Source organism: Engystomops pustulosus, chromosome 8 (genome assembly GCF_040894005.1).
Source record: "Engystomops pustulosus chromosome 8, aEngPut4.maternal, whole genome shotgun sequence".
In the NCBI taxonomy this organism is placed as follows: Eukaryota; Metazoa; Chordata; class Amphibia; order Anura; family Leptodactylidae; genus Engystomops; species Engystomops pustulosus.
In genome coordinates, this window is record NC_092418.1 from 5,966,889 (window position 1) to 6,070,845 (window position 103,957).

A 103,957-nucleotide genomic window follows, 5' to 3' on the forward strand; every position below is an offset into this window, starting at 1 on the left:
TCCCTGCACAGCGCATTATACACGGACAATGCACTTACATGCACCAGGAAGAAGAAGGTGAACTCCGGGGACCTGAGCGGGGAAGCGACACATGCAGGATATCGGGGGCACGATCTTAGTGACTCCCCACACAGCACATTATACACGGACAATGCACTTACATGCACCAGGAAGAAGAAGGTGAACTCCAGGGACCTGAGCGGGGAAGCGACACATGCAGGATATCGGGTGCACGATCTTAGTGACTCCCCACACAGCACATTATACACGGACAATGCACTTACATGCACCAGGAAGAAGAAGGTGAACTCCGGGGACCTGAGCGGGGAAGCGACACATGCAGGATATCGGGCGCAGGATCTTAGTGACTCCCCGCACATTGCATTATACACGGACAATGCACTTACATGCACCAGGAAGAAGGAGGTGAACTCCAGGGACCTGAGCGGGGAAGCAACACATGCAGGATATCAGGCGCAGGATCTTAGTGACTCCCCGCACAGCGCATTATACACGGACAATGCACTTACATGCACCAGGAAGAAGAAGGTGAACTCCAGGGACCTGAGCGGGGAAGCAACACATGCAGGATATCGGGCGCAGGATCTTAGTGACTCCCCGCACAGCGCATTATACACGGACAATGCACTTACATGCACCAGGAAGAAGAAGGTGAACTCCGGGGACCTGAGCGGGGAAGTGACACATGCAGGATATCGGGGCACGATCTTAGTGACTCCCAGCACAGCGCATTATACACGGACAATGCACTTACATGCACCAGGAAGAAGAAGGTGAACTCCGGGGACCTGAGCGGGGAAGCGACACATGCAGGATATCGGGTGCAGGATCTTAGTGACTCCCCGCACAGCACATTATACACGGACAATGCACTTACATGCACCAGGAAGAAGAAGGTGAACTCCGGGGAACTGAGCGGGGAAGCGACACATGCAGTATATCGGGCGCAGGATCTTAGTGACTCCCCGCACAGCGCATTATACACGGACAATGCACTTTCTGTGACCTCCAGCGTCCGGGTTAGTAAATGAGTCCAATGTGTCGCGAGAAAACAATCTCAAAATCTCCCAGATATGTAAAAGCTTCCGAAATTATAACATTATAACTGGGCAGATCCTAGAAATCCAGCCTGGTCAATAAGCTGAACGCAAGGGGTTAATGAGCCAAAAAAAAACAACTTTTTTGATCTTTCCAATTTGCTGCAATGAAACAAAGAATGAAACATTTAAAGGGCTTGGAAAATTCTCCGTAGCCCCTGTATTTATAGTGCAATATCAGTCATATACAGGGCGGTATTATTATATATATACAGTATGATGCAGTATTATTTATGTGTATAGACCATAGTGGCTGGAGGTAAGATTCTTCAAGAACAATATATCATCTCCGCATCTACAGTGAAACTTCTTAGAAGAATATTCCTTTCACAAAAAGTGCGGTCAGATTTCTACAAAGTTGAGGTTTGTACTTTTGTCAGTACTTTTGGGTTGTCTTCCTTGTATGACACCATCTCCATCTTCTCCATCACTTACTACACAATGTCCAGTATCCTGAGGAGCAGCAGATGTGTGACCATCATGTGAGGCCTCTGCCCGGCCTGGCTGGAGGCATCATAGAGGTATTTGGCTGAGGACGTCCTCTGTGCCACCGCTGTTGGCTTCTTGGTGCTGAACGTCTCCACATTGATGGTCGTCACATTCAATCTTTTACCAGAAGTCGCATCAAGATCCGTGATTTCCCTTATCCAGGAGGAAAAGCTGGAGACTTTGGTGTAGACTCCTGGTTCTCCTGGCCGGGCACAACCATCTCCCCAGCTTACTACTCCAACAAGGAACCAGGAAGAACCAAGCTGACACGCCAAGGGACCCCCCGAATCCCCCTGAAAGACATAACATGTGCAGCTTGATACCACATTGTACATGTATACAGATGTTGCAACCTGAGCGTCATCTTCTACAGCCGGTATATACTGGGGACGCCATGTGCTCACCTGGCAGCCATCTTTCTGGCCCTCCCTGTAGCCGGCACAGATCATGTCATCTTGGACAATGGCAGTGGCATTAGTGATGTTGTAGACGGCTTTGAACATAGCGTCACAGGCAGATGCGTTGATGAGAGGAAGTTCTACCTCCTGCAGGACGTATGGGAACGCCAATGGGACTGTGGAGAAAACATTCATGACCACCTGGTCTTCAGAAAGGCCACTGGTTTCTACATTGTGGAGTCTGTAAGGTGACACTGACTTCTATTACTAGACCAACACATTGGGGCACATTTACTAAGGGTCCGAACACCACAATTTCACGACTTTTTACCATTTTGCCCTGAATTGCCCTGGGTTTTTGGTGCACGCGATCGGATTGTGGCACATCGGCGCCGGCTTGCATGCTTGCAGTCGGACAACCCGACTGATTCGGACAAACCGCAGAATTTAAAAACGAAATTATGTTGCAAGATCAGCGCTTACATGCATCGGGAAATAGAAGGTGACCTCCGGCGGACTTGAGCGGGGGAAGCAACACATGCACGAAATTAGACGCAAGATCTTAGTTAATCGCGGCAGCTCTGAATCCTCGTCAGACAATGTACCTCGGGGATCGCGACAGGACCGGGTAAGTAAATGTGCCCCATTGTTACCAAATATCTCCACCTGGTCACCCGGCTGGTCAGATAACTCACCACCTTCTGCTGTGTCCCCCCATCCGGTCACCCAGCACATCATTCCATCTGGGAACGTCTGTTCGGGGGAGGGCAGGCAGATGGGCTGGATGTTGTAATTATAGGTCACAGGACTGGCTAGTTCCAGTAAGGCCAGGTCTCCGCTGGTCCCGTCTCCTCTGTACATTGGGTGCACCCTGATGGTTTTCACTGGTATAATAAGCTTTGTGGTGCTCTCCCCTATGAGACTCACCATGCCCAATATCACGTAGAACTCTCCATCTCTGGGGATCACATTGAGAATCCAAAATTATTACACAGTATATCACCAACATATTCCAGCATGTAGTACAAGAGACAAGGATAACAAACAATGGGGATAACTTCCACAACCCACAAGATATAAGGATCCAGAGCACCAAGGTCAGGTAAGAGGTGGTAGAAAGGGCCTCAAGGGTAATGTCATGTGACTAGGTTACTCTTCTGAGGTCAGTGAGGACAGGGGTACAAGGAGGGTCTACTTACGTCATTCTCTGGTGTCTCCGCTGGATTGTAGAGTGTCTATGGTCATCACTGTCCCTACCACGTTTCCTTACCATCTCCCTCCGGGCTTGTGCACTGTCTGAGCTGCAAAGACAAAATGATGTTTGGTTGGAGGTTGTAGGGTCAGGATGAACAGCAGTTAATGGACCAGGAACAATGATAAGGACAATCACCTCATACAGTGCGCGGCAGTGACCACCCAGCTTCTGGAGATCAGGGACCCTCCACACAGATAGACATTATCAGAATACTGAATGCTGATCTGCCAGGGCCACTTCCCCAAAACAGCGTTCTTCCCCCCCACAATACGCTGGGAGAAGGTCGGATGTCCACATGCTGAGAACAGAGAAGATACATGTTACGAGCCTCCTCTAAGGTCACACGAATTCTAACCAGGATCCCCATATCAGTATGGTGACACAGGGTGGGACTGGCCCGTTAGATTCTCAAAGAGTCCAAGGGGTTGTGTGAGGCAGTTAGGTTACTCATGTGATGGCCAATACTTGGAGGAAGCCAGAAGAAGTTAGAGGTTTGCCCGAGATTCAGTAAGAGACAGATAATTATATTTTATCCTTCTCCATCAGAGGGTTACGGAAAGTTAATGGAAAGGACCAATCTCTTCTATACAACCATCTCAAGGCATCCCCACCAAGGTGGTACGGAAATACCGATAGCGGAAATGGTGGGGGCTTGGAAGGAACAAGTGATAAAACCTACATGTATTCCTGAACTCTCCAGGGGTCAATTCCAGGGCTTCCTGATGACACTAAACTGACTCCTCACAGACCTAACAATGAACGTGTGGACCTTCCACCTCTCAACGTTATGTGTCCCTCCTTCAGTAAGACTTCAGCTCTGTGATCTTCCCTCCTTTCCCCTTTTAGACAGTTCCATAAGGGTTGAGCGAGTCTCAGATAGATAGATAATAGAAAATAGATGGAGATAGATGATAGATATTGTAGATACCTGCAGATGTTCTCTTCACAAATCCTACATTAAAAGAGAAATATCACGTTAGATCTTTTATACATCGTGGGAACAGGTGCTACGACGCCATGAACCACCTCAATGGGATCTCTTCCTAGATGTTTGCCCACCCTCATGTTGGCTTTTATTGTGATGTCATGAAGCTTTCTTCTCCACACTAGACACTGTAGCTCTGCTTTCCCAGATTGGCCGCCATGTAGAAGCCCAAACTCCCGAGGTCAAACATGAAAAGATGATTCCAGGACTGAAGATTATAAACTACAAGAAACTAAAGGCCAGAAAAAGGAAGGGAAACTGGAAACGTCCACACATAGACTAAGGGGAGAAGCCTCAATGTAGGTTATTGTGGAGGAGTCTCGACATGAAAGATAGAAGCCTCAATATAGTGAAGAGAAGCCTCAACATGGAAGGGAGTAGCCTCAACATGGAAGGGAGTAGCCTCAACATGGAAGGGAGTAGCCTCAACATGGAAGGGAGTAGCCTCAACATGGAGGGCAGTAGCCTCGGCCTGGAGGGCAGTAGCCTCGGCCTGGAGGGCAGTAGCCTCAACATGGAAGGCAGTAGCCTCGGCCTGGAGGGCAGTAGCCTCGGCCTGGAGGGAAGTAGCCTCGGCCTGCAGGGCAGTAGCCTCGGCCTGGAGGGCAGTAGCCTCAACATGGAGGGCAGTAGCCCCGTCCTGGAGAGCAGTAGCCTCAACATGGAGGGGAGTAGCCTCAGCCTGGAGGGGACTAGCCTCAACATGGAGGGGTTGTGCTTCAAGTGGTTAAGGCCCAGTGGAAGGGAAGAGTTATAGGTCTGTTTTGGAGTTCCCTCTTCAGCATATTCCCTCATGACCCTCTGATTCAAGGGTCAAGGATTGGTTTGATGTCGTGAGACTTATCTGGTAAATCCCTGAAGACAACTTTATATTTTAGGTCTTTGTTTCTTCTACGATGGTGGTGGTTTACCCATCGTAGGTCCCATTGGTTTGTGTGCTTTATTTAGAATCTATTCTTAGACTTCATAGAATGGATGTGGGAGCTCGGACATCTGCCCTATTCTCCAGACTTGTCACACATGACGGCTTCTTACTGAGGAGACTGGTAACCAGAGACTGTGGCTTTATAGATAGTGAGGAGAACGTTCTGCCTCGGAGAATCAGCCCCAGTCTCTGTATTGTCACCTGTGAATAGAAGCTTCTATAGATCCTGACCACAAATAGCCACAAATCAGAGGAAGAGTAAACATAAACCTCCAATACCAAGAAAATGTTTACGGAGAACATCATCTACAGAACCTGCATCTAGGGCTTCTGACAGTGTGATTATAGTGGGTAGTAGTAGCCAGCGGAGGACAGGTGAGAGAGGAGATGGGGGACAGGGGAGGACAGGTGAGAGAGGAGATGGGGGACAGGGGAGGGCAGGTGAGAGAGGAGATGGGGGACAGGGGAGGGCAGGTGAGAGAGGAGATGGGGGACAGGGGAGGAGAGGTGAGAGAGGAGATGGGGGACAGGGGAGGGCAGGTGAGAGAGGAGATGGGGGACAGGGGAGGGCAGGTGAGAGAGGAGATGGGGGACAGGGGAGGGCAGGTGAGAGAGGAGATGGGGGACAGGGGAGGGCAGGTGAGAGAGGAGATGGGGGACAGGGGAGGGCAGGTGAGAGAGGAGATGGGGGACAGGGGAGGGCAGGTGAGAGAGGAGATGGAGGACAGGTGAGAGAGGAGATGGGGGACAGGGGAGGGCAGGTGAGAGAGGAGATGGGGGACAGGGGAGGGCAGGTGAGAGAGGAGATGGGGGACAGGGGAGGGCAGGTGAGAGAGGAGATGGGGGACAGGGGAGGGCAGGTGAGAGAGGAGATGGGGGACAGGGGAGGGCAGGTGAGAGAGGAGATGGTGACAGGGGAGGGCAGGTGAGAGAGGAGATGGGGACAGGGGAGGACAGGGGAGAGAGGAGAAGGGGGACAGGGGAGGGCAGGTGAGAGGAGAAGGGGGACAGGGGAGGACAGGGGAGAGAGGAGATGGGGGGCAGGTGAGAGAGGAGAAGGGGACAGCGGAGGGCAGGTGAGAGAGGAGAAGGGGGACAGGGGAGGGCAGGTGAGAGAGGAGAAGGGGGACAGGGGAGGGCAGGTGAGAGAGGAGATGGGGGACAGGGGAGGACAGGTGAGAGAGGAGATGGGGGACAGGGGAGGACAGGTGAGAGAGGAGATGGGGGACAGGGGAGGACAGGTGAGAGAGGAGATGGGGGACAGGGGAGGACAGGTGAGAGAGGAGATGGGGGACAGTGGAGGACAGGGGAGAGAGGAGATGGGGGACAGGGGAGGGCAGGTGAGAGAGGAGATGGAGGACAGGGGAGAGAGGAGATGGGGGACAGGGGAGGGCAGGTGAGAGAGGAGAAGGGGGACAGGAAAGGGCAGGTGAGAGAGGAGATGGGGACAGGGGAGGGCAGGTGAGAGGAGAAGGGGGACAGGGGAGGGCAGGGGAGAGAGGAGATGGGGGACAGGTGAGAGAGGAGAAGGGGGACAGGGGAGGGCAGGTGAGAGGAGAAGGGGGACAGGGGAGGACAGGGGAGAGAGGAGATGGGGGGCAGGTGAGAGAGGAGAAGGGGACAGCGGAGGGCAGGTGAGAGAGGAGAAGGGGGACAGGGGAGGGCAGGTGAGAGAGGAGATGGGGGACAGGGGAGGACAGGTGAGAGAGGAGATGGGGGACAGGGGAGGGCAGGTGAGAGAGGAGATGGGGGACAGGGGAGGGCAGGTGAGAGAGGAGATGGGGGACAGGGGAGGGCAGGTGAGAGAGGAGATGGGGGACAGGGGAGGGCAAGTGAGAGAGGAGATGGGGGACAGGGGAGGACAGGTGAGAGAGGAGATGGGGGACAGGGGAGGACAGGGGAGAGAGGAGATGGAGGACAGGGGAGGGCAGGTGAGAGAGGAGAAGGGGGACAGGGGAGGGCAGGTGAGAGAGGAGATGGGGGACAGGGGAAGACAGGTGAGAGAGGAGATGGGGGACAGGGGAGGACAGGTGAGAGAGGAGATGGGGGACAGGGGAGGGCAGGTGAGAGAGGAGATGGGGGACAGGGGAGGGCAGGTGAGAGAGGAGATGGGGGACAGGGGAGGGCAGGTGAGAGAGGAGATGGGGGACAGGGGAGGGCAGGTGAGAGAGGAGATGGGGGACAGGGGAGAACAGGTGAGAGAGGAGATGGGGGACAGGGGAGGACAGGGGAGAGAGGAGATGGAGGACAGGGGAGGGCAGGTGAGAGAGGAGAAGGGGGACAGGGGAGGGCAGGTGAGAGAGGAGATGGGGGACAGAGGAAGACAGGTGAGAGAGGAGATGGGGGACAGGGGAGTACAGGTGAGAGAGGAGATGGGGGACAGAGGAGGGCAGGTGAGAGAGGAGAAGGGGACAGGGGAGGGCAGGTGAGAGAGGAGAAGGGGGACAGGGGAGGAAAGAGGAGAGAGGAGATGGAGGACAGGGAAGAGAGGAGATGGGGGACAGGGGAGGACAGGTGAGAGAGGAGAAGGGAACAGGGGAGGGCAGGTGAGAGAGGAGAAGGGGGACAGGGGAGGGCAGGTGATAGAGGAGAAGGGGGACAGGGGAGGGCAGGTGAGAGAGTAGAAGGGGGACAGGGGAGGGCAGGTGAGAGAGGAGAAGGGGGACAGGGGAGGGCAGGTGAGAGAGGAGAAGGGGGACAGGGGAGGGCAGGTGAGAGAGGAGAAGGGGGACAGGGGAGGGCAGGTGAGAGAGGAGAAGGGGGACAGGGGAGGGCAGGTGAGAGAGGAGAAGGGGGACAGGGGAGGGCAGGTGAGAGAGGAGATGGGGACTGGGGAGGACAGGTGAGAGAGTATATGGGAAACAGGGGAGGGCAGGTGAGAGAGCAAATGGGGGACAGGGGAGAGAGGAGATGGGGGACAGGGGAGGACAGGTGAGAGAGGAGATGTGGGACAGGGGAGGGCAGGTGAGAGAGGAGATGGGGGACAGGGGAGGACAGGTGAGAGAGGAGATGGGAGACAGGGGAGGACAGGTGAGAGAGGAGATGGGGGACAGGGGAGGACAGGTGAGAGAGGAGATGGGGGACAGGGGAGGACAGGTGAGAGAGGAGATGGGGGACAGGGGATTACAGGTGAGAGAGGAGATGGGGGACGGGTGAGAGAGGGGATGGGGGACAGGGGAGGACAGGTGAGAGAGGAGATGGGGACAGGGGAGGACAGGGGAGAGAGGAGATGGGGGACAGGGGAGGGCAGGTGAGAGAGGAGAAGGGGGACAGGGGAGGGCAGGTGAGAGAGGGGATGGGGGACAGGGGAGGGCAGGTGAGAGAGGGGATGGGGGACAGGGGAGGACAGGTAAGAGAGGAGATGGGGGACAGGGGAGGGCAGGTGAGAGAGGGGATGGGGGACAGGGGAGGACAGGTGAGAGAGGAGATGGGGGACAGGGGAGGGCAGGTGAGAGAGGGGATGGGGGACAGGGGAGGACAGGTGAGAGAGGAGATGGGGGACAGGGGAGGGCAGGTGAGAGAGGGGATGGGGGACAGGGGAGGACAGGTGAGAGAGGAGATGGGGGACAGGGGAGGGCAGTTGAGAGAGGAGATGGGGACAGGGGAGGACAGGGGAGAGAGGAGATGGGGGACAGGTGAGAGAGGACAGGGGAGAAAGGAAAAGGGGGCCAGGGGAGGACAGGTGAGAGAGGAGATGGGGGACAGGGGAGGGCAGGTGAGAGAGGAGATGGGGACAGGGGAGGGCAGGTGAGGGCAGGTGAGAGAGGAGATGGGGACAAGGGAGGACAGGTGAGAGAGGAGATGGGGGACAGGGGAGGACAGGTGAGAGAGGAGATGGAGGACAGGGGAGAGAGGAGAGAGGAGATGGGGGACAGGGGAGGGCAGGTGAAAGAGGAGAAGGGGGACAGGGGAGGACAGGTGAGAGAGGAGAAGGGGGACAGGGGAGGGCAGGTGAGAGAGGAGATGGGGGACAGGGGAGGACAGGTGAGAGAGGAGATGGGGGACAGGGGAGGACAGGTGAGAGAGGAGAAGGGGGACAGGGGAGGGCAGGTGAGAGAGGAGATGGGGGACAGGGGAGGGCAGGTGAGAGAGGAGATGGGGGACAGGGGAGGACAGGTGAGAGAGGAGATGGGGGACAGGGGAGGACAGGTGAGAGAGGAGAAGGGGGACAGGGGAGGGCAGGTGAGAGAGGATATGGGGGACAGGGGAGGACAGGTGAGAGAGGAGATGGGGGACAGGGGAGGAGAGGTGAGAGAGGAGATGGGGGACAGGGGAGGACAGGTGAGAGAGGAGATGGGGGACAGGGGAGGACAGGTGAGAGAGGAGATGGGGGACAGGGGAGGACAGGTGAGAGAGGAGATGGGGGACAGGGGAGGACAGGTGAGAGAGGAGATGGAGGACAGGTGAGAGAGGAGATGGGGGACAGGGGAGGGCAGGTGAGAGAGGAGATGGGGGACAGGGGAGGACAGGTGAGAGAGGAGATGGGGGACACGGGAGGACAGGTGAGAGAGGAGAAGGGGGACAGGGGAGGGCAGGTGAGAGAGGAGATGGGGGACAGGGGAGGACAGGTGAGAGAGGAGATGGGGGACAGGGGAGGAGAGGTGAGAGAGGAGATGGGGGACAGGGGAGGACAGGTGAGAGAGGAGATGGGGGACAGGGGAGGACAGGTGAGAGGAGAAGGGGGACAGGGGAGGGCAGGTGAGAGAGGAGATGGGGGACAGGGGAGGACAGGTGAGAGAGGAGATGGGGGACAGGGGAGGAGAGGTGAGAGAGGAGATGGGGGACAGGGGAGGACAGGTGAGAGAGGAGATGGGGGACAGGGGAGGACAGGTGAGAGAGGAGATGGGGGACAGGGGAGGACAGGTGAGAGAGGAGATGGAGGACAGGGGAGAGAGGCGATGGGGGACAGGGGAGGACATCAAGAGGGAAAGTGGTCAAGAAATGAGTTGGGTGACGGCATAATAAAGTCATACAGTAAAAGAGGGTACAGGAGGAATGACCTGGAAAGTGCATCGTTCTCTGGTCTGGAGAAGTGAGAAAATAATAAGTCTCCATAAGACAAAGCAGTGGGGGAGGCAGAGTCATCGGGCTGGATCCTTGTTTCAGTGATGACCAGCAGATCATGTACAGATTCTAGTTTAAAGCACAAGGAGTGAGCACATTAAAAAGTGTTGTAGGTGGAGGAGAAGGAGAAGAGCGGATATACTGAATCTTGATTGGGTTAGCAGGACTTCTGTGTGAAGTGTTAAAATGAGCATTAGGTGGGCTGGGGTTAGGAGAGATGTCCCCTGCAGCAGGAGGAGAAGGAAGAGATGGTAGGAGACGGTAGGAGGGTTACACAATCTCAGCAAATAGAGAGAAAACAGGAAAAATCTAGACAAACAAAATTGTTAGTTTTTCTCTTCCATCTGAGATGTCTACCTCTGTCCTCTGTCCTGGGGATAACGTAAAAACTTGAGATAACCTCAGACATGCAAATGTTTTAGCAATGCTGCAGTTACATTCCCCAAGATTCACAAGGTCATAAGTCACCTGCAGCCCGTCCGACCCAAATAAAACCCAATCAGATCTTCTCACCTCTGAGCAGGACAGAAGTCATCAAGTACAACTGTAACATCCGAGGCTTCATAGTGTCCGAAATACCAACAAACAGGTAAGAAGCGTCTCCCCCCGGACCCCTGAGCACAGAAGAACAGACACAAGTATCAGAGTATCTAAACATCATAGTGTCCTGCATTTCCAGAAGATGTGGAGATACAGGATCTAGAGGAGATACATCTGTAAGTAGCCTGATGTTGTGGTCCTTGTGATCCCTAGAGGATGACTATGCCGGTAGATACTTTGAGACCTCATCAATGTCTGTAGGATGGAGTCTCCTTACCTGTGTCCTCCTGCTGGGATGAGATGTTGCAGGGTTGTCCTGGTGCAGACACGGAGTGATTCCTATAGAGGTGCAGTCCCGTAGTGTGAGCGGTGGTGTCCTCCATCCCCTAATCTCTGCCCTCTCACCTGCTTGTGTCGCTGTTATGCTAATAGAGGGTTGTGTTACCTGCACAGGACACCCCCACAGCCCCCGCACCGATGTGCTGGGGTAGAGGAAGCAATGTCTTGTGTATGTCTCACCCTCCTTCACCATCGGCTGAACCTCAGCTCTGCGGATTTTAGGCACCGAGATGTTTGGATCAGCCATAACAATGTGCATGGAGATAGACAGGATCTTCACCTATAGACATCACATACAGTGTGTGACAAAGAAGCTGATGTCTTATGGGGGTCCCCAGACCCCAAACAGCGGATCCAGAGACTCTCCTGACATTGCATGTAATAACCTATACAGCATGTGTGGGGTCATTGGGTCCGGAGACTTCTGCTGGATACAGGGGTACAGGGGGCACAGGGGTAAGGTATGGGCATATGGTACAGTAATGTATTCCAGGATTGTATTATTAGGGGCGTGTCCTCTCACTATACAGAGCACAGCAGTGTGAGGACACCCCCACCCTCCAGCACAATATGTCACAGTCCTGCTGCTACTAACACAGTATACAGAGGTCTGATTACACATCTCTCCAAGTAAAACACATAATACTGAATGCAAGGAGCACAGAGCACAGCAGTGTGAGGACACCCCCCACCCTCCAGCACAATATGTCACAGTCCTGCTGCTACTAACACAATATACAGAGGTCTGATTACACATCTCTCCAAATAGAACATATAACACTGACTGCAAGGAGCACAGAGCACAGCAGTGTGAGGACACACCCCCAGTGCACTTGGGGAAGCTGCTAATCCTGGAGTATAAATCCATATACAGCATCACAGTCCTGCTGCTACAAACAACCTACACTGTAAGATCTGATTACACATCTCTCCAAATAGAACATATAACACTGACTGCAAGGAGCACAGAGCACAGCAGTGTGAGGACACACCCCCAGTGCACTTGGGGAAGCTGCTAATCCTGGAGTATAAATCCATATACAGCATCACAGTCCTGCTGCTACAAACAACCTACACTGTAAGATCTGATTACACATCTCTCCGGAGAAAATAGCAAAATCCTGTACTGTACATTGTCCTGTGCAAACACCCTGCTCCATATGATGTACAGAAACATCTCAAATAAAATTAATTTAATGAATTAACCCCTTCCCCGGAGCTGCCGCACACGGGGCGATGCCTCCCACAAATCGCATTGTGTGTATTAAACAATGTCTTCTGTACCAATTCCTTGTGATGTTTAGAGCTCTGCTTGCTGTCATTCATTATTTACGGATAAAAGTCAACCCATGGTCATGTGATGTCACAGAAATCAGCCGAGCGGTATATCAGAATAACAGCAAGCAGAGATGTAGTCAGACAGTAACAGCAAGCAGAGATCTAGAAATCAACAACAGACGCAGAAATAATATGAAAAACTTTTTGTGTTGTCATTAAGCATTTCTTTCCATGACTTCCTCGTAATGTTGTACCCCACTCCGACTACAGCACAGGGATGTGGGGGCGACACATGGGGAGGGGACGCAGGCCGGCGCATACACAGTATACAGGACACTCCACAGGAAGACGCAATACAGCTCCAGGGGGCTCTGCCAGACCCCAGAAGTGTCAACTGCATGCAGGGGCTCTGCCAGACCCCAGAAGTGCTACCTGCATGCAGGGGCTCTGCCAGACCCCAGAAGTGCTACCTGCATGCAGGGGCTCTGCCAGACCCCAGAAGTGCTACCTGCGTGCAGGGGCTCTGCCAGACTCCAGAAGTGCTACCTGCGTGCAGGGGCTCTGCCAGACTCCAGAAGTGCTACCTGCATGCGGGGGCTCCGTCAGACCCCAGAAGTGCTACCTGCATGCAGGGGCTCTGCCAGACCCCAGAAGTGTCAACTGCATGCAGGGGCTCTGGTAGACCCCAGAAGTGTACCCTGCATGCAGGGGCTCTGCTAGACCCCAGAAGTGTACCCTGCATGCGGGGGCTCTGCCAGACCCCAGAAGTGCTACCTGCATGCGGGGGCTCTGCCAGACCCCAGAAGTGCTACCTGCATGCGGGGGCTCTGCCAGACCCCAGAAGTGCTACCTGCATGAAGGGGCTCTGCCAGACCCCAGAAGTGCTACCTGCATGCAGGGGCTCTGCCAGACCCCAGAAGTGCTACCTGCATGCGGGGGCTCTGCCAGACCCCAGAAGTGCTACCTGCATGCGGGGGCTCTGCCAGACCCCAGAAGTGCTACCTGCATGCGGGGGCTCTGCCAGACCCCAGAAGTGCTACCTGCATGCGGGGGCTCTGCCAGACCCCAGAAGTGCTACCTGCATGCGGGGGCTCTGCCAGACCCCAGAAGTGCTACCTGCATGCGGGGGCTCTGCCAGACCCCAGAAGTGCTACCTGCATGCGGGGGCTCTGCCAGACCCCAGAAGTGCTACCTGCATGCGGGGGCTCTGCCAGACCCCAGAAGTGCTACCTGCATGCGGGGGCTCTGCCAGACCCCAGAAGTGCTACCTGCATGCGGGGGCTCTGCCAGACCCCAGAAGTGCTACCTGCATGCGGGGGCTCTGCCAGACCCCAGAAGTGCTACCTGCATGCGGGGGCTCTGCCAGACCCCAGAAGTGCTACCTGCATGCGGGGGCTCTGCCAGACCCCAGAAGTGCTACCTGCATGCGGGGGCTCTGCCAGACCCCAGAAGTGCTACCTGCATGCGGGGGCTCTGCCAGACCCCAGAAGTGCTACCTGCATGCGGGGGCTCTGCCAGACCCCAGAAGTGCTACCTGCATGCGGGGGCTCTGCCAGACCCCAGAAGTGCTACCTGCATGCGGGGGCTCTGCCAGACCCCAGAAGTGCTACCTGCATGCGGGGGCTCTGCCAGACCCCAGAAGTGCTACCTGCATGCGGGGGCTCTGCCAGACCCCAGAAGTGCTACCTGCATGCGGGGGCTCTGCCAGACCCCAGAAGTGCTACCTGCATGCGGGGGCTCTGCCAGACCCCAGAAGTGTACCCTGCATGCAGGGGCTCTGCCAGACCCCAGAAGTGCTACCTGCATGCAGGGGCTCTGCCAGACCCCAGAAGTGTCAACTGCATGCAGGGGCTCTGCCGGACCCCAGAAGTGTACCCTGCATGCAGGGGCTCTGCCGGACCCCAGAAGTGCTACCTGCATGCGGGGGCTCTGCCAGACCCCAGAAGTGTACCCTGCATGCGGGGGCTCTGCCGGACCCCAGAAGTGCTACCTGCATGCGGGGGCTCTGCCAGACCCCAGAAGTGCTACCTGCATGCGGGGCTCTGCCAGACCCCAGAAGTGCTACCTGCATGCGGGGGCTCTGCCAGACCCCAGAAGTGCTACCTGCATGCAGGGGCTCTGCCAGACCCCAGAAGTGCTACCTGCATGCAGGGGCTCTGCCAGACCCCAGAAGTGCTACCTGCATGCGGGGGCTCTGCCAGACCCCAGAAGTGCTACCTGCATGCAGGGGCTCTGGTAGACCCTAGTTAATTCTTTGCTCATTAATGTGCCCTCTGCCCCCCAGTAATTTGTACTCTAAGTATTGGGCCGCCGGTGATGAGTCTTCGGCCCCTGGATTTGTGGATCTTCGGCCTCTTCCTTTGAGATTGTCTCCAGTTCCATCAGGTTGGATGGTGAACGTTGGTGGAGACATTTTCCAGTGTCTCGACAGATGCTCCATTGGGTTTAGGTCTGGGCTCTGGCTGGTCCGGTCAGGAACGGTCGCAGAGATGTTCTGAAGCTTCTGTAACACCCCTGCCAATGCAGTGCAAACATCCCCCTCCCCTCCCCCTGCAACATTCCCCACCGGGGCCTAGCCTTTTTCCGTGGCTTGGGGATAGCTGGAGTCCTAGAGCCTAGAGCTCGTCTGTGGTCACGGTGCTGGGTACCAGGGAACAGAGGTCCCGTCAACAGCCCGGCAGGTCAAAGTGCAAGAAATTGGAGGGCTGGAGATGGCTGGTTGGATATGGTTCCACAGGAGGTGCCCACAGCCCGGTAGAGGTATCTTCAGGCTGGAGAGGATTGGTGGCTGCTTCAGCAGCAGCAGGATGATGCAGACTCCTTAAGGTGGATGTCGGCTTGGGCTCCAGGTCAGGTGTCAGGACATCGTGCCACAGACACTTGTGCTTCCATGTAGCTCTAGCTAGAAGTCTTCTCCTTTCTCCTTGTAGGGAGGTCACACAATTACGGCTTCCTTCCCAGGCAGACACTTATCAGCTGCATTAGCCTTTCCAGACACCGGAGGTTCCCCTGAATTGATCCGGTTCAGAGAAAATCCTATTGCATGGAGAGAAGATGTTGATTTTGCAACACTAGGTTTAGGGTTACACATCCAACTGTAGGATTCTGCATCATCCTGCTGCTGTAGCATTGAACGTCTTACAAACTCTGCTTCCAAGTCATCCCTGTGTAAGGCTGTTACCACCAACGGTGCCCTATTCACCACCACCAGGGATCCCTACACTTACACTGGGGTTGCCCCAGGAATAAACATCCGATACTTTCAACTTCTCCCCATCTTAGGAACCTTGAGTGTTGCAGAAATTGTTTTGTAACGTCTCTGAGCTCCTTGGGCAGTTCCTTAGACCTCATAATTCTCATGTGCTGTGACCTGCACGGTAAGCTGTGAGGTCTTATATAGACAGGTGTGGCCTTTCCTAATCAAGTCTAATCAGTTTAATTACACACATATGTACTCCGATGGAGTAGAACCATCTCAACAAGGATCAGGAGGAAAAGGACAGGAAGTGAGTAACATATGAGAGTCACAGCAAAGGGGCCAAATACTTATCACCATGTGATAGTTCAGTTTTTCTTGTTTAATAAATAAGCAAAAATATTTACATTTCTGTTTTTTTCAGCAAGATGGAGGCAGAGAGCACAAATACCTGAGGGGGGGGGGGGGGGGGCGGCAGAGTGCACATTACTGGAGGGGGGAGGGTGTAGAGCCGACATGACTGGTGGGGTGGGGGTGGGAGGGTGTAGAGCCGACATGACTGGGGGGAAGGGTGTAGAGTTTTTGGATCTTACCAATTAGTTAAAAACAGTACCCATTGTGTGTTACCAAAAATAATGGACCAAAGTAGGAAAGTAACGTCTCAGAGCAGGGTCAGGCGTCTGCAGAAGAGCTGTATACATAAACCACACAACATAACACCAAATACTACAGAGGTAGAAGTGATGAGATCAATCCAAACAATTGGGGAAATTATATAAAGAGAAGAAAAGAGGACGCACCATAGAGGCCTCCAGGTTTCAAGGTTTCAACATTTGTAGCCAAAGCATTAAAGGGGTTTTCTGACAACCCCTTTAAGGCCTCTCACTCGTAACTTATGACCGCAACAAATGCCCATTTATTATAGCACATTAGAAATGACACAGTAGGTTCCCTTTATGACAGTAGATCCAGTACATGCTGAAGGAGAAGCGCGGTGGGAATGGTACATGAAGTCCTGAGATGAGTTATGGTGGAGGGGTCTTCACTTCCCTGCTGGTTCTCTTATCACGGTTTTCACATTGATCGTCCTCATGTAAACATCGCAGCGTCTGCTGCCACCAGTGTCCATGTATCCGACATACCAGTAGATACGCGTGTAGCACCTTCCCTAGGTGATAAGTAGCGCTACGATAGACAAGCCTATCATCACGTAGGGGAAGCTCACGGCTCTGCTGGTGGCTCCGCGGGAGAGGTAGGCCAGTCTATTGACCGCACCGGTGAACGTGACATTCAGAATATTCTCTTCCGAGTCTTGAGCGTTTGCCCTAATCCAGTCTGTGTAGGAAATGACTTGTGTGTAGATTCCTGGACGGTTCACTTTGCCACATCCATCGCCCCAACTCACCAAACCAGCCACGAACCATTGTCCTTTCTCAGAGCACACCAAGGGGCCGCCGGAGTCACCCTGGGGAGGGAATCACAAGACCACCACATTATAACATGAACACTAATATTTATTCCGTCAATGTCGCCTTATGAAAGATCAGAACTGAAGTCCAAGACCCCCAGGGTGTGACTGGGTCCACCTCTTTAGTCTGTGCCTTGTAGCCTCAACATTGCTACTTTGTCTTTCAAATAACAGTGCCTTGACCCAACACAATCCCCTCGGAAGGGTCCACCTTATTTTGATGTGGACTGTAAATATGGGACTGCTCTCGGCCATGACCCTCTAAAGAGCCAGACCTTTAACCACCATGTATGGCGAGTGGTGTCATTACACGTACCTGACAAGAGTCCGTCCCTCCTGCCTTATAGCCGGCGCATATCATGTCCCTCAGGATAATCGCAGTGGTGTTAACGATGTCAGACTGGAGGTGATAAAGTCCATCGCAGGTCTCACGACTGATCAGCGGGACCTGTGCTTCCTGCAGAGTCTGGGGGCTTGTAAGACTCACTGAAAGAGAAGAATTTTTACAAAGTTTCATACCATCATCATCGGAGAACCTCCTCTGATACTGTAGGACCCTGGTACATAACGAGATGATCAGAAGGTACAATGACCCATCAGGAGAGTCATTAGTGTTAAGGTGATGGTTAGACTTAGCTTGGTGATGGTTCTCTCAAAGACAAGATGGCGACATGCACCTACTACTGGTAGAGGCTGAAGCTCGTGTCCCGAGATCTCTGTGGCACTACTTTATTAGATGGACATACCTGATGTCTCTGACGTCATTCATTGTACATAGTTTTGGGCGACCTTAGAAGGCACAATAACAGGACAATAGACTGGGGTGGGAGGACTCTCATTCAGAATTACATGTATGGGATTCTAGGATCTAAGCATCTCCAGCGAGTCCAGCGGCTGGTGGAGAGGTTGACCTTGATAGTGGACAACCACCTGTGATGCACTGATACCTACCACCATACTTAGTGTTTCCCCATCCAGTGACCCAGCACATGAGGCCCATGGGGAAGACCACGTTGGCTGTAGGGAGGCAGACGGGCAGGATGTAAGGAGTGAAGGTGACATTATCAGCCAGCTCGATGAGACTGATGTCACCCACCGATCCTATAGCCGTGTAGCTCGGATTCTTGATGATCTGCTTCACAGTGACAGAGATTTCTTGAGAATTTGGCACCGAGATTTTATAGCAACCAAGATGGACGGTGAGTGTGGAGGTCGTCACTTCCCTACAACAGGACAGAGAACAGAAACATCAGAAGAACAGCGTAGACTTAAAGGGATCGTGTGGTAGGTGGATCTATAGGATGTGAGGATAACCCTTTTAAGGGCCAATCCTCATGTCCCGCACTTATTTGATACATATTCTGATAATAAAAGTAAATTTTTCTAAAGCAGCTACTGGGGTGTGGAGTAGCCGGAGCAGAGGCTACAGGGAGGGGCTACTCCACGCCCCAGTAGCCTCTTTGTTCCTCCTACCCGAAATATTCGGCACGAAGCGTGCCCTCGTAGCTGCATGCCCTCGTCTAACATACCTGCACAGCTCCAGCTTCGGAGCAGTGACCACACAGAGGGGGCCTGGTGTTCTGCGCATGCGCAAACAGCAGGTTTGTCAGACGAGGGCGTTCAGCTCCTTTTAGCTGCGCCCCGAAGATTTTGGGTAGGAGGAACAGAGGCTACTGGGGCGTAGAGTAGCCGCACCGTGTAGCCTCAACTCCGGCTACTCCACGCCCCAGTAGCTGCTTTAGAAAATGTACATGTTCTGATAATAAAAGTTATCAAAAAAGTGCTTAAAAGGGCTATCCTCACGTCCTATAGATCCACCTACCACCCAATCTACCGTCCTACAGATCCACCTACCACACGATCTACCGTCCTACAGATCCACCTACCACCCAATCTACCGTCCTACAGATCCACCTACCACACGATCTAGCTTTATAGGTAGATTCTTGGCAGTGGGTTCCCTTTAACCACCAGAGCCCCGTAGCAAATCAGCGATAGTGGAAGTGGAGGCATTATGGAACCAGGAATCACAGAAGAGTCTCTTACCATGTTATACAATGAGCCGCAGACACCACCCACTTGGCACTTATTAGGGATCCTCCACAGAAGTGACGGCCATTTATCCGTAAGCTCGCTTGCCATGGCCACTGACCGGCCTGCGCATTCTCCCCTCCCATTATACGGCTAGATAGCTGAGGTTTTCCACATTCTACAAAATAATTAAAAAATCCCTTAAAGGAATAGATCTGACTACCGAGGAGCCAAACTCCAAAAGGTCAGTTCCAAGTGAGAGGAACTAGAACCTCAGCATTGTGGCACATATCCGGGGGTCATTCCTCCAAAATGCGAAAGATTTAACAGGACCCTGAACCCTGGGGTCGGTGATGCACAATGACACGAGTCTGTTCCCTACATTTCACATCCGATTCATTGGAATGATGTTAAAGGGATTGGCCACTCCTGTCCATAAATTGAGGTTTGTGCATCTTTACCACCTTGTGCATAATCCCCCGAAATGTTCATCAAGTGATCATCCAGCCCTGCTACTTACTCTTACCTACATGATTGTTTCTTCAAATCTCTGAATAGGAGGACCTGCAGCAGCAGACCCATCCTCCTCCCCTCTCCAGGTCTTCACAGTAGGGATGGACTGTGAGAAGAGACACCGCGGGAGACGCAGTAAGGATGACCTGGAGCAGAGACCGAGACGGCAGCTGTGTGTACAGAGGGCGGAAGGGAAAAACAGGGAAAGGCTGCAGCTTTCGAAGGAGGCAAAGACACGGCCACCCGCATGCGCAGAGACACGGCCACCCGCATGCGCAGAGACACGGCCACCCGCATGCGCAGAGACACGGCCACCCGCATGCGCAGAGACGCGGCTTCATTGGTTCTGGAAGGAACCAATGAAATTAATAAAAAGGGAATGGACCTCTCCAATTTTAATAACCAGACGCAGCAGTTCCCAGGTTGGGAAAGTCCATGTTTTTTGCTCTCTCAGGCTAAGGCTCATTCACACAAGCATATGGGGGGCGTATATATGGGTTTAAATTTGCGGCCGTATATGCATCCCCCATAGGCGTCTATGGCGTCCGGGCTCGGTGAAGTAAGTACAATAAGTGCTCTCCGTTTTGAGCTACAGCCTGCTCTATCTATGGAGAGGGGAGGGGCGAGCCGCAATCACACCCCCCACCCTCCAGCGCCCTATGTGTAGCCGGGGGGGGGGGGAGGGAGCACACCTGTTCAAGTGAATGCAGCCTTAAGGTGTTAAAATACAGTAAGTCCTCCAGCTGCCGCCCCAGAAGTCACCCATTACAGATGGTACAGTGCTAGATCGTATTCTGCTCTTCCCGATACTCCTCGTGGATGGTGGGTGCCAGGGAATAAACCATTTGACACAATTATCTCCGACCTTAATACTGGAACTGAGAGATGAAGAAGTAGTAAAAAGTTTAAAAGAAAATGAAAATGTAAAAACGCGTGAACGTTAGACGCCATTTTTTTTATATATGCTGTAATACACTCAATACACCACAACCCTTAGTGACCGATGCAAGGATCCCCTTAATTCTCTGTAGGTCCAAACAGTTGTGGATCCCTAGAAATATGATATTGTGAAGAATACGACCTGCACAAAGAAGAAAGCGAGGAAGGGAAAACAGAAGTTACTCACCGGTAATGATGTTTCCTCGAACCACGACGGCACCAACCAGAGAGAGGGATCCACCCCCGGGGACAGGAAACCTGAGCATAAAAACACGCCCCTCCTATCCTACCTCAGTGGGTTACAGAGACTTGGAAGAACCTTATTATTAGTATATCAGAAAAAACATTTTCCATGTAACCATAATTTTGACAAAATTATTTTATTACCTTTTTTATTTATTTTTAAAAATTTATTTAAATATCAATATTAATATTTATTTATTTTTTGACACCCCTGAAATACCACCAATAAAAAGGTAGGAAAAAATCACCAGGGTGGGAATATACCAGGTGCCGTCGTGGTACGAGGAAACATCATTACCGGTGAGTAACTTCTGTTTTCCCCAGCACCACGACGGCACCAACCAGAGAGATTTTCAGAGAGAAATATTTAGGGAGGGAAAAATCATAAGAAACACGCCCCCAGAGGAGAGCGCTTTTCTCTCCAAAGAGTTCAAGAGTACCCACCACATTTAACCGATAGTGTTTTAAGAAAGTGTGGGGGAGTAAACCCGCATGCTCCCTGACAATCCATCTCAATTATGCCCAAGATGTGGCTAGTGCTCGGGTAGAAAAGGCACGGATAGTTTCTGGGGCAGATTCTTCATTTACTTCCTAGGTCAGATTCTATTTTTTATAAAGGTCTAGACCACCAAGTAAAAAGATTATTTTCTTTTGCACCATATACATGATCTTAAGATATATTATAACCGATCAAAAGTGAAACTGTCTTTTTAACCTAATCATCCATGGATTAGATGTCAACTATACTAACCAGAAAGCATAAGGTTTTTCCCCCCAGAGAAAACCTGATACTAGAAATTAAAATGTTCCAAAATAACTTGAGATTCACATATGACGGACAACGGATTGATCTTCCATTTATTTTAGGTGTTCCTAAGGAACACGTTAAAGAGCAACTTTGTTTTCATTGTATGATCCTCTGACAACTTACACCCTGTTTCACTATTGTTATATTTTTCAGTAGTTTGGGACTTACTGCTTTTGACTGACTCCAGATTCTCTGAAAAACTGTACTTTTTTTTTTTTTTTTTTTGACAGTATATATAATAATTTATTAGAACCTCTTTTGGAATCCTGACAGCACGTTGCTTAGATTCCAAAGGTCTGACCACTAGACTCTCTTAGTGAGGATTACAGCCTCTACCCTTCATGCAGAACACAAGTTGTAGTGATCTCAAATAAACTAAGACCGGGTAAGGCTGGTATAAAGGCCATCGTTAGAACTAGGAGGGACATGGGTGGCCTGCCGACTCAGATTAACTGGTTTATCCATTTTAAAACTTCCTATAAGAAGGTACAGCTTTGCCCCTAATGGCAGATAGCTTTCTCTATATACAAATGCAGCATAGAGGAATGACTGGATATGAATGGAAATATCAGGGTCCTCTCCCCTATTTTAGTATTATGTGAGGTATATGATAGGTGGATGACTCCCTGACGTCATAGGGACTTGTGCACCTGTACACATTGTATCATAGAATGTGGAGGGACATGGGTAAATAATGGGGTTATTACACATGAATATATTTGATACCCAGATGGATGTTGGTCACTACAAGCTATTAATGGCTAATTTGAAGTGTAATATGGTTGTAGAATGTACCTTATATGATCACATGATTTAACGATGTCCATATACAGGTAGTCCCTAGGTCACGAACAAGACAGGCCCCCAGGTTCGCTCCCAGGCAGAACCCGCATGGAAATCGGAACTATACGTTCCACAACCGCAGTCCCAGATCAAAAAAAAAAAAAATCTCTCTTTTTTTTTTTTTTTTAAACTGCAATATATTATTTAAATCTGCAGGATCTGAAAAGAGACACTGAATATGAGGGCGCTACACCAAAGACCATCACCATTATTATTCTGACTTGCTCTACCTTTGTGACCTTGAAGAGAGGCAGACTGTCGGGCTTATACAAATAAGCAGACCACCATCAGGGAATCATATCCCATTGGGAATCTCTAAGTCTGGGTACACATTGTTATTTGGAGTTCGCTGTACCCGCAAAGCACACAACGCCAGGAGCATATCTTATCAGTAAGGATTTTGCCCTTATTCACCACATCTTGCTCCCTTATAGAGAAATTGCTTGGAGCAAAGATTCTGATACCATTCACCCTAACTTGCTTACCTTTGGAACAGCTGCTCTCAGCAAAGACTCTGGCATCATTCACATTAACTTACTTACCTGTGAAACTATTGTTTCTATCAAGGTCTTTGACATAATCCCCATTATCTTGTGTATTTTGGGTACTTGTGGAACCACTGCTCACAGCCTGGATCATTCACATTACTTTGTGCACCTGTGGAAACTATTCACAGCAAGGATTATGTAATCATTCATATTACCTTGGGTATTTTTGGAACCACCGGTCTCAGCAAGGAGTATAGCATCATTCCAATTACTCTGTGCCTGTGGGACTATTCACAGCGACTATTATTGTGTATTTGTGGAACCACCGCTCACAACAAGGAGTATAGCATCATTCACATTACTCTGTGTCTATGGAACTATTCACAGCAACTATTATTGTGTATTTGTGGAACCACCGCTCACAGCAAGGAGTATAGCATCATTCACATTACTCTGTGTCTATGGAACTATTCACAGCAACTATTATTGTGTATTTGTGGAACCACCGCTCACAGCAAGGAGTATAGCATCATTCACATTACTCTGTGTCTATGGAACTATTCACAGCAACTATTATTGTGTATTTGTGGAACCACCGCTCACAGCAAGGAGTATAGCATCATTCACATTACTCTGTCTATGGAACTATTCACAGTAACTATTATTGTGTATTTGTGGAACCACCGCTCACAGCAAGGAGTATAGCATCATTCACATTACTCTGTGTCTATGGAACTATTCACAGCAACTATTATTGTGTATTTGTGGAACCACCGGTCTCAGCAAGGAGTATAGCATCATTCACATTACTCTGACTATGGAACTATTCACAGCAACTATTATTGTGTATTTGTGGAACCACCGCTCACAGCAAGGAGTATAGCATCATTCACATTACTCTGACTATGGAACTATTCACAGCAACTATTATTGTGTATTTGTGGAACCACCGCTCACAGCAAGGAGTATAGCATCATTCACATTACTCTGTGTCTATGGAACTATTCACAGTAACTATTATTGTGTATTTGTGGAACGACCGCTCACAGCAAGGAGTATAGCATCATTCACATTACTCTGTCTATGGAACTATTCACAGTAACTATTATTGTGTATTTGTGGAACCACCGCTCACAGCAAGGAGTATAGCATCATTCACATTACTCTGTGTCTATGGAACTATTCACAGTAACTATTATTGTGTATTTGTGGAACCACCGGTCTCAGCAAGGAGTATAGCATCATTCACATTACTCTGACTATGGAACTATTCACAGCAACTATTATTGTGTATTTGTGGAACCACCGCTCACAGCAAGGAGTATAGCATCATTCACATTACTCTGACTATGGAACTATTCACAGCAACTATTATTGTGTATTTGTGGAACCACCGCTCACAGCAAGGAGTATAGCATCATTCACATTACTCTGACTATGGAACTATTCACAGCAACTATTATTGTGTATTTGTGGAACCACCGCTCACAGCAAGGAGTATAGCATCATTCACATTACTCTGTGTCTATGGAACTATTCACAGTAACTATTATTGTGTATTTGTGGAACGACCGCTCACAGCAAGGAGTATAGCATCATTCACATTACTCTGTCTATGGAACTATTCACAGTAACTATTATTGTGTATTTGTGGAACCACCGCTCACAGCAAGGAGTATAGCATCATTCACATTACTCTGTGTCTATGGAACTATTCACAGTAACTATTATTGTGTATTTGTGGAACCACCGCTCACAGCAAGGAGTATAGCATCATTCACATTACTCTGTGTCTATGGAACTATTCACAGTAACTATTATTGTGTATTTGTGGAACGACCGCTCACAGCAAGGAGTATAGCATCATTCACATTACTCTGTGTCTATGGAACTATTCACAGTAACTATTATTGTGTATTTGTGGAACCACCGCTCACAGCAAGGAGTATAGCATCATTCACATTACTCTGTCTATGGAACTATTCACAGTAACTATTATTGTGTATTTGTGGAACCACCGCTCACAGCAAGGAGTATAGCATCATTCACATTACTCTGTGTCTATGGAACTATTCACAGCAACTATTATTGTGTATTTGTGGAACCACCGCTCACAGCAAGGAGTATAGCATCATTCACATTACTCTGTCTATGGAACTATTCACAGTAACTATTATTGTGTATTTGTGGAACCACCGCTCACAGCAAGGAGTATAGCATCATTCACATTACTCTGTGTCTATGGAACTATTCACAGTAACTATTATTGTGTATTTGTGGAACCACCGCTCACAGCAAGGAGTATAGCATCATTCACATTACTCTGTGTCTATGGAACTATTCACAGTAACTATTATTGTGTATTTGTGGAACCACCGCTCACAGCAAGGAGTATAGCATCATTCACATTACTCTGTCTATGGAACTATTCACAGCAACTATTATTGTGTATTTGTGGAACCACCGCTCACAGCAAGGAGTATAGCATCATTCACATTACTCTGTCTATGGAACTATTCACAGTAACTATTATTGTGTATTTGTGGAACCACCGCTCACAGCAAGGAGTATAGCATCATTCACATTACTCTGTGTCTATGGAACTATTCACAGTAACTATTATTGTGTATTTGTGGAACCACCGCTCACAGCAAGGAGTATAGCATCATTCACATTACTCTGTCTATGGAACTATTCACAGTAACTATTATTGTGTATTTGTGGAACCACCGCTCACAGCAAGGAGTATAGCATCATTCACATTACTCTGTGTCTATGGAACTATTCACAGTAACTATTATTGTGTATTTGTGGAACCACCGCTCACAGCAAGGAGTATAGCATCATTCACATTACTCTGTGTCTATGGAACTATTCACAGTAACTATTATTGTGTATTTGTGGAACCACCGCTCACAGCAAGGAGTATAGCATCATTCACATTACTCTGTCTATGGAACTATTCACAGTAACTATTATTGTGTATTTGTGGAACCACCGCTCACAGCAAGGAGTATAGCATCATTCACATTACTCTGTGTCTATGGAACTATTCACAGTAACTATTATTGTGTATTTGTGGAACCACCGCTCACAGCAAGGAGTATAGCATCATTCACATTACTCTGTCTATGGAACTATTCACAGTAACTATTATTGTGTATTTGTGGAACCACCGCTCACAGCAAGGAGTATAGCATCATTCACATTACTCTGTGTCTATGGAACTATTCACAGCAACTATTATTGTGTATTTGTGGAACCACCGGTCTCAGCAAGGAGTATAGCATCATTCACATTACTCTGACTATGGAACTATTCACAGCAACTATTATTGTGTATTTGTGGAACCACCGCTCACAGCAAGGAGTATAGCATCATTCACATTACTCTGACTATGGAACTATTCACAGCAACTATTATTGTGTATTTGTGGAACCACCGCTCACAGCAAGGAGTATAGCATCATTCACATTACTCTGTCTATGGAACTATTCACAGTAACTATTATTGTGTATTTGTGGAACCACCGCTCACAGCAAGGAGTATAGCATCATTCACATTACTCTGTCTATGGAACTATTCACAGTAACTATTATTGTGTATTTGTGGAACCACCGCTCACAGCAAGGAGTATAGCATCATTCACATTACTCTGTGTCTATGGAACTATTCACAGTAACTATTATTGTGTATTTGTGGAACGACCGCTCACAGCAAGGAGTATAGCATCATTCACATTACTCTGTCTATGGAACTATTCACAGTAACTATTATTGTGTATTTGTGGAACCACCGCTCACAGCAAGGAGTATAGCATCATTCACATTACTCTGTGTCTATGGAACTATTCACAGTAACTATTATTGTGTATTTGTGGAACCACCGCTCACAGCAAGGAGTATAGCATCATTCACATTACTCTGTGCCTGTGGAACTATTCACAGCAACCATTATTGGGTATTTGTGGAACCACCGCTCACAGCAAGGAGTATAGCATCATTCACATTACTCTGTGTCTATGGAACTATTCACAGCCAGGGTTATATCATCATTTACATCTCCTACCGTATCTTATGTATCTGAGGAACAACTATTCCCAGTAAAGGTTTTGGCATTATTTATCATAACTTGCTTGGTTTCTGGAACACTGCTCCCCACAAGGATTCAGGCATAATTATCAATATCTTCTATACCTCCGGTTATAAAGCTGCTCTGTCTTTAGTGAGGATCCTCATCTTTCCATGCACTGGCGCTCAAAAATCACCAATACAATTACTGGAACAGTGGATAATACCAGCGCCCCTTCCTAACTAATACAAAGTCAAATGTGTCCAGTGGCCCCACAACCACAATGTATTATATGAGCAAACCTTTTATATCCTATTGTATGCAGATGAACAAGGTTGGAGAGAGCAGTCTGAATTAAGTTAGGAAATTGCACACCACAGTTACCAAACTGCAATATGCCATATAAGAGTAGCTTTCAAACTTAACAAGTTTGCAGGTATAGAAGCACCCGATACTGAGGGTTTTTCTACCTCTTGTAATTTTGAGCCAGGTGATCCATGTTGATGGAAACTCACTTTCTGTGTCCAAGCAATGCTTTATGAAAGCGGCATGTGGTTCAGACCCAAGATAACTGAGGAACAACCATGTGCTCTGTGAAGTGTCTCAGTCCTGAACTTCTGTCCATACCTGGAGGGGAGGCTAACCTGCAAGTCGTTAGATAATTAACTGAACTACCTGAAACTCTCATACAAGTGCAGAATTCCCTTTAGCTGCACTTAGCTGTAGTAAACGCTCATAGGCTAGAATTCAGAGCATGCTTGCAAACAGTTTATGTAGCATCTTTTTTGTCTCCTGATCTGCTCAGTTAAACATACACCACAATCTGACCATCAGCGAGTTCTGTGCAGGACGCCATAATAAACAGAAACCATGTGTTTCCTTGAGGCACCTCCACACTAAACTCTTCTCCACACTGGGAGGAGAGGTTAACCTGCAAGCCGTTAGCCAATTAACTGAAGCTGGCTGCAAGGGTAATTAATCCAAGCTGTAACCCAAGCTACTGAACAGGATTTTAGACCTGACCAGAGCAAGTATGTTCAGCTTAGAATGGCTGGTAGTTTTCCAATGTATCCATGGGTTAACTAGAATCCATATTACACATTTCATATCATGAGTGTAATAAAAAAAGTAGACTTACCACCCGGAACTCTCCTATGGTTACGATGGTTTTTCCGGGTCTGTGGGGATACGGTGACCTCTTTGTCAGGTTCCGTGAGCCCCCTCATAAGAGATAATCCAACAGACACAACCCATTCCACTGGAGGTGTGTACTGTACAGGATGCCCGAAGTCCCATCCTGTTAGCGCCATTCACCACGTGAGGTGTGTTTGGAGAGGAGTAATCACACCATGCAACTGTGAATCCTCCTTCTGGAGAGGTCGGATACTGGACACGTCTCCCTGCATACCTGCTCCCACTCTGGGGTCGGTACCGTGCAGCAGAAAACCAGAACAGGCACACTCTAGTCCCCATTATACATCATGCTGTTTCTGGGGCTAGGACACACATAATGGCAACTATCATTGCTGACACTTTGCCTATACCCGCAGCACCTCGCCTGTGCTGCTTTGGAACGCTCCAGATCTGGATAACCTCCAGCTCACTGGCCGGGTTCAAAACCTAGTACCTGCCGTCTGACAGGCACCAGGTAGTAATCCTCTTAACACTCAGGTTCCCGCCAGGGACAGGAAACCACTGAGGTAGGATAGGAGGGGCGTGTTTTTATGCTCAGGTTTCCTGTCCCCGGGGGTGGATCCCTCTCTCTGGTTGGTGCCGTCGTGGTGCTGGGGAAAACAGAGGAAGAGCAAAGAAAGAAGAGACAATGTAATCACCACAATCTACAATGTATCAGACTTTATTTACACAACATCACAGATGTCCATCATGCAGCGGAGTCCACGATGATAGCCGCACCCCTGCTCCAAAATGTCTTCATTAAGAAGGTGAAACATTGCAGTTGTATGGTGGAATAAAGTCACTATTTTTCACAATACGGAGCGCAGCGTAATCGTTGACTACGCGACATTGTGGGTCCTGACCGAACCTCCTTGAAGATTTGCACCCGTTTTCTTTCGATGCTCAGTCCTGCTCTACATTTACTGTTCAACAAATGTCCATCAGATACAAAGCAGAAACATCGGGACATCAAGACCTAGTAAAACACGTGATCAGGAGAAACTGTACATAGGGGGCAGTATTATAGTAGTTATATTCTTGTACATAGGGGGCAGTATTATAGTAGTTATATTCCTGTACATAGGGGGTAGTATTATAGTAGTTATATTCTTGTACATAGGGGGCAGTATTATAGTAGTTATATTCTTGTACATAGGGGGCAGTATTATAGTAGTTATATTCTTGTACATAGGGGGCAGTATTATAGTAGTTATGTACCTGTACATAGGGGGCAGTATTATAGCAGTTATATTCTTGTACATAGGGGGCAGTATTATAGTAGTTATATTCTTGTACATAGGGGGCAGTATTATAGTAGTTATATTCTTGTACATAGGGGGCAGTATTATAGTAGTTATATTCTTGTACATAGGGGGCAGTATTATAGTAGTTATATTCCTGTACATAGGGGGCAGTATTATAGTAGTTATATTCCTGTACATAGGGGGCAGTATTATAGTAGTTATATCCCTGTACATAGGGGGCAGTATTATAGTAGTTATATTCCTGTACATAGGGGGCAGTATTATAGTAGTTATATTCCTGTACATAGGGGGCAGTATTATAGTAGTTATATTCCTGTACATAGGGGTCAGTATTATAGTAGTTATATTCCTGTACATAGGGGTCAGTATTATAGTAGTTATATTCCTGTACATAGGGGTCAGTATTATAGTAGTTATATTCCTGTACATAGGGGTCAGTATTATAGTAGTTATATTCCTGTACATAGGGGTCAGTATTATAGTAGTTATATTCCTGTACATAGGGGTCAGTATTATAGTAGTTATATTCCTGTACATAGGGGTCAGTATTATAGTAGTTATATTCCTGTACATAGGGGTCAGTATTATAGTAGTTATATTCCTGTACATAGGGGTCAGTATTATAGTAGTTATATTCCTGTACATAGGGGTCAGTATTATAGTAGTTATATTCCTGTACATAGGGGTCAGTATTATAGTAGTTATATTCCTGTACATAGGGGTCAGTATTATAGTAGTTATATTCCTGTACATAGGGGTCAGTATTATAGTAGTTATATTCCTGTACATAGGGGTCAGTATTATAGTAGTTATATTCCTGTACATAGGGGTCAGTATTATAGTAGTTATATTCCTGTACATAGGGGTCAGTATTATAGTAGTTATATTCCTGTACATAGGGGTCAGTATTATAGTAGTTATATTCCTGTACATAGGGGGCAGTATTATAGTAGTTATATTCCTGTACATAGGGGGCAGTATTATAGTAGTTATATTCCTGTACATAGGGGGCAGTATTATAGTAGTTATATTCCTGTACATAGGGGGCAGTATTATAGTAGTTATATTCCTGTACATAGGGGGCAGTATTATAGTAGTTATATTCCTGTACATAGGGAGCAGTATTATAGTAGTTATATTCCTGTACATAGGGGGCAGTATTATAGTAGTTATATTCCTGTACATAGGGGGCAGTATTATAGTAGTTATATTCTTGTACATAGGGGGCAGTATTATAGTAGTTATATTCCTGTACATAGGGGGCAGTATTATAGTAGTTATATTCCTGTACATAGAGGGCAGTATTATAGTAGTTATATTCTTGTACATAGGGGGCAGTATTATAGTAGTTATATTCCTGTACATAGGGGGCAGTATTATAGTAGTTATATTCCTGTACATAGGGGGCAGTATCATAGTAGTTATATTCCTGTACATAGGGGGCAGTATCATAGTAGTTATATTCTTGTACATAGGGGGCAGTATTATAGTAGTTATATTCCTGTACATAGGGGGCAGTATTATAGTAGTTATGTTCTTGTACATAGGGGGCAGTATTATAGTAGTTATATTCCTGTACATAGGGGGCAGTATTATAGTAGTTATGTTCTTGTACATAGGGGGCAGTATTATAGTAGTTATATTCCTGTACATAGGGGGCAGTATTATAGTAGTTATATTCCTGTACATAGGGGGCAGTATTATAGTAGTTATATTCCTGTACATAGGGGGCAGTATTATAGTAGTTATATTCTTGTACATAGGGGGCAGTATAATAATTTCCTTGTATGCAGCTGTAGAGAGAATCAGACATTTGCTGATCTCACTCTCTATTTCGGCAGGTGTTGGTATTTCCCTTCTCCTTGTGTCGGTGCCGCCTGTGACCTTTGTATAGGATATGTGTGCGGTCGCTCCCCTTCCCTGTGATGTCACTAGTGACTCTGCAGGATTCCTTTGATGATGTCATCTCTTCTTTCTGTATTGCTGGAGTCTCTATTGTTCCCATGTAGCCTCTATGGGTGTGACACCACAACTCCCAGAATGCCCTGCAGCCCCGTTGTATGATAAGGAGCAAATGAGCCGCTGCCCTCCCAAGAACCATAAATCAAGTCCACATGAGATTACTGGGAGCACAACAAAGAGGACACTTATGGGGTGGGGGGGACGTGGAGGTGACACTGTTATGGGGGGGGGAGGGGGTGTGGAGGTATCACACTGTTTCCTCTATACATTTTCATGGTATGTACTTACCTTGTGTAGTCAGATGAACCCCAATAATACCTACAGATGGAAATGAAGTGTAAGTACAAGAACTGCAAATAATCACTAGAAAGAGACAGTGACACAACAGAACATATAGATAGATAGGAGAGAGAGAGATAGATAGGAGAGAGAGCGAGATAGATAGGAGAGAGAGCGAGATAGATAGGAGAGAGAGAGAGATAGATAGGAGAGAGAGAGAGATAGATAGGAGAGAGAGAGAGATAGATAGGAGAGAGAGAGAGATAGATAGGAGAGAGAGAGAGATAGATAGGAGAGAGAGAGAGATAGATAGGAGAGAGAGAGAGATAGATAGGAGAGAGAGAGAGATAGGAGATAGATAGATAGGAGATAGATAGATAGATAGATAGGAGATAGATATGTGATAGATAGATAGATATGTGATAGATAGATAGGAGATAGATAGATAGGAGAGAGAGAGAGATAGATAGGAGATAGATAGATAGGAGATAGATAGATAGGAGAGAGAGAGAGATAGATAGATAGGAGATAGATAGGAGATAGATATGTGATAGATAGATAGATATGTGATAGATAGATAGGAGAGAGATAGATAGGAGAGAGAGAGAGATAGATAGGAGATAGATAGATAGGAGATAGATATGTGATAGATAGATAGATATGTGATAGATAGATAGGAGATAGATAGATAGGAGAGAGAGAGAGATAGATAGGAGATAGATAGATAGGAGAGAGATAGATAGGAGAGAGAGAGAGATAGATAGGAGAGAGAGAGAGATAGATAGATAGGAGAGAGAGAGAGATAGGAGAGAGAGAGAGATAGATAGGAGATAGATAGATAGATAGATAGGAGATAGATAGATAGATAGATAGGAGATAGATATGTGATAGGAGAGAGAGAGAGATAGATAGGAGATAGATAGATAGGAGAGAGAGAGAGATAGATAGGAGATAGATAGATAGGAGATAGATAGATAGGAGAGAGAGAGAGAGATAGATAGATAGGAGATAGATAGGAGATAGATATGTGATAGATAGATAGATATGTGATAGATAGATAGGAGATAGATAGATAGGAGAGAGAGAGAGATAGATAGGAGATAGATAGATAGGAGATAGATAGATAGATAGGAGAGAGAGATAGATAGATAGGAGATAGATAGATAGGAGATAGATAGATAGATAGGAGATAGATAGATAGATAGGAGATAGATAGATAGGAGATAGATAGGAGATAGATAGGAGATAGATAGGAGATAGATAGGAGATAGATAGGAGATAGATAGATAGGAGATAGATAGATAGGAGATAGATAGATAGGAGATAGATAGATAGATAGATAGATAGGAGATAGATAGGAGATAGATAGATAGATAGGAGATAGATAGATAGATAGGAGATAGATAGGAGATAGATAGGAGATAGATAGATAGGAGATAGATAGATAGGAGATAGATAGATAGGAGATAGATAGGAGATAGATAGATAGGAGATAGATAGATAGATAGATAGATAGATAGATAGATAGATAGATAGGAGATAGATAGGAGATAGATAGATAGGAGATAGATAGATAGGAGATAGATAGATAGGAGATAGATAGATAGGAGATAGATAGATAGGAGATAGATAGATAGGAGATAGATAGATAGGAGATAGATAGATAGGAGATAGATAGGAGATAGATAGGAGATAGATAGATAGATAGGAGATAGATAGGAGATAGATAGGAGATAGATAGGAGATAGATAGATAGGAGATAGATAGATAGGAGATAGATATGTGATAGATAGATAGATATGTGATAGATAGATAGGAGATAGATAGATAGGAGATAGATAGATAGATAGATAGGAGATAGATAGGAGATAGATATGTGATAGATAGATAGATATGTGATAGATAGATAGGAGATAGATAGATAGGAGAGAGAGATAGATAGATAGGAGATAGATAGATAGGAGATAGATAGATAGATAGATAGATAGATAGATAGATAGATAGGAGATAGATAGATAGATAGATAGATAGGAGATAGATATGTGATAGATAGATAGATATGTGATAGATAGATAGGAGATAGATAGATAGGAGATAGATAGATAGATAGGAGATAGATAGGAGATAGATAGGAGATAGATAGGAGATAGATAGGAGATAGATAGGAGATAGATAGGAGATAGATAGGAGATAGATAGATAGGAGATAGATAGATAGATAGATAGGAGATAGATAGATAGATAGATAGATAGATAGGAGATAGATAGGAGATAGATAGGAGATAGATAGATAGGAGATAGATAGATAGATAGATAGATAGATAGATAGATAGATAGATAGGAGATAGATAGATAGGAGATAGATAGATAGGAGATAGATAGATAGGAGATAGATAGATAGGAGATAGATAGATAGGAGATAGATAGATAGGAGATAGATAGATAGGAGATAGATAGATAGGAGATAGATAGATAGATAGGAGATAGATAGGAGATAGATAGGAGATAGATAGGAGATAGATAGATAGGAGATAGATAGATAGGAGATAGATAGATAGGAGATAGATAGGAGATAGATAGGAGATAGATAGGAGATAGATAGGAGATAGATAGGAGATAGATAGGAGATAGATAGGAGATAGATAGGAGATAGATAGATAGGAGATAGATAGATAGGAGATAGATAGATAGGAGATAGATAGGAGATAGATAGGAGATAGATAGGAGATAGAGAGAGAGATAGATAGGAGATAGATAGATAGGAGATAGATAGATAGGAGATAGATATGTGATAGATAGGAGATAGATAGATAGGAGATAGGAGATGGATAGGAGATAGATAGATATTAGATACATTGAGATGAACATGAGATACACAGTTGCTACTCTTTGGGGGTCACTTACCTATCAGGAGGAGGATCCCCCCGGTTGAGGACATGTTTTGCTGCTGAGCTTCTCTCGGTGACCACTGCAGGTGTCATCTATGTGTGTGGAGCCCCAGGGAATGCTGGGTAACCAGTTCCTGATGTGAATGAACATTTTTAGCAGCGATGATCGGCCCCCGCCCTCAGGTCTGTATCCTGCGCTGCGCAGGTCAGTGATTGCACCTGAAGAGCCGGTTCACAGAGCTGACAATCAGATCCACCACGAGAAGCCTTGTCCCTAGAGATCCCAGGGATCCATGGCCTCTCCTGCTGCAGACCGGCTCCGGATTATCAGACTTCCAGGGAGACCACATTCCAAAGGACCCGCCCTGTTAACCCCTTCCTCCATTTATCTTCAGAATCAGTTATAACTTCCAGCCTCCCAAAACAATAACTTTTTTATTTTTTTCCTGGTCGGGGTTTGGTTTTTGTGGGACGTGTTACAATTTTCAATGTTCTGTACAAAAAATGGGAAGAAAATAAATCTTCCATTATCCATGGTTTTTATTGAAAAACAAAAATACTTGGGCCCTTTACCTTTGGGTGGGGGGGGGGGGACACACCGGGCCCGAGACACAGAGGACACTTTGGTGCAGATTTTTTGGATTCCTCCTTAAGGGCGCGGTCACACGGTGCATTTTCATTGCTTTTGGAAACGCATTACAACATCTAAAAGAGGTGATTTGCCTAGTTACAAGACTGTTAACATTTGCGTTTACAAAACGCAATGTAAACACGATGTTAACGCATGTGCTAACAAAGTGTTAACAAAACGTAAACACATTGTAAACAGTAATGTAATTAGGCAAATCATCTCATCTCAGCTGTTGTAATACGTTCCAAAACGCAACCAAAACGCACCGCGTGATCGCGACCTAATACTTTTCTTTCCTGCAGATTAGGGTGAGGCCACACATGGCATTCTGGAACCGTTTTTGGTCCGTTTTTAAGCAGTCCATTAAAAAACGGATGCGTTTTTGTCAGTTTTTAATTGCGCAAATTCGGAAAACCTGTCAAAAACGGATGTGTTTTTTAGCGGATTGCTTAAAAACGGACCAAAAACGGTTTCAAAACGTTGTTTTTTGTCCATTTTTAAGCGTGCAATTTCAGTCCGTTTAAAAACATTTTTAAGGGCGCGGTCCCACGTTGCGTTTGCAAACGCAGACGCAGACCAAACCGCGCCCACCGGGCGGTCCGCGGTCCAATCGCATCGGCGTTTTCAATAGAAGCATAGAGAAACGCCGATGCGATTGGACCGCGGACCGCCCGGTGGGCGCGGTTTGGTCTGCGTCTGCGTTTGCAAACGCAACGTGGGACCGCGCCCTAAAACTGGTTCAAAGCAGCCAAAAGCATGGAAAACGGTAAAAAACGGATGCGTTTTGGGACTGACAACGCGTGCTTAAAAACGGACCAAAACCGCCACGTGTGGCATCGCCCTTATCCTTGGTGACGATTTCTTCCTCTGATTTTCTTTTTTTTCTGGTTTTTTTTTTCAGCGATTCACCAAACATCTGCAGGCGATTCGAGAAACTGCGCAAATTTTTACTTCAATTTGACCAGAAAAACGGACAAATGAAATGAGAAACCGCGGCGTCGCGTTCATCGTGTTCCTTGGCTTCTTCATTGTGAGGCCGCGGTCATAACGCGACGCTAGCGCACAGGGGGAGGTCCTCGGCGCGAACCCACATGCGTTTCCAGGGAAACGCATGCGATTGTTAAGCCGATCGCATGCGTTTCTCTGGAAACGCATGTGCGTTCGGGCCGAGGACCTCCCCCTGTGCTCTAGCTTCACGTTATGAACGGACGTCTAGCGGTACGTGTGACGCATTGCGTCAGGTTTTTTGTTTCGTTTTTGACGCGGCAAAAGACCAGTTTGCAAAAGGCGTTTTCTAATCCGAATCAGTCGGAAGCGATTCCCTTCCTCGCTCTTTCAAAATGCTAAAAAGTTGGGACTTTGATTAAAAAGTTAAGGGAAACAAATTCCCAGCAAAACGCAAATGTAAAAACGCATCACAAATTAGTGCCCTTTAAAAAAAAAACGCAACGCGCAGGCAACAGCGCAACATAGAGAAAGGAGGATGCAAAACACACCCATTTTAACCCCTTAGGGTTAACCCCACATTCTGTGGAACGCGACGCTAGCGCACAGGGGGCGGGGCTCGGCTTGATCGCATATGTGTTTCCAGAGACCGCAATGATTTCGAATTTCAAAAACGGCAAATTTTTCATCATTTTTCACCAAATTCATCATTTTTTCTTTTTTTTTGTAAATAAACGCAAAACTTTTTAGCCCGAATTTCCCAGGAAATGAAGAAGAACACGCGGGGAAAACATCTCAGGCGCCAGGTAGGTGTCACCCGCTGCCACTTATGTTATGTTACTGAGAAGTTTTTCCTGCTGTAGCTCCGGTCCGGGGGATTTATGGAGTCCGGGGGGGGGGGTCGCTCCATGCTCCAGCCCAGGTGCCACTTATCAAAAGGCAGCGGCGGCCGCTCAGGTGAGAGGGGCTGTGTATGTGCCAGAAGAAGCTGGAGTCCTCCATATGCTGTGGGAGGGAAGCTGCCTCGGGGCTCCTGGGATGCTATACTGCTGCCTCGGGGCTCCTGGGATGCTATACTGCTGCCTCGGGGCTCCTGGGATGCTATACTGCTGCCTCGGGGCTCCTGGGATACTATACTGCTGCCTCGGGGCTCCTGGGATGCTATACTGCTGCCTCGGGGCTCCTGGGATACTATACTGCTGCCTCGGGGCTCCTGGGATGCTATACTGCTGCCTCGGGGCTCCTGGGATGCTATACTGCTGCCTCGGGGCTCCTGGGATACTATACTGCTGCCTCGGGGCTCCTGGGATGCTATACTTCTGCCTCGGGGCTCCTGGGATGCTATACTGCTGCCTCGGGGATCCTGGGATACTATACTGCTGCCTCAGGGCTCCTGGGATGCTATACTGCTGCCTCGGGGCTCCTGGGATGCTATACTGCTGCCTCAGGGCTCCTGGGATGCTATACTGCTGCCTCGGGACTCCTGGGATGCTGTACTGCTGCCTCAGGGCTCCTGGGATGCTATACTGCTGCCTCGGGGCTCCTGGGATACTATACTGCTGCCTCGGGGCTCCTGGGATGCTATACTGCTGCCTCGGGGCTCCTGGGATGCTATACTGCTGCCTCGGGGCTCCTGGGATGCTATACTGCTGCCTCGGGGCTCCTGGGATGCTATACTGCTGCCTCGGGACTCATGGGACGCTATACTGCTGCCTCGGGGCTCCTGGGATGATAAACAGCTGCCTCGGGGCTCCTGGGATGCTATACTGCTGCCTCGGGGCTCCTGGGATGCTATACTGCTGCCTCGGGGCTCCTGGGATGCTATACTGCTGCCTCGGGGCTCCTGGGATACTATACTGCTGCCTCAGGGCTCCTGGGATGCTATACTGCTGCCTCGGGGCTCCTGGGATATTATACTGCTGCCTCGGGGCTCCTGGGATGCTATACTGCTGCCTTGGGGCTCCTGGGATGCTATACTGCTGCCTCAGGGCTCCTGGGATGCTACACTGCTGCCTCGGGTTAATCCCACCTGCAATGATCCCCCGGAGAGATGAAGGCTCCTCATACATTCTACCTGGCGCCAGAAGGAGGAAACCCACAGCTCCCACTTCCAGGATTCTTCAGGCAGATGAGTATCCAGATATACTGGGAATAATGGGAGGACTGGGAATACTGGGAGGACTGGGGATCATACTGGTTATTATACCGCTCATACCGGGGATCATACTGGTTATTATACTGCTCATACCCGGGATCATACTGGTTATTATACCGCTCATACCCGGGATCATACTGGTTATTATACCGCTCATACCGGGGATCATACTGGTTATTATACTGCTCATACCCGGGATCATACTGGTTATTATACCGCTCATACCCGGGATCATACTGGTTATTATACCGCTCATACCGGGGATCATACTGGTTATTATACTGCTCATACCCGGGATCATACTGGTTATTATACTGCTCATACCCGGGATCATACTGGTTATTATACTGCTCATACCCGGGATCATACTGGTTATTATACTGCTCATACCCGGGATCATACTGGTTATTATACTGCTCATACCGGGGATCATACTGGTTATTATACCGCTCATACCGGGATCATACTGGTTATTATACTGCTCATACCCGGGATCATACTGGTTATTATACTGCTCATACCCGGGATCATACTGGTTATTATACTGCTCATACCCGGGGATCATACTGGTTATAATACTGCTCATACCGGGGATCATACTGGTTATTATACTGCTCATACCGGGGATCATACTGGTTATTATACCGCTCATACCCGGGATCATACTGGTTATTATACCGCTCATACCGGGGATCATACTGGTTATTATACCGCTCATACCGGGGATCATACTGGTTATTATACTGCTCATACCCGGGATCATACTGGTTATTATACTGCTCATACCCGGGATCATACTGGTTATTATACTGCTCATACCCGGGATCATACTGGTTATTATACCGCTCATACCCGGGATCATACTGGTTATTATACTGCTCATACCCGGGATCATACTGGTTATTATACTGCTCATACCCGGGATCATACTGGTTATTATACTGCTCATACCCGGGATCATACTGGTTATTATACTGCTCATACCCGGGATCATACTGGTTATTATACTGCTCATACCCGGGATCATACTGGTTATTATACTGCTCATACCCTGGATCATACTGGTTATTATACTGCTCATACCCGGGATCATACTGGTTATTATACCGCTCATACCCGGGATCATACTGGTTATTATACCGCTCATACCCGGGATCAAACTGGTTATTATACCGCTCATACCCGGGATCATACTGGTTATTATACTGCTCATACCGGGGATCATACTGGTTATTATACTGCTCATACCCGGGATCATACTGGTTATTATACTGCTCATACCCGGGATCATACTGGTTATTATACTGCTCATACCCGGGATCATACTGGTTATTATACTGCTCATACCCGGGATCATACTGGTTATTATACTGCTCATACCCTGGATCATACTGGTTATTATACTGCTCATACCCGGGATCATACTGGTTATTATACTGCTCATACCCGGGATCATACTGGTTATTATACTGCTCATACCCGGGATCATACTGGTTATTATACTGCTCATACCCGGGATCATACTGGTTATTATACTGCTCATACCCGGGATCATACTGGTTATTATACTGCTCATACCCGGGATCATACTGGTTATTATACTGCTCATACCCTGGATCATACTGGTTATTATACTGCTCATACCCGGGATCATACTGGTTATTATACTGCTCATACCCGGGATCATACTGGTTATTATACCGCTCATACCCGGGATCATACTGGTTATTATACTGCTCATACCCGGGATCATACTGGTTATTATACTGCTCATACCCGGGATCATACTGGTTATTATACTGCTCATACCCTGGATCATACTGGTTATTATACTGCTCATACCCGGGATCATACTGGTTATTATACCGCTCATACCCGGGATCATACTGGTTATTATACCGCTCATACCCGGGATCAAACTGGTTATTATACCGCTCATACCGGGGATCATACTGGTTATTATACTGCTCATACCCGGGATCATACTGGTTATTATACTGCTCATACCGGGGATCATACTGGTTATTATACTGCTCATACCCGGGATCATACTGGTTATTATACTGCTCATACCCGGGGATCATACTGGTTATTATACCGCTCATACCCGGGATCATACTGGTTATTATACCGCTCATACCCGGGATCATACTGGTTATTATACCGCTCATACCCAGGATCATACTGGTTATTATACTGCTCATACCCGGGATCATACTGGTTATTATACCGCTCATACCCGGGATCATACTGGTTATTATACCGCTCATACCGGGGATCATACTGGTTATTATACTGCTCATACCCGGGATCATACTGGTTATTATACTGCTCATACCGGGGATCATACTGGTTATTATACTGCTCATACCCGGGGATCATACTGGTTATTATACTGCTCATACCCGGGATCATACTGGTTATTATACTGCTCATACCCGGGATCATACTGGTTATTATACTGCTCATACCCGGGGATCATACTGGTTATTATACTGCTCATACCCGGGGATCATACTGGTTATTATACCGCTCATACCGGGGATCATACTGGTTATTATACCGCTCATACCGGGGATCATACTGGTTATTATACTGCTCATACCCGGGGATCATACTGGTTATTATACCGCTCATACCGGGGATCATACTGGTTATTATACCGCTCATACCGGGGATCATACTGGTTATTATACTGCTCATACCCGGGATCATACTGGTTATTATACTGCTCATACCCGGGATCATACTGGTTATTATACTGCTCATACCCGGGATCATACTGGTTATTATACTGCTCATACCCGGGATCATACTGGTTATTATACTGCTCATACCCGGGGATCATACTGGTTATTATACTGCTCATACCCGGGGATCATACTGGTTATTATACCGCTCATATCCGGGATCATACTGGTTATTATACCGCTCATACCCGGGGATCATACTGGTTATTATACCGCTCATACCCGGGATCATACTGGTTATTATACTGCTCATACCCGGGATCATACTGGTTATTATACTGCTCATACCGGGGATCATACTGGTTATTATACTGCTCATACCCGGGATCATACTGGTTATTATACTGCACATACCCGGGATCATACTGGTTATTATACCGCTCATACCCGGGGATCATACTGGTTATTATACCGCTCATACCCGGGATCATACTGGTTATTATACTGCTCATACCGGGGATCATACTGGTTATTATACTCTTTATATTAGTTATTACACTGCTAGTGCTGGTAATTATCCGCCTTCAGTCTTGCAGGTGTCTTTTCCATCCTGAGCAGAGATCCCGGGTTTTTATCCATCGGCTACGAATCAGCAATTATTTGTCCCCAGCAGTGAGAGGGTTAAAAGCGCCCTCAGCAACTGCTCCTCCCCATGTGTCGGAATTAACCAATCATCAGAGGCGGAGGCGTCACCCGGGGGATTTCACTTTCCAATCCCAACTTCCTGTAAACAGAGGAGATCGGAAAACCGGTGAGTGGCCAGATAGACAGGGAATATAACCGGGAGTATATCGGGAGTATACAGGGAGTATACAGGGGAATATATCGGGAGTATACAGGGGATATACCGAGAGTATACAGGGAGTATTCAGGGAATACACAGGGGATAGACAGGGAATATAACCGGGAGTATATCGGGAGTATACAGGGAGTATACAGGGGAATATATCGGGAGTATACAGGGGATATACCGAGAGTATACAGGGAGTATTCAGGGAATACACAGGGGATAGACAGGGAATATAACCGGGAGTATATCGGGAGTATACAGGGAGTATACAGGGGAATATATCGGGAGTATACAGGGGATATACCGAGAGTATACAGGGAGTATTCAGGGAATACACAGGGGATAGACAGGGAATATACACGGGAGTATATCGGGAGTATACAGGGAGTATACAGGGGATATACCGGGAATATACACGAGAGTGTACAACGTGTGTATATAGGGGGGGAGTGTACAGCTTGCGTGTATACGGGGGGAGTGTACGGCGGGCGGATATATATACGGGGGGAGTGTACAGCTTGCGTGTATACGGGGGGAGTGTACGGCGGGCGGATATATATAGGGGGGGAGTGTACGGCGGGCGGATATATATACGGGGAGAGTGTACGGCGGGCGGATATATATACGGGGGGAGTGTACGGCGGGCGGATATATATGGGGGGGGAGTGTACGGCGTGCGGATATATATATACGGGGAGAGTGTACGGCGGGCGGATATATATATACGGGGAGAGTGTACGGCGGGCGGATATATATAGGGGGAGTGTACGGCGGGCGGATATATATACGGGGGAGTGTACGGCGGGCGGATATATATACGGGAGGAGTGTACGGCGGGCGGATATATATGGGGGAGTGTACGGCGGGCGGATATACGGGGGGGGAGTGTACCGCGGGCGGATATATATACGGGGAGAGTGTACGGCGGGCTGATATATATACGGGGGGAGTGTACGGCGGGCGGATATACGGGGGGGGAGTGTACGGCGGGCGGATGTATATATACGGGGAGAGTGTACGGCGGGCGGATATATATACGGGGGGAGTGTACGGCGTGGGGATATATACGGGGGAGTGTACGGCGTGCGTGTATACGGGGGGAGTGTACGGCGGGCGGATATATACGGGGGGAGTGTACAGCGCGCGTGTATACGGGGGGAGTGTACGGCGGGCGGATATATACGGGGGGAGTGTACGGCGGGCGGATATATACGGGGGGAGTGTACGGCGGGCGGATATATACGGGGGGAATGTACAGCGCACGTGTATACGGGGGGAGGTGTGCGGATATAATGGGCTGCACTTTGCAGTGCGCGGTTGCTCAGGGGTTAAGTCCATCCTTCTTCTCTTCTTCTCAGTTTCGTTTCTCTCTTTTGTCTCGTAGTCTTCCTCCTCTCGCCCTCGCGCTCCCCGGTTATCGGGTGACCTCCGCCCTCACATGGGGAGCGGCAGCTCTAAGCCGTAAGTTCTCCTATAACTGATATCCTTACATGTTATGTGTTATACGGTAGGGATCGGGCATGTGACCCTCGCGCTGACCTCCTCCAGTATCCCAGGGGAAGCTGTGGCAGAGCTGAGTGATATCCTTACATGTTATGTGTTATACGGTAGGGATCGGTCATGTGACCCTCGCGCTGTCCTCCTCCTCCTCGGTCCCTGTATGTTGCACCTTGTCCTCTGATCTCCGCTCAGTGTCAGATGTAGCAGAGCTGGTGCTTGGCAGGTGTAGTAGTCGCCTCCTGTATCCCAGGTGAAGCTGCGGCAGAGCTGAGTGATATTCGTTACATCTTTATGGGTGTCGGATCTGTCGCTTGTCACCTTCTGCTTTCTGTCTCAGGGCGGCCATGACACATGAAGGGTCGGCACATTTCTACAAATTACAAGAGGACATCACCTGCTCCATCTGTCTCCAGGAGCTCAGGGACCCGGTGTCTATCACCTGTGGTCACACCTTCTGCAGACCCTGCATCACCTCGTACTGGGCTCCATTGCAGCTCCTGGGCCATCGCTGTCCAGAATGCAGGAAAGTGTGTCCCAGAGAGCAGCTCATTCCCGCCTATCGCCTCCAGCATCTGGTGTCCACGGTGCAGCTGGCCGTCAGAGAAGAACGCTCCAGACAGGTAGGTGGTGGTGCACAACCTGAGTGACAACTAGATTGTAGGTCATTAGCCAAGATTAGGGACCGCCATGGGCTCCTAATCCACCCCAGTAATGTTACACAATGTGATAATATCTGCCAGTCAACGGGAAAGTAACATGCTCTGGAAAGGTTGTGGAAGGAGATGCTCGTGGATCTTCTCAGCTGCCGGGGTGGGAGCATCGTCATCAGAAGAAATGAGATATCATCATGGACTTTCCATGTAGCACGAAGAGAATTGCATAGAAATATTTTGGGGTTAAAATGAATAATTAAAAGACAAAAATTGTGTCCTCTTAGACCCCTGCACGTGCTGTCCAGCTGGTCCACGCCGATGGTCAGAGTAAGATGTGGCTGGATGAGGCCACCGTGGACCTGTGCTTCCTGGACTCTGAGATCTCGGATTGTCCCCTGTGCCTCATCTGTGTCATCGGAGAGAAGAGAAGAGGGAAATCCAGTCTGCTGAATTATATCCTGCGAGCTCTGCACGGCCTGGTGAGACATCTACAGACCATAAGGTCACGGGGGCACGATGGCGCGCCCATGACCCCCGACCACAGTCACAGACCTCTGATAGGAACTTCAAAGGCTGACGAGTGTATGTATGGACCTGATTGGGTCTCATCAGTACAGCGCAGGGGACTGGCTTGGCTGGGTGAGAGGCTTGTGACTAGGGTCAGGAAGTAAGAGTTCTCCTTAAGGCCACTGTGTAGGCGTGTGGAGATTTATAGCCATGGACGCTCCACTAGAGGACTCTGGGAAAATATGCAAAGTTTTCCAGGATGGTATTAGGAGAACCACACCTCTTTTAGGACAGGGACCTAACATACCTAGAGCAAGCGTGCATGAATGGTTGGTGTAACTCTTCAAGACCCTTTCCCATCTTCTCGGCACCGTCCCCTTCCCTGCTCATTCATAACGACCTAACTGAATAGATGTCTCTGTGTGTAGGAGAAGGGGCAGCCGGTCAGCCTCGGGGGAGACGATGAGCCCCTGGAGGGGTTTGAGTGGCAGTCTGGTACAGACAGCGTCACCAAGGGAATATGGATGTGGAACCGACCCTTTATCCTGGAGAGGAACGGAGAAAAGGTAAGAAGCTCAAAAATACATCTCAGGCTTCTACATGTTCTTTTTGACCTAAAGTTGTAAACCTTCCCCTCGCCCCTCACACACAAGTTCTCAACTTTATCCTCCCATAGATGGCCGTGTTTGTCCTGGACACAGAGGGGTCTCTGGACATTGAAAGTGATCGGGAGACCAGCATCAAGCTCTCGGCTCTGTCCATGCTCCTCAGCTCCTACCTGGTAAGCTTACCACTTGGATGGAGAACTGCTCATGAATGGTCCTTCAATGGGTTCTTCCGTCTGTCTTGGAGATCCGGAGGAGGGGGGGGGGTCTTGTCGGTATGGAAAGAAATCCTATAAAGTCAAGAATGGGCTGAAAAAACTTACCATGGCGCATCTACTCTCAAGCGTCTCAGCTTTGTGGGTGTCAAATTGGTCAACTCCAGGCTAATATCACATCGATGGTCAATGTTCTGTTTTTTTTGGATTCCACAGATCTTCAATGTAAATGCAAACTTGAAAACGACCGAGCTGGATTATCTGGAGGTAAGAAGGGTCCGGAAGTCTTAGCCACGACCTGTCTTGTTACCACTCTTGGTGCCGGTCCCTGATAACGTGTGTTTGGTCTCTTTTCAGATGTATCTCCACGTCTCGGAGCTGACAGGGGAGTCGTTTTCTCTACAATATTTACAGGTAATTCCCACCAATCCCTGCACAGGACTAAGTCTTGTGGGATGTGGTTACTAAAACAAGGATCGGGGTCTTTCTTGACTGATATAAAGCTCTTAACCACCAGCAATGAGGCAGTTTTCCAAAATTGTAAGCACAATTTTTGCCACATTAGTGTGACTATATTCTCCGACCCCAGGGCATCTCCTATGTTTGCTTCAGAGCTTGTAGAGATGACGGACCTCAGCTATGGTTGTCCCTCAAACCCCATGGTAACAAGCAATGTACAAGATGGTCAATCTTGAGGTGCATTGGCCGTTGTTGAAGAACTGAAGTGGTCACTCACATAACATTGATGGTCGATGGTGATCACCAGCCTATGAACCCTCCAGTCTACTTACCCATTGACTACAATCATCACCCTATGTACCAGACCTCCACAAGAGGCTTAAGCTTTGATGTGTTATCATTCCAGCACTTGAATATTCTGGTTCGTGACTGGCAGGACCCTGACAACTGTGGTCGAGAAGCTGCAAAGTCCTACATCGAGCACGAGGCTGAGGTATGATGGCCGGAGGTGGGACATAGCTAATGTTGTCATGACCGTAGACACGTCCAACCAGTTCTGTTTGCTGCCATAGTGGACACCTTGACATCAGGGATGATGGCAGCATTGAGCAGCCTGAGACGTTAGAAGTTTGGCTTCTGGTTTTTGGGTGGTTCCAGGTGATGTGAGAATCCGGTTCAGTCTGGACCCAATGGAACAATAACTTTTATATTTTGGCTTTTGTAGAAGCTGCGAAAGAGCTCAAAAAACCACCGTGTCCTGGAGACTCTACGTTGTCCGTCTGTGAGCGGCTTTCTGCTGCCTCATCCGGGAAAAACTTTCCTGAGGTCAAGTCAGGGCAGGTTATCAGGTAACGCGTCCTTGTAGAGGGATTGTCATTGGCCAGAACCACTAATTATATTCTGGACCATGAGAAGTTCAGGTTCTAGTCCAGTAACCTTAATGTCATGTGTCTGACAGATATGGATGATGACTTCCGGAGTCTCCTGACAACATACATCTCAGACCTGGCGGGAGGACTTTGGACCCACCGCAAAACAGACGTCCATGGAGAGAAGATCACCTGTGGACATTTGGGTCAGATGCTGAAGGTTGTCCTTTGAATATTGATATTGTGCTGGTGTATATGTATGCAGGGGGTGGATCACTTCTATTATGGGAACTGTTTAGCGTAAAGTTCTGTGCCCCCTTAATGCCTCCAACAGAAATCAGAGTTAGTAGCAGCAAGGTGACGCTAATTCATCAGCCAGTGTGACCATCTCTATAACAGCAGATGTTCTGGCCACCTCTGGTCTGGAGCATCAGGCGTTACCACATTGCCAGGAGGAGAGACATCAGCAATGATCTTAGAGGGACCAATATGGGAAAATTCTAAGGAGATCTTTGGCCACATCTGGTGGAAATCGGTACAGACCCCTTGTACTGACTGTCCCAGTGCAGACCCCAACCCCATAGAGATGCGAAGCTGAAACCTAAAGAAAGAGGCCAACGAAGAGTGCAGAAACCTCCAGGACAATGTGACTGTGACCTACAGAAAAGCAGGACTACAAGTCACTGCTCTACACTGGGTCCTACCACATCGGGCATTTCGTTTCGGTGGCGTCTTTCCTAATTTTCGGTAATAAGGACAAGGTGGAGAGTGTCTCGATTGTGGTAGATATCATAGCGGGTCCTAACTCGTGTAGGTCAAGGATGGGTTTTAGGGCTTTGGTTTATTTAGTGTTTTTTCCATTTTTTTCAGGAGTTTGTCAGCACATTGCAGAATGAACACTTAACCTTTGCATCCCCGATAGAGGTAAGACTGTAATGGTGCAATATGGCCACTAGAGGCAGCGTGTAACCTAGAAAGAGCTTGATCTCCATGTGCCGTGTGCTCTCTGGTCCTTGTATTAATCATTGGTTCCACCTTTCTGCAGTTCTCACACTGTCCACCAGACGTCGGCCTCTCTCCCTGCCCTATAGTCACACTTCCAGGATTCCGATCAGATGTGTCATCTCACTTCACCTCTAACATCTTGTTTTCTTCTTCCAGATGTTTTATTTCATTAAAAACTATGAAAACATGAAAAAAACTGTAAAGCGATTCCAGGATTTTGTAAATAAAGAGGTAAGAGATGAATATCTACCAGTCAGTCCTGTGTTTTCATTGAGCCTGGTGCTTCCAGCTGCTTCGAGGGGCTGTCCAGGATAAGAGAAACATGTCTGATTGTTCTTCCTCTTTTTCCAGAAATAGTGCAATTCTATTTGTATTTGATAATACAGCTCAGCCCACAGATTAGAGTTGGTTCTGTTGGACTCAGGATGGTGTCCTGTTGAGTCATTGTTGTCACAGCTCCTTTCCGTGTACTATTACACGCACAGTAACATGTTCTTGTGTTGTTTGGATGACATTGGCTTCTTCCCACCATGGTCATCTCCATCCTTCTGCTGTAAGTACCACCCTAGTCCTTGCCAGTGACCACTAATCGGACCTCATTACGTTCTCCTCAGGCTCCAATCACATCTTCTCCATTCAAGATCTTGAGCGTTACCACCTCCAAGATGAGGATCCGAGTCAGTAAGGAGGCCGATCGACTTCTACTTGAGTACGAGCAGAGTCTAAGAGACAGCAATTCAGAAGAGCAGCAGAAGTTCATAGATGAGATGAAGACTCGACTTGACCAAGAAGTGGAGAAGTTCTGTACTGAATACTCCAAGCGTTTCACAAAGTGTGCGGTGGGGGTAGGATGTGCTGTGGGTGGTGGGGTCCTCAGTCTGGCTGGAGGCATTGTGGGAGCAGCTGTGGCGGGGACTGTCCTGGCTGCAGAGGCCGTGGCCTTGTTAGGGAGCACCACCGCTGCCATGGTCACCGGTGCTGTCGGAGGTTCTGTAGCGCTGGGGGCCATCGGAACTGGGGTGGGAGCAGGTGTAGGGGGCGTTATTGGACACACGGAGAAGAAAAGGGATGAGAGGACAGATGGTAGAGGCAACGACATCGAGTCAACATCACAAGATACCCAACAACTGGTGGATAAGTCGGAGTGAACGACGACCAGCGTGGCTATAGACACCTTCCAAGAGCGTCCACCAAAGACGAGCGCCCAATGGAGAAGTCTTCCTAAGAATATTTTCTGGAGACTTGTGGACCATTCATGTTCTTTTTGAAGGAGCTCAATATCTTCTCATTCTTCTGGCTGTAATGTGCTGGTGGATGCACCTATGGACGTGAGAAGGGAAAGGACGAATATTACTGAGGCTACTTTTATAAATTGACTAGAGAAGCGATGGATTGGGGTCCAGGAGCGTCCGAGAACCTGCTCAGATATTTTCACGACTTCCATTTACTTAAACGTTGTTCTCAGGGACTGGGGGTTCCCAGGAGTAGGACCCCCAGCATCTTCTCTGGTCCAGCTTTATTAGGTCTTGCACTGTGTAACTTTTAAAATGTCTCTAAGAAAAGTTTACGACATCTATTTTCTGTACATGAAATAAAATATTACATAAAAAATAAAAGTTACTAAAAGGTCTAAATTATCAATGCATCCGCTTCTTCATAGACATGAGGGCAGATGTTGTCCTGCTGATTTGTAGACATTTAATGGTTTTAACTTTTCAGGTTGTTGAAGCGGAGAGGACCACAGGGCTGGAGCACATGTCCTTACTGCCCTTACTCTCACCCTTCATCAGGATTCATTAAAAGTAAACAATTCATAGTCACAAAAATGAGTGGCATCGGTGGTCCCAGACCCAACTGGTGAATATACGTGGCAGCACCTGGTGATTACAATAGACTTTTACAATTTCCCAACACAGTAACAAAAAAACTATAAACTACAACCCGATCTCCTGCAGAAAATTCTTGGCATTGATTATAGACTCCGTGGACATGGACCATTCCTCCTCTTCTGTAGGCTCAGCCCAGATTTTTGTAATATCAGATGCTGTAAAGGAAGTCTCCTTGGCCCGAACCCTCGTTAAACCCTGTTGACTACAGATTCCTCCCTCCCTGATAGGACGGGGAGCCTGAAGGTCACTGGGGGGGGGGGCACATATCGGACCCTTTTTGGAGTATTTAAAGATGACCCTGGTTTCCCGTGGCCTCACCACTTCCTCACTTAGAGAAGAAAAATGGTTTGGCCGTTAACACACAACAAATTATGACCAACCTTTCACACCAGAAAACTGGTGTGGAAGCTCCCAAAAATTTCCAAAAAAATTTGGCCATCTGCTCATGGGTAGCTGACCCAAGAGGAGCTAAAGATAGGGGACCCCTCCAACCACATACATTGGGGCATCTTCTGCTCTGAGACCTATTTATTAGCTGTCGGGGACAGAAAAAATGACTTTTTCCGTCTGCTCCGACTCTTCTCCGAAAAAGTGGAAACTCAGACACAATATGTGTCGCAGCCCTTTTTGGGCGCTGTAAACTGGCGGAAAGTAGACCAAAAGAAAACTGGTCTAGCAGGGACTGTTGGACACATTTCTGGTGCTCGGGACAGATTTTGGTCCCAGGGACAGAAAATGGTCTCAGGGACAGAAAATGGTCTCGGCGCCAGAAATGTCTCTGCACAGCTCCACAATATTACATGTGTGTCTTCTTTCCCAGAGCAGGTCGGTAACAAAGCCAATGCAGACACCGACACTTTATGTAAATGTCCCCCATTATGTATCATATATCAGGTTAGTTCTGATTGTTGCACATGCGACACCTCACACCCAAGACGACATCTGATGTTCCTATGACTATTCTTCAGTGTCACGTTCTGCTTTGTAGCAGGTGACTGCTTCCTGATGCTCTCCCCATCTTACTGCAGATGGTGCTCCGTAAGGCAAGAGGCTCATAATGCCTCATGGCGAGTGCACCCTTGCAAGGCCTCCCCTTAATTAGTCACATGCTGCTCCAGGGCAAGGGGGCATCAAGACTGGAGTGAAAAACATTGGTCTTGTTTTCAGTTGAGTCCGGAGATTCTCCATGAGATGGTTCTGAGGTGGGACCTGCTAGAGTTCCTCCAGGATCAAACGGTGACATAGAAATCCTGCACTCACTATCAGGAGGACAATCCTTTGGCAGTGGAGGCTTTGGCTCAGGGTTTCAGGTGGACCTGGTTTATGGAGATAAGAGAAATGTGCTGCATGGAGATAATGGGGCGTGGAGACGGAAATGTGGCTCTTCCTGTTTTGCTCTCCGTATATTGTCCAGTTCTGAGCTCAATCCGGGGTCATCTCTGTGTATCAGGTTCTAGTCCTGATGTGTCTCTCTGGTCTTATGTGAGGCTCCAGACACCGGGATGACCTCTGCTCTAACATGGGGAGCAGCAGCTGTGAGTTACCAGTCACTGTAGTTGTAGCATCGACCTCATCCATCAGGTGCAGGTCATATGTCCGGTCAGCAGCCACTAGAGATGAGCGAACACTAAAATGCTCGAGTGCTCGTTATTCGAGACGAACTTTTCCAGATGCTCGAGTGCTCGTCTCGAATAACGAGCCCCATTGAAGTCAATGGGAGACTCGAGCATTTTTCAAAGGGACCATGGTTCGGGAATAAAATGTGTTAATTAATTGAAAAAGAATGTCTTCTGATAAGTTAGCAGATGTATGCAAACATCTGCAATCTATTCTTCACTGTTCCGCGTGTATATTATCTCCCGACAAGTTAACAGATGTGAAGAACAGTGAAGAATAGAATAAAAACAGTGAACACAGGATCATTTAAGTGAAAAACACAGTGAAGAATAGATTACAGATGTTCTGCACATCTGCTTACTTGTCGGGAGATACGCTGTCCCGGGATCCGCTGCTCTTCTTCCACTGAAGTCTCCCCGATGTCTCCGTGCCCCTCGATGTCTCCGTGCCCCTCGATGTCTCCGTGCCCCTCGATGTCTCCCCGTGCCCCTCGATGTCTCCGTGCTGCCGCTGCCCCATGTCTCTGTGCTGCTCACCGTGTTCTTCACACATATATATATTGTTCTTCACATACTATTTTGTTCGCACCGTTCCGCGCGTATCTCCCGACAAGTAAGCAGATGTGCCGAACATCTGTAATCTATTCTTCACTGAGTTCTTCACTGTGTTTTTCACTTAAATGATCCTGTGTTCACTGTGTTCACTGTTTTTATTCTATTCTTCATTGTTCTTCACTGTGTTTTTTTAATTAAATGCTCGATCTCGAGCAGGGGAAATACTCGTCCGAGCAACGAGCCGTCTCGAGTACCTTAATACTCGAACGAGCATCAAGCTCGGACGAGCATGTTCGCTCATCTCTAGCAGCCACACATTATCCTCCATCTCTATAGTGAACTCTCTTCTCTACATCTATATTCTGCATCAGTCCAGGACTCGGGTAGATGTAGCGGAGCCAGTACATTGCTCTCCAGTACAGTACAGATTATGTACTGTCAGAGACATGAAACATCCAAAGTGTAAGTCCACTCCTTTCCGACACATTCTATGGGCTAGAAGGAGATATCACTGCTCCACCTGTCTCCATGGGGTTGGTCATCCGGTTTCTGTTACCTGTGGGCACCGCTATTGTAAATCCTGGATCTCAGAATAATGGGATCAATCACAACCTGATGGTCATGGGTGTCAACAATGCAGGAAAGACTGTGCCAGTGCCCAGCCCATCCCTGACAACCGCCTCCAGCACATGGTGTCCAATATGAAAGCAGAACGGTCCAGAATGGTAGGTGCAGGTGCTCGGTCTATGTCTGGTGTGATATTTGGTTATATCTAGAGCCTCATCAGATAAAGAGAATGTATAAAGGTGGAACTAGGTGGCTTATTAGACAGGGACCGCCATGGGTATCTCATCCACTCCAGTAATGTTACTTTCATCTAAGGGTCATGAGAAAAGTCTTCCATGTCTTTGGTGGCTTCACTGTGAAGATATGGAGAGAAAACAACCTAAGAAAGCGCCGCCACCAAGGGAGTAAAAATAGGACATAAGCATCTGATGAGCCTTGAGAATAATAACTTACATATAATGGAAGAAGGAATCACGGGCTAAGGTCCTGTTCACACCACAAACTCTTCTCATATTTGTTGCCTGACCCAACCAGGAGCTAAAATGATCTTGTTCTAAGGAGGAGGCTCCTGCAGATGCCCACAATAAAGGGAAGGGTCCTGTGCGCATTCCTGCTGTTCTCCCACCCTCCACTAGATGGCAGTGTCTTCATCCCCCTTCACCCTGAATTCAGACATGTAGAATTGTTTTGGTCTTATTTCACATGATCTTATGTCTTGTTCTCGTCTTCAGAGGTTTTATTTAATTAACAAACAAGTAAAGTGAAAATCACTGTAAAGAAATCCTAGAATTTTGTGGAAGAAGTGATAAGAGGATTAAATAGATCAGTATATATAATGTATTTGTGATCAGCAGAAGAGGCAACTCGTTTACAGCAAGAGTATGTGCAGAGTATGAGCAGAGTATGAGCAGAGTATGAGCATGGTATGAGCAGGGTATGAGCAGGGTATGTGCAGAGTATGTGCAGAGTATGAGCAGGGTATGTGCAGAGTATGAGCAGAGTATGAGCAGAGTATGAGCAGGGTATGTGCAGGGCATGTGCAGAGTATGAGCAGGAAATGAGCAGGGTATGTGCAGAGTATGTGCAGAGTATGAGCAGGAAATGAGCAGGGTATGTGCAGAGTATGTGCAGGGCATGTGCAGGGCATGAGCAGAGTATGAGCAGGGTATGTGCAGGGTATGAGCAGAGTATGTGCAGCGCATGTGCAGGGCATGAGCAGAGTATGAGCAGAGTATGTGCAGAGTATGAGCAGAGTATGTGTCGAGTATGAGCAGAGTATTTGCAGAGTATGAGCAGAGTATGAGCTGAGCATGTGCAGGGTATGAGCAGAGTATGTGCAGAGTATGAGCAGAGTATGAGCTGAGCATGTGCAGGGCATGAGCAGAGTATGTGCAGAGTATGTGCAGAGTATGAGCTGAGCATGTGCAGGGCATGAGCAGAGTATGAGCAGAGTATGTGCAGAGTATGTGCAGAGTATGTGCAGAGTATGTGCAGGGTATGAGCAGAGTATGTGCAGAGTATGAGCAGAGTATGTGTCGAGTATGAGCAGAGTATGTGCAGAGTATGTGCAGAGTATGTGCAGGGCATGTGCAGGGCATGAGCAGAGTATGAGCAGGGTATGTGCAGGGTATGAGCAGAGTATGTGCAGCGCATGTGCTGGGCATGAGCAGAGTATGAGCAGAGTATGTGCAGAGTATGAGCAGAGTATGTGTCGAGTATGAGCAGAGTATGTGCAGAGTATGTGCAGAGTATGTGCAGGGTATGAGCAGAGTATGTGCAGCGCATGTGCAGGGCATGAGCAGAGTATGAGCAGAGTATGTGCAGAGTATGTGCAGAGTATGTGCAGAGTATGTGCAGGGTATGAGCAGAGTATGTGCAGCGCATGTGCAGGGCATGTGCAGAGTATGAGCAGAGTATGTGCAGAGTATGTGCAGAGTATGAGCAGAGTATGTGCAGAGTATGAGCTGAGTATGTGCAGAGTATGAGCAGAGTATGTGCAGAGTATGAGCAGAGTATGTGCAGAGTATGAGCAGAGTATGAGCAGAGTATGTGCAGAGTATGAGCAGAGTATGTGCAGAGTATGAGCAGGGTATGAGCAGAGTATGTGCAGAGTATGTGCAGAGTATGAGCAGAGTATGAGCTGAGCATGTGCAGGGCATGAGCAGAGTATGAGCAGAGTATGAGCTGAGCATGTGCAGGGCATGAGCAGAGTATGTGCAGAGTATGAGCTGAGCATGTGCAGGGCATGAGCAGAGTATGAGCAGAGTATGTGCAGAGTATGTGCAGAGTATGTGCAGGGTATGTGCAGGGTATGTGCAGAGTATGAGCAGAGTATGTGCAGCGCATGTGCAGGGCATGTGCAGAGTATGAGCAGAGTATGTGCAGAGTATGTGCAGAGTATGAGCAGAGTATGTGCAGAGTATGAGCTGAGCATGTGCAGGGCATGAGCAGAGTATGAGCAGAGTATGTGCAGAGTATGTGCAGAGTATGAGCTGAGCATGTGGAGGGCATGAGCAGAGTATGAGCAGAGTATGTGCAGAGTATGTGCAGAGAATGAGCAGAGCATGTGCAGGGCATGAGTAGAGTATGAGTAGAGTATGTGCAGAGTATGTGCAGAGTATATGCAGAGTATGTGCAGAGTATGAGCAGAATATTTGCAGAGTATGTGCAGGGTATGTGCAGGGTATGTGCAGAGTATGAGCAGAGTATGTGCAGATTATGAGCAGAGTATGAGCAGGGTATGTGCAGGGTATGTGCAGAGTATGTGCAGGGTATGAGCAGGGTATGAGCAGAGTATGAGCAGAGTATGTGCAGAGTATGAGCAAAGTATGTGCAGAGTATGAGCAGAGTATGTGCAGAGTATGAGCAGAGTATGTGCAGAGTATGAGCAGAGTATGAGCAGAGTATGTGCAGAGTATGAGCAGAGTATGTGCAGAGTATGAGCAGGGTATGAGCAGAGTATGTGCAGAGTATGTGCAGAGTATGAGCAGAGTATGAGCTGAGCATGTGCAGGGCATGAGCAGAGTATGAGCAGAGTATGAGCTGAGCATGTGCAGGGCATGAGCAGAGTATGTGCAGAGTATGAGCTGAGCATGTGCAGGGCATGAGCAGAGTATGAGCAGAGTATGTGCAGAGTATGTGCAGAGTATGTGCAGGGTATGTGCAGGGTATGTGCAGAGTATGAGCAGAGTATGTGCAGCGCATGTGCAGGGCATAAGCAGAGTATGAGCAGAGTATGAGCAGAGTATGTGCAGAGTATGAGCAGAGTATGTGCAGAGTATGAGCAGGGTATGAGCAGAGTATGTGCAGAGTATGAGCAGAGTATGAGCTGAGCATGTGCAGGGCATGAGCAGAGTATGAGCAGAGTATGAGCTGAGCATGTGCAGGGCATGAGCAGAGTATGAGCAGAGTATGTGCAGAGTATGTGCAGAGTATGTGCAGGGTATGTGCAGAGTATGAGCAGAGTATGTGCAGCGCATGTGCAGGGCATAAGCAGAGTATGAGCAGAGTATGTGCAGAGTATGTGCAGGGTATGTGCAGGGTATGTGCAGGGTATGAACAGAGTATGTGCAGCGCATGTGCAGGGCATGAGCAGAGTATGAGCAGAGTATGTGCAGAGTATGTGCAGAGTATGAGCAGAGTATGTGTCGAGTATGAGCAGAGTATGTGCAGAGTATGAGCAGAGTATGAGCTGAGCATGTGCAGGGCATGAGCAGAGTATGAGCAGAGTATGTGCAGAGTATGTGCAGAGTATGAGCTGAGCATGAGCAGGGCATGAGCAGAGTATGAGCAGAGTATGTGCAGAGTATGAGCAGAGTATGTGCAGAGTATGAGCAGAGCATGAGCAGAGCATGAGTAGAGTATGTGCAGAGTATGAGCAGAGTATGTGCAGAGTATGAGCAGGGTATGAGCAGAGTATGTGCAGATTATGTGCAGAGTATGTGCAGAGTATGAGCAGAGTATATGCAGAGTATGAGCAGTGTATGAGCAGGCTATGTGCAGAGTATGAGCAGAGTATGTGCAGGGTATGTGCAGAGTATGAGCAGAGTATGTGCAGGGTATGTGCAGAGTATGAGCAGGGTATGTGCAGGGTATGAGCAGAGTATGTGCAGGGCATGTGCAGAGCATGAGCAGAGTATGAGCAGGGTAGGAGCAGGGTATGTGCAGAGTATGTGCAGAGTATGTGCAGGGTATGTGCAGAGTATGTGCAGAGGATGTGCAGGATATGTGCAGAGTATGTGCAGAGTATGAGCAGAGTATGTGCAGGGCATGAGCAGAGTATGTGCAGAGTATGTGCAGAGTATGAGCAGGGTATGAGCAGAATATGAGCAGAGTATGTGCAGGGCATGTGCAGAGTATGTGCAGGGCATGTGCAGAGTATGAGCAGAGTATGATCAGAGTATGTGCAGGGTATGAGCAGAGTATGTGCAGAGTATGAGCAGAGTATGTGCAGAGTATGAGCAGAGTATGTGCAGGGTATGTTTACAGTATGACCAGAGTATGTGCAGAGTATGAGCAGGGTATGAGCAGAGTATGTGCAGAGTATGAGCAGAGTATGTGCAGAGTATGTGCAGAGTATGAGCAGAGTATGAGCAGAGTATGTGCAGAGTATGAGCAGAGTATGTGCAGAGTATGAGCAGAGTATGTGCAGAGTATGAGCAGAGTATGTGCAGAGTATGTGCAGGGTATGAGCAGAGTATGTGCAGGGTATGAGCAGAGTATGTGCAGAGTATGAGCAGAGTATGTGCAGGGTATGTTTAGAGTATGACCAGAGTATGTGCAGAGTATGGGCAGAGTATGTGCAGAGTATGAGCAGGGTATGAGCAGGGTATGAGCAAAATATGAGCAGAGTATGAGCAGAGTATGAGCAGGGCATGTGCAGAGTATGAGCAGAGTATGATCAGAGTATGTGCAGGGTATGAGCAGAGTATGTGCAGAGTATGAGCAGAGTATGTGCAGAGTATGTGCAGGGTATGTTTACAGTATGACCAGAGTATGTGCAGAGTATGAGCAGAGTATGTGCAGAGTATGAGCAGGGTATGAGCAGAGTATGTGCAGAGTATGAGCAGAGTATGTGCAGAGTATGTGCAGAGTATGAGCAGAGTATGTGCAGAGTATGAGCAGAGTATGTGCAGAGTATGAGCAGAGTATGAGCAGAGTATGTGCAGAGTATGAGCAGAGTATGTGCAGAGTATGAGCAGGGTATGAGCAGAGTATGTGCAGAGTATGAGCAGAGTATGTGCAGAGTATGTGCAGAGTATGAGCAGAGTATGTGCAGAGTATGTGCAGGGTATGAGCAGAGTATGTGCAGAGTATGAGCACAGTATGAGCAGAGTATGAGCAGAGTATGTGCAGCGTATGTGCAGGGTATGAGCAGGGTATGAGCAGAGTATGAGCAGAGTATGTGCAGAGTATGAGCAGAGTATGTGCAGAGTATGAGCAGGGTATGAGCAGAGTATGAGCAGAGTATGTGCAGAGTATGTGCAGAGTATGAGCAGAGTATGTGCAGAGTATGAGCAGAGTATGTGCAGAGTATGAGCAGAGTATGTGCAGAGTATGTGCAGGGTATGAGCAGAGTATGTGCAGGGTATGAGCAGAGTATGTGCAGAGTATGAGCAGAGTATGTGCAGGGTGTGTTTAGAGTATGACCAGAGTATGTGCAGAGTATGGGCAGAGTATGTGCAGAGTATGAGCAGGGTATGAGCAGAGTATGTGCAGAGTATGTGCAGAGTATGTGCAGAGTATGAGCAGAGTATGTGCAGAGTATGAGGAGAGTATGTGCAGAGTATGTGCAGAGTATGAGCAGAGTATGTGCAGAGTATGAGCAGAGTATGTGCAGAGTATGTGCAGGGTATGAGCAGGGTATGAGCAGAGTATGTGCAGAGTATGAGCAGAGTATGTGCAGAGTATGTGCAGAGTATTTGCAGTGTATGAGCACAGTATATGCAGAGTATGTGCAGAGTATGTGCAGGGTATGAGCAGGGTATGAGCAGAGTATGTGCAGAGTATGAGCAGAGTATGAGCAGGGTATGAGCAGAGTATGTGCAGGGTATGTGCAGAGTATGAGCAGAGTATGAGCAGAGCATGTACAGGGCATGAGCAGAGTATGTGCAGAGTATGTGCAGAGTATGTGCAGAGTATGAGCAGGGTATGAGCAAAATATGAGCAGAGTATGAGCAGAGTATGTGCAGGGCATGTGCAGAGTATGAGCAGAGTATGTGCAGAGTATGAGCAGGGTATGAGCAGAGTATGTGCAGAGTATGAGCAGAGTATGTGCAGAGTATGTGCAGAGTATGAGCAGAGTATGTGCAGAGTATGAGCAGAGTATGTGCAGAGTATGAGCAGAGTATGAGCAGAGTATGTGCAGAGTATGAGCAGAGTATGTGCAGAGTATGAGCAGAGTATGTGCAGAGTATGTGCAGAGTATGAGCAGAGTATGTGCAGAGTATGTGCAGAATATGAGCAGAGTATGTGCAGAGTATGAGCACAGTATGAGCAGAGTATGAGCAGAGTATGTGCAGCGTATGTGCAGGGTATGAGCAGAGTATGTGCAGCGTATGTGCAGGGTATGAGCAGGGTATGAGCAGAGTATGAGCAGAGTATGTGCAGAGTATGAGCAGAGTATGTGCAGAGTATGAGCAGGGTATGAGCAGAGTATGTGCAGAGTATGAGCAGAGTATGTGCAGAGTATGTGCAGAGTATGAGCAGAGTATGTGCAGAGTATGTGCAGAGTATGAGCAGAGTATGTGCAGAGTATGAGCAGAGTATGTGCAGCGTATGTGCAGGGTATGAGCAGGGTATGAGCAGAGTATGAGCAGAGTATGTGCAGAGTATGAGCAGAGTATGAGCAGAGTATGTGCAGGGTATGAGCAGAGTATGTGCAGAGTATGAGCAGAGTATGTGCAGAGTATGTGCAGAGTATGTGCAGGGTATGTTTACAGTATGACCAGAGTATGTGCAGAGTATGAGCAGAGTATGTGCAGAGTATGAGCAGGTTATGAGCAGAGTATGTGCAGAGTATGAGCAGAGTATGTGCAGAGTATGTGCAGAGTATGTGCAGAGTATGTGCAGAGTATGAGCAGAGTATGTGCAGAGTATGAGCAGAGTATGTGCAGAGTATGAGCAGAGTATGAGCAGAGTATGAGCAGAGTATGTGCAGCGTATGTGCAGGGTATGAGCAGGGTATGAGCAGAGTATGAGCAGAGTATGAGCAGAGTATGAGCAGAGTATGTGCAGAGTATGAGCAGAGTATGTGCAGGGTATGAGCAGAGTATGTGCAGAGTATGAGCAGAGTATGTGCAGGGTATGTTTAGAGTATGTGCAGAGTATGAGCAGAGTATGTGCAGAGTATGAGCAGAGTATGAGCAGAGTATGAGCAGAGTATGTGCAGAGTATGAGCAGAGTATGTGCAGGGTATGAGCAGAGTATGTGCAGAGTATGAGCAGAGTATGTGCAGGGTATGTTTAGAGTATGTGCAGAGTATGAGCAGAGTATGTGCAGAGTATGAGCAGGGTATGAGCAGAGTATGTGCAGATTATGTGCAGAGTATGAGCAGAGTATGTGCAGAGTATGTGCAGAGTATGAGCAGAGTATGAGCAGAGTATGAGCAGAGTATGTGCAGAGTATGTGCAGAGTATGAGCAGAGTATGTGCAGAGTATGAGCAGAGTATGTGCAGAGTATGTGCAGGGTATGAGCAGGGTATGAGCAGAGTATGAGCAGAGTATGTGCAGAGTATGAGCAGAGTATGTGCAGAGTATGAGCAGGGTATGAGCAGAGTATGTGCAGAGTATGAGCAGAGTATGTGCAGAGTATGTGCAGAGTATGAGCAGAGTATGTGCAGAGTATGTGCAGAGTATGAGCAGAGTATGTGCAGAGTATGAGCAGAGTATGTGCAGCGTATGTGCAGGGTATGAGCAGGGTATGAGCAGAGTATGAGCAGAGTATGTGCAGAGTATGAGCAGAGTATGAGCAGAGTATGTGCAGGGTATGAGCAGAGTATGTGCAGAGTATGAGCAGAGTATGTGCAGAGTATGTGCAGAGTATGTGCAGGGTATGTTTACAGTATGACCAGAGTATGTGCAGAGTATGAGCAGAGTATGTGCAGAGTATGAGCAGGTTATGAGCAGAGTATGTGCAGAGTATGAGCAGAGTATGTGCAGAGTATGTGCAGAGTATGTGCAGAGTATGAGCAGAGTATGTGCAGAGTATGAGCAGAGTATGTGCAGAGTATGAGCAGAGTATGAGCAGAGTATGTGCAGAGTATGAGCAGCGTATGTGCAGGGTATGAGCAGGGTATGAGCAGAGTATGAGCAGAGTATGAGCAGAGTATGAGCAGAGTATGTGCAGAGTATGAGCAGAGTATGAGCAGAGTATGTGCAGGGTATGAGCAGAGTATGTGCAGAGTATGAGCAGAGTATGTGCAGGGTATGTTTAGAGTATGTGCAGAGTATGAGCAGAGTATGTGCAGAGTATGAGCAGGGTATGAGCAGAGTATGTGCAGATTATGTGCAGAGTATGAGCAGAGTATGTGCAGAGTATGTGCAGAGTATGAGCAGAGTATGAGCAGAGTATGAGCAGAGTATGTGCAGAGTATGTGCAGAGTATGAGCAGAGTATGTGCAGAGTATGAGCAGAGTATGTGCAGAGTATGTGCAGGGTATGAGCAGGGTATGAGCAGAGTATGTGCAGAGTATGAGCAGAGTATGTGCAGAGTATGAGCAGAGTATGTGCAGAGTATGAGCAGAGTATGTGCAGAGTATGAGCAGAGTATGAGCAGAGTATGTGCAGAGTATGAGCAGAGTATGTGCAGAGTATGAGCAGGGTATGAGCAGAGTATGTGCAGAGTATGTGCAGAGTATGAGCAGAGTATGTGCAGAGTATGTGCAGAGTATGAGCAGAGTATGTGCAGAGTATGAGCAGGGTATGAGCAGAGTATGTGCAGAGTATGAGCAGAGTATGTGCAGAGTATGAGCAGGGTATGAGCAGAGTATGTGCAGAGTATGAGCAGAGTATGTGCAGAGTATGAGCAGAGTATGTGCAGAGTATGAGCAGAGTATGTGCAGAGTGCAGTAAGCCTCAGGAGGTCACGAGTGCAACACCCCTGCCAAAAACATAAGCAGTCTGGTAGTTGCGAATGGCGCCCTCTACAGGTCAGGAGCTGTTAGGGGGAGTCATGAACCCCCAGTAAGTTTATAGCACTGGGAGATTATGTAATAGCAGCTGTAGATTCTGCCTGGACAAGCAATATTTAAGTGGGTGTAAGATTTTATCTAATTATGTGGCTGTATTGCAAACTGGAGTGTGATTGGAGAGATTCTACCACCTGACCAGGAGGAGGATAAAACCCCTGAGCAGCGGGAGCACATGGTCACTTAGGCCCAAGGTCAGGAGACTCAGAGCTGCAGCTTCCATGGCTTGGACAAAGCTCCATCCCAGCATCTACTACTAGATTATTCTTGAGGACCACTCTCCATGACCACTCCAGTAATCCGGAACATCCAGTAATCCAGAATCTGCTGTGAGGCCGTTTGCCTGCAGTTGTTCTAATAAAGAACCGTGAGTAATTTTGCACAACGTTGCCTCCGTCTGATCCCTGGATACGGCTGTTACCACCACGGGCTTCTCATTCATTACCCAGCGACTTATCTTACATCTTAGGGCGCATTCACATGTTGCGCTTTGGTTGCGTTTTCATTGTGTTTTGAAACCTATTACAACCTCTGAGGAGGTGATTTGCCTAATTACATTACTGTTAACATTTGCATTTACAAAATGCAGTGTAAACTTGTGCGTTAACAAAGTATTTGTGTTGTGTTAACGCTTTGTTAGCACATGTGTTAACGTTGCATTTACACTGTGCAGTAAGTTATGAATGACCCCCCTTCTTGTTGAGTGAGCCAAAACTGGAGAGATTTATCAAAGATCGCCCCACACTAATAGCAAGGAGAGCTAAGAACCTCAAGGACCAACTTACCTCGAGTCATTTGGTGCGACCCAGTGCAGGAACGGGAGGACACCGCATCAAGGGCACGTACTCCTGTGGAGAGTGTAACATATGTCAATTCATAACCAATGAAGATCCCTTTATTAATCCCTTGAACAACAAGCAGTACAAACTTAGGGAATATACTAATTGCAAAACTCAAAATGTGGTATATGCCATCCATTGCCCGTGTTCCAAAGTGTATGTTGGACAAACAACCCAACAGCTAAAGAAGCAAATTCAACAACACAAATCCACAATCAGGACAGCGCATCGAGATTTCAAGCAAGACAAAACTTTATCATCAGTAGCAGTACACTTCCTACAACACCATGCAGGCAACCATAGAGGCCTTCAAGTGACGGCTGTGGGAAAAGTAAGCCTAAACATAAGAGGGGGTGACATAGTACCGAAATTATTACAAAAAGAGTCAAAATGGATCTTTGAATTAAAGTCTACGTCCCCGCAGGGCATCAACGAAGAATTATTATTCACTGGTTTTTACAGCGTCTTTCACAGGATTTCACGACACAGCAATCGGACACATCATGCAGTATTAACTGCTCCAAAGCAACATGGCAGAAGAAATCACAGGAAGCACAGCACCTACTTATTACAGGTCGCACCAACAGCACGAATTCTCAAGATCAGCTATTAAAAGTTCAAGCCCTTCTACACTAATCGCAGATAAATGATCCCGGTCAGTCCCTAATATAAGGGTCATATGAAAAATTATTGTCCCAACAAGAAGAAGCATGCAGCAATTGTCAATAAGGAACCAGACCATCGAAAAATGGACTTATAGGGGGTCATTTACTAAGGGCCCGATCCGCGTTTTCCGGACGTGTTACCCGAATATTTCCGATTTGCGCAGATTTCCCCTGAATTGCCCCGGGATTTTGGCGCACGCGATCGGATGGTGGTGCATCCAGAACGCGCCGCTGGATCGGGAATGGACCAGGTAAGTAAATCTGCCCCATAGAGTTCTTTGTTCTAGGATCTCACATTTTCTTTTCATTTATTTGGCACAAGCCGATTTTGAATAATTTTCTTCTACTTCCAGCACCCCTTATGCCAGTGATGGCGAACCTTTTAGAGACCGAGTGCCCAAACTACAACCAAAATCCACTTGTTTACCGTGAAGTGCCAACATGGCATTTTAAGCAGTAACTTATTGCCTCCTGTTTTTCCACATCTTTCAATTGTATCGGCCGCCTAATGCCACTACTACAGTTGAAAGAAGATGGGCAAATTCAGACTCTCATAGCCTCTGTCCACAGTCTCTCTGTACATGAAGAATGAAGGGTCCAGCAGGATGACCTCCAAAGATAATGCACTTCTTTCAACACCTTCTCTTTTTTGAAGCAGTTCCAAACAGCCAATGAAGTGTCGCTGTAATATAGCACTGAGTGCAGCCTCTAATAAGTTGCTAGGACTGCAGGAAGATTTGATGGATTTGGTCCTGTTTGGTGAACTCTGTCCTGGGCTGATGGCCTGAGTGCCGACAGAAAGGGCTCTGAGTGCCACCTCTGGCACCCGTGCCATAGGTTCGCCACCACTGCCTTATGCTCTTAGCAACTACTAGCTCATCAATAATGTCCTCTATGTACTACTTCGGTCTTGTCATGCATTTTTCTATATCCTGTTCCATGCCACTAGACGTACCTGTCATAACCTTTATCCTTATGTCATCAGCGAGTGCGGTGGCTGGGCGTGCGCTTAGCCGTGACGCCGCATGGCCCGCCCAAATTGGAGGTTGGAGGATTGGGCCGGTCATGTGACCTCGCGGCGGGCACACGCGCACACCCCCGCGCTCGCACACCGACGCCATATTTTGATCAGCTCCATACTCACCTGTATGGAGCTGATCAAAATCAAGAGCCACATACCCCTGAGGAAGCCACCAGGCTCGGTGGCGGAATGCGTGGGGAGCCAGCCCCATCTACCCTATACCCGGTGATATTTTTTCATTAGTCTCTCAAGTGTTTGGTATATTTATCTTGCGCATCATTTACATTGCTATATTGTTTACTTTATATACCTTCCAGCAATGCACTGGTCGCTCAGACTGTATAGGGTAGGTGGGTTAGCAATCCTATTGCCTATTTGTTTGCATTAGATTCTTAGGGTTGCCCATAGCAACAAGCACCCATTACCTTTGTATACCATTTTGTCTTGTTGCTATATTTGAGACTTAGCACTGGATGGTGCTTTTTAATTGTTTCTAAATTGTCCTTGGCATACACGTTTGGTTTATACTTATATTTATGTGAATATAAATAAAGATTTTCTATTGTCTTTTCCATCGTGTACAGCATTAGTACCTATATCACGTCCCTTTTTCTTGGTATATATATTATGGATTTTTTGACGTGTGGTACTCCTATTGGCCTTCATCTATCCTGTTACAGAATGACCCCCCCCCCATTCCCGATTTTGCAGGTAAGGGTGATGTCACACGTTTTTAGTCCGTTTTTGGCCCGTTTTGCTTAAAACGCATACGTGTGCCATCACCCTAAGAAGAAGCCCTGGCCAAGTCTCACCTCCAAAATTGTGCTGCTGAGCACCATGGGAGTGTGATGTTTGGCCACTTGGGGCAGCCTTGCTGCGTAGCCTCAGTGCGCTTTCACACGATGCGTTGTGTCACCTTTTTTTCATGCGTTTTTTAGCGCCCCATGTGCGGTAGCGTCGCGTTATGAATGGACACCTAGCGGTACATGTGACTGCAGCCTAAACCACAATGTAACCTCAGGCTGCGGTCACACGTACCGCTAGGTGTCCGTTCATAACGCGACGCTAGCGCACAGGGGGAGGTCCTCGGCCCGAACGCACATGCGTTTCCACAGAAACGCATGCGATTGGCTTAACAATCGCATGCGTTTCCCTGGAAACACATGTGCGTTCGGGCCGAGGACCTCCCCCTGTGCGCTAGCGTTGCGTTATGACGGACACCTAGCGGTACGTGTGACTGCGGCCTCAGCAGTGAAAAGTGACGCATTGTGTGAATGCACCCTAAAGGTGCGTTCATACCTTCTGTTTTTCAGATGCAGTTTTTGAAGCCAGAAGCCGGTGTGGATGATACTGGGTGAGAACTTATCATTGAGGCATCAAAAAAACTAAACGTGTGAAAGGATTAATGGATTTACATGAAAACTCACTTCATGCTAATTAATCGTAATCCATTAACATCCTGCAAACAATGGAGCTGGGGATTTGTTACAATGTATCAGTGTGGACATTTACCTTCCCGGACACATTGTAACAAACTATCAGACGGCAGAAGAGGAAGGTCCACAGAAGAGACATCTATCAGAAAGCTGCAGGACAATCCCTAGGATTTTCTGTCCCTTTACGTTGTCTCCATGTTTGTGTTCACACTGAGCAGTTACTGCCAGGACTTGGCCTCAGATGTCAGGTCTTATCTTCCTCATTACAGTAATTGTGCATCCTGTTACACAGTGACGAGCTCAGCTCTGCTACATCAGGGGGTGTGGAGCTGGGAACAGGAGGAGCAGCTGTGGGGAGGGCGGCTTCCGGGTCTAGAGGCGGCTACAGGCAGATAAACAAACATGGAGGCCACCAGGTCAGAACCTCCAGCCTCCCTGAGAGCAGCACAGCGACCCACAGAGCCCCAGAGGAAGAGGCCGAGGAGGAGGCCGAAGAGGGAGACAGCGGACAGAACCAGAGAGACCCCCGAGCCTGTGAGGTGAGAGGCCGACAGCGGAGGATTACACGGGGGGGGGGGGGGGAATACACTGGGGGGGGACTACACGGGGGGACTACACAAGGACACTACGGGGGACTACACACGGGGACTACGGGGGGTTACACACAGGGCTATAGGGGACTACACGGGGCTACACAGGGGGACTACAGGGGGTTACACACAGGGCTAGGGGGGACTACACAGGGGGGACACTACACAGGGGGGACACTATACGGGGGGGACTATACAGGGGGCTACACAAGGACACTACGGGGGACTACACACGGGGACTACGGGGGGTTACACACAGGGGGCTACACAGGGGGACTACACACGGGGACTACAGGGGGTTACACACAGGGCTAGGGGGGACTACACAGGGGGGACACTACACGGGGGACACTACACGGGGGGACTATACGGGGGGGACTATACAGGGGGCTACACAAGGACACTACGGGGGACTACACACGGGGACTACGTGGGGTTACACACAGGGCTATAGGGGACTACACGGGGGGGCTACACAGGGGGGGACTACGGGGGGTTACACACAGGGCTATAGGGGACTACACAGGGGGCTACACAGGGGGACTACACACGGGGACTACAGGGGGTTACACACAGGGCTATAGGGGACTACACACGGGGACTACAGGGGGTTACACACAGGGCTATAGGGGACTACATGGGGGGGACTACACGGGGGGGCTACACAGGGACACTACAGGGGACTACACACGGGGACTATGGGGGGTTACACACAGGGCTATAGGGGACTACACACGGGGGACTACACACGGTTACACACAGGGCTATAGGGGACTACACGGGGACTACGGGGGGTTACACACAGGCCTATAGGGGACTACACGGGGGGCTACACAGGGACACTACAGGGGACTACACAGGGAGACTACACACGGGGACTACAGGGGGTTACACACAGGGCTATAGGGGACTACACGGGGGGGACTACACTGGGGGACTACACACGGGGACTACGGGGGGGGGGAAACACAGGCCTATAGGGGACTACATGGGGGGCTACACAGGGACACTATAGGGGACTACACAGGGGGACTACACACGGGGACTATAGGGGGTTACACACAGGGCTATAGGGGACAACACTGGGGGGACTACACACGGGGACTACGGGGGGTTACAAACAGACCTATAGTGGACTACACAGGGGGGGCTACACAGGAACACTACAGGGGGTTACACACAGGGCTATAGGGGACTACACAGGGGGGACTACACACGGGGACTACAGGGGATTACACACAGGGCTATAGGGGACTACACGGGGGGGACTACACGGGGGGACTACACGGGGGGGACTACACACGGGGACTACACACGGGGACTACAGGGGGTTACACACAGGGCTACAGGGGACTACACGGGGGGACTACACGGGGTTACACACAGGGCTATAGGGGACTACACGGGGGGGGGACTACACAAGGGGCACTACACAAGGGGGACTACACACGGGGACTACAGGGGGTTACACACAGGGCTATAGGGGACTACACCGGGGGGGCTACACTGGGGGACTAGACGGGGGGGACTACACGGGGGAGGCTGATAATCCAGCACCGCTTCAATGCCAATCCTCAGCGCACAGTCCTCTCGTGATAGCAGCATAATCGCACTATCCTCTATACCAAGCCACACAGTGTACCTCAAATCCACAGCTTCCCGGTCCTAAGTACCTACCTAATTGCCCTATAATGATCAGGGCTGCACAGTCCTCCAATGATTCCAGCATAGCTGCACAGTCCTCCCCTAATCTCGGCATCGCTGCCCTGTCCTGCTCCACATTTATTGAATGCGATCGCACATATAAGAGTCTAAAGCGCACACTACAACCCTCATCATGCTGGATCCACACCTCCCTGCATATAACACGTATCACTGGACCATAAATGATCAAAATGCGCAAAAATTGTGGTGTAAAGTAATAGGAGGTGCAGATTGTAGTCTACGAGGTCTCCTGCTGCTCCGGATATGTCCCCGTGTCTGCTGCTGGATGACATCGTCTGACTATAGGACACAAGATAGATCTGCGCCAATGTACTGCCACTAAAGGCGTCGTTGTGGGTGGGTAGCCCCAGCTGACCTGGTTTCCATGTCTTTCCTCAGTGATCCTTGTCCTCTGCCTGCGGGCGGCGCTGTGAACTTCCAGACCCTGGTGGAGGACATCACCTGCTCCGTGTGTCTCGATGACTTGCAGAATCCAGTGTCCATCGCCTGCGGGCACACCTTCTGCCGCAACTGTATAACCACCCACTGGAGCAGCCCACAGCTGGAGGGTTACCTGTGCCCCGAGTGCAGGGCACCCTGCCCCCGACACCAGATCATACCCGACTATCGCCTGATGAACCTCATCGCCAAGATCCAAAAGGGAATCCAGGAGAAGACCAGTGAGAAGGTAAGGACGGCTGCCACGGGATAGCAACAAGATCTGAGGGACCATCATCACCGGTGTCCATCATACCCTCAGGAATGTCCTCCACCTCCGGAGCAGGGTTACCCCATGCAGCTGGTGTGGACAGATGGGAATGGCCGCCTACACCTGGACGAGTCCGTGGTCTACGACTGCTTCCTGAAGAGTCATCTGTCGACTTATCCCATCTATCTTCTCTGCGTCATCGGGGAGAAAAGACGGGGGAAGTCGTTCCTGATGAATTACATCATGAGAGCGTTGGGGAGTCTGGTGAGAAGGGGGGGCACATACTTACCTCAGGGATGACCATACACCTCCGAGGGTGGGAGCATAGAGAAAGTCAAGTCATGGACAACAGTTTTTCGAATTTGACTCTCATTTTGTAGGAGAAGGGTGAGGACGTCGGCCTTGGAGCCGTTGATGAGCCCCTCCAAGGCTTTGAATGGAGATGTGGCATTGACAGCACTACAAAAGGCGTCTGGATCTGGAACAGACCCTTCATCTTGGGCCATGCGGGGGAGAAGGTGAGTCCGTTGGATGGAATGAAGCAAACGTCTCGCCTCAGCTTCTTCTTCACCATTACACCATGTTCTTTTCATCCCAGGTCGCCGTCTACATCTTGGACACAGAGGGTTCACTGGACATTGAGGGTGACCGGGAAAGCTGCATCAAGCTGTCTGCCTTGTCCATGCTCCTCAGCTCCCATCTGGTGAGGAAGGTCCCATCACATCTTTATTCTAGTCAGAGGTGAATTTTATACCCTTGGATGAACCAAAAAACGAGGCCTTCATTGGTCGTCTGATGTATCTTTTAGGTTTTCAATGTGGCCGGCAGCTTGAAGGAGACAGAACTTGACTACATGGAGGTGGGTGTTGTGGGGACATCTGGTTGACCAATTGACCACAATTAGAACTTGTATGAACATGAATCTATTAATAAGCCCCAGGCGAGACTCGTCTGTTGGGTTCATCGCTACAAGTTCTGGGATTAAGATGTCAGGAGAAGGCGTGGCGTTACTATTACTGCCATATTTGGAGTCAGGAAGACATTTCCCCCAAGAGATGGAACTGAGGAAAGATTAGTTGGTAGATGTAGACTGGTTTGACATAGTTGTGAGGAGTTGTGCTTCAGCTTTCCGTGTGGTTTGTGAGGCGGTCCATCAGGTTGAGGGTCCATCAGGTTGAGGGTCCATCAGGTTGAGGGTCCATCAGGTTGAGGGTCCATCAGGTTGAGGGTCCATCAGGGTAGGTCCTGTCTACAGACTTATCCAACATAGATAAGTCATGTCTGATACATCTCATGTTCTTCCAGATGTATCTCCACATGGGAGAAGAGTTTGGCTCTCAGAGACTACAGGTGGGTGATCCTTGGAGCTTGTTGGACGACGTGGTCATGTGCAAAGCTTGTATATTCTCCATCTTTGAAGTTTTTTTTGAGTCCCATTATTTTGGATGATTTTTAGTATCTGGACGTTTTAATCCGTGACTGGCACGACTCGAGTAACTGTGGCCTAGATGCGGCTCGCTTTTACATCAGCCGGGAAATTGAGGTATGAAAATGCATGGACGTCCTCTGCACCACCTTGGTCTCCATGGTTGATGTGCGTCATCTGATATTTTTATAGCAGTCTCCCTACCTGACCCATAAGAAAAAAACATGTAGACTTTCCGAAGGTCCTGCCACCATTCACATCTACAGAGGAGGTTAAGGGCCTCTGTGTGTGTGGGTGGGGGTGGGGGGAGGTGTCTGTGGGTATCACTAAAATATTCTAAAAAATGAGGCTGCACTCCAAAATCAGGTGAAAGAATGGATCAGTACTTTAACCCAAGTTTCAGACCCTATTAAGGATCCTTTCTCAAGCAATGTGACCAATCCAACATTCCATCTATAAGTAACATCAAATAGTCATGTGATCAGATCATGTGTGCAAGGGGCGTGCGGTGTGTACTATGTGCGGTGTGTGCAAAGGGTGCCAGCGGCTCTATGGTTAGCACTACTGCCTTGCAGCAGGGTGGCTCAGTGGTCAGCGCTACAGCCTTGCAGCACTGGGGTCCTGGGTTCAAGTCCCATCTAGGTCTGCAAAGTGTTTGTATGTATGTTTCCTCCAGGTCTTCCGGTTTCCCCCCACACTCCATAACATACTGGTAGGTGATTAGAATGTGAGCCTCATTGGGGATGGAGACTGATTTGGCAATCACCGTACAGCGCTGCGGTATCTGTGTGCGCTACCTTAGAGGACATGTCTCCTAAAACTCTGCTGCTGCTGGATGTTTGATTTATTGTGACTACATAGACCTCTATTTCTGTGTTGGGTCTTTATTCTTCTATTTCTTCTTTTTTTATTTCACTTTTTATCTCATTTTTAGAAACTCCAGAAGGGCCGTAGTTACCCCAAAGTGTTGTGGGGTCTGAGGAGCAGTCACACTCGCTGCTTCCTACTCCCACACCCAGGCAAAGGCATCACAGGAGACGGCCAGGGGAGACTCCAGGGTAAGGTCCTCCAACCAGGGGAGACTCCGGGGTAAGGTCCTCCGGCCGGGGCAGACTCCGGGGCCAGGTCCCCCGGCCGGGGCAGACTCCGGGGCCAGGTCCCCCGGCCGGGGCAGACTCGGCGGTTTCATCAGGGATAAAATGCGTCTAGTTGATTTGGTTGTCGTCACAATGAAAGAAATGTTAATTTTGAGAAATTCCATGGATGATGTTTGGATTGTGATGCTTCGCTACTAGACTTGTTCACTTCAGCCATATAACGTCTTCCTGGCAGATATGGACGAGGACTTCCAGGAGAATCTCCGGGTCTATGTGCAGGACGTGGTACGTGGAGTGTGGCACCGGATTAAGACCAGCAGTACCGGACAAGTGCTGACGCCAGGCCACGTGCCATCCATGTTACAGGTAAAGCCGGAGAGGGTGGAGCTCTGGCTACAGATTTATGACAGAGGGGCGGAGCTCTGGCTACAGATTTATGACAGAGGGGCGGAGCTCTGGCTACAGATTTATGACAGAGGGGCGGGGCTGTGACTATAGATTTATGACAGAGGGGCTCGGCTACAACTGTCAGATGTATGTAATGCCGAATGGGGATGTGTTCAGTAGATTATAACTCTGGAATCCTCAATCTCTCACACAGAATTTCATTGATGTTTTGGAGCATCAAAAATACGGCTTCTCCACTCCAATGGAGGTAAGTGTCATATAATGTACACAGGACCCACCTGGCTGCTAATCCGGGGGGCACTTGTTGGATGCACCATGGATTTCTGGTATTTTCTAGCCCACGGGGACAATAACAATTTTTAGCACAGACTTGATGTAGGGACTCCCGATGTGCTCAGTAGCTATGACCCGTACACCCATCAATCCCTGTGTACCTTTACCTTATCCAACAGAAATACACGGAAAGACGCCTTTGAAGTTGGAATATAGCGGCCACAGCAGCCTCTTTATTAACAAACATTTAAATATATTAACATAAATAACATGTTACAATTTAACATTTATTAACTTTACATGAAAAAACCTGCAGAAAGAAGGTCTATGAGGGCCAGAGAGAAGAGAGTGTATGCAAATTCCCACGCCGCACCGCTCGTGGGGTGCCAAAATGTCGCGGACACTCAATTTCCTCCTCCCAGGTCCACCCACCGGGTGTGACCAAACACTCGTTCTTCCCAAAACCACTTCCACCTGTATAATGCTTCACCCTACTGGCCCTCATAGACCCCGCCACAGGCTGCGTGACAAGTTTAAACAACATTTACCCAGCGCACCAAAGGGAGGGCGGGTGGGTGTTCGGTTCCCTGTCGTCGTGGCAAGAGGAAGAAGGGGCTGTCCCTGCCCCCTTTTAAGTGACCGGGAGACTGTGGCTGCCGCGAGATCTTCGGCGCGGGCTTAAGCCCCGCCCCCTTAACCCTATCGCTCCGGTCCCCCTCATCATGACGGGCCTCCGTTACTGGCTCCGCCTCCTGGTCCACTTCGGCCCTAACTTTCTCCGGGGGAGTCTAAGACGAGGGGGAGGAGCGGCGGGAGGAGAAGACGAGGGGGAGGAGCGGCGGGAGGAGAAGACGAGGGGGAGGTAATGAGGAGAGGGAGGTGCTACAACAGGAAAAAGACCAGAGGGAGTGGCCAAAGCGATGATGTATCATAACAGAGGAGTCACATGTAGTGGTAGGAGCTAAAAAAAGGAAAAGATGTGAAGTGCGGGAGACTACAGGGATTATATATAATAGGGGAGGAGTGAATGGAGGTGGGAGGGGCCACAGAAAGATGGGATGAGCTCAGGGAGGGGTTACAGGGATGATATGAGTAGGGAGGAGTCACATGACGTGGGGTCGGGAGCCAATGGAATTCTGAACCTTCCTACTTGCATAAAGGAAGAGCAGAAACCTTAACATGCTGGAACGGCCTCAGTCCATGACCAGCTGAACCCTATACAGGGAGAACATACAGATCCTTGTTGCCTCTTACCATCATCCTTCTTCTTCTTTACCCCACAGATGTTTTATGCCATCAAAAACCAGAAGATTCTTGAAGCCATCAAGGAGGAGCTCCAGGAATTCCTTAAGACACAGGTTAGAATATTCTCAACTTTTATTTTCCTTCATCAATTTTTATAGAAAAAAAAATTCCATACATTTAGTAAAAGTCCAAAATGGGAACGTGTGACGCAACGTGACGGGCTGAGCATGGAGACCTTTACCGGGAGGTGCAGGAGGTGGTGATTGGTGAAGGTTGACCCCGATAGACTGACGCGTTTCATGGTCTCTCTCTGTCTCCTCTCTGTAGCCAAGTCATCTTCTCCCCTCCACCATGAGGACTCTGGTTTCTGAGAAGTCGGCAGAACTAATCGCGAAGTTCAAAGATTCCCTCCTGGGTCCCAACCCTTCCCATCACTCCGAGCTGCAGAAGGAGCTGGAGGCTCATTTACAGGAGGAGCAGGAGAAGTTTTGCTCCAGTTACACCACGCGTTTCACATGCAGTGCCGTCACGCTGGGAGTCACCGCAGGTCTGGGGATTTATGGGGTGGTGGGAGCCGCTGCAGCCAGGGGGACGGTGGTTATGGCTGCCCAGCCGGTCGTGGCCGTAGCGGAGAAGACTGCGGCTATGGAGGTCGCCTCAACCACGGTGGCCTTGCTGAAAACGGGGTTCTCTGCTCTTGTGGGGAGATTTTTCCGAGTTTGACTACTAATTATTTTGTTGGGTTACCCCACCCCCAATCACAATATGAGAACCTTGGTGGTTGGTGGTGGCCAGAAAGGTCTCCTGTGTCACCGGTGGGCCACGTGTTACTCAACAATTAACTGGCCAATCACTGAGACACCACTTCCACTGCAGGACATTGGTAAATGCAGCTCAGGCTGTGGCTAGAGTGTAAGTCTTTGGTCACGTGACCAGTATTTTGGCCAAGGTGTCCATGTAGACCTGAAGGTAACGCGTCACTTGGGTTTCATTTGTTTTCAATCAAAATCTAAAATAATAAAATGTAAAATACACAAACAATCTGGATGCAGATCCCCGTCTCTGGCGCCAGCTGATCCCCCTCCCCCGCTGCGTCTGCTGGAGACCATTCTCATCCACCAGGACTAATGTGCAGGATCTGCAATTACATAAGTCATCGCCCCTCCCCCCACAATTCCAAGTTTCCAAATATAGGAAATTCCTAAACAAAACTTTTGCCTCCAAGTCAGGAATCTGGTTATAGAGAGAAGATTACACGGTGCTCCTCCCTGTGTATCTGCCAAATATCTACAACCCAAGGAAGACACAGCCCTGCACCCCACACCACACGACAGCCCTGCACCCCACACCACACGACAGCCCTGCACCCCACACCACACGACAGCCCTGCACCCCACACCACACGACAGCCCTGCACCCCGCACCACATCCCTGCACCCCGCACCACACGACAGCCCTGCACCCCGCACCCCACGACAGCCCTGCACCCCGCACCCCACGACAGCCCCGCACCCCGCACCCCACGACAGCCCCGCACCCCACGACAGCCCCGCACCACACGACAGCCCCGCACCCCACGACAGCCCCGCACCCCCACACTCCACGACAGCCCCGCACCCCCACACTCCACGACAGCCCCGCACCCCCACACTCCACGACAGCCCCGCACCCCGCACCACACGACAGCCCCGCACCCCGCACCACACGACAGCCCCGCACCCCGCACCACACGACAGCCCCGCACCACACGACAGCCCCGCACCCCACCCCACACCACACGACAGCCCCGCACCCCACACTGCTCACTACATCCTCTAGATGTCAAATTGAAAGTAGGAAACCTAACAGCGATACATGGCATAAACCAAACATAATACACTCACCGGCCACTTTATTAGGTACACCATGCTAGTAACGGGTTGGACCCCCTTTTGCCTTCAGAACTGCCTCAATTCTTCGTGGCATAGATACAACAAGGTGCTGGAAGCTCCTCAGAGATTTTGGTCCATATTGACATGATGGCATCACACAGTTGCCGCAGATTTGTCGGCTGAATCTCCCGTTCCACCACATCCCAAAGATGCTCTATTGGATTGAGATCTGGTGACTGTGGAGGCCATTTGTGTCCAGTGACCTCATTGTCATGTTCAAGAAACCAGTCTGAGATGATTCCAGCTTTATGACCTGGCGCATTATCCTGCTGAAAGTAGCCATCAGATGTTACAGGGTACATTGTGCTCATAAAGGGATGGACATGGTCAGCAACAATACTCAGGTAGGCTGTGGCGTTGTACCAAGGGGCCCAAAGAGTGCCAAGAAAATATTCCCCACACCATGACACCACCACCACCAGCCTGAGCCGCTGATACAAGGCAGGATGGATCCATGCTTTCATGTTGTTGACGCCAAATTCTGACCCTACCATCCGAATGTCGCAGCAGAAATCGAGACTCATCAGACCAGGCAACGTTTTTTCAATCTTCTACTGTCCAATTTCGATGTGCTTGTGCAAATTGTAGCCTCAGTTTCCTGTTCTTAGCTGAAAGGAGTGGCACTCGGTGTGGTCTTCTGCTGCTGTAGCTCATCTGCTTCAAAGTTGGACGTACTGTGCGTTCAGAGATGCTCTTCTGCCTACCTTGGTTGTAACGGGTGGCGATTTGAGTCACTGTTGCCTTTCTATCAGCTCGAACCAGTCTGCCCATTCTCCTCTGATCTCTGGCATCAACAAGGCATTTCCACCCACAGAACTGCCGCTCACTGGATGTTTTTTCTTTTTCGGACCATTCTCTGTAAACCCTAGAGATGGTTGTGCGTGAAAATCCCAGTAGATCAGCAGTTTCTGAAATACTCAGACCAGCCCTTCTGGCACCAACAACCATGCCACGTTCAAAGGCCTCAAATCACCTTTCTTCCCCATACTGATGCTCGGGAGAACTGCAGGAGATTGTCTTGACCATGTCTACATGCCTAAATGCACTGAGTTGCCGCCATGTGATTGGCTGATTAGAAATTAAGTGTTAACGAGCAGTTGGACAGGTGTACCTAATAAATTGGCCGGTGAGTGTATACAACAACTCACCCGCTGCTCCAGCCCCATTCACACCTAGAAATAACACTTCAGATTGTCCCTCACACACAGCTTTCCATGGAAGCAGCGCCAAGTCACGTCCCAAAACTTCAAGGGGATCCTGATGGAATTCAATAAACTCAAACCCACCCCAAGATCCCGACTTGGGCAATCCCTGCGGGCCAGAGGCTTCTGGAAATGGGTCAACAGAACCCTCTTGTCAAGGAGTTTCCTCGACATGGTCCTGATCTCCCACATTCCCAGACCCCACCGGCGAATCACCTTCAGAACCGGGGTAGCGTAAGCCGGAAGATGCCCATGTGGTGTACGGAGATCCTTCACTTGCCCTCCTGTCTCCCATTCCTGGAAGAAAGGCCGAAACCATCCCCTGCAGGAGTATACCCACGGAGGAGCCCTCTCTTTCCAGAGGTTTGCTACATTGATCTTAAGAAAGGTATTCACTAGGAACACCACAGGGTTGACCATACACAACCCTCCTTGTCTCCTCGTGCGGTAAGTAACCTCCCTCTTGATTAGGTTCAGCCTATTCCCCCATAACAGCTGGAAGAACAGACTGTAGACCCGAGTCCAGAGGGGCTCTGGCAACATGCACACACTGCCCAGATAAATCAGTAACGGGAGCAGGTAGGTTTTGATCAGATTAACCCTTTCTCTGAGGGTCAAAGACCAACCCTTCCACTGGTCCACCCTCTGAGCGGCGATCTTAAGCCTGCCGTCCCAGTTTTGCATGGGGTAATCCCCCTGGCCAAATTCGATGCCGAGAACTTTGGCAGAGTCCTGGGGTCCTGGAAGAGTGTCCGGGAGATCAAAGCCTGGATCCCCCTCTCCCAGCCAGAGACTCTCACACTTATCCTGGTTGATCTTGGACCCAGAAGCCTCTGAGTAGCAGTCAACCTCTGACATCACCCATTGCGCCTCCCCTCCCGAGGACACAAAAATGGTGACTCTCTGAGCAGCATCAGCAGAGTGGGTGCCGCTATCATGAGTTATTGGGGCAGATTTACTTACCCGGCCCATTCGCGATCCAGCGGCGTGTTCTCTGCAGTGGATTCGGGACTTCCTGCAATTCACAAAGGTAGTTCCTCCGACGTTCACCGGCTTATTCCTGGTGAAGGTAAGCGCGAGTCCCGCGGCGGTTTTTACGAATCAGTCGGGTTTTTCGCTTGGCCACGCCGCCCGATTTCCGTCGCGTGCAGGCCGGCACCAATGTGCCAAAATCCCGGGGTAATACAGAAAAAAACGGCGCAAATCGGAAATATTCGGGTAACACGTCGGGAAAACGCAAATCGTCCCCTTAGTAAATGACCCCCATTGAGTTAAACGGCTTTATTCTTACTACTTCCCTTCCCCCTACTGTCTTCTGAAGATGGTTCCTTTTCCCTCCAGAATTAGGGCAACTTCTCTTCAAAGAAATTGAGGTGTCCATTTCATTATTGGCCCTCAAGGAACGGCAGCTGGTGCTAAAGTGTGTGGGGTCACCGCACCTGTGACAGACCTGTGGTGGGGAAAATATTTGAGGGGTTTGTTAGAGATGCTATCCTGGAGTATCTCACTGTGCACAACCTTATAACCCAGCGTCAGCATCGGGTTTATGAGAGATCGGTCCTGTCAGACTAATCTGATTGGTTTCTACGAGGAGGTAAGTTCAAGACTGGATCTGGGGGACGCTGTGGATGTTGTATATCTGGACTTCTCAAAGGCATTTGACACCGTGCCACATAAAAGGTTGGTATATAAAATGAGACTGCTGGGAATAGGAGAAAATCTGTGTATCTGGGTAAGTAATTGGCTTAGTGATAGAAAACAGAGGGTGGTCATTAATGGCACATTCTCAGATTGGGTTGATGTTACCAGTGGAGTGCCACAGGGGTCAGTATTGGGGCCACTTCTTTTTAATATTTTTATTAATGACCTTGTAGTGGGTTTACACAGTCAAGTTTCAATATTTGCAGATGATACTAAGCTGTGTAAAGTAATAAATACTGAGGTCGATAGTTTAGCATTACAGAGGGATTTGTGGAAGCTTGAGGGATGGGCAGAGAAATGGTTGATGAATTTTAATGTAGATAAATGTAAAGTTATGCACTTGAGCCATGGAAACAAAAAGTCTAATTATGTTCTAAACGGTCAATTACTTAGTAAAACTGAAGCTGAAAAGGACTTGGGCGTATTGGTGGATGGTAAACTTAAGTTTAGTGACCAAATAAAATTATGGGATGTATCAAGAGAGGAATAGATTCTCATGATAAAGACATAGTTCTGCCCTTATACAAATCCCTGGTCAGACCACACATGGAATATTGTGTACAGTTTTGGGCACCAGTGTATAAAAAGGATATAGTAGAGCTGGAACGGGTGCAGAGGAGAGCAACCAGGATTATTAGGGGAATGGGGGGATTAGAATACACTGACAGATTACAAAATTTGGGATTATTCAGTTTAGAAAAAAGACGACTGAGGGGAGACCTCATTACAATGTACAAATACCTGAACGGACAGTACAAGGATCTCTCCAAAGATCTTTTTATACCTAGGCCTGTGACCAGGACAAGGGGGCATCCTCTACGCCTAGAGGAGAGGAGGTTCTACCATCACCATAGACAGGGGGCATCCTCTACACCTAGAGGAGAGGAGGTTCTACCATCACCATATACAGGGGGCATCCTCTACGCCTAGAGGAGAGGAGGATCTACCATCACCATAGACAGGGGACATCCTCTACACCTAGAGGAGAGGAGGTTCTACCATCACCATAGACAGGGGGCAACCTCTACACCTAGAGGAGAGGCGGTTCTACCATCACCATAGACAGGGGACATCCTCTACACCTAGAGGAGAGGAGGTTCTACCATCACCATAGACAGGGGCATCCTCTACACCTAGAGGAGAGGAGGTTCTACCATCACCATAGACAGGGGGCATCCTCTACACCTAGAGGAGAGGAGGTTCTACCATCACCATAGACAGGGGCATCCTCTACACCTAGAGGAGAGGAGGTTTTACCATCACCATAGACAGGGGGCATCCTCTACACCTAGAGGAGAGGAGGTTCTACCATCACCATAGACAGGGGGCATCCTCTACACCTAGAGGAGAGGAGGTTCTACCATCACCATAGACAGGGGGCATCCTCTACACCTAGAGGAGAGGAGGTTCTACCATCACCATAGACAGGGGGCATCCTCTACACCTAGAGGAGAGGAGGTTCTACCATCACCATAGACAGGGGCATCCTCTACACCTAGAGGAGAGGAGGTTTTACCATCACCATAGACAGGGGGCATCCTCTACACCTAGAGGAGATGAGGATCTACCATCACCATAGACAGGGGGCATCCTCTACACCTAGAGGAGAGGAGGTTCTACCATCACCATAGACAGGGGCATCCTCTACACCTAGAGGAGAGGAGGTTTTACCATCACCATAGACAGGGGACATCCTCTACACCTAGAGGAGAGGAGGTTCTACCATCACCATAGACAGGGGGCATCCTCTACACCTAGAGGAGAGGCGATTCTACCATCACCATAGACAGGGGGCATCCTCTACACCTAGAGGAGAGGCGATTCTACCATCACCATAGACAGGGGGCATCCTCTACACCTAGAGGAGAGGTGGTTCTACCATCACCATAGACAGGGGGCATCCTCTACACCGAGAGGAGAAGGGGGTTCTACCATCACCATAGACAGGAGGCATCCTCTACACCTAGAGGAGAGGGGGTTCTACCATCACCATAGACAGGAGGCATACTCTACACCTAGAGGAGAGGAGGTTCTACCATCACCATAGACAGGGGACATCCTCTACACCTAGAGGAGAGGAGGTTCTACCATCACCATAGAAAGGGGGCATCCTCTACACCTAGAGGAGAGGAGGTTCTATCATCACCATAGACAGGGGACATCCTCTACACCTAGAGGAGAGTGGATTCTACCATCACCATAGACAAAGGTTCTTTACTGTAAGAGCAGTGAGACTGTGGAACTCTCTGCCGCAGGAGGTTGTTATGGCCGACTCTATGTACATGTTCTGGAGAGGCCTGGATGACTTTCTGGAGAGGAAAAATATCACGGGTTATGGGGCTAAAACATTTATTTAATTCTTGAAGGTTGGACTTGATGGACTTGCGTCTCCTTCCAGCCTTATATACTATGATGATACCTTTGGCTGCCCCTGGTAGAAGATCAGGATTCTGTCTCGCCCAAGAAAGGCTGAAGAAGGAATGTGGGCGACTGTGCCGCCTGAACACTTCAACTTCATCATGAAGGTCCAGGCCCCAGACCAAATGCCAAATTCATCGCGGTTTTTCTGAGGTATCAGTACAACTTCACCATAAGCGACTCATTATAGGTCAAAACGGTCACCTTCTTGACTGTGTTTTGGCGAGACACTGCTTGCACAGCAAAGTCTCGCCAGGCGGGCTCGTTCTTTGCCAGCTCTAAGCCCTCCGGCCGGACAAAGCTGACATCGAACTCCGGAGTACCATAAGGATGTATCAGGGCAAAGATGTCACTAGCCCTGAAGTTCATCTTCAGGAGGAGCTCCACCACCCTTGACCTGGGTGGGCATGCGTCACTGCCCCTCCAGCGAAGACGAACCACATTCCTACAGGCAGCTCCGGGCCCGGTTGTGGGTAAAGACAATACAGTCCCCCCCCCCCCTTTTCTCTTGGAAGGCTGCCAGGCCATGCCTGTCTGTCCAGAAGGACAGATCAACATCTCTCCCCTCTACAGTGATTGACTTTTCCCCTCTCCTGAGAGCCTCCAGAAGACGCCTTTGCAAAACGCTGTTCCCAGAGCCAGGAGACAAGGAGTTAACCCCACTTGCCCCAGCGGTGACACTCGCATAGCTCCTTATGGGAGCGGCCACCACTGGGGGTGCAGATGGACCAGCACTCACACCAGGATCACCCCTCTCAGCACCATTCACCACCCCCACATTCACCACACTATGTAGAGTACTGCCTCGCTTCCTTGCATCACTCACACCAGCTGGGCCAGGAGGACCTGGGGTTGCCTCGGCGTCACTGGACACAGGGGGTAGAGCCACCTCCATAGCTGATACAGCCTGAGAAGAGGCAGCTCCAACCCCGATCAAACTCCGGACAGTCTCTTATGGTCATCTCCAGGGTCAGATGATCCAATAAAAAATAAAACTTTTCTTGCGCCTTTCCCACAGGCTGCACAGAATGTTTGGGAGGTGCCGCACCACAAGCCCCAGCAGCCCCATCACACTGCCGCTGCTCACTGGAACTAGATGCAGCCACAGCGCTAGGGGCCACAGGAGCCACCGCCACTGCCCCTGGCACCGGGCCACCCCCCCCTCCCACTGGGGGGCAGCGCACAGTACCAGGACCTGCCGGATCGCCCTCACTGTCCGGCCTTTCGGCCGATGCCTTCCCTGCACCATCCTTGCTACTGCAAACAAGGCTGGTGCTCTGCGCCATGATGGAACGTAGCTTTGCAATCTCCCCGCACCCTGGCACCGAGTCCACTGCAGGATTCGTGCTGGGCTGGGCAACGGGGCCTACACGACAGGCTGGCACTGCTGCCTGCCCGGAGGAGACCGGTAGAAGAACATACTCCAGGTTCCTGAGACGCCTTGGTCTTCTTTAGTCTCCTCTTCTTCTTTTGCACGCGGCAGAAATCGGGGCTGTGGTCGTTGGACAACCCGGGCAGATTCGGACAAACCACAGAATTTAAAAAAGGATTCAGCACTCACATGCACCGGGACGAAGAAGGTGAACTCCGGCGGATCTCAGCGTGGAAGCGACACATGCAGGAACTCGGGAGCACGAGCTTAGTGAATCGCGCCGAACCCGAATCCTCGTCGGACAGCGCACCGCGGGATCGCGACAGGACCGGGTAAGTAAATCTGCCCCTATATATTTTGTATAACCCTTAACAATAACGAGTCGTTGGCTTTGTGTCAGCGGTGTCAGGGTCGGGGCTGTCACTTCGTTCCTCTCAGACTTGGCCCCAATGTTTAGTCTGTGGATTTCGGGCCGAGTTCCCAGACGCTTGGACACAAAACTATCATGACATCACTTTCTGCAAAGCGTTTCCCCAGCGCTCCCCAATCTGCACTACATTATCTGCTTAACCCACTATGTGCCAGAGCCCCCATCATGTGTGATACTGCTGAGCTGTGTATCTAATCTTATCATGTGTGCTACTGTCTGCTGAGCTGTGTATCTAATCCTGTCCTGTGTGATACTGACTGCTGTGCTGTGTATCTAATCCCATCCTGTGTGATACTGTCTGCTGAGCTGTGTATCTAATCCTGTCCTGTGTGATACTGTCTGCTGAGCTGTGTATCTAATCCCATCCTGTGTGATACTGTCTGCGGAGCTGTGTATCTAATCCTATCCTGTGTGATACTGTCTGCTGAGCTGTGTATCTAATCCCATCCTATGTGATACTGACTGCTGAGCTGTGTATCTAATCCCATCCTGTGTGATACTGTCTGCTGAGCTGTGTATCTAATCCTGTCCTGTGTGATACTGTCTGCTGAGCTGTGTATCTAATCCCATCCTATGTGCTACTGTCTGCTGAGCTGTGTATCTAATCCCATCCTATGTGATACTGACTGCTGAGCTGTGTATCTAATCCCATCCTGTGTGATACTGTCTGCTGAGCTGTGTATCTAATCCTCTCCTGTGTGATACTGAGCAGTGTATCTAACCACATCATGGGGCACATTTACTAAGGGTCCCGCGGCCGCATTTCCATCAGGTTTGCTAATTTTTCCATTTTGCGCTGAATTGCCCCGGGTTTTTGCCGCACGCGATCAGTTTGTGGCACAACGGCGACAGCTTGCATTCAACACAAATCAGGGGGTGCATGGACGTCAGACAACCCGACTGATTCGGACAAACCACGGGATTTAAAAATCAAATTGTGACGCATGATCAGCACTTACATGCACCAGGAAGAAAAAGGTGAACTCCAGGGACCTGAGCGGGGAAGTGACACATGCAGGATATTGGGCGTACGATCTTAGTGACTCCCTGCACAGCGCATTATACATGGACAATGCACTTACATGCACCAGGAAGAAGAAGGTGAACTCCGGGGACCTGAGCGGGGAAGCGACACATGCAGGATATCGGGTGTCGGATCTTAGTGACTCCCCGCACAGCACATTATACACGGACAATGCACTTACATGCACCGGGAAGAAGAAGGTGAACTCCAGGGACCTGAGCGGGGAAGTGACACATGCAGGATATCGGGCACAGGATCTTAGTGACTCCCCGCACAGCACATTATACACGGACAATGCACTTACATGCACCGGGAAGAAGAAGGTGAACTCCGGGGACCTGAGCGGGGAAGAGACACATGCAGGATATTGGGTGCAGGATCTTAGTGACTCCCCGCACAGCGCATTATACACGGACAATGCACTTACATGCACCAGGAAGAAGAAGGTGAACTCCGGGACCTGAGCGGGGAAGCGACACATGCAGGATATCGGGTGCAGGATCTTAGTGACTCCCCGCACAGCACATTATACACGGACAATGCACTTACATGCACCAGGAAGAAGGAGAACTCCGAGGACCTGAGCGGGGAAGCGACACATGCAGGATATCGGGGGCAGGATCTTAGTGACTCCCTGCACAGCACATTATACACGGACAATGCACTTACATGCACCAGGAAGAAGAAGGTAAACTCCAGGGACCTGAGCGGGGAAGCGACACATGCAGGATATCGGGGGCAGGATCTTAGTGACTCCCCGCACAGCACATTATACACAGACAATGCACTTACATGCACCAGGAAGAAGAAGGTGAACTCCAGGGACCTGAGCGGGGAAGTGACACATGCAGGATATTGGGCGCAGGATCTTAGTGACTCCCCGCACAGCGCATTATACACGGACAATGCACTTACATGCACCGGGAAGAAGAAGGTGAACTCCGGGGACCTGAGCGGGGAAGCGACACATGCAGGATATCGGGGGCACGATCTTAGTGACTCCCTGCACAGCACATTATACACGGACAATGCACTTACATGCACCAGGAAGAAGAAGGTGAACTCCGGGGACCTGAGCGGGGAAGCGACACATGCAGGATATCGGGGGCACGATCTTAGTGACTCCCTGCACAGCACATTATACACGGACAATGCACTTACATGCACCAGGAAGAAGAAGGTGAACTCCAGGGACCTGAGCGGGGAAGCGACACATGCAGGATATCGGACGCAGGATCTTAGTGACACCCCGCACAGCGCATTATACACGGACAATGCACTTACATGCACCAGGAAGAAGAAGGTGAACTCCAGGGACCTGAGCGGGGAAGCGACACATGCAGGATATCGGGCGCAGGATCTTAGTGACTCCCCGCACAGCACATTATACATGGACAATGCACTTACATGCACCAGGAAGAAAAAGGTAAACTCCAGGGACTTGAGCGGGGAAGCGACACATGCAGGATATTGGGCGCACGATCTTAGTGACTCCCCGCACAGCGCATTATACATGGACAATGCACTTGCATGCACTAGGAAGAAGGTGAACTCCTGGGACCTGAGCGGGGAAGCGACACCTGCAGGATATCGGGGCACGATCTTAGTGACTCCCTGCACAGCGCATTATACACGGACAATGCACTTACATGCACCAGGAAGAAGAAAGTGAACTCCAGGGACCTGAGCGGGGAAGCGACACATGCAGGATATCAGGCGCAGGATCTAAGTGACTCCCCGCACAGCGCGTTATACACGGACAATGCACTTACATGCACCAGGAAGAAGAAGGTGAACTCCAGGGACCTGAGCGGGGAAGTGACACATGCAGGATATCGGGCGCAGGATCTTAAGGACTCCCCGCACAGCGCATTATACACGGACAATGCACTTACATGCAAAAGGAAGAAGAAGGTGAACTCCGGGGACCTGAACGGGGACACATGTAGGATATAAGGCGCACAATGTTAGTGACTCCCCGCACAGCGCATTATACACGGACAATGCACTTACATGCACCAGGAAGAAGAAGGTGAACTCCAGGGACCTGAGCGGGGAAGTGACACATGCAGGATATCGGGCGCAGGATCTTAAGGACTCCCCGCACAGCGCATTATACACGGACAATGCACTTACATGCAAAAGGAAGAAGAAGGTGAACTCCGGGGACCTGAACGGGGACACATGTAGGATATAAGGCGCACAATGTTAGTGACTCCCCGCACAGCGCATTATACACGGACAATGCACTTACATGCACCAGGAAGAAGAAGGTGAACTCCAGGGACCTGAGCGGGGAAGCGACACATGCAGGATATCGGGGGCACGATCTTAGTGACTCCCTGCACAGCACATTATACACGGACAATGCACTTACATGCACCAGGAAGAAGAAGGTGAACTCCGGGGACCTGAGCGGGGAAGCGACACATGCAGGATATCGGACGCAGGATCTTAGTGACACCCCGCACAGCGCATTATACACGGACAATGCACTTACATGCACCAGGAAGAAGAAGGTGAACTCCAGGGACCTGAGCGGGGAAGCGACACATGCAGGATATCGGGCGCAGGATCTTAGTGACTCCCCGCACAGCGCATTATACATGGACAATGCACTTACATGCACCAGGAAGAAGAAGGTGAACTCCAGGGACCTGAGCGGGGAAGTGACACATGCAGGATATTGGGCGTACGATCTTAGTGAATCCCCGCACAGCGTATTATACATAGACAATGCACTTACATGCACTAGGAAGAAGGTGAACTCCTGGGACCTGAGCGGGGAAGAGACACATGCAGGATATCGGGCGCAGGATCTTATTGACTCCCCGCACAGCACATTATACATGGACAATGCACTTACATGCACCAGGAAGAAAAAGGTAAACTCCAGGGACTTGAGCGGGGAAGCGACACATGCAGGATATTGGGCGCACGATCTTAGTGACTCCCCGCACAGCGCATTATACATGGACAATGCACTTGCATGCACTAGGAAGAAGGTGAACTCCTGGGACCTGAGCGGGGAAGCGACACCTGCAGGATATCGGGGCACGATCTTAGTGACTCCCTGCACAGCGCATTATACACGGACAATGCACTTACATGCACCAGGAAGAAGAAAGTGAACTCCAGGGACCTGAGCGGGGAAGCGACACATGCAGGATATCAGGCGCAGGATCTAAGTGACTCCCCGCACAGCGCGTTATACACGGACAATGCACTTACATGCACCAGGAAGAAGAAGGTGAACTCCAGGGACCTGAGCGGGGAAGTGACACATGCAGGATATCGGGCGCAGGATCTTAAGGACTCCCCGCACAGCGCATTATACACGGACAATGCACTTACATGCAAAAGGAAGAAGAAGGTGAACTCCGGGGACCTGAACGGGGACACATGTAGGATATAAGGCGCACAATGTTAGTGACTCCCCGCACAGCGCATTATACACGGACAATGCACTTACATGCACCAGGAAGAAGAAGGTGAACTCCAGGGACCTGAGCGGGGAAGTGACACATGCAGGATATCGGGCGCAGGATCTTAAGGACTCCCCGCACAGCGCATTATACACGGACAATGCACTTACATGCAAAAGGAAGAAGAAGGTGAACTCCGGGGACCTGAACGGGGACACATGTAGGATATAAGGCGCACAATGTTAGTGACTCCCCGCACAGCGCATTATACACGGACAATGCACTTACATGCACCAGGAAGAAGAAGGTGAACTCCAGGGACCTGAGCGGGGAAGCGACACATGCAGGATATCGGGGGCACGATCTTAGTGACTCCCTGCACAGCACATTATACACGGACAATGCACTTACATGCACCAGGAAGAAGAAGGTGAACTCCGGGGACCTGAGCGGGGAAGCGACACATGCAGGATATCGGACGCAGGATCTTAGTGACACCCCGCACAGCGCATTATACACGGACAATGCACTTACATGCACCAGGAAGAAGAAGGTGAACTCCAGGGACCTGAGCGGGGAAGCGACACATGCAGGATATCGGGCGCAGGATCTTAGTGACTCCCCGCACAGCGCATTATACATGGACAATGCACTTACATGCACCAGGAAGAAGAAGGTGAACTCCAGGGACCTGAGCGGGGAAGTGACACATGCAGGATATTGGGCGTACGATCTTAGTGAATCCCCGCACAGCGTATTATACATAGACAATGCACTTACATGCACTAGGAAGAAGGTGAACTCCTGGGACCTGAGCGGGGAAGAGACACATGCAGGATATCGGGCGCAGGATCTTATTGACTCCCCGCACAGCACATTATACATGGACAATGCACTTACATGCACCAGGAAGAAAAAGGTAAACTCCAGGGACTTGAGCGGGGAAGCGACACATGCAGGATATTGGGCGCACGATCTTAGTGACTCCCCGCACAGCGCATTATACATGGACAATGCACTTGCATGCACTAGGAAGAAGGTGAACTCCTGGGACCTGAGCGGGGAAGCGACACCTGCAGGATATCGGGGCACGATCTTAGTGACTTCCTGCACAGCGCATTATACACGGACAATGCACTTACATGCACCAGGAAGAAGAAAGTGAACTCCAGGGACCTGAGCGGGGAAGCGACACATGCAGGATATCAGGCGCAGGATCTAAGTGACTCCCCGCACAGCGCGTTATACACGGACAATGCACTTACATGCACCAGGAAGAAGAAGGTGAACTCCAGGGACCTGAGCGGGGAAGTGACACATGCAGGATATCGGGCGCAGGATCTTAAGGACTCCCCGCACAGCGCATTATACACGGACAATGCACTTACATGCAAAAGGAAGAAAAAGGTAAACTCCAGGGACTTGAGCGGGGAAGCGACACATGCAGGATATTGGGCGCACGATCTTAGTGACTCCCCGCACAGCGCATTATACATGGACAATGCACTTGCATGCACTAGGAAGAAGGTGAACTCCTGGGACCTGAGCGGGGAAGCGACACCTGCAGGATATCGGGGCACGATCTTAGTGACTCCCTGCACAGCGCATTATACACGGACAATGCACTTACATGCACCAGGAAGAAGAAAGTGAACTCCAGGGACCTGAGCGGGGAAGCGACACATGCAGGATATCAGGCGCAGGATCTAAGTGACTCCCCGCACAGCGCGTTATACACGGACAATGCACTTACATGCACCAGGAAGAAGAAGGTGAACTCCAGGGACCTGAGCGGGGAAGTGACACATGCAGGATATCGGGCGCAGGATCTTAAGGACTCCCCGCACAGCGCATTATACACGGACAATGCACTTACATGCAAAAGGAAGAAGAAGGTGAACTCCGGGGACCTGAACGGGGACACATGTAGGATATAAGGCGCACAATGTTAGTGACTCCCCGCACAGCGCATTATACACGGACAATGCACTTACATGCACCAGGAAGAAGAAGGTGAACTCCAGGGACCTGAGCGGGGAAGTGACACATGCAGGATATCGGGCGCAGGATCTTAAGGACTCCCCGCACAGCGCATTATACACGGACAATGCACTTACATGCAAAAGGAAGAAGAAGGTGAACTCCGGGGACCTGAACGGGGACACATGTAGGATATAAGGCGCACAATGTTAGTGACTCCCCGCACAGCGCATTATACACGGACAATGCACTTACATGCACCAGGAAGAAGAAGGTGAACTCCAGGGACCTGAGCGGGGAAGTGACACATGCAGGATATCGGGCGCAGGATGTTAGTGACTCCCCGCACAGCGCAGTATACACGGACAATGCACTTAAATGCACCAGGAAGAAGAAGGTGAACTCCAGGGACCTGAGCGGGGAAGCGACACATGCAGGATATCGGGTGCAGGATCTTAGTGACTCCCTGCACAGCACATTATACACAGACAATGCACTTACATGCACCAGGAAGAAGAAGGTGAACTCCAGGGACCTGAGCGGGGAAGCGACACATGCAGGATATCGGGTGCAGGATCTTAGTGACTCCCCGCACAGCGCATTATACACGGACAATGCACTTACATGCACCAGGAAGAAGAAGGTGAACTCCGGGGACTTGAGCGGGGAAGCGACACATGCAGGATATCGGGTGCAGGATCTTAGTGACTCCTCGCACAGCACATTATACACGGACAATGCACTTACATGCACCAGGAAGAAGAAGGTGAACTCTGGGGACCTGAGTGGGGAAGCGACACATGCAGGATATCGGACGCAGGATCTTAGTGACACCCCGCACAGCACATTATACACGGACAATGCACTTACATGCACCAGGAAGAAGAAGGTGAACTCCAGGGACCTGAGCGGGGAAGCGACACATGCAGGATATCGGGGGCAGGATCTTAGTGACTCCTCGCACAGCACATTATACACGGACAATGCACTTACATGCAACAGGAAGAAGAAGGTGAACTCCAGGGACCTGAGCGGGGAAGCGACACATGCAGGATATCGGGTGTAGGATCTTAGTGACTCCCCGTACAGCGCATTATACACGGACAATGCACTTACATGCACCAGGAAGAAGAAGGTGAACTCCAGGGACCTGAGCGGGGAAGCGACACATACAGAAAATTGTATGAAGGATCTTAATGAATTGTGGCAGCTCTGAACCAAGGTCGGACAACGAACAGCGGGGATCACAACGGGACGGGTAAGTAAATGTGCCCCCATGTATGCTGCTGTCTGCTGAGCTGTGTATCTAATCCTATCCGGTGTGATACTGTCTGCAGGTTTTGATGCTGCATTTCCTGCAGTCACATCCTCTGTGGTCTCATCCCTGTGTGAATGCAGGTAAAGTCTTGGCTGTCACATTCAGCTGTGTCTTTTATAATGATAATGATGATAATGGAACATTGAAAATGGAGAACCAAAACCAGCTAATGGGTTCAGGAGGATCAGGTGAGGGACATAGATGGAGAATGATGAGGAGGATCAGGTGAGGACATAGATGGAGAATGATGAGGAGGATCAGGTGAGGACATAGATGGAGAATGAGGAGGAGGATCAGGTGAGGACATAGATGGAGAATGATGAGGAGGATCAGGTGAGGGACATAGATGGAGAATGATGAGGAGGATCAGGTGAGGGACATAGATGGAGAATGATGAGGAGGATCAGGTGAGGGACATAGATGGAGAATGATGAGGAGGATCAGGTGAGGACATAGATGGAGAATGATGAGGAGGATCAGGTGAGGGACATAGATGGAGAATGATGGGGAGGATCAGGTGAGGACATAGATGGAGAATGATGGGGAGGATCAGGTGAGGACATAGATGGAGAATGATGAGGAGGATCAGGTGAGGGACATAGATGGAGAATGATGAGGAGGATCAGGTGAGGACATAGATGGAGAATGATGGGGAGGATCAGGTGAGGACATAGATGGAGAATGATGGGGAGGATCAGGTGAGGACATAGATGGAGAATGATGAGGAGGATCAGGTGAGGACATAGATGGAGAATGATGAGGAGGATCAGGTGAGGGACATAGATGGAGAATGATGAGGAGGATCAGGTGAGGACATAGATGGAGAATGATGAGGAGGATCAGGTGAGGACATAGATGGAGAATGATGAGGAGGATCAGGTGAGGACATAGATGGAGAATGATGAGAAGGATCAGGTGAGGACATAGATGGAGAATGATGAGGAGGATCAGGTGAGGGACATAGATGGAGAATGATGAGGAGGATCAGGTGAGGACATAGATGGAGAATGATGAGGAGGATGAGGTGAGGACATAAATGGAGAATGATGAGGAGGATCAGGTGAGGGACATAGATGGAGAATGATGGGGAGGATGAGGTGAGGACATAGATGGAGAATGATGAGGAGGATCAGGTGAGGACATAGATGGAGAATGATGAGGAGGATCAGGTGAGGACATAGATGGAGAATGATGAGGAGGATCAGGTGAGGACATAGATGGAGAATGAGGAGGAGGATCAGGTGAGGACATAGATGGAGAATGATGAGGAGGATCAGGTGAGGACATAGATGGAGAATGATGAGGAGGATCAGGTGAGGGACATAGATGGAGAATGATGAGGAGGATCAGGTGAGGACATAGATGGAGAATGACGGGGAGGATCAGGTGAGGACATAGATGGAGAATGATGAGGAGGATCAGGTGAGGACATAGATGGAGAATGATGAGGAGGATCAGGTGAGGACATAGATGGAGAATGATGGGGAGGATCAGGTGAGGACATAGATGGAGAATGATGGGGAGGATCAGGTGAGGACATAGATGGAGAATGATGGGGAGGATCAGGTGAGGGACATAGATGGAGAATGAGGAGGAGGATCAGGTGAGGACATAGATGGAGAATGATGGGGAGGATCAGGTGAGGGACATAGATGAAGAATGAGGAGGAGGATCAGGTGAGGGACATAGATGGAGAATGATGAGGAGGATCAGGTGAGGACATAGATGGAGAATGATGGGGAGGATCAGGTGAGGGACATAGATGAAGAATGAGGAGGAGGATCAGGTGAGGACATAGATGGAGAATGATGAGGAGGATCAGGTGAGGGACATAGATGGAGAATGATGAGGAGGATCAGGTGAGGACATAGATGGAGAATGATGAGGAGGATCAGGTGAGGGACATAGATGGAGAATGATGAGGAGGATCAGGTGAGGACATAGATGGAGAATGATGAGGAGGATCAGGTGAGGACATAGATGGAGAATGATGGGGAGGATCAGGTGAGGACATAGATGGAGATTGATGAGGAGGATCAGGTGAGGACATAGATGGAGAATGATGAGGAGGATCAGGTGAGGACATAGATGGAGAATGATGAGGAGGATCAGGTGAGGACATAGATGGAGAATGATGAGGAGGATCAGGTGAGGACATAGATGGAGAATGATGAGGAGGATCAGGTGAGGACATAGATGGAGAATGATGAGGAGGATCAGGTGAGGACATAGATGGAGAATGATGAGGAGGATCAGGTGAGGACATAGATGGAGAATGATGAGGAGGATCAGGTGAGGACATAGATGAAGAATGATGAGGAGGATGAGGTGAGGACATAGATGAAGAATGATGAGGAGGATGAGGTGAGGACATAGATGAAGAATGATGGGGAGGATCAGGTGAGGACATAGATGGAGAATGATGAGGAGGATCAGGTGAGGGACATAGATGGAGAATGATGAGGAGGATCAGGTGAGGACATAGATGGAGAATGACGAGGAGGATCAGGTGAGGACATAGATGGAGAATGACGAGGAGGATCAGGTGAGGACATAGATGGAGAATGATGAGGAGGATCAGGTGAGGGACATAGATGGAGAATGATGGGGAGGATCAGGTGAGGACATAGATGGAGAATGATGGGGAGGATGAGGTGAGGACATAGATGGAGAATGATGAGGAGGATCAGGTGAGGACATAGATGGAGAATGATGAGGAGGATCAGGTGAGGACATAGATGGAGAATGATGAGGAGGATCAGGTGAGGGACATAGATGGAGAATGATGGGGAGGATGAGGTGAGGACATAGATGGAGAATGATGAGGAGGATCAGGTGAGGACATAGATGGAGAATGATGAGGAGGATCAGGTGAGGACATAGATGGAGAATGATGAGAAGGATCAGGTGAGGACATAGATGGAGAATGATGAGGAGGATCAGGTGAGGACATAGATGGAGAATGATGGGGAGGATCAGGTGAGGACATAGATGGAGAATGATGAGGAGGATCAGGTGAGGACATAGATGGAGAATGATGGGGAGGATCAGGTGAGGACATAGATGGAGAATGATGAGGAGGATCAGGTGAGGACATAGATGGAGAATGACGGGGAGGATCAGGTGAGGACATAGATGGAGAATGAGGAGGAGGATCAGGTGAGGGACATAGATGGAGAATGATGAGGAGGATCAGGTGAGGACATAGATGGAGAATGATGGGGAGGATCAGGTGAGGGACATAGATGAAGAATGAGGAGGAGGATCAGGTGAGGACATAGATGGAGAATGATGAGGAGGATCAGGTGAGGGACATAGATGGAGAATGATGGGGAGGATCAGGTGAGGACATAGATGGAGAATGATGAGGAGGATCAGGTGAGGACATAGATGGAGAATGATGAGGAGGATCAGGTGAGGACATAGATGGAGAATGATGGGGAGGATCAGGTGAGGACATAGATGAAGAATGATGAGGAGGATCAGGTGAGGGACATAGATGGAGATTGATGAGGAGGATCAGGTGAGGACATAGATGGAGAATGATGGGGAGGATCAGGTGAGGACATAGATGAAGAATGATGAGGAGGATCAGGTGAGGACATAGATGGAGAATGATGAGGAGGATCAGGTGAGGACATAGATGGAGAATGATGAGGAGGATCAGGTGAGGACATAGATGGAGAATGATGAGGAGGATCAGGTGAGGGACATAGATGGAGAATGATGGGGAGGATCAGGTGAGGGACATAGATGAAGAATGATGAGGAGGATCAGGTGAGGGACATAGATGGAGATTGATGAGGAGGATTATGTGTCATATATACATGAAGAGTTACATGGCACAGGTACAACAATTGGTAACTGATGGAAACACATAGACAATCTCCGCTTTTGGCTCCCTTAAATTCTAAAAACAAAACACCATAAATCACTCCTGACAGGCCTGGCTGGAGCACAGAAACTTCTAGATAGGAAACCACCAGAGGTTAGGAATATTGATGTGACCGTGGAGGCGCAGGAATTCCTGTGTGGTAGAACAAGACGGGTCCTAGTGGACGGATCACCAACTTGTCCTTACTGAAGACACAGCAGAAGAAAGACATGGCATCCCCTGAAAATTAGAGAGAAATCCGATAGGATCTTATATCCTCTACCAAAAGACGTTTGTTGGGTTGTGTTTTATTTACCGATGGTCGTCTCCATGGTCGGCGGTCAGAACAGGTTCTTTCACTGAAGTAGTTACATTTATGAGGCTTCCGCAGAGATCTTCATCTACGGCATCTCATGTCCTATTACATTTGGTCCAGACTCGTGGAGCTTTTATGATCAGAACTTCTCCAGAACGTCTTTTCATCCATCCTGATGTTGGTGATGGTCATGGTCTTCTACATCTCATATAATTTTGTAGCCTCATCTTTTTATGATGTTCCAAGTGTTGGAGGTGGCTTCCATCCACCACTGATTTGATGAAGAAACCACAAAGACCTTGAATTTTTCATTCAAAATCTTGAGTTCATTGATGAATCCATACAGAGTGGAGATCAGGACGATTGACCAGTGACCTGTCTCATATATCTTTTCCAGTGATGAGTAAATCCTTAGATCACCCTTTTGGCTTCCCAATATTCCATCTTTCTTTATTGCCCCTTCCCTATGATTTGTGGTTTCTCCTATAAGGTATTTTGATCCTCAAGCTTTTCTGATAATTGCCCCCCCCCCCCTCTCCCACCTCCCTTCCTTGTCCCAACGTGTGCTGCAATACATTTTTTGGATTTTTCTCTTCAGGGATGTTCCAGGTCATGTTACATGATGTGTACCACAACCTAGGGATGTACCTAACGGGTGCACCTTCATCCTGCTACCGGAGGGATATGCCCAGGCCCTGTGCGTGAGGTATACACCGGAGTCCAGTTACATGAGGGGTACATCCCTAGGTCCTGTTACATGATGGGTACATCTATGTCCCGGTACAGGGAAGAGGTATCCCAAGGTCCTGGTACATGATGGGTACATCCAGGTCATGGTACATGAGGCTTCCACCCAGGTTCTGGTACATGATGGGTACCTCCAGGTCATGGTACATGAGGCCCACACCCGGGTTCTGGTACATGATGGGTACCTCCAGGTCATGGTACATGAGGCTCACACCCAGGTTCTGGTACATAAGGAGAACATCCAGGTCATGGTACATGAGGCTTCCACCCAGGTTCTGGTACATGATGGGTACCTCCAGGTCATGGTACATGAGGCTCACACCCAGGTTCTGGTACATGATGGGTACCTCCAGGTCATGGTACATGAGGCTCACACCCAGGTTCTGGTACATGAGGCTCACACCCAGGTTCTGGTACATGAGGAGATCATCCAGGTCATGGTACATGAGGCTTCCACCCAGGTTCTGGTACATGAGGAGAACATCCAGGTCATGGTACATGAGGCCCACACCCAGGTTCTGGTACATGATGGGTACCTCCAGGTCATGGTACATGAGGCTTCCACCCAGGTTCTGGTACATGAGGAGAACATCCAGGTCATGGTACACAAGGCTCACACCCAGGTTCTGGTACATGATGGGTACATCCAGGTCATGGTACATGAGGCTCACACCCAGGTTCTGGTACATGATGGGTACCTCCAGGTCATGGTACATGAGGCTTCCACCCAGGTTCTGGTACATGAGGAGAACATCCAGGTCATGGTACACAAGGCTCACACCCAGGTTCTGGTACATGAGGAGAACATCCAGGTCATGGTACATGAGGCTCCCATACAAGGTTCTGGTACATGATGGGTACATCCAAGTCATGGTACATGTGGCTTCCACCCAGCTTCTGGTACATGAGGCTCACACCCAGGTCCTGGTACATGATGGGTACATCCAGGTCATGGGATGTGAGGCTTCCACCCAGGTTCTGGTAGATGAGGAGAACATCCAGGTTCTGGTATATGATGGATACATCCAGGTCATGGTACATGAGGCTCACACCAAGGTTCTGGTACATGATGGGTACATCCAGGTCATGGTAGATGAGGCTTCCACTCATGTTGTGGTACATGAGGAGTACATCCAGGTCATGGTACATGAGGCTTTCCCACAGGTTCTGGTACATAGTATCATAGTATCATAGTATATAAGGCTGGAAGGAGACGCAAGTCCATCAAGTCCAACCTTCAAGAATTAAATAAATGTTTTATCCACATAACCTGTGATATTTTTTCTCTCCAGAAAGGTATCCAGGCCTCTCCTGCACATGTACATAGAGTCCGCCATAACAACCTCCTGCGGCAGAGAGTTCCATAGTCTCACTGCTCTTACAGTAAAGAACCTTTGTCTATGGTGATGGTAGAATCGCCTCTCCTCTAGGCGTAGAGGATGCCCCCTTGTTCTGGTCACAGGCCTAGGTATAAAAAGATCTTTGGAGAGATCCTTGTACTGTCCGTTCAGGTATTTGTACATTGTAATGAGGTCTCCCCTCAGTCGTCTTTTTTCTAAACTGAATAATCCCAAATTTTGTAATCTGTCATTGTATTCTAGTCCCCCCATTCCCCTAATAATCCTGGTTGCTCTCCTCTGCACCCGTTCCAGCTCTACTATATCCTTTTTATACACTGGTGCCCAAAACTGTACACAATATTCCATGTGTGGTCTGACCAGGGATTTGTATAAGGGCAGAACTATGTCTTTATCATGAGAATCTATTCCTCTCTTGATACATCCCATTATTTTATTTGCTTTAGCAGCAGCCGTCTGGCTCTGGTCACTAAAATTAAGTTTACCATCCACCAATACGCCCAAGTCCTTTTCAGCTTCAGTTTTACTAAGTAATTGACCATTTAGAACATAATTATACTTTTTGTTTCCATGGCCCAAGTGCATAACTTTACATTTATCTACATTAAACCTCATCAACCATTTCTCTGCCCATCCCTCAAGCTTCCACAAATCCCTCTGTAATGCTAAACTATCGACCTCAGTATTTATTACTTTACACAGCTTAGTATCATCTGCAAATATTGAAACTTGACTGTGTAAACCCACTACAAGGTCATTAATAAAAATATTAAAAAGAAGTGGCCCCAATACTGACCCCTGTGGCACTCCACTGGTAACATCAACCCAATCTGAGAATGTGCCATTAATGACGACCCTCTGTTTTCTATCACTAAGCCAATTACTTACCCAGATACGCAGATTTTCTCCTACTCCCAGCAGTCTCATTTTATATACCAACCTTTTATGTGGCACGGTGTCAAATGCCTTTGAAAAGTCCAGATATACAACATCCACAGCGTCCCCCAGATCCAGTCTTGAACTTACCTCCTCGTAGAAACCAATCAGATTAGTCTGACAGGACCGATCTCTCATAAACCCATGCTGACGCTGGGTTATAAGGTTGTGCACAGTGAGATACTCCAGGATAGCATCTCTAATAAACCCCTCAAATATTTTCCCCACCACAGCAGTTAGACTCACGGGTCTGTAGTTTCCAGGATCGCTATTTGATCCTTTTTTGTATATTGGTACCACATTTGCTATGCGCCATTCCTGTGGAACATAACCAGTCCTCAGTGAATCTTCAAATATTAAAAATAACGGTCTGTCTATCACCGTACATAATTCATGCAGAACCCGGGGGTGTATGCCATCTGGCCCAGGTGATTTATCTATCTTAGTGGATGCGAGGCGGCGCCGTACCTCTTCCTGGGTTAAACTGTTGACATTATAAAGAGAATTTACATTATTCCTCATTGTGTCTTCCACCAGGGGATTTTCCTGGGTAAAAACAGTTGAGAAGGCGACATTCAGTAGATTGGCCCTTTCCTCATCTCCTTCCACCATGACCCCCATGTTATTTCTAAGGGGACCCACACTCTCTGTTTTTAGTTTCTTATCATTTATATACTTGAAAAATAATTTGGGATTATTTTTGCTCTCCCTGGCAATATTTCTCTCAGTCTCTATTTTTGCGGCCTTTATCTGCTTTTTACAGGATTTATTTTTCTCTCTATAATCCTGTAATGCCTCATCGCTACCTTCACGTTTTAGCACCTTAAACGCTTTATCTTTCTCGCTTATTGCTTTCCTTACAAGACTAGTTAGCCACATAGGCTTTTTCTTGTTCCTTTTATGCTTTTTCCCATAAGGTATGTGTTTCTCACAGGACTTTTTCAGAATATATGAGAAAAAGTCCCATTTTTGGGGGGGGCTTTTGTCTTTGAGAGCATTATCCCAGTCTATGCCTTTAAGGTCTTCCCTTAGTTGATGAAAATTTGCCCTCCTGAAGTTTAGAGTGTTGGTTGCCCCTTCACTAACGTGCTTAGTAAAGCGTAATACAAAATCAATGATATTATGATCACTATTCCCCAGGTTCCCCCCAACCTGTAGTTTTGATACCCTATCAGGTCTGTTGGTAAGGATAAGGTCCAGCAGTGCCCCCCCTCTTGTTGGCTCCAGGACTAGTTGCGACAGGTAATTGTCTTTTGTTGTTGACAAGAACCTGCTACCTTTGAAGGACCTGCAGGTTTCTGCCCCCCAGTCGATATCTGGGTAATTGAAGTCCCCCATGATAAGTCCTTCCTTGTGCTTTGAAGCCGCATCCATTTCACTTATCAGCATTTCCTCTGCTGTATCCATTATATTTGGAGCCTTATAACAAACCCCTAGTAATATTTTATTATTATTTTTCCCTCCTCTTATCTCCACCCATAGGGACTCCACATTTGCGTTACTGATGTCATCTCGCAGGACGGGCTTGAGGCAAGAATTCACATATAAACAAGCCCCTCCCCCTTTTTTATTTATACGATCCTTTCTAAAAAGACTATAACCATCTATAGTAACAGCCCAGTCATAGCTACTGTCCAGCCATGTCTCGCTGATACCCACTATATCATATTTCCGTTCCAACATCAAGAGTTCCAGTTCCTCCATTTTGTTTGTGAGGCTTCTGGCATTTGTGTACATGCACTTTATATGGTTTTCCCTGTCCGTATTCCTTTTGTCCTTATTCCCCAATCTCATTCCAGCCCCCCTTCCTCCCGTATGGACTATGACTCTTCCCAGCTCTCTATGTACACCGTCTATTTGCCCTGCACAAGTGTAGTTGCCCTCCCCCCAGGTCTCTAGTTTAAACACTCCTCCAACCTTCTAGCCATTTTTTCCCCTAAAACAGCGGCCCCCTCCCCATTGAGGTGCAGCCCATCCCTACTGTAGAGCCTGTAGCCCACAGAAAAGTCAGCCCAGTTCTCCATGAACCCAAACCCCTCCTTCCTACACCAACTTTTGAGCCACTTATTTACCTCCTTGATCTCCCGCTGCCTTTCTGGTGTGGCACGTGGTACAGGCAGTATCTCGGAGAAAATTACCTTTGAGGTCCTTGCCCTGAGCTTATGGCCTAAATCTCTGAAATCATTTTTAAGGACCTTCCACCTACCTGTTACTTTGTCATTAGTGCCAATGTGGACCATGACCGCTGGTTCCTCACCAGCCCCTCCCAGTAATCCATCAACCCGATCCGCAACATGCCGAACCCGAGCACCCGGCAAACAACACACTGTTCGGTATGCACGGTCTTTGTGACAGATTGCCCTGTGTGTTCCCCTAATAATCGAATCTCCCACTACCAGCACCTGTCTGACCTTGCCTCTGCTCCCATTACCCTTCTTACTGGAGCACACATTCCCCTGGTTGCTAGCGGCCACATCTTTCTGCAGCATTGCTACCCCAGAGCTGATATCCCCCTCATCCGCCAGCCTGGCAAACTTATTGGGGTGCACCAGATCAGGACTAGACTCTCTACAACTCTTCCCTCTACCCCGCCTTCTACATGTTACCCAACTAGCTGCCCCCTCACTCTGCACCTCCATACTTCCCTCCCCACACCCATCTGCCCCCTCACTGTGCACCTCCATACTTCCCTCCCCACACCCATCTGCCCCCTCACTGTGCACCTCCATACTTCCCTCCCCCCACCCATCTGCCCCCTCACTCTGCACCTCCATACTTCCCTCCCCACACCCATCTGCCCCCTCACTGTGCACCTCCATACTTCCCTCCTCACACCCATCTGCCCCCTCACTCTGCACCTCCATACTTCCCTCCCCACACCCATCTGCCCCCTCACTGTGCACCTCCATACTTCCCTCCCCACACCCATCTGCCCCCTCACTCTGCACCTCCATACTTCCCTCCCCACACCCATCTGCCCCCTCACTCTGCACCTCCATACTTCCCTCCTCACACCCATCTGCCCCCTCACTCTGCACCTCCATACTTCCCTCCCCACACCCATCTGCCCCCTCACTCTGCACCTCCATACTTCCCTCCCCACACCCATCTGCCCCCTCACTCTGCACCTCCATACTTCCCTCCCCACACCCATCTGCCCCCTCACTGTGCACCTCCATACTTCCCTCCCCACACCCATCTGCCCCCTCACTCTGCACCTCCATACTTCCCTCCCCACACCCATCTGCCCCCTCACTCTGCACCTCCATACTTCCCTCCCCACACCCATCTGCCCCCTCACTCTGCACCTCCATACTTCCCTCCCCACACCCATCTGCCCCCTCACTCTGCACCTCCATACTTCCCTCCCCACACCCATCCGCCCCCTCACTCTGCACCTCCATACTTCCCTCCCCACACCCATCTGCCCCCTCACTGTGCACCTCCATACTTCCCTCCCCACACCCATCTGCCCCCTCACTGTGCACCTCCATACTTCCCTCCCCACACCCATCTGCTCCCTCACTGTGCACCTCCATACTTCCCTCCCCACACCCATCTGCCCCCTCATTCTGCACCTCCATACTTCCCTCCCCACACCCATCTGCCCCCTCACTCTGCACCTCCATACTTCCCTCCCCACACCCATCTGCCCCAGAGAGTTTGTGCTCCAGGAGCAGCAAACTTCGTTCCATATTATCAATTGCCCGCAGCCTTGAAACTTGCTCATTTAGATCCAGAATCTGGGCTTCCAGGTGAGCAATTTTCACACACCCCACACAGCAGTATATACCCCCTCACACACCCCACACAGCAGTATATACCCCTCACACACCCCACACATCAGTATATACCCCTCACACATCCCACACAGCAGTATATACCCCCTCACACATCCCACACAGCAGTATATACCCCCTCACACATCCCACACAGCAGTATTCCCCCTCGAACGGCTGTTCAAGGAAAGCATACATGGCACAGGATGTACACCGTGTAGCAATGCCACTTATGGAGTCCATTGTTCTAATTGGGATTACAATAGAATTATGCACAGAAAGAAGAATTTACAGTCAAAGTAACACAGAACACAGCAGTTACCTGCTAAAGCCCCTCAAACTTAAGTCCCTTAAACGTAAGTCACACTTAAGACACTGCACACACTTCAGATCAATGCACACTCGCCGCCAAGCTCATACACTCGCTTTGCTAATGCTTTTTTAAAAGTTATCTGCCACCAAAATCTGCAGAGCTCACTGCACAAGATCTTGCTGCAAAAAACCCATGATGGGTACATCCAAGCCATGGTACATGAGGCTTACACCCAGGTTCTGGTACATGATGGGTACATCCAGGCCATGGTACATGAGGCTTACACCCAGGTTCTGGTACATGATGGGTACATCCAGGTCATGGTACATGAGGCTCACACCCAGGTTTGGGTACATGATGGGTACATCCAGGTCATGGTACATGAGGCTCACACCCAGGTTCTGGTACATGAGGAGAACATCCAGGTCATGGCATATGAGGCTTCCACCCAGGTACTGGTACATGAGGAGAACATCCAGGTCATGGTACATGAGGCTCACACCCAGGTTCTGGTACATGATGGGTACATCCAGGTCATGGTACATAAGGGTTTCCCACAGGTTCTGGTACATGATGGGTACCTCCAGGTCATGGTACATGAGGCTCACACCCAGGTTCTGGTACATGATGGGTACATCCAGGTCATGGTACATGAGGCTCACACCCAGGTTCTGGTACATGATGGGCACCTCCAGGTCATGGTACAGGAGGCTCACACCCAGGTTCTGGTACATGATGGGTACCTCCAGGTCATGGTACACAAGGCTCACACCCAGGTTCTGGTACATGAGGAGAACATCCAGGCCATGGTACCTGAGGCTTCCAGCCAGAGGAGTACATCCAGCTCCCAGCCACTTAAGGGGACTTATAATCAAGTATAATGACCCGAAACCCCCCAACAACAACCACCACCACCCATGTGATTTCTGATGTGCCCCTGGTCAGTTTGGTATTTTTGGTTTAGAAATCTGTCCTCCTGTTCAGAAGTTTTGGTTCTCGGAGTCTCTATGGGAATTAGCTCTTCCTTACCAAGGGGGAGGTGACCTTTTCATTTTATTGAGTCACAGACACACCCCCAGTGCTGATTCACATGAAACCTTTGCAACATCCCCACCGGGCCTAGCCTTTTCTTGGGGCCTGGAGACAGCCGGGGCCCGGAATACCGGAGTGGCTGGCGGTTGCGGCCTAGGCACACTAGTGTCACGGTGCTTGGTATGGGGACCGGAGGGCTGTCCTACAGCCTGGCAGCTCTCCAGCAGGTGGTGTGTGCAGGAAATATGGAGGGAGAGGCTGATGTACTGGTTCTCCCTGGGGCAACCCTTAGAGTCTGTAGTATGTGTCCCTGGTAGGTAGATGGGGCGCCCTTGGTGGTTTGGTGGTTTGTCCTATGTCACTCTATGTGAAGTTACTGAGATGAGGCCTAGCAGGCCTGTAGTCAGAGCTTGTGCTCAGAGCTCCTCCTGTGTTGAGAGCTGGATCTCCAGAGAGCTAACTCTGTCAGAAATTCTGGAACTCTGACTCCTCCCCTGACTAAGGGTTTAGTTCCTCCCTTGTCAGGTGGTCTCCTCCTCCAATCACACTCCAGTTACAATAGTGGAACATCATTGGATAATAACATAACATTGCTTTAACCCTTGCCTATCCAGGCAGAATCTACCGCTGCACAATTACAGTATATGTGTAGTGTCCTGCAGGGGAGCTGATCAGACTCACTACCAGGGGGACACACATATAAGGGGCTTATTCGCAACAACTCCTCTGCCTTGCATTGGCAGGGACATTGCACCTTCTTTTCAACCAGTGAATGGATTTGAAAAATATAAATGCAACATCCCCCATCAGCCTTTTACGTGAGGCCTGGAGACAGCCAGGGCCCACGGTATCTGAGTGGCTGGCGGTTGCGGCCTAGGCACGCTAGTGTCATGGTGCTTGGTATGGGGGAACCGGAGGGCTGTCCTACAGCCTGGCAGGTCTCCAGCAGGGTGGTGTTGAGGGAGAGGCTGCTATAGCGGTTCTCCCTTGGGCAACCCTTTGGGGTCTGGAGTATGAGTCCCTGTGCGGTGGGTAGGGTGCCCGGGATGGGAAAAGCCGTAGTAGCAGGGACCAGACGGAGGCAGACGTTGAACAAAAATAACTTACAGTTTTTTATTGGAACCGACAGGAACCGTAGCAATGTGCCTTAACAGAATGGTAGAATGCTGGAGATGTAGTTGGAGGGAGCCACAGGAGTAGATCATCAGCCTGGATGCAAGGGCAGGCTGGGAGGTAGCTGTGTCCTGGAAGGATGCTTCAGCTTGTCCTGGGTTGCTTCAGATATCACCCTTAAAGGTAGGATGATACCCCTTTCTCTCACTAACTAACTCTTAGCTCCACTCTTCAGGCAGGGAGCTGGGCTCACCTGCTCTGGTCTGGTGTGCTGGCTGCACTGACTCTTAGCTGTACTCAGTCTTCCTGTCTAACTAGATTAGACTGCTCTCTAGAAGTTTCCTGACCAGGGGTTTTGTTACTCCCTCTGGTCAGGTGGTGGTTACTCCTCCAATTACATCTCAGCTCACAGAAACAAAGTATAACACCTGTGATTGGTTGCTGGAATTACATCACAGAAAACAATTAACTCCTGCCTTACCAGCCAGGCTCTACCACTGCAGTGTTACCCTGTGTTATGTAGTGACATGTTGTGGGGGCTGATCAGACCCTACACAGGCTGCAAGCTACATGGTGGAACGTATTCACAACAACCACTCTGCCTTGCATCAGTGAGGGTGTTGCATAAACACCACATTGATCATGGACACAGCGGAACCCGTGAGGCAGGTAACATCGAGTACTTGTTGATGGTTTCCTTTCATTTAGATTTTGCCTGAATACTCCCTTTTCTGGCAATGGTATCTGCTGAGCCCCCAGACCACCTCTGCTGAGTGTGCATGTGTTCTTAATAGGGTAGGGGATTGCGGGCTTTCT

General features: G+C 48.9%; 4 protein-coding genes across 10 annotated transcripts; 2 read left to right on the forward strand and 2 right to left on the reverse strand.

Annotated features, from left to right (window-relative positions):
* Nucleotides 1–1,537: 1,537 nt before the first annotated feature.
* On the reverse strand, nt 1,538–4,325 carry LOC140075697 (serine protease 33-like). Its single transcript, XM_072121875.1, has 5 exons — nt 4,252–4,325; nt 3,205–3,306; nt 2,701–2,963; nt 2,012–2,181; nt 1,538–1,900 (listed from the first exon to the last, which is right to left on the reverse strand). Exons 1-5 carry the CDS (start codon nt 4,323–4,325, stop codon nt 1,553–1,555), a joined length of 957 nt encoding a protein of 318 aa, XP_071977976.1. The 3' UTR covers nt 1,538–1,552.
* Nucleotides 4,326–16,023: 11,698 nt separating this feature from the next.
* LOC140076281 (prostasin-like) lies at nt 16,024–41,640 on the reverse strand. 7 transcript variants are annotated; one of them, XM_072122840.1, is made up of 6 exons: nt 41,539–41,640; nt 34,577–34,694; nt 31,683–31,712; nt 18,007–18,278; nt 17,372–17,541; nt 16,025–17,052 (listed from the first exon to the last, which is right to left on the reverse strand). In XM_072122840.1, the coding sequence occupies exons 2-6, from the start codon at nt 34,651–34,653 to the stop codon at nt 16,756–16,758; spliced, it is 846 nt and encodes a 281-aa protein (XP_071978941.1). In that variant the 5' UTR covers nt 34,654–34,694; nt 41,539–41,640; the 3' UTR covers nt 16,025–16,755. The 7 variants fall into 7 exon arrangements, with proteins under 7 accessions (XP_071978935.1, XP_071978941.1, XP_071978940.1 ...); XM_072122839.1 differs by lacking the exon at nt 41,539–41,640 and adding an exon at nt 34,780–34,919; XM_072122835.1 differs by lacking the exon at nt 41,539–41,640 and adding an exon at nt 19,102–19,264 and having other exon boundaries at nt 16,027–17,052; nt 34,577–34,920.
* A 22-nt stretch (nt 41,641–41,662) lies between these two features.
* Nucleotides 41,663–49,281, forward strand: LOC140076278 (RING finger protein 112-like). The gene is made up of 14 exons (XM_072122830.1): nt 41,663–41,792; nt 43,216–43,292; nt 43,669–43,951; nt 44,269–44,463; nt 44,920–45,057; nt 45,168–45,272; nt 45,528–45,578; nt 45,669–45,725; nt 46,177–46,263; nt 46,495–46,618; nt 46,729–46,859; nt 47,510–47,563; nt 47,801–47,875; nt 48,259–49,281. Exons 2-14 carry the CDS (start codon nt 43,270–43,272, stop codon nt 48,790–48,792), a joined length of 1,857 nt encoding a protein of 618 aa, XP_071978931.1. The 5' UTR covers nt 41,663–41,792; nt 43,216–43,269; the 3' UTR covers nt 48,793–49,281.
* Nucleotides 49,282–65,757: 16,476 nt separating this feature from the next.
* LOC140076282 (RING finger protein 112-like) lies at nt 65,758–73,913 on the forward strand. The gene is made up of 13 exons (XM_072122841.1): nt 65,758–65,959; nt 68,114–68,402; nt 68,475–68,687; nt 68,804–68,941; nt 69,022–69,126; nt 69,232–69,282; nt 69,729–69,773; nt 69,880–69,966; nt 70,784–70,907; nt 71,182–71,312; nt 71,548–71,601; nt 72,911–72,985; nt 73,200–73,913. The coding sequence occupies exons 1-13, from the start codon at nt 65,823–65,825 to the stop codon at nt 73,593–73,595; spliced, it is 1,845 nt and encodes a 614-aa protein (XP_071978942.1). The 5' UTR covers nt 65,758–65,822; the 3' UTR covers nt 73,596–73,913.
* The last annotated feature ends 30,044 nt before the right edge of the window (nt 73,914–103,957 follow it).

What these genes read in the sequence shown, in the direction of transcription:
- LOC140075697 (XM_072121875.1), bottom strand. Translation starts at nt 4,325, where the DNA reads ATGAGGGTGGGCAAACATCTAGGAAGAGATCCCATTGAGGTGGTTCAT. An exon ending in GGGGGACACAGCAGAAGGTG is followed by an intron (nt 2,182 to 2,700) that starts GTGAGTTATCTG and finishes TTTTCTCCACAG; the next exon opens with TCCCATTGGCGTTCCCATAC. An exon ending in GCCAGAAAGATGGCTGCCAG is followed by an intron (nt 1,901 to 2,011) that starts GTGAGCACATGG and finishes TATGTCTTTCAG; the next exon opens with GGGGATTCGGGGGGTCCCTT.
- LOC140076278 (XM_072122830.1), top strand. Translation starts at nt 43,270, where the DNA reads ATGGGGAGCGGCAGCTCTAAGCC. An exon ending in GAGAAGAACGCTCCAGACAG is followed by an intron (nt 43,952 to 44,268) that starts GTAGGTGGTGGT and finishes GTGTCCTCTTAG; the next exon opens with ACCCCTGCACGTGCTGTCCA. An exon ending in TGCGAGCTCTGCACGGCCTG is followed by an intron (nt 44,464 to 44,919) that starts GTGAGACATCTA and finishes CTCTGTGTGTAG; the next exon opens with GAGAAGGGGCAGCCGGTCAG.
- LOC140076282 (XM_072122841.1), top strand. Translation starts at nt 65,823, where the DNA reads ATGGAGGCCACCAGGTCAGAACCTCCAGCCTCCCTGAGAGCAGCACAG. An exon ending in CGGCCAGGGGAGACTCCAGG is followed by an intron (nt 70,908 to 71,181) that starts GTAAGGTCCTCC and finishes TCTTCCTGGCAG; the next exon opens with ATATGGACGAGGACTTCCAG. An exon ending in ACGTGCCATCCATGTTACAG is followed by an intron (nt 71,313 to 71,547) that starts GTAAAGCCGGAG and finishes TCTCTCACACAG; the next exon opens with AATTTCATTGATGTTTTGGA.
- LOC140076281 (XM_072122834.1), bottom strand. Translation starts at nt 28,301, where the DNA reads ATGGCGCTAACAGGATGGGACTTCGGGCATCCTGTACAGTACACACCT. An exon ending in GCGGCTCATTGTATAACATG is followed by an intron (nt 18,279 to 19,101) that starts GTAAGAGACTCT and finishes GTCCTGTTGTAG; the next exon opens with GGAAGTGACGACCTCCACAC. An exon ending in GAGGGACGGACTCTTGTCAG is followed by an intron (nt 17,053 to 17,371) that starts GTACGTGTAATG and finishes TTCCCTCCCCAG; the next exon opens with GGTGACTCCGGCGGCCCCTT.